The sequence below is a fragment of the Ostrinia nubilalis genome, chromosome 21, assembly GCF_963855985.1.
Source record: "Ostrinia nubilalis chromosome 21, ilOstNubi1.1, whole genome shotgun sequence".
Classification (NCBI taxonomy): domain Eukaryota; kingdom Metazoa; phylum Arthropoda; class Insecta; order Lepidoptera; family Crambidae; genus Ostrinia; species Ostrinia nubilalis.
The window spans coordinates 13,540,310-13,684,488 of NC_087108.1; the positions used below are offsets into that span (position 1 = coordinate 13,540,310).

The 144,179-nt window shown below is 37.5% G+C and overlaps 1 protein-coding gene, 1 non-coding gene and 1 pseudogene across 2 annotated transcripts; 1 reads left to right on the top strand and 2 right to left on the bottom strand.

Annotated features, from left to right (window-relative positions):
* Nucleotides 1-1,786: 1,786 nt before the first annotated feature.
* On the bottom strand, nt 1,787-97,811 carry LOC135082132 (TWiK family of potassium channels protein 18-like; annotated as a pseudogene).
* Nucleotides 97,812-99,598: 1,787 nt separating this feature from the next.
* Trnal-cag (transfer RNA leucine (anticodon CAG)) lies at nt 99,599-99,670 on the bottom strand. Its single transcript has one exon. It is a non-coding gene; the product is annotated as a tRNA-Leu (tRNA).
* Nucleotides 99,671-139,143: 39,473 nt separating this feature from the next.
* LOC135082376 (putative nuclease HARBI1) lies at nt 139,144-140,659 on the top strand. The gene is made up of 5 exons (XM_063977173.1): nt 139,144-139,424; nt 139,495-139,776; nt 139,931-140,318; nt 140,399-140,532; nt 140,622-140,659. Exons 1-4 carry the CDS (start codon nt 139,170-139,172, stop codon nt 140,527-140,529), a joined length of 1,056 nt encoding a protein of 351 aa, XP_063833243.1. The 5' UTR covers nt 139,144-139,169; the 3' UTR covers nt 140,530-140,532; nt 140,622-140,659.
* The last annotated feature ends 3,520 nt before the right edge of the window (nt 140,660-144,179 follow it).

Consider the following 144,179-nt stretch of genomic DNA (forward strand, 5'->3'; position numbering starts at 1 on the left):
CAGAAAGAAAAATTGCCAAATCACCAAAATTCCAATAGGCTGATAAATTCTAAGATAAACTTAAATAGTTAATCTTCATCGGTTTTCTGTTAATTTTTATTTATCAGAATGTCTGCACTTTACTGCACGATTAGATTTTTTTTTCACTGATAAATATCCATGATTGTCGATTAATACTTTCCTTCTAATTTTAGAAACGTACTTATCTATAAAGTATACTTACTCTATCCGTCTGTCAGTGTCAGTTGTAGAGACGAGCGGTGTTGTTACAGGAATCGTACTGAACATTATTACACTCGCTGAATTTTAGACCACTTTCTCCAATACACAGGCTGCTCTCTTTATACTGAAATCTTGAACTTTTGACTCGCTGAATTTCAGCCTTCGCAGGCTGCTCTTCCTGTGCTGTAGTCCTTAACTCCTGAATAATTCAGTGGCCAGTCTGGTCGCGAATTATATTGTTATTGATAGAGCAACGTCGCGGAATATCTTTGCAGTAATTGCACTATTAATTTCATGGGTCTAATCAGAATGGAGATGTATGCACTCGGTCTATTGTGTCCGGTGAATATATTGAGACCGTAATTAGATGTTGATGATGATGAATGACTTACGAGTTTAACTGTGTCATAATATTAAAAATCCTTTAAATATGATTCAATTTCCATCAACAATTAACATCAGTGTGCTTACCATGAGTTTACGTTAGTGTGCTCGCTAGCGACTGCGTAAAAAAATTGACATTAATTGTATGACATATTGTGCAGCGCCCCTAGTGGCTACTTTCAAGAAACAAAATCTTCATAGAGATTTTTGACGTACTCGCTAGCGAGCACACCTAACGTAAACTCATGGTAGGTGCACTGGTGACATTTAGAACAAAAATGAAAAAAAAAAAATGGCAAGTATACTAGTTTATTTTCAAATTGTTAGGTTATTCAAATGCCAAAAGCTACCTTTGCTCTTTGTATAAGATTAAATCATGTTTCCACAGATAAAACACATCAGAAAATTAGATGCAAGGGATGTTTACAAAGAGCTTGAGCATAAAAAGCTGTGGCGGGCATTGCTTTTATTCCGCAGAATTCAGTAGGACCTTTTATGGCTTTACATCGCTTACCTAAATACTTACTGCCTAAATACCTATATGCACGTTAACTCGAAAACCTAATAACAGTAAAAACTACTTTATTGGGACTCGAACCCATAGGGCCTAATAATTGCTGATCCAAACCCTACCAAGAAATTTTAGGTACCCTGTAAAAACTACATGAAATATTTGATAACCTCTTCTTCTACTTTGCCCCAGCGTTTTTCCGTTATTCTCATTGTTTTGATTTCAAGTTCCAATTGACGAAATAGCTCAATGATAATTTTCACATACTTTTTTTACTTGTATTACGTATAGGTCTATAATATGATAAAGATTTGGTTGCAGAGAATGAGGCTACTGATCAAAGGTTTGCTGTGACTTCAGGGCTTTTACGTTCAGTGTTTGTGTTACTCTAGCGCATTTTATTTACGAGTGCGGCCGCCGCGGTGCATTGATGTTTGTTGTTGTCGGCCTGAGTGCCGGCTAAAGGCTTTGAAGCCAATCGGTTTGCAGTGCAATGACCAAATAGACCATTCGTCTACACGAGGTGTTAATCCTTTGATGCAACAACAACATTTCTATTTCTCTACCAATTTCACACGACTAGTATGTATTCGAAAAACGAACTTGTTCTATTTTTAAGAGATATCTTCCTAGAATAATGCAAGTGAGGTTATTAATAAGTAAACAAAATATTGTGTAAAATGTCATATTTATTACGTAACAAATCGTGTCCATACCAACAAACCTATAACTACGTGTGCCGCGCGTCGTTGTCACATAAAAACGTCATCGGCAAGAGCTTTGCCCTGCCTGTCGTCCTCGAACGTCACCATCTTGTCCCTCCCCTTGCTCCCTTGAGCCTTCTCCCCTTTCTTCTCCCCAAAGGACGACAAATCATACAAGTCCCCCATACCACTTAGGTTAAACTCACTCAAACTACGCGGCACGAAATATTCTATACACTTTTCGGCGTGTCCCGCCGACCGACGCACAGGAGTGTTCCTCTGAAAACCTTCCTCACAGTTCGAAGACTTCCTCCTTGGGAGGCTGTTGAATTTAGTCGGATTTAAGCTGTCAATCTTGAACGTCACTTGCTGACGCTTCTCTTGACAGGTGGTGAAAGACGGCCCGGAGTCGGCCGCCTCTCGATGTCAGGACACCACAGACATTGATATCTTATCGTCGCATATCTTCTCCACGCTATGTACTGCGCGGGACTTAGTCCCACCAGAGCATAGCGCCGTGAAACTCCTCAGTGCTGAGCTCATGTCCTCTTGGATGAGATTGAAGCACATCGCAATAACGACTATACCCACTAAAATATATATGCAGCACACCCCCACAGCAATGTCCTCAGCTTTAGCCGACACTGTGCTGGCGTACAGTCCAGGCTTGAGATCCCCGAAACCTATCGTCGCGAGACTCGAGAAGGAAAAGTAGCAGCCGTCGATGAAGCCCCACTTCTCGGTGGCCCTAAACACAAACGTTCCCAGCCCTATGTACAAGACGATAACGAACAGACTTAGAATAATTGGCACTCGCGTATGGTCCCGACACGTCCAATGGTAGCCGCCGCTGAAGCTGTCCAGGTTGAGAGCAGCTTGGAATGGAGTTCTTTTGGGCCGATCACTGAATTTGTCCTTTTTATCACAGTCACTGAATTGCTTGCACTCGACGGGGAAGCGGTTGAGACAGTCCGCCTTGGCGTGGAAGTCTCCGCTCTTGAGGGTGGAGGGGCAGAGCTTGGAGTAGAGGACGCGGAAGTTCCTGGCCAGCGCCTCGCCGATGGTGGACAGGTATAGCATGATGATGGGGATGCCGACGCAGGCGTAGGTGACCGCCACCAGCTTGCCCACCGATGACTGCGGCGCCACATTGCCATGACCTGTTGACAATACATTGAATTAAAGTATACTGCAATTACTTTCGACTGTGCGGTGTGTGTGTAATAACTCATCTATCCAGATAAAAACTGCCAAGAATTTCTTATTTTATATAAAAAAGTATTAAATACTTAGAAACCATTTTAGATATTCTCTTTTTTTCGTTTCAGATTTCAACCAATTAAAGAAGAACTAAAACTTAACTTTTACTTTTACAAAAAGTTATCTGTGGAGAGAATTTCGTGCCCAATTAGTATTTTAGGAAATTGTTCATGAAAGTTTTACAATATCTTTCAAAGCAGAAAAAAGTTTCAAATGAAATTAAACCAAATCTAAATACTCATCGTTCGAGCACTTAAAACTTCGCCGTTCTATCTTCGGTTTAGAATCTTGGCCCAAAAATATTGAATCTCATTAAAACTTTGTATTGGCACGGATCCGAAAAACCTTTGGATTGCATACATAACATGTTAAACTGTTACCAAATCCTTTTTTATCGTAAATATAATTTCGAAAACAAAATACTTCGTATGTCAAATACACAACAGACTTCAAATCGTAGAGAGTATTTTTATGCCACTAGCAATTTTCCCACCCACACAACTTTGCAAACAGTTGGCCACTCATTTTGCCACAAGTTTAATATAGCGCTATTTCATCTAGACCAGGTATCATTGACAACGAGTTCCAATTCGTTTTGTACGCAAGTACGTGGCCAAATTGTGAATGACGTTTTGTGGTCGTGGCGCAGCTTGTTGTATAGTATCGAAACCACATGAGTGGTAAATACAGTCGTCAGTCCTATATCAGATTACAAATTTTTGTTGCAAAATACTACTTCAGAAGCAGTCATTGATGTGCCTGTAATTTTTTACCTGATTAGGCAGCCCTAGATGGTTATCAATTATCATTCTAGAACTTGAACCTTTTAGGTAGATGAAAATCCCAACCCATTTGAAACATGTTTGGATTGACTGGAAAGCGAATATTACAAAAGTAATAAAAAAATGACCTCACCGATCGTTGTGATCAATGTCAGCGCGTACAAGAAGCTGCTTGAGAACGTCCATCGGTAGTCGCCCTCGTGGTCGTACGATATTCGGTTCTCCAACGAAGCCCCACCCTTGATCGTCTTGATAAGAACCTTCTGAAAGTCCATCAACTCCTTAGCAGCCAGCTTCGTCCAGTTCTCCTTGTACAAGATGTTCAAATCTTCCGTGATAGACCAGAGCCTCTCTACTGTCTTCGACCGCAAATCACCACTAGTAGTTTGCGACTGACTGAGATTCGGCTTCGATGCTGCGACCGCTGTCTCTTCCGACCCAGTGTTCCCTTCTAGAGCCAGGAACAGGAAACCTCCCAGCAAGTTGTACGTGAGGACTAAGAAGCATATCGCGAGACACGTCAAAGGAGATGCCCTCCTTTTGTGAGCGCAACGACAACAGAACAGTCTCGAGTCGTCAACACCCCTTCTTGAAGTGAAACAGCATTTTGCATCTTCCGAAAATGCTATCTCATTCTTACAGTACGCTCGCTTCGACAAATCTCTGCTCCCTTCCTCGAGCATGATGCGTTACTCTATTCTCATCTCTTTCGCACTTCACCGGACCTTATACTTCTTGTGGTGTCTTATCTTCTTTATCTTTGGCATTCTAGTTGGTGTCGTTCACCTCTCGAACCTCGATCTGTAACAATGGAAAAGAAATTGAGTTTTCGTTTACGCGTCACTAGTTGATTGATCAGGCATTACTTGTATCAGGCTCCGCTCGAAATATTAAGCGTCAATAAATGTCAGCGCCAGTAAAATATCGTATTCGGACCACGCTACAGCTGTAAACGTTTTATGTGGATCAAACGGCTGCAAAATTTATTTATTGTATAAAATTGTTTATGGCGCGTAAAACCGGGGATGAATTAAAACACGCATTTTCAGCTATTCTGGAATATACGACGGACCCTCTAAAATCCCATGGCAAATGTAATAAACACCTTAATAAAACTGGAATCTGTTTTCGTAAATAGGAAATGATTTGGCCGTCGGGAGTTACCTTTTGCTTATTTTATGGGATTGTTTTGACTTTCATCGTTTGCTCGAAAGTTTTACAGGATTCGATTAGATTACTTATTTTATTTATTGGTTAAAAGATTGGTTTTTACATGGCTATTTATAAATTTAGGTATAGACGACGGCACGTCAAGATAACCACTGCGGGTTCTTGTGCAGTTGTAATAGGGGCGAGATTGCAACAAAAATGGGTAACCTGATGTGCTGTCGTGTGCACCTTCTATAAAGAAAACATACAATGTTTTTAAGATTTGATTTATTGTATTTACCTGGAATACGAACCTGTAAGAAACAAATCTTAGAAATACTTTTTCCTTCAATGTGTTCTTCGAAATGTCTCATTCCAAGTAATCCTCACCTACTATGAAATGTTACCACCGTAAATCCCTTTGTTAACACAAAGCATAGTATACTTTGTAAACGTCAATAATATAAAACTTTATTGTTTACTTAGAAATATGGAACTTTGAACTTACTACTAACTTGCATCGATAATGTACAAGAGGTGATATATTAATAAATAATTATTATACTAAATACCTATTTTTAAGTTGCCTCTAAGTTGTTCTGGTGTAAGGTATCTTACTTTCATAATTTATTTATTTATTTATTTATTTAATGAAAGAAACATACAGCTTTTATATCACATATAGGTACATGAAAAGTTTAGTTTATTCATAAGCCAAAAAAGTTTCCAATGTTAATTTGTCAATAGCGAAGACATATTATAAAAAGTTTCGTATTAATTTAACTAGGTAATTAAACGCTCATCAGAAACAAAATAATCCCACTTAAACGTGGTCAACCTTTTTAACATGTGAGGTAAAAACACGCAGAGAACAATTGAATATATCAATGTGACTGTATCGAACATTATGTGTGTTGCAAGCATGAACAAGAAATCTATTCTTTGAATAATTAGTTCTACAAATAGGAACAGAGAAAACTGCATTGGAGCGGGCACTGAGCCTGGGGCACCTGAATGACACTCGGCTGAGAAGGAAGGATGAATCTATGTAGTCATTTAAAATTTTAAACAAAAATACTTGATCCCTATGTTCACGTCTTAATTCTAATGACTGAAGCTGCGCTGAATGATCCCTAAACAAGTATTTAAGTCTTTTTAAGAATTTGTTTTGTATCCTTTCCATCTGATCAATATAAGTGGCATAAATTGGGTTCCATACTGTTGATGCATATTCGAGATGACTTCTTACTAAGGAGTTATACAACATTATATAGGTGTTTATATTTTTAAAATCTTTACATTGACGAAAGACAAAACCCAACATTTTATAAGATTTCGCAGTAACTCTATCAATATGAGACGCCAAGTTAAGTTCATTATCTAGATATACTCCCAGGTCTCTCACCTCGGCCACTCTTTTAATCAGAATGTTATTAAATGTATAATTATAATTAATCGGACGTTTTTTGCGTGAAAAGGTAATAGTATGACATTTATCAATATTTAATTTTAGATTGTTAGCTGAGCAATAATCATAAAAATTATTCAAATCGTTTTGAAATAGCAATGATTCTTCAACAGATTTAATGAATGTAAAAATTTTAGTATCGTCGGCGTATAATAATGCTTTGGAATGAAGAAAACAATTCATGACGTCATTAATAAATATATTAAAGAGAAGAGGGCCGAGATGAGAGCCCTGAGGCACGCCAGATGTGATAGGAACAAAGCTAGAAGTATAGCCCTTTATCGCAACTGCCTGGGATCTTTCGCGCAAGTATGAGGTCAACCATCTCAGGAGATCGCCGTGTATACCTACCCTTCCGATTTTCCGAATCAATAAATTATGGGAAATTTTGTCAAACGCTTTAGAAAAATCCGTATACACAGCATCCACCTGGAAGCCATCCTCCATAGTTTGCAATGTTAAATCCTAAAATTCACATAGATTAGATTCTGTGGAACGACGAGGTATAAAACCATGTTGATTTGGGATAATTAACGGTTTAATTGCGGGGAAAAGAGAATCGTAAATTATTTTTTCGAAGAGTTTTGGTATGACAATTTGGACAATTTGGAGATGCCACGGTAGTTAGCGATATTATGTTTGTCACCATTCTTGTGTATGGGCACAATAATAGATTGCTTCCAGATCGAGGGCATCACACCCTGTTTTAGAGACATATTAAATAGCAAAGATAAAGGAAGTGCCATAAGCTTATTACACTGCCTGAGAAATATTGGGTGTATACCATCAGGGCCAGCTCCCTTGGTGACGTCAAGATTCTTTAAATATTTTTCGACAGTGACGCTATCAATGTCCACAGAATTAATAATACAGGCATTGTATGTTACATCACAATCCGAGGTATTGCTACAGGGGGGCTCAAAAACAGACTGAAAGAATGTGTTAAAAAGGTCAGCAATCGTTCGACCCTCAGATGCATGCATATCCCCTAGATATAAACTGTCAGGTATACTACTGTTATCTCGCTTTGATTTTATGAAAGACCAGAAATACTTGGTATTGATCTGGATATTTCCCTCAGCGCGAGCAATATATTGATCATAACACAAAATTTCATACTTTTTAACATCACGACGTGCATTAGAGTAGTTCTCATAGTCACACTGTCTACCATAAACTTTCCATTTTTTATGAAGTTTAAGTTTTTTATTTAGAAGTTTAATTAGACGTTTATCAAACCAAACAGGGTACCTATTGTTGTCTTTAACAATCTTTTGAGGAACAAACTTATTTATTAGATCATTGACAACCTTATAAAAGCTATTCACAGCAGTTAAAATGTCGTTTGGGTCTAGATGATTCTCCCAATCAATATTTGACAGTTCATAATTAATTTTAATATAGTCCGCCGCGTGAAATTGTCGCACTACCCGAGGGGCAGGACACAGACTTGATGTATAATTAATAATTATGTCGATACACAAAGGAGGATGATGACCATCCTCAGGTAGTGACAACGGCGTGGCTCGTTGTACTGTACAGTTCAAGTCGGATATTACTAAATCTAATTTCCTACAGTTCATATTGTCAACGTGATTATATTGAGATAAGTCGTTAAAGTTTAAAAACGCATATATTTGAGAAGTTAGTACATTATCTTGTGGATTTTAAAGACACAGTTTACTATCAGAAGTATGTGGAGTTGAGTTCCACCTAGCAATTATGTATACAGGGTGTTTCTTGTAAGGTGTCAAGCCGAAGGCAGGTGATAGGTGAGGACTAGACCTATCGATTTCACCCCTATGTATGTTCTACGATTTTTCGTAGTTTAGAAGTTATCGTTAATTTTGTGATTTTTTAAAATTTTATGACCTAGTATACTTTAAATTTTTTTATCTTTTTTTGGGTTAACTTTTCTCAGATTTCTTTTTTTTTGACAGATTCCCTAGTAATTGCAGATGTTTGAAAAAAATAATCACCTTCCTACCTTTGATGCAAGATACAAAATGTTTGCTAGAAAAATAAAAAATAGGCTTTTAGCAGAACATTCAAAAATTTGAAAAGAGTGTGTGTGTGTGTGTGTGTGTGTGTGTGTGTGTGTGTGTGTGTGTGTGTGTGTGTGTGTGTGTGTGTGTGTGTGTGTGTGTGTGTGTGTGTGTGCGCGCGTGCGTGTGTGTGTGCGCGTGTGTCTGTGTGAGAGGTCCGCCGCTGACCTGAATGCACATTCGACAACGACGCAAAACAATTATTCGTAAATTTACAAAAGCTTCTTGCATTCTAATATGGTTTTGTGCTTCAGTCAGCTTTGTCCGCAGTTCATCAATATTTTCATATTCCCTTTTGTATATCAGATGAAGAGCAAGAGCTTCCACGTTGTGGATAAAAAAAATCTTTTCAGTTATTGTCTCTAAATGTGTTCTACATAACGTAAACTTAGGGGATTGCAAATATTACTTAGTCCTAAGAAAGTCAAAAACTTGTAACGGAATCTCCGACTTACCACTTTAGTGGAGCGATTACAGAAAATAATGGCCTATTAAGTACATGTTTTTTTGTGTTATTATGAAAGTTTAGAAAACTGCGCAGTTTTTAAAATTATTTTGGACCTATGGAAATTCTTTTTTTTTCTCATACATTTCAGTTGAAAATTTTAGAATGTTCCGCTAAAAGCCTATTTTTTATGTTTCTAGCAATAATTTTGTATCTTGCATCAAAGATAGGAAGGTGATTATTTTTTTCAAATATCTGCAACTAATAGGGAATCTGTCAAAAAAAAAAATCTGACAAAAGTCAACCCAAAAAAAGATAAAAAAAAATTAAGCCACTAGGTCATAAAATTTGAAAAAATCACAAAATTAACGATAACTTCTAAACTACGAAAAATCGTAGAACATACATGGGGATGAAATCGATAGGTCTAGTCCTCACTTATCACCTGCCTTCGGCTTGACACCTTACAAGAAACACCCTGTATATAATAATCCCAATAACAAGCTATCAATCTAACATTAATATCTATTAGTTTAGTTCTTCGTGTTTGTTTTATCCCAGCTAATGTCAAATAACCAATACTAGCGCGAGAGAAAGCCGTTCTCAACTATTTAAACAACGAAAGGGTAAACATACATAGGTATACATACGGGATAACTTACCGCACCTCACGCAAACCGTTTAACATGTTCAAACACGAAACGGAATGGCTAATGAGGGATCGAACACCCGGTATACTGGAAACAATTAAATAATCAGCACACAAATTCCCCCAATCAGTGTCCAAAACAAACAATTTAATGAAGAAACCATGCTTTATTTGTTTAAACGTAACTAAATGAAGTTTAAATATAGTGAGATTAATTTGATGGTGATTACTGATTACACCACGTAGAACCGAAAGTTTTTGTATCCTTAAATTACAAAGTATTAGGAGTCCCCAAATATGTAGTTTAACTTGGACAGACAAATCTACATAATTACTATCCACACAAAACATAGAAATAAATTGTTCCTGTCTGGGTTCTACCTACACGTGTACCTAAGTCACAAGACGGATGAAAACAAAATATTTCTAAACTTAGAAACTAGGTCTTCCCGGAATCCATTCAGGGAAAATTCAATTACTAGCAGGGTTTCACGAGATGTAAGTTTCAGTGATTTGACTAATTTGTTTTATTTATAGTAGGCTGAATATTTAGAATGTTATTCCGAACTAGAATTTGATAAAAATGAATAAACATTGTCTTCAAATCACAGAATTGTAGCGCTTATAATAAGTGACCTCGCTTTTTTAATTTTAGAAACATTTTCTTCGGTCTCAAGTTTATTTTTTTAACTATCACACCAATTACAGTCCTGAAATAATCAGAGCTTCAAGAAAAAGGAATTATAAACTTGTTTATTTTCCATCAAGCTCTCTGAACTTAATAATAATATAATTCAATTTCTAAGTCTGGAAATATTGCAAGGATAGAAATACAAGTCCTATCTTGTCTTCAATTTTCAATATTTCTGTCCGAGTGATTTCAATCAGGCTGCAGGCAAAGTTTTCCCAGTTTCCTCTCGCGGAGGCGCCGGCAAATCAGATTATGAACATTTTCTCCTTAGTGGGGACATGTCGGGATTGGCTCTCAGATGTTTAGTAATAAAAATAAAAGTAGCAAAACTACTCAGTAGAGATATGAAGAGACTATTCACCACTCAGTGCAATTTTATCGAAAGTGGGGCAAGTTGTTTTTCTGTTAGATGCGATCAAGTGAATTTTTTATCGTTAAAATAGTCCTTAGGAACGGAGTAACTGTCCTCTCACTAAATATCTTAGTAATTGTGTCTTTTTACCACTTTTACTTTTTGAACTTTTACAATTTGTCTTTTTACTGCGCCAGAAGGAGGGTTATGTTTTTTACGTTGAGAGGACATGAGAAAAAATGTTTTTTTTTTGCTTAACTGTCATTTAATTTTCATACATTTTTATCTTGATCACGGAAAAAACTTATTAGAATTGTCTCAATACAGAGTCAAATTTAAACGGCCTAGCTCTTCAATTTGAAGAGCTAATCGAGATTGGTAAACTTATGCTGAATCTATGTAGATACATCAAGGCTGAGTTGCACTACCTAACTTTAACGGTAACTATAACGATAACTGGTGCTTTTTGTATGTAGTTTGACAGATTTTTGACGTTTGTGATAGTTAAAGTAAGATGGTGCAACCCAGCCCAAGTGTTGTGTCTTGACAGAGTCTAACATACTCGCTGCTCGCTGCAACCCAGCCGTGCTGGTGGAACTACGAAATTGGGGTAACTTCGCACTTGCCTGTGTACATTTACCTTGTAGCTTAATAGCTCGCTATCCACTTGTTGGGAGTTCTGTAGTGCACTGCTTAATAGGTTAATGGTACTGTGAATTCTGGCGCGATTGAGTTTACAAGATAGTGTAGTGTGTGCATAATGCATCACGTACGGTCTACATGCTGCACATTTCCTAATATGGATGGGTCTTAATAGTTTTTTTGTATGCGTAACAAGGCAGTTATTTGACCACAATCGCACCTGATGTCAAGTGGGATGCACATATCTGCCCTGTAAGTGCCTACTCACTGTCGCCTTGAAAAGGCCCGGATTTAGTCTTTGGGAAAGACAGCAGCAGACAGCGAATTCCAGTCCCTAGCCGTTTGCATTATAATAGTTTTTTGTGAATGCAAGATTGATAACTGAACGGTATGTCAAGACACTATTTATGGCGTCTAGCACTGCATGTCATTTGTGCAGTTTGAGTTACAAGGATACTTCGTTTGTACTTGCTGATCACCACTATTGATAAATTTAAGACAAGCAGTCGCCTATGGTTCTGGCTATTTTTCTACTCTAGCCAGAGTATAGAATAAAATCAGGAAAAGTAAATTCGTTATTGGTGAAAAGTAGCAATTGCTATCACAAAATAAATAAAGGAAGAAACATATCCATCATATTTCTTACACAATGGTATCAGTCTTCGTTCAGCATTCAAACCTTTGAAGTGAAATTGATTGAACTGAACCAGTCCATTTCACCAGAGCACGTTATCATAAGTGTCCACTTTACCAAAGGACGCTAAAGAGAGTAAACGTAAATACGCCCTAAAAAGCCCTGCCTAATGACCGTCTGTCACATAAAACTTGCCTGAAAGGATAAATGTAACTATTATTAGTCCGCCTAGACACAATACAAATAAGAAAAGTAGAGACGCTTTTAATGTTTTGCTCAAAATCAAGATTTATTATCTTCGTCACAACACTTGTCGAGTCTAAGAGTAGACGCACACCGTTGATTTTTAGTTGGCCGATAGTTGTGCCCGATTTTAATTTGTATGAAGAATCGGTCAAATCGAATCGGCGTAGTGTGCGCACTCCCATACATGCCCATACTGATCAACTGCCCGACTAAACTATCGGCCGACGAAAAATCAACGGTGTGCGCCTACTCTAATCGGTTGTGTTGTGTTCCTACAGCTATGGTCAAAACTACTTTTGCTAAACGTCAATACGGTAGACTGTCATCCTCTATTTATAATGTCCTTAACAATGAATTAAATATTTATCCGTTGACTATCCATGAGTGTAAAAACAGAATCACAGAGTGGCTTAAGACCAAAAACTATGACGATATCGAAAACCTAGTCAAACCTTATACATAGTATTCACACACACACACACACACACACACACACACACGCACGCACGCACGCGCACACACACACACACACACACACACACACACACACACACACACACACACACACTGACACACACTGACACACACTGACACGCGGTACAATAGAGATTTGAATAAGTTCTACTTTAAATATTGTTAACACAAGAGCGGTGTTTCCTAACACAAGCAACTGTATGCTTAAAAGGAAACTCCAAACCCTGTATGTTATTTAATGAACTTTTGTAATGAAATAAAATATTTTGTATTTTTTTTTTTTTTGTGTGCGTCAGAAGGAACTAAAAATACATACGAAAGAGATGAATGAAAGGCACATGAAAAGGTGAATCGGAGTGAACTCATAAGAATGAACAAGAAAATAAGGACCCAGAGAAAAGATTAAAGGAATAAAAGGGATGAAACAGATCTGAAAATGGGTGTGATGAGTATGAATGTTAATGGATAATTAAAAATAAATGGATGAAATAAATTAAAGAGAGTATGATCCGTGTTAAGAAACGATAATAAAATATAAATAGCCTATCCTATGATCTAAATATTGAAGTCAAATTATGAGTTTTATTCAATGTTACTTTACAATATTTATGGGCATAAGACTGTAGAAGAAGAAGTTTAAAGAGTGAAAGACGATACCAAAGTATTAACAAGGAAGCCTTCTACTTGCCCTTGTTTTGTGTTCCAATCCTTTCTTTGTAGTCCCACATAACATTGTCATTTCCAAAAAGCGCAAATAACTAAAGATATTTCTATCGGTTTTCTCACCGAACTCTCTACACTCGGTTATGTGCCTTAATCCATTCTGTATAGGATCGAGTTTGACTTTTATCTAGGTAGTATATTGGCGCTAAGTCTGTCAGGTCAGGCATTGTCAAAAGGGGATTTTCCAAACGGGGATATTCTGGGGGAGGGGAAAGGGGTCACAAATGCCTGAGTCTCTAGCTGAATATTGCTTTTATAAGTGGCTGTTCGTCGGTGTAATTGACAGTAATGGTAATACCTAATATGATACATATATCCGAATATCTACATTATTTTCCCTACTTAGATACTCGTACGATGTTTCGGGAGATTGACGATGATACAGCAAAAAAGAAAACAAAACGACAACGTTTCACGCGCCTGTCTTTAAATAAAATTATCAGAAAAACAAAAGTAGGTATACCTACCTAATTTTAAAAATAGGTTAACTTAATAATGAAACTCTGAATCACTTTTTACTTTTTCACCGCAAGTATCTTTGTTCGAGGCCAGTAATTTGCTAAAACAACAGGGAATGGAGTTGAAGGAGCCGGGGATGAAACAATTCAATTTTTCAATTCATGAGTAATGACATTATCCAGCTCTCGCTGCACAAATGTGCCACGCCAAAAGGATCGCGCCAATAGAATAAAGCGTAATAAACAAATATTATGTTTGCTAAGTTCTAGCTTGAAAATTAAAAATAATTGGGTTCTACTCTTTCAAAATAGTTTTGATAGTATTTTCCATTCCTAATGAAGCACTTTATATCCGGACATATTTGACTCTTAATTAAATGGATAGTAATGATAACGAAAGTCCTAATTGTATTTAGGATAATGATTGGATTTCCTATAACTTTTGCAGCAGTAATGAAAAGCGGAAGCACCTAGAGAATAAAGTGAATATTAAGTTAAACGGATCATTGCGATGATTTATTGGTTACATACATACATGCGCAAAGCTGGGACTTTAAGCATTTTCATCAGATTACACTTTATTTTTATTTAAAAAAAATAACAGACAATAAAACAAAATGTTTGATTCGAATTCTCGAATAAGCTTCATAACATCCGATTCTCTGAAAAAAATAGCGAATAAAAATGCCTGTAACGCGGCTCACAGCAACACAGTAATCCTTTTTAATGAAATGGCGTTGTTCTATGCATTTGTTGCGTATTCCCCTAGTTTATGCATCGCAAAGCTTCTGAATGGCACGCTGTGCGTGGCTATGCATGAAAACTATACCACTCTTGCTGGGAATTAGGCCAGAGCAAATTGACAGAATTTTTTGTGCACCTGCACGAAAAGCAAATCGCTTTTTTTTCTGAATTATACCTAAACAGTATGGAGCCCTTAATATGTTATTCCAGATTATACCTGGCTGGATCATAAGCAGTATAGAATCGTTTACAAAGTACCCAACTTGATCAAAGCATTGTGTTAACAGATAATCCACGAACAACGAATTTTCACTAAACAATCTCGAGTCCTGAGAGACCTGGCGTTTATTTCAGCAACCTGGCTCAAACTGCAGCATCGACTCGCTACCACTCAGCATCCTCAACAATCCCTCGAAGCCACTAATCACTAACTAAGCACACAGTGGTGGTAGATAGAGAAGGCTTATTTATAAAAGTAAGATACTAAGTCCAAAGTACTAGATACTGCTACTTCGTGCTTCCTACTCGTATTAGATACGTACTACGCACGCAGCACTATTCAGGGATACGCAGGCAATTGAGAGTTTTCCAAACAATTACAGTCCAGAATATTCAGCCTTATTTTAGGGGACTACAGTAAGCTTCTTTGTTCGAGCCTAAGCTTTAGAAGGAAAAAAGTTTTGACATGGGAACAAATAGTTGTCCTGCTATAAACAGAAGTGCATTTTTGTTGTGAATACCAATTTGTAGCTCAGTAAGAATACTTTATAAAAAAGTTGTGAGGTAGATGCTCTACATTGTCACTTTTCATTAATCACTGAAATTCTCCCGTTGAATCGCCAGTAAATGTTCCATTTCACACCTTGATCAGGTGCTACTGCACCTAAGTGCACTACACCAGTAGATACACTAATCACCAGCTAGGAAGCTAATTCGCGGCGCTCTGTGGAGACTCTTCCAATGTTATTGAATTTACCCCTTTGTTCTTTATTGGCAGCGTCTCTAGATGCGGCATCTGTATTCAGACTGCGTTCGAACAAATTAACTGCCATTGTGTAAATACAATGTCTATTACGCTGTTTATTTTTTGGACTTTACCTACCAACCTTAAATTTTCGAATGGATCGAGCAAAAGTGAGGTTTTGCCAATGGAAAAGGTCTATATTAGGTCTATTCTTCAATATTATTTTACAATCATTCCACGCAGCCGTTGTTTATCGTCGTCTCTGACTAATCAACCCACATTCCTCCATCCACGCATTCCTATCGTTCATATAATACATCATCAGTCTGATTTATAATTTACTCCATGCGTTCCATTATACCTACAGATATTTCAACCTGTTTCTGAGATTAATGACTTCAATTTGGGTAATTACATAAAAATGATGGCGGTGGGCGGGACACATAGCTCGTAGAGACGATGGCCGTTGGGGCAGAAAAGTTCTCGAGTGGCGACCACGGGCTGGAAGACGTAGCATGGGCAGGCCTCCTACTAGGTAGACCGACGATCTGGTAAAGGTCGCGGGAAGAGCCTGGATGCAGGCAGCGCAGGACCGTTTATTATGGAAAACCTTGGGGGAGGCATTTTTCCAGCAGTGGACGTCATTTGGCTGAAACGAACGAACGAAAAATGATAGGGATAAATGATTGTGATTAGTGACGTACTCGTACATTCATTATTTACACAATGTTGCTGTGGTCTATATTATTACGTCGGCATCGTTAAGCCGCCGGCATATTTCACGCCACCAGATAGTTTGGCACTCATACGACATTACTTTTATCGCGCATCTAAACTGCCACAAACCACTTATCGGTCGCCATTAATCGTTGTGCATCACCATGGAAATAGAAAAACTTTTTCAACATGTGGTGTGTTACGTCTCTTCCTTTTTTACAATGAATTCATACATAATACATTGTCGACATTCTACCAGCTCGCACTAAGCGTTTATAATGCGAACAGCTAGGGACTGGAATTCGCTGCCTGCTGCTGTATTTCCCGAACATTATAATCCAGCCTTTTTCAAGATAAGAGTGAATTGGCATCCTAGACAGCATCTCACTTAACATCAGGTGCGATTGTCTTCAAATACATGCCTTGTACTGCATAAAAAAAATTAAAACATTGTCATCGTAATAAATAACAAGCTTTTTTTACTATCAAATTTTAACTTCACTGTGATGACAGATTGGTGCAGGTACTAAGAAGGTTATGGTTACAAAGGATACCAAGAAATTAATGTCCTAAATACATGCTTTCTGCTATGTACTGTACTGTAATTTTTATTTCACTGTGATAAGAAAAGATAAACTCGCGGCTTAGTTCAAATCGATTCGGGTACGAAGAAGGTTACGGTTACAAAGGGCACCGGGAAATTGTTTAGATTCCCAGAAAAATATATCTCACGCCAGCTTTATACAAACAAGGGATTTGATTACATGAACAATTACTCTTTGAAAGCCGCTTATCAGGGAACGTATCCTTTACATTCGCCGATTTTCCCGGTTCTTCCTCGTCACTAATAGTGATCGCCCATAACCGGGGTTCCCCCGGGAATAATAAATGCGTTCATCCCTTGTTTTCGACCGGAACGTTTTTATTACAATATTTATAGAGGCTGGTATTATTTATTATGATTAATTCGACGGTTTTTTGGACGACATTAACTGAATATATGGGTGGGTTTTCCTTTTTACGTTTTGCTGGTTGAACACAGTATTCTCATAGTTTTTGCGTAAGATTATTTTAAGACTTTTAAAGATCTTTGTAATGATGATGCAAGTGTGTAAGTGAGTATCCAAGTCTGAGTGGCAAGAATTCCTAGAGTCTTTATATGTGTCTAAAAGTGATGTTATTTTATCAAAGTTTGATCAGAAATTTCAATTATCTAGAGAAGGTTTGGTTAAGCTAATATTGCAAAGAAAGAGTTTCTTGAAAGATTTTTACGAGTCACAAGCAATTTATCATGTACTCCCTCCTCATGAATGAATGATTACTCTTTTTATGTTGTTACCCCATAGAAAAAGTGGATGTTTCTGCTTCAGAAAACTGTTTCCAGTAATTTTTTTCCTGTTACAATTATGACGAAATAAGTACCGACTTTTTATAGACATTTATTTCCATCGTTCGGTCCAAAAAATGGCCAGCAACACAAACGCTTTAACGCCAACGTTTTTGTGTGAACGCTCCGTCCAGCGCTATCTTCATTTCGGCACAAAGCCGGAGTCAGTTACAGCTTTCATCTGCAGTCTTTTGCGGCTCTTTTAATATCGCGAGTAATCTGCACAAATGCTGCTCTAGGGCTGTTACTTTATATTTTAAATTATTCAATAATTAAATCTCATCATTACTGAGCATTGACGTAACTCGCAGAATTGTTAAAATCAAGTGGCAGTGGGCGAAACACGTAGCTCGTAAGATGGCCGTTGGGGCAGAAAAGTTCTCGAGTGGCGACCGCAGGCCGGAGGATGTAGCGTGGGCAAGCCTCCCACTAGGTGGACCGACGATCTGGTGAAGGTCGCGGGAAGAGCCTGAAGCGGGCAGCGCAAGATCGGTCGTTATGGAAATCCTTTGAGGAGGCCTTTGTCCAGCAGTGGACGTCATTTGGCTGAAACGAACGAACTGAGCATTAGTGGACCCAGCACACGTGATAAGCCAAGTGCCAAAAAATGTTATTTTGTCATAGTTATTAGGGTACGTCAGCCCACTGCCTGCCGTTCTGCCAATGTGAGTCATTTAATTGTTAGCTCTCGGCTAGAGTCCTCCATTTTCTTTTGTGACACAGCCAAAACAATAAGGCTGATTTGCACCACCTAACTTTAACGGTAGCTATAACGAGAACCGATGTTTTTTGTATGGAGTTTGACAGATTTTTGACGCTTATCAAAGTTTAAGTAAGATGGTGCAAGCTAGCCTAAGAATTTTGCCATGATATTTTTAAATACATTGTGCATTGTGTTGAATGAGTTAACATATGTTTGTTACCTAACTAATGTTCGAGATCGCTTTGTATAAAACTGTTACTAAGAAACTTGTGAGTTGAGAGCCAGAAATAAACGATGTCTGTGTTCCACTAATAAACTCTTATTCAATGCATCAACCCTGCACGTGAATAATTTATATTTAAGCAAGAATTCAGGCCAAGTTTTGGGATTCTATTCTAAGTACGAGTAACTTCCTATTAATTCATTAAGTTCACGTTAAAGCGGCGTGATTTTATCATTATGACTTTACAGCCGCGCCACGGCACATAAATTGTTAATTTGCCTAAGTCAATTTCATAATTATACATTAGAAGTTGAATAATGACTTTAACCCTTTCACGCATATGGGACACATTTGTCCCCACATAGTTTTCACAATTTACAGTAATACTGGGTAAGTTAAACCATTTGTAGTTTAATATTCTTAAATTTTATTATTACCTTTTATGATTATGCGCTAGAAATAATAAAAAACTTGATTACATGTATAAAAAAATAGTGGCACAACATGTGAAAAAAAAATTTATTAGACGTCAAAATTGAAAATTATTTTTTTATTACTTATAGGCTTTCTGCCACTGTGTTTCTTCCAATTTTACATTCAATGGTAAGTATAATTATAGTTTCATTGCATATTTTCGTTTATCTTCGTACGAGTTAGGAATATTATGTAAAAATCTAATTGGGACACGGGTGTCCCTATATGCGTCAAGGGTAACTTGGTTCTTACTAAGGATATTGTTTGCGTCGTTATAATTTGTATGTTTATATCGATGTTTTATATAATATTCATACATTTATTTGTAAACCATTTGTCTTCAAATCGACATAAAAAAATTCGCTCAGGAAAGACGAAATTTTGGAAGTCATGAAGTCATGATAACTGATGATAGCGACAATGAGGATGGTTTCCTCCTGGATAAAAGGGCGTCTACTGCTACTCTGCTCCCCTGAGGACTTCCACAACGATCGTTTCTGTGCTGCTCGTATACATGAATGTATACGAGAAGCACAGGAACATGAGGCCTGCCACACTGCGTCTTCCTATCCGTGGGCGCCACTTGAGAAATTTTCTGCCCTCACTTCTGCGAGCTACCCTCCCTGTCTCTCTGCCCTACCCACTGCCGCGAAAGTTTGACAATTCTGCGGGCTATGTCTGTTACTTTGGCTCTCCTGCGGATCTCCTCATCAAAATTTGGGTGACTTTGAGCCTTCTCATGAGGCCCATAGTGAAGGAATACGTCTCCGTTCCGTACGCCATCACTGCCAACACACATTGGTCAAAGACTTTCTATCGATGGTCTTGAGACACTGCGGTACTTTTGATAAGAAGATGTCGCGAAGCTTCACGGATGTTGTCCCCCCGAGTAAGATTCAACGATTGTAGTCACGGCACGGCTGAGACCTTGGAAGACCTAGAATCAATGCTCTATGGCCTCAGTAGAGGCTCTCAATAAATGGGATTCAAAATAAATAAGGACAAGACGAAAAAATATGTCAAATATCCGTGTTACAGCCCCCCTAGACAAAACGCACTTTTTGATAGAATCGAAAATCGAATCCGTCAAAACTCCATACAAAAAAGGGGCTTTTCGACCACTTTGCGACTGGTTTGCGATTATAATTTGCACTTTGTCTAGACCCACAGCACTCCTTTGAAGGTTAGAGACTCTACACTCAAAGTTGTTCTTGGAACAAACAGTCAAATTAGGTAGGTCTACTAACTTCAAGAAAGACGTCTATGATGAGAGGAGGATCAAACATACAAATCCGTAAGATAAGACGCTATTTATTTTAAATTTCTTATTATAAATATTAATATTATGCTTATTGATTAAATTTCATTTGTATTTTTAGTTTGTTTTGTATTTATTTTGCAACAAAAGCGTCGAAGTATTTTATTTCCAATATATGAAGCAATGTTTACCTTAACGCATATAGGGACATATGTGTCCCCTACTGAAAAACACTGAAATACATAGCACTTGTATTTTCTGTACTACTTTTATGTTAAATTAGACTAAAATAAATAGATATAACTAAAGAAAAAATAATTTTATGGCTTGGATTAGTTATAAGCGTGTAAGGGTTAAAGAGACTCTAAAATTGTATTATAGTTTTTTATGAAGAGTTATATCTAATACTGAAGCAAGAATATTTTTCTTATTACATTAAAATTATGATAAAAGTTGTTTTCCTATCAATGTGTGCTTATTGTAACAATTTATGTAGATATATTTTTACGTTTCAAATTGTTTTCACAGAAAAAATCTATTATGTAGGTATATATCTACTTTTCCCGTTCCAGAACTCTATCCAACTTGCATATTCTGCTGCAAAATTAAAATGACTTTAAGCCCAGCCCTAACAACGTCGTAACTATTTATATTACGTCGCGCGAACTTATTTTTAGCCTTTTGAATTTGCGCCGCAAGGGCGGCTAAGATGTTTTGTCTCGTGCAAAAAGGTTCAATTACTTTCTGTGGCGTGTTCTACTTTATACTCCATCTAAGTTTCAATTATGAAAATCTTTTTATACGTTCCTTGTTGCCTGAAATCTTAATAACTTTGATCACGATGTGAATCTGGTTCTTGATAGAGTTTGCCTTGGCCTAGTGGCTTTAATTCAATTCCCAATTTTGTTCCAAATTATATGGAACAAACTAAAATACGACCAACAAAATAAACTACAGGACCCTAATAAATGAAGGCTACTAGAAACTAGTTAATCTGAACTAAGGCTGGGTTGCACCATTATACTTTAACTTTGACAGACGTCAAAAATCTGTCAAACTTTATACAAAGAGCACCGGTTATCGTAATAGTTAAAGTTAGGAGGTGCAACTCAGCCTAAGACAGAATGTCAACAGTCGACGTCCCAGGAACGATAAATATGTTAATGAAAATTTCATTTACTCTATTAAATTGAAAATATTTGGGGACTCTTGTTACTGGAATCTCGTTCGTTAAGCGAGCAAGGCAAGGTGAGCAGTTTGGTACTGCCAAATTGAAATTCTCATCAAAATTCAAAATGTAAGGAGACGGTATCTACGTAAAACGTATACAATATCTGGTGTGGCGTGTAAATAGCCACACCAGGAATAAAAAAATTGCGGGGAAGAAAGATGATGCGGGGGTCGGCTGGTGACTCCAAACAACTCAAAAATACAGCTGCATAAAACGGAAACCACCAACCTGCGGATCAGAAGACGGAGACCTGGCTTCGAGGGTCGACCCGTCGATATTTCTTGCGGTTTTGATTATTTCAATATCTTCAGCAAATATTCAGCGGATTTTTCACATTGACTTCATTGACAGACGTTCCAAGACAACATAGAGTTTTTTCTTAATTTTCCATAGAGGTCTTTCGCGAAGGTTGGCTCCTGGTTGAAGGTGCTGGCCCCGAATCCGATAAACAGATTAGTGGGAAACCATCTCATGCAGCTAGATAATTTGAGAGTTGGAGCCACCGAAGAAAAGGAAGAGAAGAAAGTTGGACATAGGCCCAACCATGCTCCCCGCCTTGAAGTTCATTAGGACTTCAATAAAGAAATTATAATAAGAAAAGAAAGAAAAGGGGGAACATGACGTATTATTGCAATTTGCTAAGTATAAACAAAAACTTCAAAATACATCCAGGAAACCGTAAAGAATCAATTCCCTAAAGAAAACAAAATGTATAAAGTCCTCACATCGAAGAGCTTTAAAGTATTTAAATTAATGCATAAAAATAATACGAATAATATTCAAGAAATAAAATAATAGTTAATGTAATAAATAAATGCGTTATAAGTTGTTATTGTGTAGGTAACGGATATAATTTAGTTACTGGGCGCTTATAGACACCAGTACTGGTTCTAACAGAAGCGACTCTGACCACACCATCGGAACCGGGAAAAACTTCGGTAATTACACCAAGTACCCAATGCAAAGGCGGTACATTATCATTGCCTATTATTACAACCGTACCTAGTTCGATTGAACGTTCAGGTGTGCACCATTTCTGACGAACTTGCAGCGTGTGCAAATATTCGAGGCGCCATTTATTCCAATATGATAAAACAAGCTGGTCTAAAAGTTTCTTGCGGTTGGTTAAAGTTAATTTTTCATCTTTCAGTTCTGTTGAAGGCAAGTAACGCAAAGGAGTGGACATTAAAAAATGTGCTGGTGTCAAGACGTCCGGATGTGGATCAGCTGATATCGCTACAAGCGGTCGAGAATTTAAAATGCATTCAATTTGCACAAGAACTGTTAGAAGTTCTTCATAAGTAAAAAGTTGTTTACCTACAACACGGTACATAATATGCGTTTTTATACTTTTTATATTCGATTCCCATATACCACCAAAGTGTGGGGCGCGGGGAGGGATCATTTTCCACTCTATGTGATGATCAATTAGCATTCGCTTAATCTCATCTTGAAATTCAGTATTATTTAATACGTTATATATTTCGTCGAGCTGGGCTTTAGCACCGACGAAATTGGTGCCATTATCTGAATACATAACAGATACTGGACCGCGGCGAGATATAAATCTTTTAAAGGCGGAAAGGAACGCATCTGTGCTAAGATTAGAAACTAATTCTATATGAATAGCTTTCGTAACTAGACAAATAAAAAGACATATGTATGCCTTTTGAGAATGTTGTCCCCTTCGTCTAGTGGGAATGAAGCTAATAGGACCTGCAAAATCAGTACCAGTATGTACGAAAGCTTTAGCATCTTGAATGCGAAATGCGGGTAAATCTGCCATTTTGGGAGATGGATGCTGCGGGTTCAAGCGGAAACAAACATTACACTGTCTACAGCGGGCGCGTATAATAGATCTGGCATTTAATATCCAATAGCGTTGACGGAGAATAGACATGAGCAATCCAGGTCCAGTATGACAATTAGCGGTATGATAATGATCGATAAGAAGTTCGACGACGCGGTCACGTTTGGGTAGAAGCGCAGGATGTTTGGCTTCATAGGGAAGGTCTGATTTAGACAGTCTTCCTCCAATGCGAATTACACCGTAAGGGTCTAAGAAAAGTGATAAGCCACGGAGATGCTTCGAAGGCAACTCACCAGCCTTTAACAATTCAATTTCTTTGTTAAAATGAACGCTCTGAATGCTTTTGAGTATAAAAATCTCCGACGCATTTCTATTGGCTACGAGCTCATTACTCGGCAACCTTTTTGTGAATTTCAGAATATAATAAAACGTGTTTAGAAGCTTATTCCAGGAATTAACGTGGTTCGATATTTGATCAATTAAGGGAGGCTCAGAAGGAGCAGCAATAATAAGCGTATTGCTTTTATCTTTAAACTCTGGCAGAGTTTCACTCTCTAATGGAGTAAATATATCGATAGGCCATTCATTGACAGGTCTTTGAAGCCAGACTGGACCATCCCACCATAATGAATGAGAAATCAGCTGAGAAGGTAACATCCCTCTAGATATACAATCACTGGGGTTCTCTTTGCCCGACACGTGATGAAAACAATGAGGCGGTAAATTTTCTTGGATTTTGGCTACTCTGTTACTAACGAAAATAGACCATCTATGAGGAGACGAATGTATCCAAGAAAGTGCTATCGTGGAGTCAGAAAAAGCATAGATTCCTACAATTGGAATGCGCTCGGATATTCTCTCTCGGACTACTCGCACAAGTTTCGAAAGAAGTAAAGCAGCGACGAGTTCCAAGCGTGCTAGCGTTTGGATTTTACTTGGTGAGACTTTAGATTTAGCACATAGAAGCCTGACAACAATATTACCTGCAGGGTCAGTTATGTGTAAATAAATACAGGAACCATAGCCATTGAGACTAGCATCGCAGAAAGCAACAATGTTTACTGCGCAATCCAAGTTAACACCTATATGACGCGGAATACTCATGGTCGAAAGAGCGGGCAAATCTAATAGAAAAGCAGCAAAACGATTTTGAATGGATTCCGGAGGTACTTCATCCCAATCTATCTTGCTTAACCAAAGTTCCTTAACCAAAATCTTGGCAAACAGGACGACGGGAGCAACTAAGCCGAGAACGTCAAATAAGCGAGCAACCAGAGAAAGAATACTGCGTTTTGTACATTTACTGTCGACTGCGGCAGTAGTGAAGGAAAAATTGTCATCAGCAGGTTCCCAGGACAATCCCAGTATTTTAAAATTATTATTACCTGTATCAGAGAAACTGACAGGTGAGCGGTGTGAGTCTGGAAGAGCCTCAAGCAGTGCGGGAGAATTACTTGTCCATTTGATAAGATCAAAGGACCCTAACTTGAACAAATCAATTAAATCGCGGGATAAATTAATTGCGGTCGGTACATCGGGTAACGAATAGACAAAGTCGTCCATGAAAAATTGAGTATTTACTACTTTAGCAGCATCAGGGAAGCGGTCGCTATGGTCGTGCGCTAACTTGCGTATCGTACGCATAGCTATATAAGGACTTGGTTTGAGTCCAAAGGGTAGACTACTAAATTGATAAGTGCGTATAGATTCTTGAGGATCGAAACGGAAGAGAATTTTCAAATATTTGCGATGGTGTTCATTCACACTTACGCGAAGAAACATTTGTTTTACATCAGCAGTGACTGCAACAGGAAATATTCTGAAGTCTATTAGCAGTAAGAATAGGTCAGACTGTAAGTTCGGCCCAACGTAAAGAATATCGTTAAGTGACAAACCAGATTGAGTTTTACAGCTGGCGTCCAACACGGCGCGAGCGCTGTCCTTTCCAGCTTTAAATACAGCGTGGTGCGGAATGTAGTAACCCTCATCTGAGTCTGCCTCGGGGGCTTCAGATAAATAACCTTGTTGAATATATTCATTTATGGTTTTATTATAGTTTTGACGTAAGCCATCCACTTTGTCAAACTTTCGTTCAAGCATTTGAAAACGTCTATAAGCTACGGAACGGGAATCTCCCAATACAGATGGGTCTTTGCAGAACGGTAAGTCGACACTAAAGTGTTTATCCTGGTAAATCACCGAGGAGGTAAAAATATTTTCGCATTCTGCCTCATCTGGGCTAAGAAAGCTTTTAGAAGGAACCTCTTCTAATTCAAAGAATTTATGTAAACTTGATTCTATTTCAGTGTGCGGAAGTGCGGTAAAAAATGCAGTCGAGTGCGTCGGCAATTGACTAGAGTGAGCCTGTACGTCACCCATAAGCACATAGCCAAAACTAGTAAGTATAGCAGTAGGCGCGCGTGAACCTGATTCCACCTTATTCCCCAAATAAATATAAGGGAATAATTGAACACCCAATACTACATCAATTTCACTAGGAATGTTCCAGGATAAATCAGCAAGCGGTAAGTTATTGAGGTAAGTCATATCCTCTGTTATATCAACATAATTCGCGGGAAGACGATCTGTGATGCAGTCGATCACAAGAGCGTAAATATGATATTTATTATTCGGATCAGTACGAGATTCGATATCAAAATAAGTAAAACCATGAACAGGTCTCGAAGACTTGCCAACGCCTTGCAGGTAAGAGTCATGCAATTTATTAACGGGCAAGTTCAATTTATTACAACAATCTAAAGTTATCAAATGATTTTGTGAACCATTGTCAATCAAACAGCGTACAATCTGTTTATTTTTATTAGCGCGGTGCGATGCAAATACTTGAGCGGTGGATAATAATATGGTAGAACTCGGTCTCACCTCCGAAGTGAGAGTAATAGAAGCATCATTCATATTTCGTTGAGTTGGAGTAGTACTACTGCACTTCTCTGTGCACTGTGGCGCGGTGTTTACGGCTGACATTGTTTGTGACGCGCAAGAGGTATCGGGCGAATATTTTCGCGGTGCGGGCACGTCAAAATGAAGTAGCGAATGATGTTGCTTGCCACAGTTATTGCAAGTGTGTTGTGAATTGCATTTACTTGCAGTATGAGAAACACTAAGACAGTTAACGCAACCGCCCTTAGATTTTATAAATTCGAAGCGTTTTTGCGGGTTAAAATTGTCTCGAAATTGAGAACAAGAATACAACCTATGGTCAGCTTTGCATAGAATACACTGACTGGTCGTTTGAGTTCGCGGGTGCGGATCGTTACTAGAAACGAAAGATTTATAAGTGTTATTATTTTGCGGCGCGTCCCGATTATTATTATAATAGTTATTTTTACGGGGCTCAGAGGCAGCGGTAGTGTTGGAACTACTATTATTGCGAGTTCTCTCTAATATTTTAACGCGGTCTTGAATAAAAGATATGAACTGATCACACGTAGGTATTTCTTTATCACCTACAGAAATCTCGAAACTCTGAAGCGTTTGAGAATCAATTTTCCTCAAACTACATTGCAAAATAATAAAATCTGCTAAGTTTTCAATATCTAATTGTTTGAGAGCTGCAATAGATGAAGATAACTTCTCAACAAATGGATTAAGACTCGCAGCGGTACCTGCACATGTTTTAATGTCCAGGATGTTATTGACGTAGTGAACACCCAGACTACGCTTATCTTGGTACTTTTTGACGAGACTATCCCACAAGATATTATAAGTATCGCCGGTAGGAACGATACCTGCGGTCATTTTTAGGGCGCTGTGTGTCAATTTACTCATCAAATATTGCACACGTTGTGAATCCGTCAGCTGTTTATTAGAATGTACGTTAGTGCGGAAGATTTCATAGAAAATAGGCCAATTTTCAGCCTTGCCGTCGAACGAAGGCAGTTCGATTGGTGGCAGTTTAATTTGAAAGCAACCATTTTGCGTATTACTAGAAGGCGATTTCAATAACAACTTATTGCGCGCGTATTTAACGCTTGAATATAAATCTTCAAACGCGCTGAGCGAACTATAAGTTACGGTAAAATTGGGGTTAATTTCAAGTTGAATTTCGTTTATTTCATCCAGTATGTGTTCAAACTTTTCATGTAATTCAGAAATGCTTTCTGATTCCTCTAAAAACTTCTGATTCAATCTTGAATCAAAATTGGAAATATTTTTCGATGAATTGAATAAAGTGTTTATTCTTTCGAATATTGATTCTTTTTTGGAAAGCAATAATTTTAATTTCGAATTTAATTTCGTATTTGCCATGATGACAAAACAGCAAAATACTATGAAAAGTTTTTGAAAATAAACAAATTGCAAAAAAATATGGCCGGCGGTGTATGAACGTCACGTTATTTGAAACGAAAATAAATTTAAATTATGCGGGTTAATTATTTGAAAAATAAATAAGCTGGAATATCCGGCTCGAAGGACCAACAAATGGTGTGGCGTGTAAATAGCCACACCAGGAATAAAAAAATTGCGGGGAAGAAAGATGATGCGGGGGTCGGCTGGTGACTCCAAACAACTCAAAAATACAGCTGCATAAAACGGAAACCACCAACCTGCGGATCAGAAGACGGAGACCTGGCTTCGAGGGTCGACCCGTCGATATTTCTTGCGGTTTTGATTATTTCAATATCTTCAGCAAATATTCAGCGGATTTTTCACATTGACTTCATTGACAGACGTTCCAAGACAACATAGAGTTTTTTCTTAATTTTCCATAGAGGTCTTTCGCGAAGGTTGGCTCCTGGTTGAAGGTGCTGGCCCCGAATCCGATAAACAGATTAGTGGGAAACCATCTCATGCAGCTAGATAATTTGAGAGTTGGAGCCACCGAAGAAAAGGAAGAGAAGAAAGTTGGACATAGGCCCAACCAATATCTAAGAAAATACAAAAGTATTTATTTAAAAACGTATAAATTCGTTGTTGCTACAATTCAGTATTTTGCTTTTAGCCTTTACGTTCTCAATATATGATCCATTATTTTATAATATCGTGCTAGTCTATATGTTAAAATATACATCTATATTCTCTTTGCTACATATTCTCTTACAGACCTATTTGCAAATAAATTGAACGCTTGAATTTAAAATACGTTTAAAGTCTACGTGCCCAATTTCAATATAAAACGGTCAAGAAATCTAGCACAAGCACAATGTTTACCGACGCTAACCTAAGGATATTAAAGAAACATGAGTGTATGAGTTTAAGTGGCCTGTTTTTCTTCAAAGAACCCGTACAAACAAAACACATATGCTTAAAATTGCGGAGTTTTAATCATAGTTTTTGGATTTTCCCTTGTCTCTATGACTGAAACTCTTGAGTAGATACTCTTAGGATCTTCACAAGCAACTAACATAAAGCAAATTTAAGCCCAACCGAGTCAATTACGAAAGTACATAGTCGTCTTATTTAACTGCAAATGATATTTGCCCGAGGCCCACCTCGTGTTTGCCGTCTGTCAGGCGACGGACCGATGTCAGTAATGAGCGTTTGAGCTATGATGCTGCCAGTTTCGTTTGCCTTTGGAGGTAGTTTCTAATTCAACTCAATATTTGCACGTAACGTAGATCAAACGTTTACAAATTTTAATGTGATATTAAAAAAAAAATGTTTGGGGACCCAAGTAAATAGGATTGTGAGCTTTAGTGAGTGTAAATATCATCTGGAATCACAATGGGAGGTTTGCCTCCTATCACATAAAAAAACAATAATAATGAGATTTTAGCATTTGTAATCCTTTGTAAGTACACCATTTAAGTCTACAATATTCTAGCCAATTACACTAACTGATTTTATACTGTGTTTCTGGAATCGATCCCAGAAGCTATAAGTTGTGGTATATTAACTCCCTTACCAATAGACTACGAAAGCATTCCAACCAATGGAGCAATGCACAGTTTTTCAACGCAATTTTCAGTAGCTTAACAAATTCGGACTCATCGAACTGTACCGGCTTTGTTCGCGCGTGGAACTAACGCATTATTGTTTAGGCCGGTTGATCAATGGCTGCCGAAGAGTTAACAATGGCGGCTTTATTTCGATAGTCGAAACTAATTTGTTTGGCTGAGCGATGGCGCACCAATTGATACTTTAAACGCCTTTTCAGAGGGTGATTTATTGAACGTTATAGGAAGTGTTTGAAGTATTGTCTACTGCCAAACTAAGCACTAACACCAGTATAACCATACTATGTTACTATGGTGTTTGAATAACATAACATCCAAAATGTATTTTTGGTATCATAGTATTCATTACAAGAAAGTACAGTGTCAACACGAAAGGTACTACCACAGGCATGAATCTTAATGGTGTTATACAGATTGAATCATCATCATCATCATCATCATCATCTCAGCCATAGGACGTCCACTGCTGAACATAGGCCTCCCCCAATGCTTTCCATGTTACCCGGTTGGTAGCGGCCTGCGTCCAGCGCCTTCCTGCTACCTTTATGATGTCGTCGGTCAGATTGAATACCTACTGTTTATTATTCTGTTAGGTGCTCTTTTGGAATTTCGTAGAACCTATTTAAACTTTATGACAAGTAGGAACTTCTATTTTCTTCTTCTTTCATTATTTTGCCTTGACTTAGTGGATAACTATGAACAAAATAAATGTTTGTTTAGCCACGATCACATTTTCTAGGTAGCAATTACCGGCAAGAGGAAAAATGTCGTCACCAATTTATATCTTATTTATTTATCATACAAGACAAACTTTTTCGAGCGTTGAAAGGTGACCTTATTTGGGACTGAACTTTGAACTTTCGTAATTTCTCAGGAAGTTTATAGAACTCATACCGAAGTCAACGGCAAGTTGATAATGTTGGCAAATAATTAGTTACTCGATTGAATACATAAATATTATGAAGGTAGATAATTCTAGCGTGGGGATTTTTGGTAACCATTTATTTGAACAGTTACTTTTTTATTTTCTCAAACTCCTGTCTAGCTTGGATCAGCAGCCATGAAATCCAATCTAATCATAACAATAATCATAAATGTTCATTGCGAACACAATAAAACCAAGTTACAAAGAGTTTGTCTTAGAACTAACCATGTTTGCTTCTACCTTAGATTTCAAATCGTAGATATTACCTACATTTAGGTTAGGTGCACCAAAACATTATTAAACTTTTTAAACTTAAATGGATAAACTTAAAATACTAAAAATAGTAAGAGCTAACTGACTTTGGGACCGTGTCGCAATTTAAAAATAAATGGAATGAGTAGGATCCGACTGCCGTCCAGTCTGCGAAACGGGATCAAGTGACAAGTTTCAGCTTGTCTGTCTTGAAAGAGAATAGCACTAAATACAATTAGATAAGGAGACTAAATTTGTAAACCTTGTAAAAGCTTCATTAAAATAAATTATGTTTTGTCTATAGTCATCGTCATTGAAGATCCATCTATACGTATAATAAATCTGTAGAGAGGTCAATTCTGCAAATGAAATATATTTTCAAAATAACTATCAGGGGGTGATTAGTGATCGATACTGATGCCATAAATGCAATCAGTAAAATTTTTGTCTGTCTGTCTGTCTGTATGTTCCTTATAGAAACAAAAACTACTCGACGGATTTTAACGAAACTTGGTACAATTATTTTTCAAACTCTGGGCAGGTTATAGTATACTTAGGAATTCCCACGGGAATGGGAATTAGCGGGAAAATCCTTTTGTATGAAAAATCTAAACCGCTTAAGTTAGACGCTTGAAATTTGGCATGCAGGTACCTTAGTAAACTTAAAGCTTAGTTACAACAGGATATTGCAAAATAGCCACGGGAACAGGAGTTCGCGGGAAAAAACATAAGTATGAAAAAAACTAAACCGCGTAAGATAGATGAAGGGGGTAAAACGGGATCCACGCGTACGAAGTCGCGGGCGGCCGCTAGTAGAACCTAAATCTTTATCATTTACGTTCAATAAAACAATATTACCTTTAAAGTACCTCTTTTGTGGTAGACAAACAAGGTAAAGCTGCCATTTGTGAGGCGCCGACATAAACCCAGATTATGAATGAAATGTTTCATTTATAGATTTCCCAGATATAAGACGTTGGGACACGTGTAAATTGAATCATTCTCTCACGAGTATAGTAATCACCTCAAAATAAGCAATCTGTGTCCAAAAATAACATAACATCAAATACTATTATCTATTAAGCCATTAATATCCAACGAAAATACCCTAAGGATTCCAAAGTCCCAACTAAACAACTCCAGATATACGTCAGCGATTCATTGACGTCATATATTCGATTTGGGAGTACGGAAGTGCCCCAAGTTTAATAAAAGAGCAAAAATGTAATAATTATCTACCTAAATGGCTCTACCTTAACTTGCGTCTCAAAATTTAGACAACGAATACCTACGAGTACTTACTTACTAATATTACAAATGCGAAAATTTTAAGTCAAGTACGTTTATTCATTTAGCACATACCTACACTTAGGTGTCACACAAACTCGCAGGCAAAAGCAGTTCAAATTAATTTTCTAAGGCTGGGTTGCACCATCTTACTTTAACTTACAAAGAACGCCGATTATCGTTATAGTTACGGTCAAAGTTAGATGGTGCAACTCAGCCTAACTTTTTGTCAAACTGGTACAACCCAATTTTTGCCTAACCGGTGGTTTAACTGATATTTCGAGCTCAGTAACCGTTAAAGTAAGATGGTGCAACCAACCCTAAGTGTAATTTTCTAAATGTAAATGGTTTTTCTATATGAATGATTCATATCCAATATGTAAATCAAAACCAGGTATTTACATGTATTTACCGACGTTCATATACAGAATTGACCAATTTACAAACAAAGCATCATTTTATTTAGAGTCAAGTAACAGATAAATTTCATAACGGCAGGTAAACCGTAATTTATCCAATCCGCAATCCCGCGGGACGCCGGGCTTCTGAATCCCGGGAATGGGATTATAAATATAAAACTGGGATTTGCCGGTCGTTCCCGCCGCTTGATGATATGCCGGAAAGTTTGCTTAATATAAAATTTTGCCACTGATTTGGCTGTGGGCGAGCGAAGGGTATTGGATGAAACTTGTTAAATATTTAACAGTGAACTTAAAGCACTATGAAGAATTTGGTATCATTTATCATTTTCCCATGAATGAAACCCAGAATTTGATACACAAGTTTTTTTTATTTACGAGTGTCTTAATTTTCTTATAATTCTTTATTTCTACTTATGTCATAAATTAAGTATTGTATTTTTGCAATGCATGTTTAATGTAAATAATTGAGTTATGCTATTTCAAACATGTCACAGATCATCATAATCTACAACTTTACAACTAATTTCTTTGTAGCATTTCATTGCAAAGTCCACAACCAGCTGTTCGTTGGATAGCGAATATGGTCTAGTCCTAAGTTAACACTCCATTTCCTTGACCGTATCTCCCCATCTCAGCAAAAGCTCGCTGCATAAATCATCCGCGAGCGACACCGCGTTAACGTCACCCGGCCGGAACAAAGTATGGCTGGTGGAACATGCTATTGTTGGTGTCTACAACATTTGGTGACAACTGATGCCTACCTACATAAATTAAAATTGAAAGCTTTTAATGATGTGACATTTTTTTTGGGCTGTGTTATATTTTTCTATTCAGTACTATTTACATTGTAAGACTCCACACAAAATATTTAATTTTTTAAATCGTTAAAGCCGATTTTCGTAGAAAGTTTTTCATAATTTGAATGTCATACACACACCAATTTGGGACCAATAATGTTACCGGAAAAATAGGTCAACCAACACTGATCTCGGGATGATTCCGATATTTTCATTTAATAAATCATTGAAACATGAAATTGTCCCGCAAAGTAATATCCAAACGGACCGAACAAAGGAACTAATAAAATCACGTGACAGCAAACAAGATTACCTAAAGTCAAGTGGAGTGTAAAACAGCAACAAGTAACTCTGACCCTCGTCCGATGGCCGGTATTTCACGTCGAATAGCATGTCACGTCATAACGCAGTCCTGTACCATGAAACCACAACGTGACATTTCATTGCGACAGTTTTCGCGAAACTCGACCTTATTTCTTCTCGGCTTATACAGCGATTATCACGCGACAAGCTCCATAGTATAGGGCCAAAGCTGTGTCACGCATCACCTGAGCGATGTCGTGAAAAATTGGTAATGCTCGGAATGTGATTTGGGGAAATATTAGGACCTTTTGATGTATGAGAGCGGTATCTTCTTTCGTGTCGAATAAGTAGAGCGATATTTTATTAGTGGGTCACCGTGTTCGGGCCACATCGATCGTCAATATTTTATAACTTGAACGCACACACTGAAGGTTCTGGTGTCTAAAGTGTGCTAGGGTAAGAGAAATATGTCTTTTTTGGAATATGGCGCCTAATACTACGATAAAAAGCCGCTGTAAACAGAATTACTTATTATTGGAGCGGTTTATCGAGGTCGTTGCCTGTATAAAAAATAAACGAGCTGAAAGGGATAGGCCAGACTTGGTTAGATAGTAAAATAGCCATGGCCCGGGGCAGTAGGCTTGAGATTATACTCTAAGACGTGAGTAATGCTGACTTTATAGATAGATACAATATCTGATGTAATTATTTGCTTTATTTGCTAACTTTTTTTTAATTCTAGATTGCTGTGTGAACGAAGTAGGGGCCAAAGTTAACTTATTAGATTAAATACAAGCCTACAAGGAAATAACACAATCCTAAGTTTCCAAACAGGAGATTACGCAGTCGACGTGTGTTGCGTGACGTCACGCCTGTCACGCGACGGAGTGACGCGACGTCACGTTTACACGATAACCTCGCTTATTCTTGCGTTGATTTTTCTCTGAACATTTATCTGGCTTGAGAACGAACGTCAATCACCCTACGGTACATCGGAGGGAATGTGTAGTTTTTTTTACATTGACTGATGACTTTTTTCTTTATGATGCGACTGTTTGCATCTCCCATCCTGGTAATTGAACCCAGAATCAAGATGGTCCAACTACCCTGCCAATAAACCACAAACACTAATGATCTAGAACCAGTATGAAGGCTGAAGAACAGTCGCCTAGCAACAAACAACATTGGGAATAGCGATAAAGATATCGACACGAATGCGGTTGCCTTTCTAGCTATAATTCGCCGTCTAATTCCATTTCAAACAATGAACACTGTTAACGTGGAATTGCGGATTCCGTTCCAGTATTTGCCTTCCATTCTGAACTCCCAGCCGGTGCTAAACACATGCGAGTATTGGGTGGATCCCTCTAGCGCTGGATGCCGGAATGCTAACCTCAATGATGCAATCAAGACGGGGTACGTCTTGAGTGTGAGAATGCAATAAAGGGTTTATATGGTTTTGACAATAACATACAATGGTGAAAACATACAGTGGTGTTATTTAATATTTTGAATTTAACTGTAAATCTACGTAGAGTTATAAAAGAGCTCCTCAAAACTTAACCCAGTCTTTTCCGAGTTGATTATCTATTGGCATGACTATTCAACGTCAGCACGTCACTATTGGGTAATAAATATTCCTCAAATTTCTCCTGCAATCTTTGTCTTGGGGCAAAACTGTAAATTAGTAAATTTTTGGCCCCCAATAATTGGTATAGAAAAATATGGCCTATGGAATTAAGTACCTTTTGATTTTGTCTTCCATCCGGCTATTGACGATACGGCCAATCATGAAACATACCAGTAGTGTCTCCAATAATTTATTCCCGTAACTAGCGCCCAATCCCGCAGGAATGGGCCGCCCGCCCTGGAATGTGGCCGCCCTCGCTTCAATCACGACAGGCGAGAATGTGGCTCCTGCTCCAAAGAGCCTGCGGGATTGGAGCCCTGAGTCAACAATCTGATTTGACAGAGGGGGAAGTGCATCTACCTTACGAAGGTTTAGCAATTTAAACAAGACAGTTTTGCTTATCTATACTTATAGATTTTGGGTCTAGAAATTAGTCTGCCCCAAAACGTCTCTGAAAGTAAAGCATATTGAATGGACACCTATCCGGTACTTGCTAATTTTCTAAATATAGTATCATGACGGCTGGCAGATGGGCACTGTAAATACAGTAAAATCACCACCGTTAGCTGTTACCGTCTCTATAAATAAAACAGACTGCTACAGACTTTTTAAATATAGGGAAAATCTTTTCGTACTACAAAAACATTCAGCAACAAAAAATACTTGCGGAATTGCTTCGCACAAAGCTTTTGTTCCCCAAGGGTCCGCGTGCAAGATTGGGACCTGCAAAGTGGCCATAGAGGAAATAAACGAGTTCGAGTCTATATTTGTTTATCTCGGGGACATGTCTCTGGTAAACCATAACTTCTTAGTGTCTCTAAACACACGGATTCGCTTCAAGTGATATTTTAGACCGAATCCCGCAGTCAGTAGAACGGTTTGAGAAGCTGAAACGGCGCAAAAACAACATTTTCTTTGGGGTTACCATACAATTAGCTAGACTCGGATAATTGTTGTTTGAATTTTCTTTCTGTTAAATCTTTAACTTCTTATAAATACTTATGCCGTTTTCTTCATTTTAAGCAGTGAGTAACAAACGTTATGATGAGTCTTACTTTCTGGCTTTAAGATTTTTTGTAATTATGCTATGCTTATATTTGTTTCAGCTTATTGGAAGGCCTAATATAAATAACCACATTAAATGTTATAATTGCCTCATTTATCTAACTAATTTCTAAGCTCACGTGTAATATAAGAGTAAATGTCTTCTCTACCATAAGACTGAAAAGGAAAAAGTCCCAATTTCTACTGAATTTTATAAAAAAACGGCCACCCTCCCCTCACGGAACTCTAATACTGTCGTAGAATTGCAAAGTGCCATCCATGAGTTACTCGCGTTTGTAAAACCTGCCATACTCTTTTTACTTACAAGTGATTATGCAGATGGGCGCGGATCCCTCAGCGCTTGCCAATTGTGGAAATGTGCTTTAGGTTTGTGATAGGAGATTATTTTCTTGATATGGTTTGCTTTGAGCGGTGGTTTATTTTGAATGAGTGGCTTTCTGATAGACACTGAGACTAGTATCAGGCCTGTTCATCTCCGCGAGTTTACATCGAAAACAAAACACGCACGATGGCCCACCTACAGGATACTATTCGACAAGGCTTCACATACGAGCGAACATTGTTGACTCACGCACGCGTATTCTTGTGTATGATGGAAGAAAATAAAGAAAATGGTGTTAAATACTGTGCAGCATTTAACTGCCTAAATAATAATAAAAACACAGAATGTACTTTTTTTAAGTTGCCTCAAGACACTGAGAGGTAAATAAGTAGTTAATATTATTCATGATAATTCATGCTAAATCATGTATTTCCTCCGCCATTTTCCGCAGTTTGGCACCTCACGTCACATCATTTTACCGAAGTCAGCCCTATAGCTTCGGCGCAGTGCCGATCACCTGACGTTTGTCAACAAAATGGTGCTTGACTCTTGAGACAGGCTAAATTACACCATATTGTTAATGACATTGAGCATACATTTTTTTAAATACCTTCGCGAAGTAAAACTTCTGTACGTAGTACTTATTATTATTCTGTGCTAGTATTTAGGCCAAAATATTTCTAAATTTGACTTTATGGGACTAAGGCCCGATTCGACCAAACTTTTATCCCAGAACCTGGTATAACTGGCATATTGACAGTTTCAATATGGGAAATAATAATATGACAAAAGTCGAATAACTAACGATTTATTCTCGGATTTATATTTACTCTTGTTTGGTTGAATCCACCCTAAAACTTTTATATCATGTTATACGAGTACTTAAAACTTTGAGATGGTAACGTAATAAACTTCTTTAAACCCAAGACATTCTTTGTGATCTGTAACAATCCTGTGCTCAAACTTTTCGATTCTATATCACGTTTATTAAACTTCAAAACACACAAAGTTTGCTCCAGACTTCAATACACCTACAAAATAAGAAAACAATTTACGTTCACGTTTAACTCCACCAACTCCAACCGAGTCGGAGTCCCAACTCACACGGCGAGATTTCACTCCATCAAACTCCCAACTTCGAATCCGATCTGATAATCACGTGACCTTAATCGAGCTGGGATAGCCGAGTACACCTTTTCACCCCAAAGGAGGTTAATGTCATTTTTATGGGGGTGAATGGGGGTGACGGACACGCCGAAGATTAACGCCCCAGGTGAATTCGCGTTCTAATTTAATATTTTCAGCACTATATCTTTCTCGGTCCGGTGACTCGGAGGTTCTTGCAAATTGATGCGCCCAACAATGGCGCTCGATGGCGTTATTTGGGTAATGCGTTAATTTTAGAGGGATCTCCATCGAAAGCGGATTTAACGACATTTTTTTTGCCTCCTTGAGGTCGCTCGAAACGGTTTTGTTGAGAGTTGAATGAAGTTTTTAACGGTCATAATTTGGGAGATCTTCTATTCATATTAACAGAATAAGCTTTTCATAAAAATGGCATATTAATATTTAAAGATACAGTCACTTTGTTGTTATGATATCGTAGCAATACAATTATAATTAAAAGTAATAAAAACACGTTTTGTACATATCACCACAAAACTTTTGGCGTAATGATGAAGAAAAATAGCAACGTTAATGATTACACGCTTGCTTCATTAATTTGGTTCCCGACGAAGACGGAATGAGTCGCAATAATCTAAACGTCTCTGGGCTCTTCATTTCGGTAATTTGTTTGATCCGATTATAGACACGCCTCGGGCGACATTGTCTTAATTAAACGCTTATAACTTCGCGTTAAATTATTTACTGCTAACCGCGGTTCAACTTGCTTAATGCCTCCAGATTTGATGGAATAACTTCCTTTTAATACTGCAATGGGTATCTCGGTGTTTCGAATAATTCCGAGAAATTGTGCCACGATCGGATTGTACCAATTAAACTAATCTCGTAAAGTCTCTCATTCAATTTAATGAAAACCTTTACTTAACCATGGAACGCCATTCCATCTTGCTGGTTTTATGAACACCGCATCCAAAATACCAAAAAAATTATAATTCCTGTGTTAAGTAAGTTGTAACCATGGAGGCTGTGAGTACTTAAAGGATATTATGTGCGAATTTTGTAAGCTATTTGTAAGATGTGGAAGGATCTGATGTAAGAATCAAATCCTTACATATTGAACAACTGCACGTACTTTTAACTCAAGCATTAAGCTTAGCTGAAGGAGTGACGTGCCTAAGCTAGCTAATTATGAAACGTATAAAACGGCAAAGATTCCTTTTGCAATCGTCATGTAAAACTGTCATGCATAAACAAAGCTGCTAAGCTGTCTCACCAGCCTGCACGCTAAAATGTTCTTTCAGAGCTTGCTTCTGCCCTTAATATTTAATGTCTCATATTCAGCCGTCTAGTCCGAGACGTATGTCTGGCGACGTTTAAAATTTATGGCCGCTGAAAGTAGTTTCTTAGCGAGAAACGTTACGTTCATTTATCTGTATGCACTTTGCAATTTAAGTGGCGAGGTGTAACTGAAAACTACTGCTGTGGTTGAGGGACGAGTGGCGGCTTATATCATTTATATTACTGGAATATGGCGGCATAATCAAATCAATAAGTCTGACGCCAGGGTTGTGTGTTATAATTCTCACAAGAAATAAGGAGAAGAAAATAGCAGTTGAGATGAAAATATCAGATCTTTAAAAACGTTAAACAAGAGTTTGTTTCAGACAATGCCTCTATGTTATATTTTCATTTTCGTTTGTGTTATCCTGAACCTCGGTAATGTAAACCTTTTTTATTTTGTGTTGTGTGTTTGTTATTAAGTGGGTAATATTTTCATAATGTAAGTTTAGAACATCTATGGATGTGACGAAAGAGTGATTTCCTCTCAATACAGGTTACTTAAACTTAAAGAGAGGAATTCCCCAACTACTTGTAACGTTCGTACTAATGTCAATAAAATATTTTTCATTTTAATTTTTACATTTTTCAGTTAAAACCTGCAATGAAAAATAGGAAATGTTACATTAATGTATTTTCATTTTTCAATATTACACAACGTAAATCGAACCGAGACTTCTTTTCTTCTATCTTCTATCCATACCTAAAACGTTCAAGTCTAGCTCAGACCAAAATCAACATGAGAACCCGGAAAACGATTTTAGTTATTATGATATAATCTGAGAACTCAAGATAACTCCTACGAACCAGATTCCAATGAATCGCCTGATCCAACTGTAGAACTATATTGCTAGCTAGTAGGTGCTTACTTATAATAATTTACGAATTTAACATGTGTTTCAACAGTCTTTTTCAAAGCTCATTTTCGACAAGCCTTGAGACGTGTTTCTGGGAACCTTTAATTAGTGCATTCCAGAAGACGTCACACGTATAATTGTTTACCCACGAGCGAGTAACAAAGTTTTAACGGTACACTTATTCGATATTTACGACGTCCCAAATTATGGAATAGACAAACAAAATCACATATTCTTAACATGCTTGCTGAGTGAAAATTGTTTTCCATGCTTTGTACTGTCAAAACACAGACCTCTCATTGAGATTTTTATATAGTTATAGTATAAATAAAATAAAAAATAAAATAAAGTTTATTCAGTACTGACATAGGCATATCATCAAATATAGCTTGCCTTACGGGACAACATAATATGGGCTGGTGGCTGGTAGTTAAAGTAAACATTGACTCTGATTTAAAATATACGAAGGAATACAATCGGGACTCTACCGAAAATAGAATAAATATTGAATCCCAGAGCGATGTTAAATATTTATTTCATATCCCAACGGTCATCGCTCCAACACAAAATATAACAGAAGACAAACTCCATACTAAACGCGCTCGAGCCACGCACACATAGACACCGCTCCTAGCAAGACTGTCTTGGACGAATGCGAGCGCGACGTGGCGCGACAGACGTTCGCCACACGTTCGCTGTGGTTCGCTTGAGTCACGCGCCGGTCAACCGCCTGTGATATTATTTTGTTTTGCGAAATTGACGAAAATGAGTGAACAGAAAAAGTCGTATTACAATTGTTCGGTATTTGGTTGCTTAAACTCATCATTATATACCGAATTTTCATTTTTTAAATTACCAGTTGATTCGGGGAGGTAAGTAAGTTATTTATTTGAATTTCAATTGAAATTGAAAGCCAACTCAATTATTAGGAATATCGAATTGTTTTAGAGAGGTTTTAGGAATTATTGGATAACTAGCTTTTGCCCGCGGCTTCACCCGCGTGAAATTTAGTTTGTCACAGATCGTCATAAATTATAGCTTATATGTTATTCAGGGTTATAAACAATAATACTGTAAAGTTACATCAAAATCCGTTCAGTAGTTTTTGCGTGAAAGGGCAACAAACATCCAGACATCCAAACTTTCGCATTTATAATATTATATTAGTTGGATAATAGTGTCAACCACTCAACTAAATACTACTTCCTTCTCGTGTATTTGTTTGCAAACTATTACTATAATAACGTACTAAATATAAATAAGTATACGTGGATATCTGTTATTGTCTTTCTTGCATAGTATTAAGAGTAACATTTTTCTATCATAACGAAATAAACACAACACATGACAAGACAACCCTGGCGCGACGGCCGAGCGTGCGAGCGAGAGAGGTATGCAAAGCGAGGTACATACATGAGTTTATCTTCTGTTATATTTTGTGGCTCCAACACCTCCAAAGAAAACCGAAACAAAAGTAAAAATCACGATCGTGTAATTTCGCGCAATCGAATCGAAATCGGCGCGTCAGCGTGGAGGGCGTTTTTTAAATTTAGGTGTGAGTGGGGGGAGAGGGGGGGTAATATGTACGAGGACCGCATCGTTAGCGTAATGAGGTGCCGCGTCAGCTGGACACAGCCTAGCGGATCGAATTAATTAAACTATTATTTGGGGCACTCTTGACCTCGCCGACTGATGGCATCGTAAACGAATTTCGACGAAGACGAACGACGATTCTTTTCCTTGTATTGGACAGCTCAGATAGCTGCTTTAAAACAAAATTAAAAAAAAAACAAACCGATTTTAATAATAAGTAGGTAATTTTGATTTTGCAACATATCATAACAAGACAAAATATATGGACGCCAAATTTTAATGACATCTTGGTTTACGAATTAAAATAACTTTACAAGAAATAAGAATAACGAAGCGTATTGTTAGTTCAAAGGTTAAGGTATGCCCAAACCCATCTCAAAATAAATTCCTCTAAAAATTTAGCGAGCACTCTGATCTGTCAATGAGATTGAAATTCCCTCTTGGAATCCTTCATCGCGCTGTCAAGTAGTACCCGTAATTATTTAACACCGTGTCCATTACGCGAAGCTCTACAGACAATGGAAAATATATTTATGTAATCTGTATGCTTCCTGGAAGCTTTCTTTGCTGTATTATCAAAGCTTGCTGAAGCTATGTTAATTATTAAATCCCGGAATCGGTGATAATGAGTTTTGAAATGACATTTATTAAATTTTCATATTTTCTATTGTCATATTTATTAAAAGGTATTAAATTACAATTTTGGTGCCTAAAGAAAATTTATTATAAACGAAAGAAAATTTATAATAAACTAAGAAAATGATAATTATGTAAGATTAGAGACGGTGTCTTTGCTATGTGCTTTGAAATATACATTATTCTGTCGGGTGCTTGGGTATTATGAAAGTGGTTTTAGTCTCAATTTCCCTAATATCACAAATTATTATTATTATACATCAGGCACAATCAAGTCACGAGCGATATTAATGACATTTCCCTTTTAAAAGGAAAGAAGGAAGATAGTAGCTTCCAAATGAATCATTAAATACTCCAGTAGTCTACTTCCCTGCTCTATGCGCACACATTTTGCGTGGCTGAATGACACAATCAGTGTGTCAGCGCGGACGTCCGATGGCGCCGATAATGAAGCGGCCGACCACTTGCGAGTAAGTGACGATGTTTTTGCCATAGACTAAGGTTTTAGTTGAGTCAGTTGCGCCACTTTTTCTCAGAGTGTTTCAGACGTTTTTCTCAAGATCAACGATGAATGGTTGTTTGATTCGGAAAGCATTAGCAAAAGCAACATTAAAAGCCGTTTAAAAGACAATGCCGGAAATTGGCGTCTTTTTTTTTCGCGCGGCCATCGACCAAACTTTGTTTTTTGATTACAAAATAGTGTAATAAACCAAACTTACTATGACTTGTATACCTCTAAACTCAGTCTGAACTGAGTTACGAGCATTAGAAGTTTGATGATTTTCATACTAGATTTGCTTTTTGCGCGCAAAGTTTTGTAAGAAATTGCAACAAAATAGTGAGATTGTATGTGTAAACAAACAATATCATCCATTAAAGGCTCCAGACATCAGTATGGAGCAGAATCAGCGCAATAAAAAAATAGCGCAATATTTTGTTGCAATTTCTTATAAAACTTGCGCACAAAAAGCAAATCTAGTATGAAAATCATCAAACTTCTAATGCTTGTAACTCAGTTCAGACTGAGTTTAGAGGTATTCATGCCATAGTAAGATTAGTTTATTACACTATTTTGTAATCAAAAAACAAAGTTTGGTCGTTGGCCGCGCGAAAAAAAAAAGACGCCACTTTCCATACAAAATCTGGCATTGCCATTTGTAACATCAATTTCACCACGCCCCGTAGTTTTACAGCTTCGTAGCAGCTCGTAACGAGCTACGGCGTAGTTTCGTAGCGCCGTAGCTCGTAGCGCCGTAGCTCGTAGCGACTCACATATCATGGTCAATATCAATAGATTCAATGGTTTATGTAAATAGAGATAAGTTCAGGTGAGAGATGACCCAGTTTACAGATGACTCTAAGTTAGAGTGAAATTAGATCCTATTGGTCAATTTAAATCTTATCAGTTCCATCACCATATAAAATGAACACTGGCTCCCCTACTCTATGTGCCCATACTTCGTGAATATACGTGAATGCCTCAATCAGATGGCGTAGGTATGGCGGACACGACTGACCGACCGATGGACACTGTAATGAGGGGGTTTTTGCCATGGACATTAACATTCAGGCTAAAAAACTTAACTGGTGTCATTATTTTGTTACTGAACAATTTACTGAATTTGACTTCTTGTGGTAGCTATTTAACTATTACGAGTATAATTAAGTAAGTACCTACTTGAAATTCTGTTGCACTATTTTGACCTTTCCTTGCATTGCTGTAAGTTATTTAAGTTAATAATGTATTAACTTTCTCCGCGTTATACCTACCTACCAACAGTAACTAACGAAGAATTAAATCTTTAATTTTTTTGTTAATATGGACTCTTTATGTGTCTAAAATATTTAATGTGTATAGAAATAGGTATATCTTTTTTGGTAATATTACCTTTAGTTACCTTCACAGAACAGAATTCTGTAGTTACTTCAGTGCGTATTTAAAAACGGCTCAGTAAACTAAACGGCCAGTGCCTCTGCGATTTAGTGTTGACACTGTACACCGACAACCCCGTGGCGCTTCACAGGATCCGCTCCTGTTTGCAGACGGCTGCTTTGTGCAGCTCATAATCCGCCGCCGAGTTTGCACAATGCTTCGTGATTTGATCGAAATGTAAGTGCATCGATTGTGTTGGCGGATACAAAGCTGTGTTTTGGGAAATGCTGTTACATTTGCAACCGAATTTTGGGGGTTTGGACATGTATTATGTCATTGTGTGGTGCGAACACAGCGGTTACACCTGCTGAATACATTAATGGTCTATGTTATTCCGAATATCTGTTGCAGGAACCGATTGTAAATTCATTGGCCTGTGTCTATCACGATTTCTAAAATAGCTCAGGCATTTATATGGATACCTATTACCGTTTCAGCAATGTAACTTCAATAATTACTCAAATAACTCGTACATGCCCCGAAAAAAGGCTCGTTGCTAATATCCGATAGCTTTACCCCAGGAGCTCTAATGCACAATAAAACGATTCGTTTCGAAATTCCAAAATCGCATGTATGAATAATTTGTTGTCGGTCAAAATAGTGAACACTGCGCGGTAGACCCGCTCACTCCTCTTGCTGGGAAGAATGCCTGGTAGGCATGACTCTATTATGTCTGGCTTGGTGTTAGGTAGGTACGCATAGAGTTAGAGTTCAATAAGCAAAAATATTTATTCAATTTAGACCACAAGTGGCACTTATGAACGTCAAAATTTAGTAAATAATAAAAAAAGAAAAGGTAGCCCCTATGTAGCTTTCCTGATGAGGACTTGAAGGTAGATCACCTTCTTCTTGAAGTTAAGTGGCGTTATTTACATGCAAGTCACAAAAATGCCTTAGGCGGTTATGGGTATTCGGGAACGGTATTCGTGTTACTTATCTTCGATTATAATGTTACCAAATTATTACTGAAATGTACACACAAAAAAAAATATAATGTGAGAACTGAACAATTTTTCTTCTTCTTACTTCATGGAATGACGTCATGCCTCTAGTGTCTAGACACCATCCACCCTAGTTAAAGTCTACTGGCACTAACTCAATTTTGCCCTCATCCTTTACCCACAATTTGGTCCAAATAATACAAAACGCGGTTTCCACACAAAATATTAACCGGTGTAATTTTACCCGGTGGCCCCACGGGGCTAGACGGGCCTGCCTCCAGACTTCTTACTTTAATAGAATCAGCATTAATGTGTTACAGATCGTAATAGTCGTATAAAGTTTTTATGGGGCAATTTCTACTTCTCAATTACTATTGACGTAAGACATTGATGACGAAAGACAGATAATAATTTTTAACCTTTCAGTGACATCAGGCCCTATCTATACGATAAAGTTTGTTTTTTTTTTTTGCTTGAACGCGGTAATCTCAGGAACTAAAGGTCCGATTTGAAAAACTCTTCTTATTGTGTTGGATAGCCCATTTATCGAGCAAGGCATAGACTATACATAAATAACATCACCCTACAGCTATTAGGGGCGGAGCAATAAAGAAAAATATTGCAAAAACGGGAAATGTTATTCAAACCATTTTCACGTGTACGAAGTCGCGGGAACAGTCCATTATATTTACGTGCACTGAAGTCCACTGTTAAAAAAGTTAGTTCATCTAATTTATAGGCACCAATCATTTCAATCATATTGCTCATGTTTTACAGTAGATGTCCTGAGGCTAAAATGGTGATGGTGAATCATTTCAATGCCATCTATCATGTGACAACGAGTACCAAGCGTGGTCTATGCCCAAAATTGTCTGTCGGTCAGTCCCAGTGGGCCATGTTGTCGTAATATTTATGGCACTTCCATATTGCCGGTGGCCGTGCGAGAATTATGAAAGCTCATTCATACGTTTGCTAATTAATGAATAGTTGCAGATAATTAAGGACCTTTAATTAATGAACTATTACGAAATCCAAAATAGGGAGTATGGGTTTAAATGAGTAAATGGTAGTGTGCTTAATTTGTATTTGCACTGCTTGGAAACCTATACTTAATACTCAATTCTTTATTGCATTTCACAGTGTAGATATAAGGTCTTAATGAGTTATACTATATACTCACGTTAAGACTCGTGTCTTTCTCTTTTAGATTTTATACTTTCTAAATGGAACGCGAAAGTTTAAAATCAAGTAAACTTTGTATAGGAAGCGATGTGAACGTGAAGTAGTCCAGTCAATGAATGCCTTAACGACGGTGTAGAGAGAAATCCGTGGAACACAATTTCTGACCTCGGGACTTTATTTAGACTAGTTAGGAGGAGAACATAGTAAAAGTCCCCGCCCTTAGCCCTTGAGCCGGCGGGGAGAGGGGGGTTTAAAGGTACCACTTTTCGGTTTTTCGCTTAATCCTCGGAAACTATGCATCCTAGTGACATGACTACTATGAACCAAAAAAAGCTTATTCAATTTGCTACAGGTGAGATATTCAAGTTTTTCTATATCTTGTATAGTTTTCGCGGCATCTGCTCTAGAAGGTCTGTAATATTGGAAATTTTATTTTTGTCCTACATGTTCCCATCAGGTGAAAATCGACTTAATCAACATTGAGCAAACATTCTATATATGCGGGAGCATGTTAAGCCTAGTTCCAGGGAGGGGACTGTACCGTGCGTATATTTAGACGAACCATTTGCAGCCACTTTTGACTCCTCATCGCTCAAAAACTACTGTGCGTTAAAACTTCAAATTTGGCTCATGTGTTGAGACTTACGAGATAAACATCAACTTCAAATTTCATAAATATACCTCAAACGGTTATTTAGGTATTGACGTTCAAAAATCGACATTTAGAGCACTAAAATCTATCTATTACCTGTGAAATGTTAAAATTTACTGGTTTTTTGTTTCTTCCTTTGTATTTACACATCTACCTATCTGCATGCCAAATTTGAACCTTCAAAGTCATCTGGAAGTGGTTAGAATTTGGTCTATAGGTCAGACATGTAGATTTTTGGACGTCAATACCTAAAGAACCGTTTGAGGTATATTAATGAAATTTGAAGCTGATGTTTATCTCGTAAGTCTCAATACATGAGCCAAATTTGAAGTGTTAACGCACAGTAGTTTTTGAGTGATGAGGAGTCAAAAGTGGCTGCAAGTGGTTCGTCTAAATATACGCACGGTGCAGTCCCCTCCCTGGAACTAGGCTTAACATGCTCCCGCATGTCTAGAATGTTTGCTCAATGTTGATTAAGTCGATTTTCTCCTGATGGGAACATGTAGGACAAAAATAAAATTTCCAATATTACAGACCTTCTAGAGCAGATGCCGCGAAAACTATACAAGATATAGAAAAACTTGAATATCTCACCTGTAGCAAATTGAATAAGCTTTTTTTGGTTCATAGTAGTCATGTCACTAGGATGCATAGTTTCCGAGGATTAAGCGAAAAACCGAAAAGTGGTACCTTTAAACCCCCCTCTCCCTGCCGGCTCAAGGGCTAAGGGCGGGGACTTTTGCTATGTTCACCTCCTAACTAGTCTAAATAAAGTCCCGAAGTCAGAAATTGTGTTCCATGGATTTCCATCTATAATGCTTTATTGACTGGACTAAAGACTGAAACACATGGACATTTATCACGTCTGCGTCATCGCTAAATAATTAGTTTCTCGAAGTAATTCTGAACTACAATTTACGCAAACGTTCGCCTTTAAGTAGGTCATTGCGTTTGATACCGCGACTAATTGAGACCTCCCCCTCCCCCTCCAGTCGCAAAATACTTGGATCCGTCAGCTCACCGCAGACTCCAGTGGGGCTTTAAGAGATTGTCCCTTAGGCTGGAATAAGCATGTGCCAAGCAGTTATCGATATAGAGAAATGCTATTCATATTGGAACACAATTGCGTAGCCGGCATGACATAATAATATGAATGGCGTGTTCGTAACGTTTTATACAACTCGATAAGCGCGGTATCACACCACTTACCACACAAACGCATGCTGCGGCAAAATTGCATAGGAAAGTAATAGCTTACTATCCTCTCGCTTTACTCTTGACAACTATTTATATTGTCATAAAGTTTCTGACGTTCGTTTTTCCATAGAGGCAATTTCGAACGTCCAAAGCCAACTTGCGATACAAATTCGGTAAAGACGAATGTCATAATAATTGTCATAATTAAAAATTTATAGATAACAGTTCAATCCTTGCCCCAAGCACGGCACTAGTGCGTCGCAACCGCAATAGGGTTACACAGGTTACGCTTGTTTTGATGAATTAACATCAAGTGGCACCCACGAGCTCCAAGATGTTCTGGCAAGTGTACACCCAGCCTACAAGGAATTTCAATTTAGGCCTTCCTGCTTTGGCATAAGAACATGGACATAATTACTGACTGTACTTACAAACATTTTCACTTAGGAGTTTGCAATGCTAAGGTGAGAATTGTTTTCGTAATGATGTCTCAACATCCCGAGAGCAAAGGCAGGGGTTTATGGAAAAGTTCTGAATTAAAAATAAAGCTTCAGAGCCCTAGGTTTAAGGTTGTTTTCGACAAAGACCTGTGGTTGCTCGAAAAGTTCGACTTGTGTTGTCACAGTTCACACCACAGAAGTTGAAACTGGTCGTAGTTGTTGTTATATTTTTGGGTAGATTATGTTTCTTCGTTTCGTTCGTTTTGATTTTTCTCGCCATAACAATCTTGCCTAAGACGTGTAAAGTGATGTATCATAAAGCAAACTTGCTCAGAAGCCTAGGTTGCGTGTCTCGAACCAAAAACTTTTTATATTTTGTCCCGTCGCGTCGGCTGGCCAGTGTTTTGTACTGAACCATCAGTCTTTCTTCCCAAAACTCCCGGCAGGATTACCCCAACTTTGAGTAATTTCGTATGAATGACGTAAGCCATCGCGGGAGTGTCATAAATATCACTAAACAGGGCCCCGCGGGGCTCTCTCGCCGATATTTTGCGGCGACGATACATCGTACGGGTTTATGTTTGTTCTTAAATCGTGGTGACTTTGTTTGGAACTGATAGTATAAAATTGTAGTCTGTCTAGTACTAGAATTTTCGTCCCAAATAAGTTCGTGCCTTCGTTCATTTCAGCTGAATGACGTCCACTGCTGGACAAAGGCCTCCCGCAAGGAATTCCACAAAGATCGCTCCTACGCCGCCCGCATTCATGCACCTCCTGCGATCTTTACCAGATGACCCAAATAAGTAATTAATTTTAATTGAAAGTTTGCTCTCGATGTCGAGAGACTGGTTAAGGGTTTATTGGTGAGTAGCTGGTATGTGCGTAGGTTGTTTTTTGTTTGTTGTTGTTGTGCCCGACAGGGTTCATGGTGATCCAATTATCTATAATTATCTATACTAATCTATACTATCTATACTAATATTATAAATGCGAAAGTAACTCTGTCTGTCGGTCTGTCTGTCTGTCTATTTGTCTCGCTTACACGCCTAAACCACTGAACCGATTTTGATGAAATTTGGCATAGAGATAGTTTGAGTCCCGGGAAAGGACATAGGATAGTTTTTATCCCAGTTTTTGAAACAGGGACGCGCGCGATAAAGTTTTTCTGTGACAGACAAAATTCCACGCGGGCGAAGCCGCGGGCGGAAAGCTAGTATTTAACAAATGTCGCTTTAAGACCCGTGTCTTTCGTAAGATCTGATTATTTCGTAAAAATAGACAAAAATAGTCGGCGTTTAGTCGCGTTTGGCTTGTCTGGGTAAAAAAATATAATATCTACTAGCGTCGTGTTTCAGTGATTTTCGCAAAACAAGCAAAGCGAAATTTCCCGTCTTATGGCTCACAATTCACGGTCTTTTCACAAACTGCTAATCCTATTACACACGCATAATATTCCCGCGACAATAACAGCGCCTGTTCTGTTCAGTGTTTTGTAAGCCGTGCGATTTGTCAGCTTCTTACTTTAAGCTCTTTTACAAGATACGATTTCAGAAACGGAACACAATTACAATGAAGTTTCATTGTGTGTTTATTTTTAAATATATCTGTTATCTGTGAGGCTGGTGTCTTCTTAGTATTTTAAGTCTATCAATTTCTTTGGCCTTTTTACTCACGCACTTTACTTTTGTCACAAGAATTTCCTAATGTAAAATCGAATTTACATAAACCTACACAGAACTGTTTCGCAAGTTTGATTTTCTTTAATTGAATTCCCCAAAAGTTTAAGTTTGACCAAAAGAGTGGCACTTGTCGCTTTTGAACAAATCATTTACAAACTGGCTGAAAAGAAAAAGGAAAAAAACAAAAGAATCGCGCCGTTGAATCGCAAAATATAAAGTACCCGAGCATTCGCGAGTGAAAATTAATTCACAGCGCGTTCCAAAGTCGGTTTGTTCGCCAGACTGACAACACTCGGCTGGGCGGGTCGGCGACCTTTGGTGACGTCACCTAACCTTCAGTTAGGGGTAGGAAGCATATTTGGAAACAGGACACGACTATTGAATCTTGGTTTTTGATAAAAACGTGCCATAAATTCTTGATTCCCGTTCCGTTTGTATGAATTAGAAGTTCAAATATAACATTTCCTAGCAGTGAAAGAAAAATAACGTCATTTCATATAGTAAGTACTGACACATACATATAAAATAACAATCGAGCTCAACATTCACATAAAAATTTGATCAAATATACATCACAACCATAAAAATATTTTTTTTTTTTTTTTATGTGATAGGAGGCAAACGAGCAAACGGATCACCTGATGGTAAGTGATTACCGTCGCCCATAGACACCCGCAGACCCAGGGGCGTTACAGGTGCGTTGCCGGCCTTTAAGGTAAAGATACGCTCTCCTCTTGAAAGCTTGCAGGTCGTATCCGTCCGGAAACACCGCAGACGACAGTCCATTCCACAGTTTGGTTGTACGGGGCAGAAAGTTTCTAGAGAAACGTACTGTTGTGGACTGCCAACCATCTAAGTGATGGGGGTGGAAGTGCTGTCGGGTAGATATAAAGTTAAATAAGATTGAATTGCAGCACTTGCCATATGTTTGTCTCGAAGCGCTGGTAGGGCCCAAAAGATAAGGAGACATGTAAAGTGCCCCATAAGGGCTACCTTTTCTTTTTTTATTATTTTCTATTGACGTTCATAAGTGCCACTTGTGGTCTAAACTGAATAAATATTTTTTGATTTTGATTTTGATTTTGATTGAATTTGGCTTATCGTTGTAGTACTCAGAGCTTTAATTTATTTTTACGTAGTGTTTCAATACGAGCAAATGATTATTTAGGGCATTTCGTTTTCCTTTAAAAGCAATCTGAACAATTAATGTACAAAAATGAACATGAATTTTTCGTATCCGAGCCAGAACGTCAGTGGAGTAATTAACGCCAACAATTGGATCGTCGCTTCTGACCCGAAATGGCTGGTACCTTTTATTCACCTTTGTCCACAGTACACACCCTTTGTACGGGTGTCCGCTGGACATTCCTTGTTCTAATTTAATAGCTGGTATTGTCTCTTAATGGAGAGGACACGACATACCAAAGATAGCGGCCAGCTAATTTTAGGATAGCTTCACTCTAAAATGTGTAGCACAACGCACTTGTCAAAATAAAAGAATCAAAAAGTTATACATATTAACATTAACATTAGTATTTAAGGGGTACACAAAAGGATTTAGCTATCACTTCAACCCTAGGAAAGAGTAGACTACTCTATGTAATTAATTGTAATAGGTACTTTGTCTGTGCACTATTTTAAAAAACCTGTAAAACTGTGTAATTAAGTCAGTTTTTATCTAAGTTTTGAGTCAGTTGCATGAATTGTGGAAAGCGCTGTGTTTAAATGCAAGAAGAACTAAGTTTGAAGTGTTTTATTAACTTAACTTCAACAAGTTAAGTTCTTTAAGTCCGTTCATAATGTACTTATGTATACTTATTGTTGTTATATTACTATCTTTCCTGAACACTATATTCGGCCCTTTGTAAGGCGAGAGTGTACAGGGCAGATATGTACCATCGTAGACTGCATCTCACTTAACACCAGGTGCGATTGCGGTCAAATACCTGCCTTCATCATCATCATCATCTCAGCCATAGGACGTCCACTGCTGAACATAGGCCTCCCCCAATGCTTTCCATGTTACCCGGTTGGTAGCGGCCTGCGCCCAGCGTTTTCCTGCTACCTTTATGATGTCGTCGGTCCACCTTGTGGGTGGACGTCACACGCTGCGTTTTCCGGTACGCGGCCTACATTCCAGAACCTTGCTGCCCCATCGGCCGTCAGTTTTGCGTACTATGTGCCCTGCCCATTGCCACTTCAGCTTGCTAATCCGTCGGGCTATGTCAGCGACTTTAGTTCGTTTCATTTCTGATTCGATCTCGTAAAGAAACACCGAGCATAGACCTCTCCATAGCACGCTGTGAAACTTTGAGCTTCTGTATAAGGCCGATAGTGAGAGGCCAAATGCCTTGTTATGCATAAAAAATACAAATTTTGTTTTAAATTGTACCTGCTTCTTGTAAATTAGCTGTGTAGTTTGAGTACAATACATGACTAACAGTAATTAAAGTCACTCTGTAACAGAGTAACGGTTACTACGTCTTCGGGTTCGGTGACGCTGAACACGACAGCGTAATTAGCAATGAATGGAAATTATGTTTGCTCCGGTTAATACATTTTGTCTCAAATGATGTGCGTACAAATGAAGTTGGTAGGTAATTAGTTGAAATACAATCAAAACACAGTAACACGCAAATTATTTTATGACGAGGCTTGGTATGCGACTTTGCCCGCGTGGTTTTAAGTCTGTCACAGAAGGTATTTAGGATTGACCGCGTGTTCTCCTTTAAAAAATACCTGGGTCTCAATCTATCTCTGTATGAATTTTTATCAAAATTGGTTCAGTTTAAGCGTGAAAAGGTAAAAGACAGAAAATTATTACTAGAAATGCGGATTTATTTATACAATTTTTTACAGCATTTTCTGTTGAATCGTATAATTCAATTTCACAAGATGGCAGTCCTGAGCTTGATGTTCTGCAGTTCGTAACACTACGAGCAAGAGTGGTTGCACATCCTGATCCTGTCCCAAATTGAACAGGAAAAGTTTTGTTATTTGGCTGAACTTGCTCTCTAAGCAAGCGTTATCTTTCTAGCTACTGGATCCAACCGAAATACGAGTAAAAAGATATGTTACTGTCCACTCACATTCTTACATGTTTTAATTAGAAGATTGTTTCCTTTTTTTAAAAACGTATTTGCAATTCACTGAGAACTGGAGGCAGAAATATTCGTAACCTAGTTTGGCAGCCGTTGGACCATGAAACTCCATCCTTTCCCATGAGGAATTATTACAAAATATTTATTTCCATGCCGTAGAGCGAAAGCCATCGCGCCCTATTGAGAATGCGTGAAGGGCGCGCCGATCAATTCATAACAAATGGTGTGAGAGAAAATTATTATTCGTTTCTTAGCTCGTTTCGTCGTATCTAGATTTAGTAACAACAAACATATACGATAGTTCTTCTCAGCTTAAGTCTACATAAATAATTCTCAAGCTATCATAGGGCTTAATAATGTAAAGACGTAATTAAAGAGCTTTCATAAACAATTTTAAAGCCTAATGTAAAAAATTAACTTCAACAATTGTCACGCATAGACATTCAATTCATATGCAACTATGATGAAAAGCTGTTCACCAACAGCTCACGTAATTTTCATCATAGTATTAGATCACTACAGAATTCACTTACATCGTGTAACTCGAATAAACCGTGTTGTGAATAAGAACACACTAAAAGTAGACAAAATATTGTCCCAGTAACATATTGACTACACGTTGCTGGAAATTCACTATTCCACACTCAGTGAATTACGTAACACTGAAAACACAATTTTGCGGGCGTCCCGAACGTGATAATTTATAAGATAATTTTAACGCCCCAGGCTTTTGTTCGTTAGTTGAGAGGCAATGGTTTTTTGATGCAGTGGGCTCTCTACCCAATGCAAAAGGGACTCATGTTCTCGTGTTTTCAAATTCTTAACATTTTTGTATTTTGTGTGAATGTTCCTACACCTTCTTGGCTGGATTCCGTCCTGAAACTGCGATTATTTTAACAGAACTTTGCCCTAATTATCTTTCTGCAGAGACTTTGTTCTTATTGGAAATAATATTAGTCATTTTATCAAAATAGATCGTTTCATTGATTGATCTCCTTATCAAAAGTGAGGCTACTGCTTCATCGTCCATTAGTATGTTTGGCTGTTCACGTGAATAAACTTAAACTTGATATATTGGAGTAATATTGCGTGTGTTACGGCCTTATTAGCCGTTACGGGAACAAGGATTTGATGAGATTTCATACACACGCAATTAAGGCCTGTATAGGCGTTTAATTTGGGTAAACTTTACGTAACCATGTACTACGTACACCGCTTTGAACGGGACCATCCATAATATCATCATCATCGTCATCATTTCAGCCAAAGGACGTCCACGGCTGAACATAGGCCTCCCCCAATGCTTTCCATGTTGATCGATTGGTAGCGGCCTGCGTCCAGCGCTTCCCCGCTACCTTTACGATGTCGTCGGTCCACCTTGTAGGTGGACGTCCCACGCTGCATAATATATCCATTCCATATAAAACTTCTATCGACTAAGCACAAAAAACTCAAACCTTCATCAATATCCTAACTTTATCAGATTGAATACAATGACACCCAAACGCTCAAAATAGTTACCTTTATACACACCTTCGACAGTATTTCAAAATCATTTGGATACACCTAAAACAAGTAAGATAACTCACACTATCTGATAAATGTTTGTCAACTACCCATCGCGAACAAAGCGGCCGGCTATAGACTATTTGACAAGAAAAGAAAACCTTCGGTAGTGGAATTGCCTCAGAATATCGAAGCTCTTAATTTTATCCGTCCTCCAACAGAACTAGACCTTCAATTCCTTTCCTCCAACTTATAATCTAGCCTCAGCTAGTGCTGGTACTCTACGACGATCTCACGATCTATTTATCGATATAATTTAGAGAAATAGGACAAAAATACATTTAGTATAATACTACGTAAGTTAGGTAAAACCTTTGGGATCGTTATATTAATGTAGTGAAGTATCTAAAAGCTAGCAACTCCATTTTCTAGACAGGAAAGAGCTATACGTAGTAAAAATAACACTGATATGATCTAGAAAGGATATTCAATTATTATGAATTTTTACTACGAGTATTACTCGTATTATCCCACTACTTTCAGTATTCATTGTCTGTGCTGAAAATTGACAAGTTTCAGCACAGACTTACAGTAAAATGCCCCAAAACGCGCTACTTACTATGACTTTCTGCATCCTTATTACCTACATTTATGGATAGTATGTAAAAATAAAATATGCAATGTTTAATCATGAGTGTGACTCAAAAGTCACACGACTTGATTCATTGGTTGATTTACCGATCTGAGATGTTCCATCGGGAATCGATACTCGATTTTTCCACACCATCGGCCCACCCTGACTCACCCTTCGATCTCCGTAATGTGATTGTCTCAGGAATAATTCGACACGACCCCAGTTACTCGGGTGGGGGGTCGCTCGCAAATCGTATCACCTGGTGCTCATACAATTTCTTGATTACGTGTGAATAAGCGTTTTCATGGACTCGGAGCTCGAATTGGAAGAGTTTTTAGGTCAATTTTCAAGCTTGAAAGTGTATAAGTCGTATTTAGAGATAGGTACTATAGTCAGTTACTACCAGACTATCAAAATACCTCATAAACAACGAATTCTCTCGACCTGAAATTTAACACTGTGTTCAAATAGTGTTGAAAATGCTTTGTGAGGTGGCCATTTCTACTATTGGAATGAAAATGATTGTCCAATAAATTGCAAAGGTTATTCAAACTTGGATAGCGCTTTCAGCTTTCGATTTAATGTAGCCATGTTGGACACCCCTTTGAGTCCATAGAGAACCTTGATAAAGTTTGTACCCTGTTTTAAGCGTTTTGATCAGGCAAACGTCCACAGTTTTTTGAAAACTCAGGATAATTCAAACTTGTAATTTGGCACCAAAAGTATTTTTATGAAAATATGAATCGAACCAATAAAACATAAAGAGTACTCAGAATGCATGAGCATTTCCATGTAATATAAATGTTGAAATTGCTTTTGCACTTCGTTTGTGTTCGCGTTTCACCCGGGCATGTTGCTCGATATAACGTTAAACAAGTCGCCCGACAAATCTCACAGTGTAGCTTAAATCGAGTCTCAATACTTTCAGAGAGGGATAAAGCAGATCAGTTACAAATGCATGCGAACTCTCTAATGATCATTAAAACTAAAATAATAGACATCTTTACAAAATTGTTTCTCTATTTTGGAAAACGGACAACTAACAAGACAGAATTATTTCGGCTTAATGCTTGAAGCTTTAGTATTTGAAATAAAAAATACAAAAAAGAACTTTTAAAGACTGAATAATGCATTCAATAACTCCGGGAGCTGAGAAGCAGAATCGATTATTGTTTGAACTAGTTTTTATTCGATTTAATCGTTCTGTCAGCCGCACTCGATTATTATTCTGTTCTGATAACTCGGGAAATAACAAGTTTGGATCGGAAAATGGTCGCCGAGATATTGGTAAATCTGGACCCGGGTTAAGTTTTTGTATTAAAAGTAGAAAAAAGCAATTCCACTGAAATGAATATAAAATGATTATTTTTAAAGTTATTCGGAGAGAATTAACATCTCAAAAGGCGAACCAATTTCTAAAGTAGGTATCTACAGGTGTACTTGTATTCATCAAAAGTTATCAAAACGGAATAATTTACCTATCAAATAAAATGAGAAGTATGTGAACCCACTTGCCTGACGTTCGCTTTTTTTTTCAATACTAAAATAATTTATTCTTATTTGGAATAATATTATGCAAAGGCATTATATTATTCCAAATAAGAATAAATTCATCATAATATTATGTCATACAGCCAGAAAGACATTGAATGCACGTTCGTTCTAAATTCAAACTTGTGGACTCTCAAACTTCTAAATTCAAACTCAATTCAAGTCTTCGTATTCTGCTGACATTAAAATGAAGACAGAAGTGTTCTAGTTCTAATTTCAAAATTTACCGACATTCGATTTGACAAAATAGGTCGCATTTTTTAATGAAGCAAAAACAAATTAGTTGACACGCGTCTTTGCTTGCATGCACCCGTCATGTTAATTGTCACTTTCTGTGTATAAAATTGTCTTTTATGTCATTGGATTGTGTACATTTTAGTGTATTTTAAAACTGTGAGGTTAGATCCATATTAAACAGTTGTTCGTGGGCGTGTGTGCGATTGTTTCTGTACCAATTGAAGTAAAGGAAAGTGTGACGTACATACAAACATTTGGCATAATCTACTCAAGATTTATCTCACGTTCCCGAAGATTAATTTACGGAGACACCGAGACGCCTGACCCGATAACGTTTTACGACGCTGTTTCTCTGACGAACTCCGAGTGTCGGACCGAGCCCCATTGATGACGAACTTCCTACACATGTATTGAATTACAATGAAGGCGTGTTTGGTAAATAACTCTTAATTAAGGACACTGATTGATATTTAGTGGCGATGATCGGACCGATAGCGATTTAATTCAATAGGCTTTGGGCAAGATGTCGATGTTTGCGACTTTAGCCAACAAGGGGTGAATTAAGTAAGACAACAGTTAAGATTAACAAGATCTTATTTCACGGAGTTTTAGTCACAAATATTACTCATCATAGGCAGATTGTTAAAATTAATTTAATAATTAGAAATCGTAGGGATGTTTTCCTTAGAAAGCCTTCGTCTTTTAATTTTAGCTACTGCCGTAAAGATTCACAATTTCTACAGTTCTACTAAACAGTCCAAACATTAAAAGCATAAGCTTTATGACATTTTTTATCTTTTCAGATGGAGCCTGCTGCTGCCTGATACGGAACTGCAATCTTCTCTACGTCATCGGTGGTTGGAGGGTGATGGCAGCGACCAGTAAATCAGGTAGGGCTTGAACAATATTAATTTCATACTAACCCTCGAAATCTATGTAAATATGATGCGTCTTTATATTGAAGTTCAAAAAAGTGCAACCGAAGGAGAGCATTTACTCGTAAGGCAATAAAATTAATTATGCGTTTTTTTGGCTTTAGAAGCTGTAATTTTCACAACACTAAGTGGCAATTTCACTTTCCTCTTAATGAAACGAGTGAATCGTAATAAAGTTCCAATCGAGATGGATGGGGCAGTCGTAAGCGAGCGTTAGTGCCGTGATACGACTTATATGTCCTTTACGACCGTAACCGTGAAAGCCTTTGCGGCGCGTGATCACTGTTATGGAGCTTGATGAGCTTTCACAGAACACCTACGCCATTTACGATTAAAAAGTCTTCGATTGTAATAATAAGTTATTGTACAAACAGGAACGTGTTTCACGGGCCACGGCAATACATTCGCGTACATAGAAACAAAACGCTCTATAGTGACAAAAAATTCATGATATTATTATTAAACACAGTTTCCCATCACCCACGCGTCCCTACCTGGAATTGTTTTCGAGAAATCAAGCGTTGCTTCTTCAAAAGTTTTTGGCCCACCTTATATTATTTTGTGATTACAGAGTGATTTTGCACTTGTAATTATTTTCTTGCGCCTTTAAAATAATGTGAGAGCTCAGTAAAAATTGCTTATCTTGTTATATTACTATTAATGTTATTCAAACAAGATGATGCTTCCTACTTAGGTGGTGACCATAGGTAAGATACGTTATACTTTTTAGTAGTATTTTTTTCTATTATTTATGAGTACCTATTGCTGACTTTGTAAAGTTACTTACTTACATTCACATAATTATTAGTATTTTTGGCTGAACTCAGAAAGAAAATTTAAATCACTTTTAAGTGTAGCACAACCTCATTAAGATGAATCATGCTGTATCTTATTAAACATTAGAGCCCGTTTTACGGCCGTAGGCGAGGGCACGTCCACAGAGCGTGATAACGCTTAGGAGCGTTTAAATTAACTCCAAGTAAATACTGTTTGCAATTTCATAAATTTAAAAATTTATTTTAAAATAAAGGCGGGAATGTGTGTTGTTCCGAGCGCAGGGTTCGCGACTTAGATAGTACTAATATTAATAAGAAAACGATTCAGTAGGTTTGTTGTTATGTTTTTGACAAGAATAAATCTGTATTAACATCATATGTAGCGTAAAACTGTTAAAGTGTGAAGGGGCGAAATAGGGCATACCTAATAGTTTGTAAGGGGTCACATAATTTGTTATTGCAGGAATATGAAGATCCAAATGTTTTGAACCAGTTTTTTTTACGAATGCGTTTTTGATCGTATGACGCTTATGGTATAGGCGTTCTTTGACAGTCTGAAATTACATCCGAGCGAAGACGCGGGCAGTAGTTAGTTTAAATGTGAATCGAGGTCAAGAAACTCTCGACAATACAGCATACCTACATCAAAAAGATTGTCGGTCTTCGTCTTTATTTCGATTGTTGAGGTGATTTTTTTGCTGTTTGCTTAGAAATATCCACTTATAAAACATGTTGATTTTCTTTTTTTCTGCGTCGATTTCATCTGGCTATTTTATTTATTTTTGGATGTCATTTTTTTATCCACAACGAGGAAGCTCTTGGCCTGTATCTCACCTGATGGTAAGTGATGATCAGGCTGAAGGTGGAAGCCAGCTTCACCCGGAATTCTCAACCACGGAGGAACTGGCTATCTTACCTCGTAACTGCCGGAACTTATGCAATATTTTGTAAAAGTCTCTAAAATCTTTATTAGGTACAAGCAAATATTAAAGTGTTTTAGTAGCATTTCTCGCTTATCTGTGTCTAAAAGAAATGTGTAGGTATACATAAGCTTTGATGTTTCAGAAACTTTTCATATTTAACTTGATAAAAAACTTGCGAAGTCCACATTTGCTTTTAGGGTACCTAGTGACCTAAAAGTAGCCTAGCAATGTCTGACTGCCCCGGGCGACCTTGGACACTTAGTTTGATCTATTAGCTGTAACTAGGCCCCCTCTAGTGAGGAGGGGAGGGAGCAAGTTTTTTGTGACTCCTTAGGTAATAAACGACCTCTGTACAGACTTAGGTAGTTAAACACATTTTTCTGGCTTCGTTAATTGCTCGTATCTGTAATAACTAGGTATTTATTTTTTATATTTATTTTTATTTATTGGTTTACCAACAATTGTACAATAATACATACAATATATTTATAATACATTGATAAAGGGAAGATAAATAAATTACGAAATACGTCGTATGAATCAGAAAACGTACTCACTTTTTTGTATCAATAGCATGCGTGACAGTTGTAGAACATCTGAAACAAGAGAATATTTATTTATTGCTTTTTGCTGTAATAGCTCGCAGAATTGCTAAAATCAAGTGGCAGTGGGCAGGGCACATAGCTCGTAGAGACGATGGCCGTTGGGGCAGGAAAGTTCTCGAGCGGCGACCACGGGCTGGAAGACGTAGCGAGGGCAGGCCTCCTACTAGGTGGACCGACGATCTGGTAAAGGTTGCGGGAAGAGCCTGGATGCGGGCAGCGCAGGACCGTTCATTGTGGAAAACCTTGGTCCGTCCAAGAGCTTCCCCTTTTCCCAGGTGGGCGATCACCCGGCTTGACCGGCAGATGGCCAAAGAGGCCGCTTTTGTGCAGGCGTGGTTTGAGCCATCTGTGACGACTGCAAACGTAGACCTGGCAGCCACCCAACTACGGGAATCACTGACCGAGGTGTGCGATGCTAGTATGCCTCGATCGTGCCGCCCTCCCCCTCGCCGCGCCGTCTACTGGTGGTCAATGGAGCTGGCAGAGTTGCGGGCCACCTGCAATGCGGCTAGGAGGGCCTACACTAGGAGCCGACGCCGCGCAGTCCGAGATCCATCAAATGAGGCCCGCCTCTATAGCACTTACGTGGAGGCGAAACGGGTCTTCAAGACGGAAATCGGCGCCGCCAAGGATCGGGCTAGAGCCGAGATGCTGACGAGCTTGGATGAAGATCCGTGGGGGAGGCCGTATAAGGCGGCCAGAAATAAGCTACGCCCTATCGGCCCCCCGCTAACCGAGACCATGGAGCCGACTTTGTTGGATAGGGTTGTGCAGGCGCTCTTTCCGAGTCAGCCTGCCTCTTTCACCCCACCGCAAATGGCCGATCGCCGCAGGGCAGCTAGTCCAACCGCTCAGGACGCTCCTCCTTGTATCACAAACGGGGAATTTGGCGCGGCTATTTTAAGAATCCGCACCAAAAAGACGGCTCCTGGTCCCGATGGTATCCCGGCCAAGATGGTGGCTCTGGCTTCGTCAGAACTGGAAAGTCGGTTCCGGGAGCTTTTCGACCAGTGCTTTGCTATCGGAAAGTTCCCGAAACCCTGGAAGGAGGGGCAGCTGTGCCTGTTGCGCAAGGAGGGTCGCCCAACTGACTCCCCCTCTGCATACAGGCCTATAGTCCTGCTCGACGAGGTAGGGAAACTATTCGAACGCATCATAGCGTACCGCCTCGTCGAGCACTTGACGGAAAATGGGCCCAATCTTTCTGAGGCCCAATTTGGCTTTCGGGCAGGCCGGTCGACCATTGACGCTGTGTCCCGCTTAAAAGGCCTCGTCCAGCAGGCAGTGAATACAGGGGATGGTGTGATGGCTATATCTTTTGATATAGCAAACGCGTTCAATACCATCCCCCACACCACCATATTGGAGGCGCTTCGATACCACGAGGTGCCTTCTTATCTAGAGGGTCTGTTGGCCGACTACCTGTCGAACCGAGAGATACTGTTCGTGGACAGAGCCGGCCAACTTCGACGGCATGGTGTCAAGTCCGGTGTTCCACAGGGGTCCGTCCTTGGTCCGATCTTGTGGAACATCGGATATGACTGGGTTCTGCGCGGCGCCCTTCCCCCGGGCATGGACATCATCTGCTATGCAGACGATACCCTTGTAACTGCCCGGGGGAGGAATTATGACGAGGCGGCCTGCCTGGCCGCTACAGGTGGCACAACGGTCGCCAACAGAATAGGGCGTTTGGGGCTCGGAGTGGCTCTCCATAAAACGGAGGCCATCTACTTCCACGGGCCCCGTAAGAAGATCCCTCCTGATGCCCATATCATGGTGGCAGGTGTTAGGGTCGATGTCAAGGCCCAGTTCAAATATCTGGGCCTAATCATTGATAGCTGGTGGCAGTTTGGCGCACATTTCGCCAACATGTCGCCGCGCCTAAGAAAGGCAGCCGACGCCTTCTCGTGGCTGCTCCCAAATTTGGGGGGTCCTAGGGCGAAATGCCGACAACTCTATGCCGGCATTCTTAAGAGTATGGCCCTATATGGGGCCCCCATATGGGCTGACACCCTTGACAGGAGGGGGAACGCGGCCCACCTCCGGAGACCCCAACGGGCCATCGCCCAGAGGGTAGCCAGGGCGTATCGCACCGTCGGCTTCGACGCAGCATGCGCCTTGGCGGGGACCCCTCCCTGGGAGCTAGAAGCGCATGTCCAGGCCGCCGTTTACAGATGGATGGCGGCCCAGAAAGAGCGGGGCGAACACCCCGCCTTCGAGGAGAGGGAGGCGGTTCGGCGCGAGGCTCGTGAAACTGTGGTCCAGCAGTGGGCAGACCACCTCGCCGTTGCCGAGTCGGGCCGCCGAACCTTGGATGCGCTCGCGCCGACCATAGAAAGGTGGCTCGAGCGCCCACACGGGTACCTTTCCTTCCATTTGGTGCAGGTGTTGACCGGGCACGGATGCTTTGGCTCATATCTGCACCGCATTGGGAGGGAAGAGACGTCGTCCTGCCACGCGTGTCGTGGAGGTGCGGAGGACACGGCGCACCATACCCTCGCGGTATGTGCGGCGTGGGCTCCGCAGCGCAATACGCTTATCGCGGCGGTAGGCCGGGACCTTGTACTGCCCAGTATAGTCAAAGCTATGCTGGACAGCAACGAGGCCTGGGTGGCAATGGCATCCTTCTGTGAAGACGTGATTTCTCAGAAGGAAGCCGCGGAGCGAGAGCGCGAGGATGATCCAAACGCGCCCTCGCTCCGGCGACGGCGGAGGGGTCAGAGGAGGCGACAATATGATCGCCTCCAGTTTCCTCTCCTCGGTGATGGCCAGCGGGCCGGGGGCGTGGGGGCGCCCCCGCCTGCATTGCACAGGCCACCACCACCGTCGGACGGGAACAACTGTGTGCTTCCAGTTGCTCCTGTCGCCCCCCGTCCTGGGGGGCTTGTAGGGCCCGCCGTGTAGGCGGGCAATCGCCGGGAGGGGCTGTGGTAGAGAAGGCTTTGTCCGGAAACCCACAGTTTCCTCCCACTTATGGCGAGTGACGGAGCACCGGGGTCTTTTTAGTGGGTATGCCTCGTCCTTCTGACTTGGTGAGCCCCACATAACCTACCCTGTCCCCGCAGGGTAGGTATGCGATTCAACGCATTTTTTCCCCGCAAAAAAAAAAAAAAAAAGGCCTTTGTCCGGCAGTGGACGTCATTTGGCTGAAACGAACGAACTTTTTGCTGTATGACTTAGTTTATACGTTTGTTTAAAATTGACTAGAATTTAAATTGTATTCCTGCCTAAGTATTATGAAAAAAGTACTGATATGCCCTTTTAATCTACCTACTGTAGTCAATAATATAAAATACATTAAACCATGGATGAACCGTACCATGGATGAACCGTACAAGCGGTGGTAATTAAGTTTTGCTCATTAAAATACAGAGCCTTATTATACAGCCTTATTACTTCAATGTATATCCGATAATTGCATCGGGTGCAACGTACTCGCTCTCAAATGGGCCCCGGAATTCGAATGGTGCTGAATGCTGACGATATGGAGTGCTAAATCCCGCTTCAAAGGAAGCATTCTGGAGGTACGAGTAACTCATAAATTACTATAGAATGCTTCCTTTGAAAGTTAGCTACTTCCAATCAAAAGTCATTTTCACATTTGCATCAACGACACTATTTTCAATTCAGTAAAATATCATGTGCCTACATCCCGAAGCCTTAAAAATAATGTTTAGGTAGATCCTATCAATGGTGGATCGACGACAACATAATTAGGCAGCAAGGCGCAGGACGCAGGCCGCTACCAACCAGGCAACATGGAAAGCATTGGGGGAGGCCTATGTTCAGCAGTGGACGTCTAATGGCTTAATGATGATATCCTATCAATGAATTTATTAGCTTAGAAATTGGAGTTTATGGACCATGATACAAATTGTCGAAGTGATAAATGACTACTATAAACTAATCGTGCAAGCCGTATAACATCCACCTTGTTGAGCATGTCTTACCGTAAGATATTACCTACATACTCGTACATGACATAATATACTAGGTATACCTACATAAGAATATGTTGCACATAATTAATGTTACAAAATGGTTTTATTGAAAACCATTTTGAAGTTGTTACAAGTTTTAAAAGTAAAAACATATTTCTAATTTTGCGAGATTTTAACATTTTTTGAGCCACATTGTTATTGCCCCAACTTTTTACGTACTCGTCACGTAGTATCCTCATTCGGAGTTTAGGTGTAGGTCCCCGAGGCAAATAAGTGGCGATTACAGGATCGCCGGCGACGGCCGCGGCCCCCGGGAGCGACCCTAACAAAATACAAACACTATTTGAACCGCGTGCATCCGACGCGCAGCGGTAGCCAACTTAACAAACACATTAAATTAGTTATTAAATTGTTTCTGGCGTTAAGATTCGCCTCTCGATATAATTATTATTTTTAAATTGGTCGAGGGTTCGATTCCAACCTTAGGCAGTTCGATTTTTTTATGTCATTTTAAAAACATTAATTATTAGTTTATTGCCAATTCAAGCAAGAAAAAATAATTGATACGCTAATATAATTCGCAATGAACTTAACTAGGATGCATATTTAGTACCTATCCACTCAATTTTTCACTTCACATACATTTTCACAAAGTCCACTTAACAAATGACACACGTCGGTAAGTTTTCTGGTCGACGTCCCATTTACCCGTTGTATATGAATCTGTTCCTATATGAATGTACCTCTACGAGTATATTCGATATGTGACTCGATCTAAACCCAAAGGTCTGGGTTGATTGCCTATATGCCTAACCAGTTAAGTATTCGATATATGCCCAAAAAGGGAGAAAACAACCCAAAATAATAAGACATGGCGAATTGGCGATCGAACCGTAACTGAAAAGGTCGAGTCAATACACTTAGAGCCAGCGGATAAAACTAACTCTGCTCTAGTTCGTGGGTAGGCCATAACGATAATGGAAATTAAGTTTCCCATATTTGCTTACGAAACTGCGGGAATGCCAATTTGAATAAAAAGTAAAACAAGCTCCTCTTGCAATATTCTTAATGTTAGTTCTTTCTTAGGTCAAAGTTCACTACAAACTACACAACATTAGCCTACAGTGGTTACATAGAAAGGTAACTTGTAGATAGGAACTAATTAAATATTATCTTCTAAATCTTTTCAGTTTCAGTTACTATTTCTTTAATATTCAATTTTTTTTTATATAGCTTTCCGCCCGGGGCTTCGCCCGCGTGATATTTTTTCTGTCACAGAAAAACTTTATCACGCTGTTTCAAAAACCGGGAAAAAAACTATCCTATGTCCTTTCCCGGGACTTAAACTATCTCTATGCCAAATTTCATCAAAATCGGTTCAGTGGTTTAGGCATGAAAGCAATAAAAATTACGCGTAAAAAAAAAGTAACTGTCTGAAGAAGAAAGTAACCTTCGCATTCATAATATTAGTATAGATTAATGTTCTTAGTTCATGGTACAGCTAGTTTTCTCATAATAGGGCTCCAATGTTTTCCTTACTCTTATCAAGTTATTTCGTAAATTGTTTCAATTATGGCAAGGCGTCTCAGGTGGCATGGGGTCCGAATAGATGATGACGTCAGCATCCCGCGGGATCAGCCCTTGACCTCCGCCGCAATATCCGCGCCATAACCGAGTTATCCCAACACTCCACGATAGTGGTGTTTTTCAATCCATTTTATGTTTTCTTTAGCTCATAGTATGAGGACTGAATTGGTGAAGTAGATGGCTTTGACAAGATCGCGATAGTGTTTGATGTTTAATATCAGTTCGGCTGCCATTGATAATTCAAACTAGTTATGACATCAATGAGATATTGCTCTACGCGAATAGAATAATTCAGGTGCTGACTGCCAAAACTTCCAACATACCATTTGGCTACCATAAATGAATAGGTGTCTCGTATCGTATCACCGAAGTTTTGATACAATATCTTGACTTCACGAGTCAACATTTCAACAAACAAGTACGCAAGTAATATATACAACGTGTCCCAAAATTCAAGGATAAGCCGGCGCCGCAGGATGGACATAGTCATGATTACTTTAGGAAAAATAAGGAAAAAAATCTATCTCAATTATTTTTTAAGTTATACAATAAATTATGAAAATCTTCGAAAATTGACACCCCTTATGATATTTTACATTACCACGACCACCATTTTTCAAATATTTCCGTTTTTTTGTTTGTATCGGCAACTTAAGTAGTGCTGCTGTCCACCCCAACTCTTAAAACCCCCAGAATCCTTGCAGTTTTTACACAAAAGTTAATCAAAATATGTTATTTCCTGAAAATTTGGAACGATTTTTACTTTCACTCCACTTTCAGTCATCGTTATGTAAAAAAAAAGTATGAACACTACTGCGGCAAGTTTTTTATAAAGTTGACGCAACTATCCAAGATTCCAAAATGGTATAATACTCTAAGAAACCTAGTCGCAAAAAAGATATGCGTACCATTTTTACAAGCACTTCGCTTGTTAGTTAGTATGGGATAAATCTTGCAACTGAATTTAAAACCAGTTCTCAACCGATTGAGCTGAAATTTGGTATACTTATGTAAATACGATGAAAATGCAATATTATGGTACCATTGAGCTGAATGGAGACTGGAGGTGGCCATAGGAACTTCTAAACGAAACGGCGGAATTGCATCTAGTTTGGGTTCGTTGGATTTGCCTTTTCGAGCACTTTAGTGCTAGATGGTGTCCAGGGTCCTGATGATGAACTCAATTATAATTTTCAAACGAAGTTAAGCTTGTTTTTAAAAAGTTTTTTTTTTTATTACAACTTTATTTTAAACTTTTTCGTTGTTTCTCAATCTTATGGCCCAAGTGCTCGGGAAGACAAATCCAACAAACCCAAACTCGATAAGCTTCCGCCGTTTCGTTTAGGAGTTCCTATGGTCAGCTCCTGCCACCTCTTGACTTCATCATCTGGACCCTGGACATCATCTAGCACTAAAGTGCTCGAAAAGACAAGTCCAACGAACCCAAACTAGATCCAATTCCGCCGTTTCGTTAAGAGTTCCTATGGCCACCTCCAGACTCCATCCAGCTCAATGGTACCATAATATTGCATTGTCATCGTACTTACACAAGTATACCAAATTTCAGCTCAAATGGTTAAGGAGAACTGGTTTCAAATTCAGTTGCAAGATTTATCCCATACTAATTAACAAGCGAAGTGCTTGTAAAAATGGTACGCATATCTTTTTTGCGACTAGGTTTCTTAGAGTGTTATACCATTTTGGAATCTTGGATAGTTGCGTCAACTTTATAAAAAACTTGCCGCAGTAGTGTTCATACTTTTTTTTTACAAAACGATGAGTCAAAGTGGAGTGAAAGTAAAAATCGTTGAAAATTTTAAGGAAATAACATATTTTGATTAACTTTTGTGTAAAAACTGCAAGGATTCTGGGGGTTTTAAGAGTTGGGGTGAACAGCAGCACTACTTAAGTTGCCGATATAAACAGAAAAACAGGAATATTTGAAAAATTGTGGTTGTGGTAATGTAAAATATCATAAGGGGTGTCAATTTTCGTCGAATTTCATAATTTATTGTGTAAGTTAAAAAATAATTGAGACAGATTTTTTTCCTTATTTTTCCTAAAGTAGTCATGACTATGTCCATCCTGTGGCGTCGGCTTATCCTTGAATTTTGGGACACGTTGTATAAAGGTACCTACTAAAGATTGCAAACGGCCCGGTTGCATTCGTCGCTAAACCGGGCCCGGTTAGTGTCTAAATGGCGGGACCGGGCATGGTTTGCAATCTCTAGTACCTAAAGCTACACATGCACACTTTTAGCATGAACACTACGAGCAATTGCTATTTAGTAGCATAATCGTTCGTTCGTTCGTTCGTTTCAGCCAAATGACGTCCACTGATGGACAAAGGCCTTCCCCAAGGTTTTCCATAATGAACGATCCTGCGCTGCCCGCATCCAGGTTCTTCCCGCGACCTTCACCAGATCGTCGGTCCACCTAGTAGAAGGCCTGCACACGCTACGTCTTCCAGCCCGTGGTCGCCACTCGAGAACTTTCTGCCCCAACGGCCATCGTCTCTACGAGCTATGTGCCCCGCCCACTGCCACTTGATTTTAGCAATTATTATTAGCATAATATGTGTGTCGAAACATTGCTGATTATAAGCACGACAAAAAGAAGAAGCACGCTCACATCAAGTTGTTCGAGCATTCTTGATTTCAGAATGCTGATAAGCATGACATTTTAGTAGCATGAGTGTGTAACCGTACCGCAGAATGTAAGCGTGCTTGCAAACAAGTGAACATCAAACAAGCGTGCATCCATGCAATTTACGTGACACCGAACATGTAGCCAGTTCCCGCTCTGAGGGCAAACACGGCATTATTGTCTCTCACATCCCGCGTAGTTATTGAGCAACATAGTGTGTCAGTAGCTTTAATAATTAAATCCATAGCCTATTATAAATGCACATAGGTGAATATTTGTATTTGTGAATACTTAATACGGTAGAGCTGTTGTGAAAAATATTGCTATAAAACAAGGCTTCTAAAATGTAAAGTCGCTCAGATCTAAGTGCAACAAAAACGGAGGCTCAAATTGAGCAAACGAAGACTCAATTGAGCAAACGTCCGTCCTAGTGAAGTCCGATAGCACTGATGACATTCGTCTTTGTCTCGTTTCCGCGCCATTGCCCGTGCTGGGCGAGTGATTTGTGCCCGTTTGTCGCCGATTAGCCGATAAGGTCCGATGGTGTCATAGGCGCTTTTTCAGCTCGTTGGAGTAGGGTGGTCATAAAATACGCCAGATGAATGGGAACTTTTTTATATCGTGCAAGGTTGCAAAGTTTATGGTTAAGAAAAAAAGAAGCAGAGCTAGACAAATGGGCTTATGGGTTGCCTCATTCTTCATTTTTAACTCGTTTTACAGCCGTATAGTGAATATTAGTCTGATTGAAACTTTGAAACTTGCAACCTGACTAAAAGATAATTATTTAAGACAGGTTATGCATCACGTCAATCTGTATGATTCTAGATGCTCCCGACCTTCAAGAGTTTGGCCGAATTTTCATGTTCATTTACTTATTATAAACCTAATACTAGCTATTTGTTCTGAAAAGCAAATTCTTCATCAGAATAAGCAGAACGATAAAGCGACAAAAAGCAGCAAGCGCTCGGGTTTATCTATCCGGGAGCATGGATTGCGGCAATCCAGATAGCGGTACAATTGGAACGAAACAATGCGCATTTTTCAACCCCGAGTGTCGGCCGCTCGGTGGCGAATAGAGCGAACAAATGCTAGTGGTGTGGCGAACTGTTTGCAGTGGGACAGGTGTGGTTCCTATAAATTATAGATAGGCAAAAGCTATTTTTAAAATCATTAAAATACCTATTCATATTAATAGGTAAGGATTATGTTTCATTTCCCTACCCATTGGTTATTTTAAATCAATCCTAATGCAACAAACTCTTAAACAAATAATTCATTTTGTCCACATCGTATGCCGCTAATGAATTTAAGTTGGTTTCCCCAATGTTCGTCTAGTCAGGCTTCAGCTAACTAATACATTGCCACATTAAAATTAATTCTAAATAATAAAATCAACGCTGCATTGCATGCACAAAAGTTCTTTGCAATGTTTTTTTCACAATATTACTTGCATACAAGTGTTCTCCCTGCGGCGCTACCTGAGGTGAAAGTTCACAGCCTGCTGAAAATAAAGCCGTCCCACACAGTGCCCTAAAAACATTCAAAGCTTCGCGTTTTGGTCCCGCTACAAGTTTGGTGCGCATTCCAGATTTCTTGCTTTTGTCCCACTACAAGTTCTCTGCCCGTCCCTACACACGCGGGTTCACAAGCCACTGTTTTGTTCTTGGCTGAAATAAAACCGTCGCCGCGCTGCGTCGTCAGCGCGCCTCGCAACAGTTCGCCCTAGGGCTGTCACTCGCAGCAAGCAACGAACTCGGCTGAATGAGAAAAATGAGTGCTTGGAAGACAATTCATTTGCATTAACATTTCAGAATACTGTACAATATAATAAATAATATAATTAACTTTTAAAAAAAATAAAACCGACTTCAAATGCGTGAACACAAAAAAATACTAAAAATTAAAAATATTGCGTATAAAAAAGTTCATCCCCAATTTTCCACCCTTGGGGGTGAAATATTTTCTTCAAATTCGCATGAAACCACCCTTTTGATAATACCTATTCAACAAAAAAATATTCGTTCAAATTGATTTATAATCGGCGGAGATATTGCGTATAAAAAAGTTCATCCCCAATTTTCCACCCTTGGGGGTTGTTTTTTCTATTATTAAATTTAAATGGGACCACCCTTGAGGTTTTACCTATACGCCGAAAAAAGATTTGTTCAAATCGGTTCATAATTGGCGGAGTTATCGCGTAACAAACATAGAAAAAAAAAAAAAAAAAAAAACATACGGGTCGAATTGAGAACCTCCTCCTTTTTTGAAGTCGGTTGAAAAGTAAATAAAATCATGTAGTTATACTCATTTGATAGTCTGGCAATCAAAAAGTCAATATGATTTTTCATTAAATCATTTCCTTATTCAGTGTTTTCCATTAATTAGGTGCGAATAAAAAAACTAGATAAGTAATAAAATCAAATAAAAACACATTTCCTGTAAAAGAGTGCCGGGAAGTTGTTTTCAGGAGCATGTAGTTTCGTAAAAATTAAATGCCCACGATAAAAGTTCCTGCTTCTGAAGAACTGCGTTTACTATTTCCCTAAAGAAACCCTAAAGGGAATTGCTAACACGCCTCCAGTTTTTGAGCGGCACACGTGTCTACTACCCACACAAATTTTAAATAAACGTTGCAGCCCACATACTCTCTGCAAATACTTCTGTATTTACACTTATACTTTAGTAACGAAGGGTTTTGTATAAATACTTAATTGTGAATTCATATTTTTAATTGAATATGGGTTGACCTTCACTACAAGGCGCTATTATAGCCACAAACAATAAAAGAAAAGATATTTAACATTCGTGATTCGATTATAAATCAGATTCAATGAGCTAGAATCACACCATGTTACCATGACTTTGTTAATCGATCAGCTGCTTCTCCAAGAGCATAATAATGAAATAGAAAATAGACACTTCTAAGATTAAAATTTGCCATCTCTTTCATTCTTCTTTGCACTATCAACATCCTAATATCAGGGTAAAAAAATACATGCTTCCTACGTATTCACATCTACGTTTCCCATGTACAAATTGCCCATGAAAACGAAGGTGGCAGCCCTAGTGTAAGGGCTGTAGGCAAATTGAAACGCTGCATGCCCGTCACGTCGCGGATCGATTCCGGTTACAAATGCCCGTCATAACGGAGGCTTCGGTTCGCCTGAGATATTATTAGAAGATCGGGATTAAGCCTTATCAACGTCAGTTTCGAGATGAGGCTTTATGAGGACAAATTGATTAATATCTGGGGAAAAACTTTATGTAACATTATTCACTTCGTGCGAAGAACATTATAATACTTTCCTAGATAACACGATAGAGTTATCAAACTGTGTGATCAAGTGTGTTTCCAGTCAAATACCTGCTTATGTCTGCAAATAAAAAAGTGAACTATTGTTATTGTTTGTTCCCTGTAGCTGTGCCTTAAATAAAATAAATAAACTGAAGCAGTATTAAAATCATAGATCAATCCATAAACGATGTAATAAGTATGTAGTCATTCTGTAATGATTCGATATCACATAAGAAAACCACTTGCAGATTGAAAATTGAATTGTAGAATACGATATGTTTTAAGTATGTACTTTTTTGGATTGTGAAGGGTTCGCTTTAGCACTTCAAAGCTTTATTTCCATATTCATAAAAAGAGTATCGAGTAATACATTTTCACCGTTGTTTTAAGCAAGCGTGGTGATGACCTAAGTTAGACTGATCTAGTTTTTATGATTAATCTAGACTAGCTCCAAAAGTCTAGATGCAGCAGGTGGCGCAGGCAAAGTCTGACAAATGATGCGCCCGCTAAGCAGCTCTCCTGGCTTTGGAACTAATCCTGCACGCTAGGAATTGCTATAATTTTATATATTGATGCCTCAAATAAGCAAACGAAAATACCTGTAAGACCATGTAAAGATAATTGATTTTTATTCTGTATCTTTTCCTTCAACAACAAGTGCAGAGAACAATATGATATTGATAAATAAAGAAAAATATGATAACTATTTTGATATTTATTAAGTCGCATTTGATGGAATCGTCAGTATTTATTTGTAATTTTCATTTATTTAGCCTGTCACTTTATAAAAACGTGTAATTTATATGCGAATACAAAAATTCTTACACGATCGAGTAAAGTCGCCTGCAATGAAGGCAAACCTTAATATTCTGAAATACGCAAAGTAATACGACCCGCTTTTAGTAGCAATGTAAGAATATTTCTTGCAATAAAAAGAAATTCCGGCGTAAGTTAATATTTTACGGATGTACGCCACGTCTATCACGCTTAAGCCTAAAAAGCAAAGATATAGGTATTATTTCAGACGTTTTATTTACACAGGTAAATATAAATAACCTTTTCTTTCCTTCTCTCGCGCCACTCACGTAATTGTCTTTGACTTTGTTTTCTTCAAAAGACCGATGTTATTCAGGAATCGGATACCTTGTGGTTTTAGATCCCACAATAAGTTTTATCAAGAGATGAAGTATCACATGACTGTCAAATAATATTTTTAGTTCATTTTAGTACAGTCAGCATCAAATAGTTCATGACACCCAAAGTAGCCAAAAAGTTCGCAACACGTCTTTGTTACAAATTACAATAAGGTTGTGTTGCCAATTTATTAGCCACTTTGGGTGTCACGGACTATTTGGCGTTGACTCTACAAAATACATTAAAGAGTTTGAATCTGGATTCTCGAATTATGCGCATGGAACACATTCAGCGGTTCATTTTAAGTGGCCAGAATCCTGGCTGGCTTGATTTAAAGATAATTCAGTCTACTTGATATTTATTGGTAACTTAAATGTACACTTCACTTGTATAATGGTTTATTGGCGCAATGCCAGTACGAAACTTTTCTACATTAGCAAGATTTTTAAAGAACACGTACTCGTGTGTGCAGCAAATATTTTTTAAAAAGTTCTTAGATTTTCTCACGGTTATTTTTTATGACGCGATGTTTAAATACCTACTAATATTATAAATTTAAAGTGATAGGCTACCTGAATGAATTGTTATCATACTTGTACAACATAAGCAAATTTAATTACATTGAAATGCATTTATACTGTCTGGCAAACGTCTTATACGGTTATTACAACAAAAAAAAAATTACATACGAAAGAAATGTGTCCCAAAGGAATATGAAATTCAATATCATTTATTTGACTCGTTTGTGCAAATATGGCACAAAGAATGTAGTAAAGTGTTCCCGCATTCTCGATAGACGTACGGCCTTTGTACGCAATCTGCGTCTGTTTCACCACAGCTCTTAGAGAAACAATAATAATATTTCTACTGAATAGGGCCACCAACTTTGAGTTTAGGTATGTTACTTACATTATTTGAATAATCTAAGTTATTTTAAACTATTATGTTGCATTTTACACCCTCCCGACGTTTCAAATCGGTTGCACGAAGCATATGCCCGCGACCATGACTCGTGCAATCGAGTTGAAACGTCAGGAAGGTAAACATCTGTTTACCTTTATAAAAGTGTTTTGTTGCAAAATCCCGTACTACCAGTGATAATTTATGATATCTAAGTTAGTTTTGACAACAATCAACCGAATCATCTTTAAGGCTTGAAAGGGTATAAGTTAAGCCTCCGGTCAAATCGAACAATTATTGATATCGAGTTTGGAACAGTGATTTGAGTGAGACCTTTTGTTTTTGCCACCCTGTCCCTTGTTCCTTGTTTTATTAGTTCTAAGTAGCTTATGTTAGGGCCTTCGTTTATTGATCTTTAGTAATTTTCATCAAACCTTTTAAAGACACTCGTTAAACTCTCATGAATTTAGAAATTTATTTATCCTCATTAATAATTATTAAAATTTCATAGGGTCAAACGTCGTCTCTCAATCTAAATTTTACATAAACTGAAAAAAATAGAATTGCCTAAGGGATGGGATTCGAACCTACGAACTTTCGCTTGCTTTAGTAATAAAATAATTTATCTTTTTGCGATAAATTGAAGTTAGTTCGCTGTGTTTGTTCAACCGTAGACAGCCCTGACCGAAGCGTTCAAACGAGCGTTTTGTTTCGGAAGCGATTGGAAGCGATAATATCTCGCCGGTCGCGCGCGCTCATGATGAATTGAAAAGCAAGACGGGTCTGTTGTGCTTACATTTATATACTTGCGTGTCATTTATCTCTTGATTTAGGTTTTTATTTATTTTTTAACTTTTTTAGTAAAGTCAAAAGTTGACATCACAACAATATTCCAACGGTAACAAAGACTTGTTGCGGACTTTATGGCTACTTACTAACTATTTGACACTGCACTGACTGTGCTCTGAAACAACTGAAAAAATATGACGCATTCGTCTGCATGAACATTGTGCTTATGCATAATTTGTTTTTGGTGAAATATACCTAGATTCTTTGTAATAATAGAAAATGAATGGCATTCATATAGTGATTTATTCACATTAAAATTATCATTTAATATTCCCTTTGCCGGACCAAATCTGAAGAGATCTCTAATTAAAGATCTGTCTGATCGTGTAACCTTGCTCTTCTCGAAGAAGGATTCGCCGACTAATGAAGAAGTTTAGCCTTTACCTAAACTAATACCCAAGATAGTATCCGCGCAGTACATTAGTAATTACAACAGACAATTACGAAATGTTATATCTCATCATCACAATGATCCGTCTAAAAGCGATTTCAATAAAATATGTAATAAATCTACATTATTCATAAAATAGATAAAGTCTTCTATTTATCATTTAATAGAAAAAGATTGTTAGAAATATAATATTTGCAAGCTTTCCAAAGCGAAAATCCTCACAATAATAATTGGAAAACATTGTCACTAACCAATGAACACGAGAAAATAAAAAGAATAATGCCATTTCAGCTCGTATTTTACTACGAACGACGTGGAAAGTAGTAAATAATATTAGCATTACCAAATTTCTCCAAAAACAGCGAATGTAGGAAGACATTAATAAATTATCGGAGCGATGCAGATAGTTCTCGAAAGCTGTGTTGTTGCCAAACTTCGCCTACGCCCACATACCACAGTCAAAACACATTCAGTAGGTACCTATTAGGCTGGTTTTAGTGTCACGCGGACCGTCCGGTGCGGACCCGCTTCGCACGGCCAATCTTTATGAACTTCTAGGGAGCGTTTTAGAGTAATGCGGTCCGGCGGAACCGCTCCGCTCCCTAGCAGTTCATACAGATCGGCTGTGCGAAACTGAGTAGGGTAGACTGGGTACGGTTGTAACACGGCGCGGTGGTAACAACTCGAACGTTATTGAAACTAGCACGGTGGGTTAGGAGTACCCATGCTACATTCGAGTGATTACAATTACAACCGTACCCAGTCTACCATACGTTTAAAAAAAAACTTTGATCTGAGTGTGTGCATAGGTGATGCTGGAAAATTATCCATGAGAATTATCGTGCCTTTTTATTAACGGTTGATTTTACAGGTCCTACTTTATTCTCGATTGAATTCCGTAGAGTAAACTTGCCTTCTTCTAACTGCTTCTCACTATGACTGCTTCGCTAAAAGGATTGCAAATGCTGCATTTGGGTCCTTTAATTAGGTTAAAAGTGTCGCATAGCAGTAATGGACTAATAATTTAACTGACGTTATAAGTGTATTTTAATGCTTTACTCATAGATTTCATACGCTCTATGATATTCGACTTCTTATATTGTTTGTATTATAACATGCATGATGATTTTAGCTACACAAGTATAGGACTTAGATATACAAGTACATATATGATCTTAAACATTGCACTTCATGTATGTACGTACTATCGGCAACAGTGTTAACTGCCTATTGCCGGTCATGTCGTCTCGTTCTATCGCAAAGAATTACCATTTGATGAGAGCGAGAGCAAAAACGGAAATGGATAGTTAACAGTGTGGCCGTGTGTACATGTAAGAGTATACTCGCTTTGAAGTCACTGAATATAAATGTACTGTACACAGCCTCCCATTGCTCCCGCTGTCGATCCGCTGCGATAGGCGGAGTGCCTGGTGCTTTCAGAAGGCTTCAAGTTGTTTCGTAAGTTCAAGTTAGTGCTTTTACAATTCGGCGGTGGCTGGAGTTCGATTGTGCTTCGTTTTGTTAGTTTTTATTCACAGACAGAGAATCGCTTTGCATTATTGTAGTAGGTACTTTACGTTCATTACTTTAAGAGTAAAATATTTAGGAGAAGTTAAACTATGGTCAGTACTTATACTAACTTCAATGAGCTTTTCAAACTTTCACTGTCTTATTGTGTTTCTAAAAGAAGTGTTTTACCTACTTAAAGAAAATCTTACCTAAGTAAGCTTATTTATAGAAGGAAAACTTTCACAAAGGTGTCGTTAATAAAATAAACAAGATTTCATTTTGTATCATCTATCAACAAACAAAATACTAAGTATAGTATTTAGAAATATAATTTTCATACTTTTGTACGTGCCTACTACTCGTATAAGCCGGCATTATCCTACACGTGGCGGTGTTAATGTAATAAGTCATATCGCTCACAGAATTATACAAAGATACAAAGGCAAATAAAATATCTATGTCAATAGTGCGACGGCGGACGATTGGCAACGGGCCTGTTCCGATTATGCTAACGAGCGAGGCCGCCATATTTCGGTCGAGCTATGGGTGTACTAATGTCAGAACGGCTGTAAGTCACGGTCAAGATCGCTGTTTAGAGGTTACTTATACAGACTATGAAAGTATGATCCAATAAGATAAACTACTTCGATAGGTTGCTGAATCACCTTAATTTACATAATTTTATAAGAAAATTGACGTCTTGGCTTCAGTAAATAGATTGATGGGATTCATAATATTGTGTACCTATTGCGAATTCTGGAATAGGTAGGTACTGAGCTCGTTTTGTATACTAATATAGGTATTATGTTAGACGAATCGTCGTGATTATGTGACTATGATTTTCAATTATCATGGAATTGGAAACATCACGCCACGATCAATTCACGCTGCAGCCTTTAGGTATACATACGAAAAACTTATTTTAAGTTTTGACATATTCAAGTTGCTTTACTCTACTTCGCTCATCAGCGTCAAATAGCAGTGTACCTACGCATATAAAGTTATTTATAAAATCATCATTAAAACTGTCTGGAAAATTCTGCTGATACCGCATTTCAGGTCTGTATTTGTGCCAATATTCGTTACTTTCGCTCACCTCTTTAGTTGCTTCAACGATCAAAATGTATCGTGTCTTATTGTTATTACTACAGCTCTCCAGGTAAAAGGCAATTTGGCAAATACCACAATCGGTTAACATTATAGTATCCGCAAGTGTGTTGAGCTCAGCACGAGTACATACAAAATTGGCCCAATGCCGTAATGCTAATAGCAAGTTCATATTTTTCCTCGGTCAATGTTATTAGTTACTAGGGTATAGTGTTGCTGATGTATCGATATAATGTCTTATTTATCGACATGTGCAACTAATATTTTGATGACTTCGTAGCTACGCTGCTACGGGGCATCAGTTTTGTCATAAAATGGGTCAAATTAGAATAGGTAAAGCTTATACGATAAAAACTTTGGAATTTGTTATTTATTGTTGTTCGAATAAAAAGTTTTTCCCTTTATTTTCTTTAAATTACTTACATCAGATATCGATTTCGATGATGAACATCACTAGAGGGCCTTCGTCGCATGATAATTGAGTTAGAGGTCACGTCTGCAGAGCGGCTTAGTGGGCCCATAATTTGATATTGAATAAGTGATGGATATTGGGGGCAGATAAGTTCCAAGAGAAATATTGAGATCTCATTATTTATCGCACAAATAATATACCTACGCTATATTTCTTCCGAAAATGTCGCTATGAACCGCGACTTACTACGAATTTTATTACAACAAATAAACATTATTCTTAGGTTAGTTCTACAAGACAGACAGTATTGTCTGGCTGCCTTTTTATTATTTCAACGAATTCGATTCCAGGCATATTGACCTAAATTGTATTTTTCAAATATTATTTTTTCCAGATGTAATGTTGAATTAAAATGGCTGACTAGATACATATTTTGCGTACCTATTAAAAATCATCTTTTACATGGTGGCATTAGTCCTACGCACATCGCTGTCCATTTTTCGTATGATTACTATTTCCCAAACCAGATTTAAAGCTTTAGCAAGTCGTAAGTGTCTTTACGATTAAAATTTTTTGATGTAGGTGTTTAACTGTGATCAACTTCAATAAATACCAAAATAGATAAAGACCAAAACCTAACCAAGTATTTTTAAACTTGAATCTGAAGCCTTAACACACTATCTTACCTCAAAGAAACGACAAAATAACTCGGTCAATAGAACGTTCTAGAACGATTTTCATGACAAACTGCGCCATTATGCTGAGGCATTATCTTCTCGTTCCCATAAAGATGGCGGTGTAAAGGATGGATGCGTGGCGCGCGGCAAAATAACCGATGTTGGAACGGTTTGCGATTTAGTTTTAGTATAGCTCAGAGGTATCAGCCAGTTTATTTGGGAGGTGTTATATTTATGTCGCAGGCAAATTGTATGATTCCGCATTTTACAAACGGCGTCATCAGTTTACAAACGCCTCGCTGTTCTATGAAATGCCGTGACACCAAAGCGGTCTATATGTCATAGACCGCTTTTGGCGTCATGGTGATCGCAAACGATTAATGATCGTCTAGTCACAAGTTTGCGCCTAAGCTACTTACGCATGGACTTGATAAAAGCTTGTAATTTGATTTAATTTCAACATTCAAACTTATCAAAGGCCTGCATGTAATCTTAAGTGATAATGCAAAAAAAAGAAATAATTTTGTCGGATCAGTGTCGGATCATTCAAACATATTTCAGGGATTTTAAATAAAGTTCTTCATTAACTTAATGCCAGGGTCTACATAACAAAAATATAATTTCATAGTGAATACAATATGAATCATGTCCATTCTCCAAAACAATCATGAAAAATACTTTTCCTGCCAGGCCTGGCCGTTCTATTTCAGCTGTACCTATAAAAATAGTAAATAAAATGCAGTTTTATTTGCTCGCCAGCGAGTGCACCTAAAATACTTATTTTAATAAAACCAAACGGCACACGAAGGCCGAATTTAAAATGTAGATAATAATATTTAAAAGCATTTTCGTGTGCGCTAATTTGTACGCGGGGTTATCGCCGTGTTAAGTGATGGATGATGTTCGTGTTATTCCGTGAGAGTAGACAGACATCATCGATCAATTAAATGGTTATAATTATTCAGTTCATTTTTATTTGAAGCTCGTTCAATTGCTGTGTTTGAGAGAGCTGGTTTAAATGATTTGTAGCGTTCCGATCTATCAGATAGAAAAGTGATCCGTTTTCATTTGTATTAATTTTTTTAATTTATATTACTATTTAATATTTAATTTTTAGCTCTACGAAATTTTTTGGATAACGTGGGACTGTGTCTAGAAAATTCTGTTCAAATTCAGCTGAATTTGTGTTTAATATACGGGTTATTCCCAAAGGATTACAGTTTTTTACCATTATGTGGCTTAGATGACTAGTAAAAGTTTTGATCAAAAAGTACCTACCTACTATTAAAGTTTATTGTAACACTCTACTAACTCTTGGTTCCTTTTTCTTTTGATATGATACATATCCCACGAAAAGGTCACTAAAATATTTCTTGAAATAAATATTTTTATGTTCTAAAAATGTAATACCATTTTACACATCCATCATGTTTTTACTCGTTTACGACTAATCTCATCAAAATCATTTTTTACTATTTTGAAACAATGGAAATGGAGACGTACAACAAATCCATCACTGTTTCAATAACAATGGGACAGAATTGTTAATGTAATTAAATCGTCAATAATATAAACAAGATATTACTGTTATATTATATAATATGTAATCGGCTTACATAATATTATTTACATCATTCCCTTTCTCTGAAATAGCGACCTATAATTAAGGTGACACTAAGAAGTTACTCCAATATAACCCTTTTTCCTGTAGAACGTACTTGTGTTTGTTTTATCTCACAATAATAAACCAATAATGGTTAGTTTAACCGTATTTAATTAAGCCGTTTTAATAAAATTGCTTGTTCTAAGAATCCCTCCCGTACATTATTACTTCGGTCCGTTCTTTCCTCAATGGTACTTGACCGCGTGTTGTTTTTAATCTTTTGATATTGTTACAAAATATAGAACGATAATTAAATTTTAGATGTACAAAGCTCTTTGAATTTCCCGTCAATCGCTTAAATTCTTTCATTTCATTCATCAGGCTGAAGTGAAATATGCCTCAAAGAATAATAATTTCGTTTTTTGTTCAAGGAAAAGTTACGTGAATCTTCCTTCAATATTATTTCACAAGTGGTGTTGGACGAAGGCTAACATTTATTATTTGCCTCAAAGCGGTTCAAGTTATACAAGTGTTAGATCAAAGGGTATTTCGTATGAGGCAGACATTAATATCGCTGGTATTGGGGAGGATTTAACATTATCTGCTATTAATACTCAATCAATATTGATCCTTAGTTAAAAGAACATGAAAGCCGTGAAAGAGCATTAGTTCGAGTATTTATTGGCTTAAGATGTAACGTTTTTCCATTTATTTAATTATGAATGTAGGAGGTAAGTAAGTACCTCCTCAAACAATATTTTAGTTCTAGATGATATTTTAGTTGTGTTTATGATAATCATGGTGAAGCTCTTTGAAATCAGTTCCATAATTTTTTTTTTCGTTTTTCATAAACAATTGCGAGAATGTTATTAGTATAGATCTTGTTTAACATTAACACGAATTCAACACAGTCGTCACACATCAAAACACACGAATAAATGTAATTAAACAGTGACAAAGAAGTATAACAGATCGGATACTTTCCGGACTAAAATAATTTATGTGCGAGATATCTCAGGATGACGAGGGTCCCTCATTTGCCATTGTCGTGGCAGAAAAACGCGGCCGCAATAAAAGGCCTGGCGAACTGAGGCGCAATTGATTTAGAGCGTGTGCTTCAACCGCTAGACAATACATTTGAATCATACTTAACAATGAATGTCATTTTTTTTTATCCTCTTGGCCTGTATCTCACCTGATGGTAAGTGACGATCAGGCCGAAGGTGGAAGCGAGATTCACCCGGAATCCTCAACCACGGAGGAACTGGCTATCTTACCTCTAACTGCTGGAACACAACAATGCTGTTAGCATTGTTGTTATGGCGACAGACTTAGGTAAGATGATTAGTTTTATTGATACTAAAAAAACTGAAAATGACGAATGAAAGTCTCATTTAATGAACATTTTTTTAAAATAAATTTAAATGTCTAGTCACCACTGCAGGAGGACGTGCAGGAGTCTCGAGACAAATATAATGAGGATTTGACCTGCACTCTCTACGCTAGCCAGACAGGGAGAGATTTTCACCTATTTAAATCATGTGGTATTCACTTGAGTAAGGATTTTCACTTTCACTCACCATTTGACCACTAATATTTTGAAACAAATCGATATTGTTGCTAATGTAGGTTCTTAATTAAACTTACTTTCATTAATATCCCATGAAAGGGACTAGCGGTACTGTAATTATGATGATTGTCAGTATTTGGTTCTAGCCGGCCATTACAGTGTTTGGGACTAAATAGGTGATCCCTAAGCGATCCGCTGGGCAGTAATAATTCGTTTCAAACGGCTGGACCGCAAGTTGCGAACGCCGCGACCGCTGGGACGCAGCTGCAATTACAAACGACAACCGTCATAACTTTATAGTGCTGGGACGATGTCTAATGGAACTAGGAGAATACGTTCACGCGGTTTATAGGAATGAATACTCGAAAATTCAAACGTGCTCGCAGGAAGATTTACCTAATGCTCTTGTAGCAGTTTTGTGCTGACACTGTGTAGCTTTTTTGTCGACACGATAATAAGAAGAATAAATTCAAGACACTGTGTAAGAATTTCTTAGCTATTTCTTACAACATTGAAGTATATTAATGAAACAAGAGCTTCCAAATCTAAACTTCTAGCTAGTTCACTAGATGGTTCACCATTACATAGTTAACCTTATATTTTTGCGAATGAGGGGAATAAAGGTAAAGGGAAGCACAAAAGATCTCAATGGGTCAACGTGCACTTCGCTTATGCGCGGCTCTAAATAGGATAAGATATTAACCTTTTAACATTTATAACATTTAGGAATTAATAGAGTATTTCGAAACTGAGAAAATTCCTTTAGATATATCGAAGGGAATTTTGAAATCAAACGGTCGACATAATTACAAGAAGTATTTAATAATAACTCCATAATCTCCCATTGATGTGTTTTTAATCAAACATGACGGGACCCTTGAAAGGCAGCTGTACTCCGATCTGAAGCCGGCAATAATAAGGTTTTTATTAAACTCGGATCAGACGCCGACGGGACCAGATCTGTCAAATATTCATTTATTATTACAAATGTGGCGGAATAAGATATTCCAATGTTTTGTTTTAGCGATGTCGCGAATCTTCAACATGACGCAAATTGATCGGGTCGTCGCCGAGCGGATTGTGGGAAGAGTTTAGTTGGATGACCGACTTTTTATTTTATTCCTAACCTTGTTTTTCCTGAGGGAAATGAATGTAGTAAATGAGACGGGAGTAAAACATTCTCCGAAGAAACATTTGCGTTAAAAATAATATTTTTTCGCCAGAGGGCGCTCACTACATAAACACTGCGTTTGTGCTATCTGAAGATAAAAAATATTTTTAAGTGTAAAAAAAGTGTATTTGCAAACAAAACATTCCTCCGGAAGAAGAACTTTCATCTGCCTATTTAATAACTATATAAGTGCAAGACAGAATTACGTACTAATGCAGAATTTACTTACAATAGTGACAGTGACTGTTTTTGCTTTCTGGTAGTGAATTTGCCAGCATTAATACTTGGATTGAACTTGGTTCCTGTGACTCACATTGCGCGAATGTATGCATCGGTTCTCCCAGTGAAAACACACTCATATCATATAGTGAATGTTTACCATAACCTCAAAAGTGCAGTACCTAACAGTTGCTTGTCATAACTCAGGCAAGTTAAATCGATCCAATCTCTTTATCACAAACATCAACGCCATCTACAAACGCTGCACCGCACTAAACATAATGTCTGCCTGCTTTTTTTTCGCACGGTGCTAGCCAGTAAACTAAACCTTGCGCGCTCTGATTTCTAATCTTCATAAGAGATGGCAGCACCTACTTCAGAGATGGAATGCAGCGCTAAATGCAGTAGAAAAATAAGCTCCAATGATGACTACATGCGCTGTTGTAGATGTACAGGAAAATACCACCGCCAATGCTTGAATGTTAATAGAGAAAAATTTAACTTGCTAAGCAAAGATACCCTGGCATCCTGGGTGTGCCCGGCTTGCAATAATGTCAACGCCCGCCGCCGTGGAACAAATTTGAACACACCAGTACGACAACATCAGCTGCAATCTAACACCTCAGATAGTCCATGTCCAATGGATGCCCAATGCTCAACTTCAAATGAGAAGACCGAAATAGTGACTATGGACAAAATAAGTAGCTTGTTAGACCACAAAATACAAACTTCTGTCTCCAGAATGCTTGATGAAAAGCTACAAAGTTCGTTGGACACCTTTATGGCGAGCTTTCGTTCAGCCTTACAGGATGATATAAAAAAAATGGTTCACTCGGAGGTCAAGTCTGCGGTCCAGGACCTAGAAAACAACTTCACAACTTCTATCGACTTCGTTTGCGCAGAACAAGCCACGTTGAAATCTCAAATTTCTGACAAAAACAATACTATAAAAAAGCTTGAATCTGATAACTATAAACTCCAGTCTGATATAAACACATTAAACAATAGGCTACTGAACATCGAAACAATGTCACGTAGCTTCAACATCGAGTTGCAAGCCATCCCTGAAAGTCGATCGGAGAACGTTCTAGCCTTATTCAAGAGACTATGCGAGACAATTGGAATGTCCATAGAAGATAATCAAATATCAGCTTGCCGGAGGGTTGCCAAAATGGATCCTAAATCAGACAGACCCAGAAATATACTAGTTACTCTATCTTCTCCACGTCTACGAGATTCTATATTGTCTCTGTCCCGAAGATTTAATAAATCTAAGAAACCCAATGAAATGCTGAACAGTTCCCATCTGGGCATCACTGAAAAAATAACCAGGATCTACGTAACGGAGCATATCTCACCTCAATGCAAGTTTCTCTACGCTGAAACAAGAAAAGTTGCTAAAGAAAAAAAATATTTATTTGTTTGGGTAAAATTTGGTCGTATATTTGTACGTAAAAATGAGGACTCTAGTTCTATACTTATTAAAAACTTAGAATGTTTAAAAAAACTGTAATATTATATTATCTATCTTTTTTTTATTTTTTTTATTTCTCATACTGTAGTACCTCATAAATATTATTTGGATTTTTTTTTTCCTTAAATAATGAATAGTAAAATAATAATTTATTATCAAAACGTTAATCGTATTAGGAGTAAACTAAAAGATGTTTATCTAAATATTCTCAACTGCAACTATGATATTATTTGTCTCACAGAGACTAATTTTAATTCAAGTGTTTTTAATGCAGAAATTCTGGACTCAAGATACTTAATATTTCGAAGGGACCGTTGTAGCACTAGTATTCACAAAACAGAGGGGGGTGGAGTAGCCGTAGCAATCAAAAAAATATTTCCTATTGAAAGATTATATGAGTGGGAGAGTGAAGTTGAGGATATTTGGTTGCGAATTAATTTTCCATCTAACAAACACTTAATACTTTGTTTATGTTATTTGCCACCAGACTTATGCCTATCTAAATTAACTACTTTTTACACTAATTTCCAAAGAAGACTGCTTCAACTTAAAGATAACTCTAGTTTCTTGTGTTTTGGAGATTTTAATGCATGTAACATTCAGTGGCTTAAGTCTTCAGATTCCATCGACATGATTCCCACCCCCACACCTGATGCAAAATCTCAACTTTTTTTGGAATCTTATTCACTGTGTAATCTGAGACAGTTCAACAGTATACCTAACAAGAACAATCGAATTCTTGATCTCGTTCTAAGCACTGAGAGTTCACTCTCTGTATATGGCGCTGATGCACTTAGTCGAATGGATAGCCATCACCCACCACTCTTAATAGACTTTTCTACTTCAGAGTTACCACCGAAGGTTATTTCTGGTACGCATCGAAAAAGACCTAACTTCTATAAGTGTAACCTTAATGGTATTCGGGGTGATCTAAGCTCAATCGATTGGGATGACTGTCTGGCGGGTGATGATATTGATGTAACTGTGAATACATTTTATGAAAAACTAAACCAAATTATTCATAAACATACACCTCTAACAAACAAAAAAATCCATCAGTTTCCCTGCTGGTTTAGTCCGGCTCTAATACGCTGCATGAAAGAAAAAAACAAATACCATAAAAAATACAGGAAATACGGTAACCCACTGGACTATGATACTTTTTGCCTTCTTCGCACTCGCTGTAAGTCTCTCCTACAAAAATGCTACAAAAGTTATCTTGATTCAGTTGAAACTTCTATAAAACATAATGTCAAGTACTTCTTTAAATATGTCAATGGTAAAAATAGTAAGCGTACATGGGCATCTTTCATCGCCGACAGCGATCACCTCCGGTGTTCCGCAAGGCTCGCATCTGGGACCGTTGCTATTCTCGATTTTCATCAATGACCTGGCTGAACAACTAACGGTTCCCTGCTTGCTCTACGCTGATGATCTCAAAATTTTCTTAGAAATTAATGATCTTGGAAACTGTTCTGAACTGCAGAGGAACTTGTCATTGGTGGCCAAGTGGTGTTCTGATAACCATATGTTCTTAAATACCAACAAATGCCTTGTTATATCTTTTGGTACTTCTAAAAATAAAACATATTATGATTATTCTCTACACGGATTTGTATTAAGACGCGAATCCGTTGTCAGAGACCTGGGGGTGTACTTTGACGAGGGTCTTTCATTTCGTTGTCATTACGACCATATTGTCTCCAAATGTACTCAACTCCTTGGCTTTGTCACACGTTCTACAAGGGACTTCAAGAACCAATCTACCCTTATATGCCTATACTACTCACTGATCAGAAGCATCTTGGAGTATGGTTGTGTAATCTGGTCGCCATTCTATAATGTTCACTCGGACCGAATTGAGGGTGTCCAGAGAAAGTTTCTGAATATTCTTTGCTTCAGATTGGGTTTGGGTCGCGAATATAGGTCATACAGGGCAAGGCTACAGCGCTTCAAAATGACGTCTCTGGCCTCCAGACGTGAATGTCTTGAACTGGTCTGTCTGCACAAGATTTTGCACTCTGAACTTGATTCACCAAATCTTCTTTCCCTTCTTAATTTTAACATTCATTACAAATCCCGAAACCCTATCAAAAAATTATTTTCGCTCCAAGTCTACAAAAACAATACCTCTTTTTACAACCCTATAACCAGAATGTGCAGACTTTATAATGACACTGTCACTGAACACTCTTCTTTGGACATATTCTGTTCTAAGCTATCCAAATTCAGGAGAGATATCCTGAATATAAAGTCAAGTTGTCCTTTGTAAACTTTAATAACACTTATTAACATTAAATACTAAGCATAAAATAAGTTAAACTAACACTACTTACCCTCTTTATTTCATTATTCTCAATTCATTCTGTGCACACATGTTTAGAGTTGCGGTTTAGATTTATCTATGGAATATTATCTGTGCCTGAATATGACTGTAACTTGTTTTGTGAGCCTTAAATAAATAAATAAATAAATAAATTTTATGTTTTACGCTGTTTCTTATTTTATGACTTAATGTTTTGGTTAGTTATTGGAGTCGACATGATGATAACCACCCATGATATTGCTTGAAAGTCAAGATTTAGTTATGGAACTATCCATCATAAAATTAAAAACAATGAGTCTAGTCTAGCTAGGTAATGGAATGACACGGAAATTATTTTAAACATACTCGTAAGTTAATTTTGAAAAGCTTTTAAGTTGTTTTCCAACTTGAAACATTTTTGAGCACTACATTTTTTTATGTTTTAATGGAATCATCATCATCATTTCAGCCACAGAACGTCCACTGCTGAACATAGGACTCCCCAATGACTTCCACATCGCACGGTTGGTAGCGTCGGTCCACCTTGTGGGTGGACGTCCCACGCTGCGTTTTCCGACAGGGTTTAATGGCATATTATACATTAATTTTTATTAGCTAAATCAAATCACAAAGAAAAAAAAACGATACGACATCGGTATTTTATTAAAATTCAAACAAAAAACAAATCCATGATTTCGGATTCCATTTTTTCTTGTTCTATACCCAAAAATGTACACGCAAACCCAACACATTAACATCGGGCAGCGGTCTTGTTTAGCATAACGCGAACAAGTTTGAGCGCCATCTTGCGGGGACATCAGCCGGGCTACTCGATCGGCTTCCCCAATATCGGGGTAACGGGTAATGTTTCCGCTGTCCCGGAATCGGGGAGCTAAGATCCAAGTTAAGTTTTTGGGATTCAACGGTACGATCGTAGTTTGAAACTTGGGTGAAGCACAGAGTGTATAAATAAACAGCTCAGAGCACAAATTCCATTGTATTTACTATAGATTCAGTACTTGAAAATGACGATTATAAAATTAAAAACGAAAATTTGAAAGAGCGCTCGCTTAATTAGTCGAGTTATGATGAAGATTTATCTTGAAAACTAGGTTCGTTCGTTTCAGCCAAATGACGTCCACTCCTAGGTACCTAGGTAGGAACATACTCAAAAATCATCAAAAAAATGAGTCTAATTATGTATGAAAACTTGCAACACCTGAAAAATGATCTAAGTACTTATTTGTGTGACATTATTCACAAAATTTGAAACGAATTATTAGATTTACATTTTCAATTTTAAGCAGCTGATTTAGCAGAACCCCATTGGTCTATTCAGAGTTTAATTTCAAGTGTCTATTGCTGAGCTTGAGGCTGACTGTAAACTCGTTTCGGCAAATATTTACGTTATTAGGAAGATAAACGATTTTCCGGCAAGTTAAACACAGTTGCGATTAGGCGCGTTGCGAGGCGGGTCACGTGGCTGATAGCGTCTCGCTGATGGACATTGACGTTGATGGACAGTGGCTATGTAAAATGCTGACGGCTGACGGGAACGCATGACGCGGCATAGCCTTAAAATGTTTTGAACTCGCTGAAATTGTGCATGCGTATTCTGGTTTTTCAGAAAAATGGGGCACACTTCAGCAGTAGAGAATTTTCTAGAATAAAAATGGAAATTCTGCTACCTACTAAAACCCACATGCACTAAGTCCGATCTTGGCTCAATGTGTATAAAACCATGTAATCAACCGGCAAGTGAAAGGTTCGATTCCCATCTTAGTCTGTTCTTAGCTTCGTGATATTACGGGTGTAGCTTTCCCACTGATAAAATAAAGTAATAACCTATTTGTAACACAAAGCAAACAAAGCAAAACACTTTGATAATTATAATCGCGCAACAATTGTTACTGAAATGTGATTAATTTACCGAAATATTCGAAGTCAAATTAAATGTGCCTATTATAATTAGGTAATGCAAATTGAAATTGCAGCTGACGATGAAAATTCGCGATAGTATTGCCGCCGAATGGCCGTTTAGAATTTGTAATGGGATGGCCAATATTAATTACAGGAGTGAGAGCTGTACCTACTTGTACTCAGCTATACAAACAAAACTTTTTGATGAGGTTTTTACTTTTTTTTGTTGTATAGTTTTACAAAGTATAGTCAGTGGATTTGAAAACTTTAAGGCTCAGTTGCACCACCTAACTTTGACCGTTACTTTTACGATAACTGGTGTTTTTTGTATGGAGTTTGACAGATTTTTGACGTTTGTCAAAGTTAAAGTAAGATGGTGCAACCCAGCCTAAGTGGTCTATATTTTGTTACACTAGCTCACTGTACCTACTGCTATATTTTTATACTGTGACGTCCTACTATCATCAGAAAATTTTCTGAGGATATTGCCGGCGACCTTAAGATTCCATTTTTAAAATGTTGTGTTAAACCTGAAAATGAAGCTTGAAAGAACAATATAATAATATTTTTATATTACAAAAGCAGCACGGCACAAGGGGGATTTCTCATTGTCAAATAAAAGTTAACAATGCATGCGAGCTAAGTTCACTCAAGTAATTACTTAGCACTTTAGTAGATTTCGCAGCTTCAAGTTGGTTGTTAAAACTATTGTTAAAGTCACCAATAAGGCTTTATTTAATTTTATTTCGATGAGACTTTAATGTGTTATTTATTACTAAAGGTGACCCCGAAGGTGACTTGTGTGAACTCTCTTGTGTAACAGTGTGAGTGACAAGATCAATAAACGAGACATTTTTAGTTTTATAATTCAATAAAACTTTGTTAATTTTAGAATTCATAGCACATAAAACGAAATTTATTAAGAACTGTATACTTTCGTATTGTTTTTTTATGCTTTTGGTATGCGTACATTAATACTAGTTTCTGACCTAGTTAACTAAATTCATGGTTTAATATTTTTTTAATTATTCATTTACTGATAATAATTACGATTGTGACTGGACTGTTATAATTTTTTTTTGAGAATAAGGCATCTATTTTTTATACGCTGTAATGAAAACGCTGTACTTTTATGGGAAACATGCACAGTTTGATTATCTCACTATAGGTGGATGTATTGGAAATATTACCTAGCCTCAAGTTTATTAGACCCTGTACAAAGCCAACTACCTTGCATACGGACTTAGATCTAAGACTAAGTTAAATATTCACGTTTCAATACCGAGGTATAGGTCAGTTTCATATGACATATAAATAAGATATCGCACTATCTAAGCTTAAGTTTGGATCGAGTTTTGCCTCGTTACATAATACGTGCCTTTATCAGTTCATTTTGCAAGTGATCATCATTTTAAACCGCTTAGTTGATGAGAGTTTTTTCAACTAACGCGATACGCTGTGAATTTTTAATTACTCGAGAAAAGGGTGACGTTATTGAGAACACTATCATTTTCTCCTCATCGAAGCTATGAAAAGCTTTTAATTCTTGTCTCCAAGCTCAAAGACCTAAAGAATTCCGTCTAGCTGTAGCGTAAATAGCTAGTCTAACACTTTAACCTCCCGTTTCTTAATTATTTACTTCAGCGCCGGTGTTAACGATATCTTATTCAACGAAAGTCGTTCGGGAGACATCGCCCTCCCTTAATTTACTGCCATTTTAAATTTATATCGCAAAAACAAATTACTCTTTTAACGTAATAAATGTTCGTGCTTTAGGAGACACCTCTTCTGAAGCACTTTTGAATTATACATTTATAACTTCTTGAGGTGTATACTTAGCTTAAAGGCATGTGGTGCATACTAATTAATTATTGCTTCTGTCTACCTCAAAGTAAATCTCTTCCACAACCACTTCTTTACTCTTTGGATAGTGATAAGTTATCGTATTAGAAATACCAAACAAAGCTGTAGGACGAATATCTGTCATGACAAAATTATTAAACTTATCTGGATACAGATAACAATTAAATAATAGTAATTATGGGGCCCACTGAAAACCAGCATCGTGGCCTTCCCCACCGTGGGCCACGACATATGCTGAGTGGAGTCCCATTGCGATGGGCATCGCTGTTGCAACAGGATAGCACTGCTCAGTTCACTTTTTATTTCCTTGTAATATTTATGTGCTATTTCTGTCTTTTTTTCTTAACTAAGAGATGTTCATCGTAACAAATTTTTCTTTCTTTATTTATTTCTAATTATGTCATGCTCGGTTCATTTTTACAACTAAATAAAAAATTGTTACAATTGTTATTTTTATATTTCTGCCAACGGTAAACTTAGTAGGAGATAACGCTACCGCGCTCCATTTACTAAGTAATTCTGTAATAATTACACTATAAGAGTAGCGCAAACACACAGTGGCTGTTTACAAACCCTCAGAACACAAACAAGCAATTTAGTTTACAGGAACAACAACTATTAGGAACTGTAAATGCTTATAACGTTTTGAAGGAAGTATTTAGAACTTATATTACTAACCCAATTTTGTTAAATTATTCAAATTTTTGCTACAGCGCCTGAAAAAGAAATAGATCTAAATTTCAGTTACGTTAAAATGCTTCCAGCCCTGAAATTTTGAAATTGTACTCATGTTTGCAACACGGTTCACCAAATGAAATAATCTAGTACGATGTGTAAACATTTTCACAAAAATTTCACTGACGAAAATTATCCTCAGTGAGAGAGCAAAATATTTAATACCCTTGCATTATGTTTCCATCTACCCACTGTTCGGGCATTGAGCCGGCGAGTATCAACAAAGAGTATAACGCTAATTTGTATGTAAATAATTGCTTAGGGGCTTGCAGCGGCCGATTCTAAATTCACACGGAATATTTTGGGACGGCAGAAGAGTTTTGAATGAGGAAAAATTTACAATAATGGAATTTTTAAGACACCTAATAACGGTGGTTTAATTAAAATGCTAAATGGAAGGATACGAAATCAGACTTCATTTTCTTTGCCCAGATGATGAAAGATACAATGTGCCATCGCTGCTTCGTTGTCGTTTTGGAATCATCTGTTTTTTTATGTATTCTGGCAAATAAAGAACTTGAATTTGAAATACGAAATCAAATCCGGAACTAATACGTGTAACAAGCTGATAGAGCTGGTCTTTTTCTCCAATCAATGTCTCTGTACAATGTAACATTTTTGTTGTCAATTTCGGCTCGCTATACTCGTTAAGTCGCTTACCTAAACTGTACTACTACTTATGTAGGTACTTGTAGATATGGGGATAGCAATTGTATAAGATTATCTACTATTAGATTTATTACTAATGATTAGAGATGTCTCACTTGGTACAACCTTCCTAGTAATAATCTTATTAATAGCTTTCACCATCAATTCATTAATTCAAAGTATTTGTTTGTACCTTGCGCAGGTGCGCACGTTCCGGGAGCCTCGATCGGATCAGTACATCTTCCAAAAGCCATCCCTTTACTTTGTTTACGCGGTTCCTATTCACGCCGAATATATTACGGGCGCTGGATCATAATTGGTGATTAATTACTTGAACGCAACTGTTTTGGATCAGGTCTGAACTGTTTTGGAACAAATTTTACTCCGGATTTTCTTTCAACAAAATTACCAACATCAAAGCTTTTCATAAAGTGACTGTCCGATTGGTTCACAGTTTGGGTCGTTAAAAAGAATGTTTATGCATTTAATTTAATTCCAATGTGTCCCTAAGTGAACACAATCGTGAAATAACACTGTTTCCCAACGTTATCTATGTTTGCGGTTTAGACAATATCTGTTGACCAAATCATTTGTGCATCCGAATCAAATTTCCATGGCAAATGTATTCAATTTGACGCCTAACCCTCGTCATTTCCCGTAATGGGCGCCGTACCTCTGCTTTATTAAGCATAGCTGTCCAAACACTGCATACAATAGCTGTCGCTTGTAATTGGCCCGCATCGTATTAATCTGCGCACCCATCCGTTTGGGCAAACATCTTATAGTATGTAAATACGGACGTGATTGTGTAAATACGGATTATATTACAGCCTCCAGCCACGACTTTAAGACGTGAGCCACCCCGGGCTTCGTAGAAGTTGAAGTTTGACGCGTGACGAGGACGACGTAAGATTGGCGCCGTGAGCTAAGCTACGTCACTTACGTCAGCTTAGTTAACGTGTTTTCAAGAGTTCGTAGGTACTGGAACTGAAGTGCTGAACTTTCACAGAGCGCTTGAAACAGGTGCTTTAAGGTACAAAATGCTAGTAGTGCCTGGTGGCTCATGTACCACAACAACAGTTCTAGGTTTGAATCCTGTCGTGGAAAAATATTATTAGTTTTCTAGAGGAAAAGCCCTTAGTTACCTCAGTTCTCGTGACTCACTCGCATTTGGCCAGGTTTTAAAAATAAATCGCAGTAGGTAATACTCTGACTTGTATTTATGTAAGTCAAATCATTTCGGCGAAACCGGCAATGTATGTGCGGAAAACACAATTTGTCAAATTGAATTGCTATTTTGCTTATGTTCCCATTGTTCTTTACGTGATTTGCTAGACCGTGAGTGCTTCATATTTTATTTTCTTTTTGTACCGACAGGCTGTGTGAAACTCGTAAAATTATGACGCTCATTGTTCACCTTTTAAAAACCGCTGACAGCCTAATAACACCAGCTTAATTCACGTCCCATTTTCCTGCGAACCATCAAAAATAAAGCACCGAACAAAAACGTCGAGAAACCGCGAAGTCAAAACTCACAAATGCAAGTTTTTCATTCACAATAACTCATTGTGTTCCCACAAAGGAGCCGTACAGTCGCCGGCGGAGCACGGCTTATTGTACCAGCGGAACGCCCGCGACCAAACTTATTGGCGGGCTGTTCGAGAAATGAAAAAGTTAAGACAACAATAAGGAAGAGAGCGATGGATATTTTATGAGTCTTAAAGCAAATAGGTTGATGTCTTAATATAAAAGATTGCGATAACGTAATAGTATTGTACCTAAGTTAATATTTGGTAACATTATTGTGTCGCTTAGAGCTGTTTCTATGTATTTCTCACGATGACCTTTTGTGTGTCTTGAGTCACAACATAAAGAATTAGGTGTAAATAAATGACATAATTTCCTAACTAAGCTCGATCGCTGGAACTATTCATGCTTCAACCACACCAACGCGTGCAGATCGCCATCGCCGGCGCGATCACAGCGCGATCATAGGGAAATGACAGGTCGCGTGAACTGTCATGGGTCGCGCGAACTGTCATGGGTCGCGCGAACTGTCATGGGTCGCGCGACCTGTCATTGGCCTTTGATCGCGCCGGCGATTGCGCGCGCGTTGGTGTGGTTGAAGCTTAAGCAATTGAGCCTCATGCATGGACTTTGCTAGCTAGATGACTTGCTCTACTGACCCCTACACCACCTACGGATCTACTTCACTAATATCGTAAATCAATAGTGCTTTATGAAAAAGCAATTGAGCATCAAAAACAATAAATATCATTCTTTCTTTTCTTTCTTTCTTTTCAGCCAAATGACGTCCACTGCAATGCAAATATCATGTTTTGTTTTAATATTGAACGAACAAACAGTTTACTGAAAATGAACAAGCTTAAACGGCAATTTGGAACAAAACTAATTTATGGATATTGTTTTTGATGGTTGACAGTAACTGCATAATACACAAATTAAAATTAATGAATGCTATTTCTGTATTCGCTGTTCGCCACCATTTTTGACACTTTAGCATCAAATAGTTAAAACGTCGACTTTAATTGAGTAATTGATACAATTTTATTGAATTTTTCAACCAATAGCAAATACCTACATTCTAATTTCAGGTTACACAACGGTACAAAACCTGAAATAGGTCGGAGTGGACTAATCGCATTAGGGGTGCCGCAGACGACCCAGTTGTCTCGCGTGCATTTTAGAGCGCTCGGATTTTGATCTAATGTGTCTATTTTACAAGCTTTTATTTAAATTGTAATGTCACTGTGGTATAACGGAAATTGATCTTCAATCACGCTAGGTTCCAGGAATCTATCCCAAATCCCCAAAGTGGGAAAAGTAACTTTGTAACTACACAACTAGCCTCTGAATTAAGTTTGATAGCTCTTAGCGAGCTTGATCCCGGAAAAAAGAAGTTATGTGTATTATGAATAGATTATTCGTAGCTCAGCCCACGCGATAGTTTGAATTGTTTTATCATTTGTATCATTTATGAGGAATATTCTAGAATTAGGTATTAGAATAGTTAATTAGAGGTTAGATGTTTAATATGTTTATGTAATAGTTAGATGTGTTCTTTTATTTACCGTGTTCAAAATTGTAACCAAACTTAAAACTAGGATTCGACTAATCACATTAGAAACAGCGAGGACGACCCAATTCGACTCGCGAGCAGTGTCGGGTGACGCTTGGACTTTGAATCTAATTACCATCAGGCGTTAAGTGCAATGTCCATTGACAAAGTGCTAAGTCAATGTTTTACCTGAAGTTACAAAAGTGAGAAACAAATTAACTTGCTTGTAGGAAGTATATGGAGCTCTTAAAATCCACGTGAGAACGATTGGATGATTGTCCCATTTGTCTGAGGTAAGTTAGTACTTCTAACTACTTTGTACCATACAAAGGTAAGGTAACTAGTCCATACTAAGCTTCTGCTCGTAGTTTCTCTCGTATAAATTATTATTCTCTACATTTATGAAAACAAAGAAATAAAAAAATTACAAAACCGGCATTTTCATAGGAAAGTAAAGACTCATATAGTAAGATTACATAATTTTAAGGTTTTGATCAAGTTTACGTTAGCTGCACCAACGCCCGCTCTTAGCTGGCAGCAACTTTGCATATCGCCGCTCTATCTCACTGGAGTTGCCAAGACGCGCTCTCCGCTCATTAAATTGGCTACTTCATCGACCAGGAGATCCACTATCTTTATTTATGGAATGACACATCCATGGTCTAGCAGTTAGGAAGAGGGATTAGTCCTAGATTGTATTACATGGTGGGCCACAATTTAAAAATCTTTTAAAGACAATCAAATCTCCCATTCCGATTGCGGAAAGTTGCGAGCTTTGTGATTTACCACTCATACGATTGAATATGAAGATCTAATATAATTTGCTATTGAAACTGAGGCTGTGGAAACTCCAATATAGGTGGAAGGGTAATCATATTAGATGCTGCAGAGGCGACCCACTTCGCGCACTCAGTTCAAACTGTAGCCATGACTTGCCCCTGGCGCATATCATTGGTTCGAAATTAAATTATGACGGATATGTCTCAGTAATATTGAGACCCGATATTGAATTCCAAATGCGGAGGTATTTGGCAGAGTCTGAGTATAGTACAGGTATGTAGAGTACCTTATGTGCGCTCTAGTTCATCTGCCGTCTCAGTCGCAACTACATAATATTATTTGTGAGCTACGAATCTGTCAGAGAATATTAATTAAATTAATGTAGAGGTAAGATACTTGATTTACGGATTCTATTATATCATTTCAAATTACGTACGAATATCTCTATTTCATGCTATGTTTTTGTGCGCAACTTCACACGCTTAAAAATTTTGATGCCAGGCTAGCATATTCCCGTGCCGAAAATTGTAATGATTCCTGTGTAAAGGTTGGTACTATGGAAAAGTCTCCTAAGATACGAGTGTATGGTACATTGTGTACAACGTATAACATAAAAGTGTACGAACTTTGAAAGGCGTACTTCATAGTTAACAGCACCATTTGAAAAAAGAAAACTTAGTGCTTTTAGAGAGAAAAATCCATGAATTTCATGAATGTGTAATTGTGTACCTACGGATATCGAAAATTAGAGTTCCGCTAATTCATGGGTGGAGAAACCGTGGGCGCGGGTTCAAAGCCGGCCCGCTGGCTTTGTTGGTGGAATAGAACACGGGTAGGTTTGAAATTCAATATCCATTAGCTTGCATAAATTTATTTGATGTGGTTAAAATAATATTTTTTGTTTTTGAAATTTGTAAACGTCGTATTAAAAGGGCCTGGAAAATTTTTGCCCTACTCGTTTATAATTAGTTTTTCATTATTACAGGACGTAGAAGATGCTGATTTGTTATTATTTTTAACCGTAACGACACATCATTTTGTTTTTCATTTTAATGGCGACGGGACGAAATTGCCGTATTAAAGAGGGGCTTCGCTTGCCACCAGCTGTGGGATCAAGTAGAAAGTAAATCAAAATCTTGAGGAAATCTCAAAAAGATATCATTTAAACGCACTTGTTTATGCTGATTTAGTATGAAAAGTTTATTATTATGCATATTAAAAGGAAATGTATGTACAACAATGCAATGTAAGCAATGTAAAATGTTAAAGTTGTTAAATAAACTTTTATTATTATTTTATTATTATTATTTAAAAAAAGTTCTCTTCTCTCTGGCAGGAAAATCAAGTTCATTTTTTCGTCCTGACAGTTTCAATCACGTTGCAAGTAAATCCTGGCCTACGTCAAAAATGACTAACGGTTTTTAAGAAAATAACATTATATTCCCAAAATGTATGTAAAAAATTCATTAGTACGAGCAAAGTAATCCATCAAAGTTCCCGGATCGAGAGTGACGGCTAAATTCCGATGTGAAAAATTCGCGCCCATCACTACTTTAGACCGCCATCAAAGATTCATGGCGCGGGCAACAAACGGCCGGATCTGTTGAATACAAAATCATTCAATTTCCCACTTACGTAGAGTCGAGAATCGCTCGGCATCTGGCCTCGCGCCAGCTGAAATCCCGTTCACAAGTTTTTCAAAGTCATTAGTTAAAACGTCACTGCACAACACAACACATCACGTCACTTCATATTGGGACACTGTCCATTGATAAAATTTTACATTAAAATTTGTTTGATAAATTAAAATTAAAAATTGTGACGAGTTCGAAGTTTGAAATTTCGTCAGGCGTAAATATGGTTCGGACCGAAGCGCGGTGCGGCTCAGGCGTGCGGTGCGGCTCAGGCGTGCGGTGCGGAGGCACTGGCGACCGAGCACGGACCACGAGGTTTCGCGGGTGCGCGCGCACTCGCCTCGCGCTTGACGGATGTCTTGCTTGACAGACTTCTGTAATAAGAGCGATAGTTCAGTGTGGGAACTAGTATTTATTAGTGGCCTAAGTACATACGAGTTTAAGTACGACTCATTGAAATCCGATTCTAGAAAACTCTATCATGGTAATTTGAGATGGACATAGGTACTTTGAAGAACGTGACATGTATTTTTTTTAACGATAAGCTTTAGAATGTTGTAAAATATAATAGATTTAAGTAAGTATTTGAGCGATAGTTCAGTGCGGGAACTCGGGAACTAGTCTTTATTAGAGGCAAGTACATACGAGTTTAAGTACGACTCATTGAAATCCGATTCTAGAAAACTCTATCATGGTAATTTGAGATGGACATAGGTACTTTGAAGAACGTGACATGTATTTTTTTTAACGATAAGCTTTAGAATGTTGTAGAATATAATAGATTTAAGTATTTGCTTTAAAAGTGGTTACAAAAGATGAAACATTACAATATTATTACAATCGCACTTTTAGTGCTTTCAGACAAGCAAAATAGAATCCAGAAACAATGTCATAGATATTTTAAATTTTTCAGTATTTCAGTTGTTTTCAGTGTTGCAATGTTTAATCTTTTAAAAATGGTTTAATTAAAATTTCGAAATTGGAACATAGCGAACTTAGTTTTCGGTGATTTAGGAGATATAAAAAAAAAAAAACGTGTAAAATGCTACATTGTTATGTGCATTGTTCAATTGCCAAGGGAAGTCGGGTATTTTTTATCCAGCGGCTCGATACAATTGCTCGATAGTTTGTCTTTCAATCCGTTCACACAATGGAACCGGTAATGGGTTCCATCGAAAAAATACAAGTGTAAATAAATAAAGAAATACTTACTACAATAGTGTCTACCCTCAACTTTAAGAGCAGACTTTATTCCCTTGTCGTCTGGTTGTGGTTTCGGCGATAATACTAAGAACTCTCTACGACAAAGCCTTAGTAAATAGTTGCTTTTGCGATGAAAGCGAATCACATCCAGGTCCTTAGGCTGATAGGTCGTACGTCAGGACCCGTTAGGCCCAGAACAGACGGTGAAACGCAACTGCAACGAAACTGCAACTTTCTGATGATTCTTATGAATGAAACTGAAACTGAAAGTTTCAAACTGGTCGCGTCATATGTGGTCTCTCAACGGACACTATGGCAGAAACTTAGATGCAACTCAAAAGTAACTAGCAGTTGCAGTTGCGTTTCACCGTCTGTTCTGGGCCTTACAGTTAGTCGCTGAAACTGGTTGGTATTAATTTTGGCTAAACTGTGAAATATAAATGAGTTTTAGTTATTATTAAGGTAAATAATAAGGTCATCACCTTTGTTTACTTTAATAATTATCTGTGTCATCCTTAAAACTTTTTACCGTTTTTAGAAAGACAAATAACACAGATTAGGTTCTTTCCTTTAATCTTTATTTTTTATCCACAACGAGGAAGCTCTTGGCCTGTATCTCACCTGATGGTAAGTGACGATCAGGCCGAAGGTGGAAGCGAACTTCACCCGGAATCCTATCAACCACGGAGGAACTGGCTATCTTACCTCTAACTGCCGGAACACAACAATGCTGTTAACATTGTTGTTATGGCGACAGACTTAGGTAAGATGGTGGTAGCTAACCAGGCGGACTTAGAACAAGCCCTACCACCAACCAAACCGAACAGAAAAATATGCCCCCACTGGGAATCGAACCCAGGACCTCTGCGTCTGAAGCAGGTGGTCTTACCACTAGACCACAGAGGCGGCTAATCTTCTCTGAAATCATTTTTCATAATGATTAAAAAATGTTTCAGAGAACATTAAAACTTTTCTTTTTCAAGACTCTACCTTAGAGCAATTTTATAATGTTTTTACAAAAACAAATGTCTTGATAATATCAATTTCGGCAGAATGAAATGATAAATAAAATAAACATCCATACGCTCAACGACCATAAACTCTACGAGGTCGGTCCGCTATCGGTCAGATTCGTTCAAGCACGTTCACTCGGGCCCTAACCGTAGCTCGGGCACCACGGGCAGGCCGTCCGTCAGGCTGACTGATGGCGCGTTTAGCTTTCGGACGCCGGGATTTTTGCAGGCCTTTGTTGTACTGTTACGGCCTAAGTTATTGCCTAGAATACTTTAAATGATGAGGACCAACGAAAAGGTAAGTAAGTAAGTAAACGCTGGTAAAAATATAGGCTTAAGTGCCTATTTATTGTTCCGTTTACTACTGGAAGTTTACTTCGTGAAATTTACCTGGAGTAGGTTCATATTTTTTACATTAAGTTCAGTTATACTTAAAATATTTATGTATGTAAAAATTTAAACAATCATGGTTAGTTTTTCTGGCCGATTAACTGCTGTTGACTTGGTGCAAAAGGGTTTAAATTAACATGATTGTATTATTGTAATGGTATCTACTCTACAATAATGACTGCACTACATCTATGGCTCTACTAAGTTACTTACGAGTATTATAATAAGTAACTTAGTAGAGCCACAGATGTACTTAGTTTTTTTGGAAAATGTGAGCGAGCGATTTTCCAAAAAAATAAACCTTAGCCATTCTGTATTACCATTTATGATAAATGGCAGGAAATTTTGGTTATTTTGTCGAAAACTTCGCATGAAAACAGCAATCAGTCGCGAAGTTGTGCCCGCGTCTGTCTGTCATCATCTCGGTTATTTGCTTACTCTGTTCTGTCTGAGCTAAGATATAAGCAATTTATCGATTTCAGACGATACATTTGTAACCTAAAATATTTTTTATCGCATAGATTCTAATTCCAAATCTAGTTAGATTGTAGACGCGTTGGAGCGGGTGCGTCTGGAATGATATAAGCGCTTTGGGATAAACGATGTTTGCCAATTCTCTTTTGTCTTGTTGAGTGTCCAATACTAGTGGCAGACTTCTAGCATATTTGACATTACTTTGCTCTCACAAGCTTTCGCAATACAGGCGATGAATGCTCAATGATATTTCTTACTGTACACTTACTTGCACAGTCATGTTGATTAAAGAATCGACAAACGAGTCCAAGACGCTTGTTTTCCGAACTTCGCAGAAAACTGTGAAAATAATATACAAACTACGCTACTATGCTACTTTTCTTCCACAATTTGAGGGTTTCTGACTGAATCATAATTAGTTTCAAAGCAATTAAAAGTTAATTGAAATTAAAGAGCTTATTAAACAATCTCAGCTCATTTCATCAAACTAGTGAAGAGAACAAGTTATTCGAGAAATATTATTTTTTTATTTGATTAGCACCTACATACGTACTTCGTGCTTTATCGCGCAGTACACACACGTGACTCTTCACCATAGTAATGAACTACCTAGCTAGACAAACGAATTTTCCATTGACTGCTCGTTGCTTAAAACAACACAGTCATTTTTGTATAATGAACAATTAATTTTATGGATCCTAAGCTACTAATACTGCCTGAGGCTTAGCCCGCCTCTCAGAGAAAGTGCTCAAATCGTGATAAAGAATATTATAAGTTCTGAACTTTGTAGATCAGTATTGTGATGCTAAATCTAAACCAAAATTAGTTAAGTGACTTAAGAAGTGAACATGCTTCCAAGAAACTGTCAGAAAACGTTTTCGCAAGTTATATATAAAAGTCAGCGGCGGTCACCATTTTATCAGTAAGAAAAGAGGCCTTGGGGTGGGTTACACCATCTTACTTTAACTTTGACGATCTGGTGAAGGTCGCGGGAAGTACCTGGATGCAAGCGGCGCAGGACCGGTCTTTGTGGAAATCCTTGGGGGAGGCCTTTGTCCAGCAGTGGACGTCTTTCGGCTGAAACGAACGAACGAACGAACGAACGAACTTTAACTTTAACAAACGTCAAGGGTCTGTCAAACTCCATATAGAAGGGACCGGTTGTTGTGGTCGCGATTGGGGTGGGGTGGTGCAATTCAACCTAAGTGTTTTACTTGGCGTGCCGTCGTCTGTACCTATACGTATAATGTTATTTAGAGGCTATGTAATAACAGTATTGTGAGAACTGCTGCCGACAAACTGTGTCACAGTTTGGCAGAAAATATTAATGTTTACTGTGTGTATTTATATGAAAAAAAATAAAAAAATATTAATACATACAGACCACAGCAGACGAATAAAAAACATATGACGAACCTTTGAAAGATGAAAGTTTAAAACTTGAACATCAACAATAACATTACAAAAACTCAAGTTCAATACAACCTTATTATAGTTGAAGGAGCGAAGTTTGAACGATTCATCCGCCTTAAAGACCCTCTACTTTGAATTGGCAGGATCTGTTCCCGGCTGTTCCCGGCTGTTCCCAACTATTCTCAGGTGAGAGTTCGTTTGCAACTCAACTGTATGACCTTTTGTTCGGTTTTCTTTCTTGCGCTTAGAGGTTTTAATTGGTTCGTGTATTTTTCAACTCGGTATTTTTAAGCGGAATGTACGGGAATAATACCTATTCAGGGCGGGGAAAGAAATAAGTATTTAAAGAGAGTATTTTTAACGCCGGTTAGGGCAGAGGGTTGGTGGGGTGCCTTCACAATGAGTTGTACCATAAGGAGAATTACTGTAGGTACAGTAATTTTTTTAAGTTAATTTAATTGAGGAACTTTTTTAGATTCAACAAACAAGAGTCATATTGATTAATATATCTCGTACTAACCCCATTGACCACAATGGCTTACGCGATTAATCTTTTAAAGCACTAGCGGCCGCCCGCGACTTCGTACGAGTGGATCCCGTTTTACCCCCTTAGGTGTTGAATTTTGCAAAATACCGTCTTAGTGAGCACCTAAGTTCTCCCATGCAAAATTTGAGACTCCTAGCACTTGTAGTTTCTGAGATTTCGTGATGAGTGAATGAGTCAGTTCCGTCAGATTCCTTAATTAGATTTGGGCCAGTCTGTTTCTATATTGCCTGTAGTAATGATGTGGACCTAGTGCCATGGACTAAGGGTAGAATTACGCTCTCACTAGTGAGAGATTGGTCTTTATCACGATGGAAAATATTTTCACGTCATGGTATAGATGGTATAGAGTTGATCGCGTCGACTTTAATATTCCGCCCTCCCAGATCCCATCGATTCACTTAACAAATTCATAAGAAAGTGCTTATAAGCCCCATTCAACGCCAAAGTAAAGGGGCACGGTAAACATCATCACCAAGTTTTTACGCGTACCTACACAATGCTATTTTGAATTGTTTTAAATTAAGTCAGACGAGCTTTTGTTCATGTGAATTATGTTTATCTGGAATAAAAACTTTATGATTAAATGAAAATGATGTATTGTGCTAGTTATTATAATGAGTAGTAGGAAATATAAGGGACTCACCAACAGCAAATTTATTTGATGTGGAAATTGTTACTTGGTTGATATAAATTCCCCGAAATCATTTCAAAAAGAGCGACTTCAGACAGATCAAAGATTATTCAAGAAATATCAAAATCAAATAATTTTGATTTTGGAAGGACTTTTTAATTCTTTAAACGGAACACGGGAACTTGGCAAAGTTTTTACATTTATCTCTCTACGGTAATATTTATCGGGGCTTTCTAAAACAAAAGTTACGAGCACTCTTAAAGGTTATTCGTTAAGCCTTCGATTGAAATTTGTTTGGTTCCACGATGACGACAACGGGAGCGATGGGAGAAGGCGCGAATAGATATTATGACATCAACATGAATACGTGGCATCTTAAGGAATAGTAATAGATGCTAGATATTTAATTTTTAGATTGCAAAAAGCAACGTGTCATTTAAATAATAAAAAAAATCTTAATCTATTTCGATGGCTCCTACGTATAAGGGCGAAACTGCCGCTTACGCCTTTTTCCAATTATTTAAGCAATGGTTTCACTTTGCTCTAATCTATAACATCAGTAAGAAAAAAAATTTTTTTTTCCATTAGATACAAAATAAAATTTTAGGCAAATAGGCGTATGTGCAAAACTACGCCACGTATAAAGCCCAATCATACGATTCGTCAATTTATACGAGTAGTTGCTTACATAAACATATATTTTTTATAATCCAAATCTTAAATAAAGCCATGAAAATATTTAGCAAATTGTTTTATTTATAAATTATGACACATTATATAGTTATTTAATTTTTAGCGTTAAGAGTCGCAACTCAAACTAATTTGAAAATTATAAATAACTTGAAAAAATCGAACTGCCTAAGGCATTTTTGGTTCAATTCCCGCCTTAGGCAATTCGATTTTTTCAAGTTATATATATTTTTAAAAAATATGACACATTATGTTAAAAGACCTAACTAAATCTCGAGCACAGTATATGGGCGTATTTGCGTTAAAACGTAAAACGGTACATTAAACGACTTTTTCTAACTGATATTTATTATTGATATAGCACATGATAACAATTAAAATAATTACATGCATAAATAAAGAGAGTAATCGCTTAAAATATTATATTTACGTTGTCATTTAAGTCTCTTTACGTTGAACAATATACATGAAATTATAGAAATATGCCGACGTAAAAGGGCAATGCGTAAAATCTCAAAATATATAAGAAAAATATAAAAATTGATAACAGCAGTAGCAAAAGCATTACATGTTAAGGCTAAATGTGAAATTTCATTAAATTCGTTTTAGTAGGTCAGAAGATATGACCCAAAAATATGGTTCTGGCCACTAAAATGGCTCTCCTGTAAAATTTACTTTTTTCACTTACGCCAGTATACGTAGGAGCCATCGATTTGTGCAAAAATCTTTTAAATTAACATAGCGCTTTGGGATGAGTAGGGAATTGAAGTGAAAAATCGATGTCCCGTATTTATTTTTTTAACCCAAAACAAAGAGACGTAGTGAAAATTCAAACGTGTCAAATGTAGTCCTTGAACTGTTGTATAACATAATATTTTTTTCAACTATTTCTGATCAGCACTAAAAGAGGAATAGGCTTTACAAAATGCCCATTTGACGCGGATTGAGGACTCTAATCGCCTTAAGAGTCGCATCGTTAAGCGGAAGGTCGTGGGTTTAATTTCAAATCAGTAATAGACGCTATTTCATGTCAAAAATGTAGAGTCTTGTCTGTTGTCGACTGTACGTCTGTGTTCCACGGAAACCTTTTTCTTTTCTAGGAAATAAGCTCCCAATAGTAAAAGAAAAGGATTACTAATGTTTGGCCAAAAAACGTTTCCCAAATTATCACATCGCAAACAACGTTTCGCAAATTTTGATTTGGCAAATTCTCATTTGGCAAAACAACTTATTGCAAACTTTTAATTCGCAAATGTCGTTTTTGGCATAATATTGTTTAGCAAATTATTGTTTGGCAAAGTATGTTTTGCCAAATGTTTCATTTGGCAAAAATATTTCACGATAAACTATTTACAAAATAATTTGATTGTCGCATAGAATGGACTACAAATTAGCTTGTGGTTATTATTTTGTTTAGTGGGTAGATAATATAAAATTTGTTCTAAAATAATTTTCATATTTCATTCTTTTTATCGAAATTTCCAAATGATTCATTAAACAATAGAGGTGATTCTAGCGCTCGGCGGCCGCTGCCGCGGCACGCTTCGCTCGCCTTCGCGCGTTAAGGGTCACTGTTCTAACCTAACCTAACCTACTACTTTATGCAATACCTACTTTCTGCAACCATACTATTTTCTGCAATCTCTTTGTTTTACATAAAATTCTTGTGAAAATGCCTTATGGTTTGATTTGTGGGTAACGGTGGGTAAGTATGTGAAGTGTCAATTTGACCAAACAAATTATTTGGGATATAATATTTGGCAAAAGAAAACATTTGCTATATAAACATTTGCCAAGTAAAATTTGGCCAAATGAAAATTTGACAAATGAATTAGTTGCGAAAAGTACAGTTGCTAAAAGTTCATTTGGGAAATGAAACTTTGGCGATAAGTTGTTTGCGAAGTGAAATTTGGCGAAAAGTAATTTGGCCAAACGGAAGGATACCAAAAGAAAAACATCATCTGCAAACATGCACATTAGTTAAGGAAGAAATAGGAAACGTGGTGTATTCTACCCTATGATGAGCACAAATAAACGGAATTCTTGAAATAATGGGCCTTCTATAATACCTTTCTGTTGTTCTCATGTACTTATTATCTTCAACGAAGAGAATTCTCAAATCTTTATCTAAAATGATTTCGCGAATATTGATGTGCCCACTCGTTGATTTATTACTTTGGCAAATTATTAATATTTAACCGGATACCTGGCGTTGAAGTGCTAGGGAACGATTGATTGGAAGAGTTTCTTTATTATTTTGGTTTATAAAGGTTATTCTGAAATCAGAAAACAAAATCTTTGTTTGCGTAAAGTAACATCTTCATATACCTACTATGTATTATAAAGATGTTACTTTCAGTAGTGTACCTGTGTTGCCATTACAAATAGCTTAATAAAACTTATAATGGATTGTAACCCGAAATAACTGTAAAGAGGTAAAAAACGTAGTTGATTCTTTAAAAAATAATGTTAGTGCCAAACTACAGTAAGCGGCATTAATCTTTGGATTCGAAATTGTAAAAGCCAATCTTTTACTGAAGTCCCGAGGGGTTCTGTGAAATAAAATATTCGTTTGGGTTAATGTATTAGATTTCAAATTCATTTTGCGCTATTTAACAGCTTTCGAGGATTATTATTAATAATTCTTATAAGATAATCATTACTTATTATTATCCCCTTTGGGACTCAATGTTAGTCGTTTATTTATTTACTTTTGACAAAAAATCTACGTTTTATCATACACTGTTAAGACAACAATCCAGTGTTGTTGTATAGCAAGATATTCAATTACACCGGTCAACAAAAAAAAATTCTTTTGCGCATGGATCTTACTTATTATATTCTGAAAATATTTGCATTTAAAGAAGTTATAGCTATTTGATTTTTCCATTTTCATAGTAGAATTTCTATAAAGATGCACGTCAGAGCAATTTCAGAACAATTTTTGTTGTTATTCTTATTTCTAGGTATCAAAGCAATAGAAATTTTATTTATTTATTTATTTATTTATTTATTTATTTATTTATTTATTTATTTACATACACACACATTGACTATTGTTACAGGCTAACCCAATATAATAGTAGTGCCAATCTTTTACCATAATTCAAATAATAATAATTAGATTACCTACATCATACATTTTCAGAATAAAATAAAAATAAAAATATAATAAAACAAATTTCAAAATACATGTCCAAACACATTAAAATAATCCATTACAATATAATAATAATAATAATAGCATAATCAAATCCATTAAATAAATTAATTAGTAATCACTAGCGTAACATAATGTCCATAACGTTATCTTTGTAAACTCGCCCAGAGAACACGCAAACAAGTCCAGACCATTAAAAGAAATTGCATTTAACGTGCGTATCGCTCGTGTGAGTGGGGCCCTGCTGAGCAGTGCCGTGCGCGCCCGCGGCTCCACCAGCAGCGGCGGCCGGCGCCGCCGTTCCACATACCTCTCCGGAACGCAAAGACTCACCCTCCCCAGTATCTCTGCATTCCAGACCTTGCCTCGCAGTAGCTTGAAGATGTAGAATACGAATGCAAAATCCCTCCTAACCCTCAATTCGTTGTACCCTACCATACCCATGACAAATAGACTTGGATACATTAATGGATAAAACGGATATATCCCATATAATTTCAAATATAAATATCTTAAAAATTTATTTTGTATGCGTTCCAACATGAGACTATATTTACTCTCACTTGGAGCCCAGATCATTGCATTACACTCGAGATGGCTTCTGACTAGTGCATTATAAAGTGCCATTATTGCCTTTATATTTGTAAAATTGTTAACCCTTCGCAGTATAAATCCCAAATTTTTGTACGCTTTTTTACAGATATTTACTATGTGGTTTTTAAACTTTAGCTCAGCTGTAAAACCTACTCCCAAATCCCTTACTTCTGTTACCCTCCTTAATGTTAATCCGTTTATATTATAATTGTATAACATAGGGTTATGTTTCCTTGTATATGATATTGTAACACATTTGTCAGCATTAAATTGTAATTTGTTTTGTTCACTCCATAACACTACATTGTCTATATCTTTTTGCAATAACGCACAGTCCTCCTTGCTATTGATTGGGAGAAACAGTTTCAGGTCATCCGCAAACAACAGGCATTGCGCGTTCTCTACCACCTCCGGTAGGTCATTAATCGTTATTAAAAACTGAAGAGGCCCAAGGTTGCTGCCCTGACTCACCCCTGATAGGACGAAATATGGATCAGACCTGTAGCCGGCGTACTCTACATACTGTTGCCTATCTCTCAAGTAGCTACTAAAAAAATGCAATAAATGGGGCGTGAAGCCAAAGCCCGCTAGCTTTCTTAACAGGACATCATTATCCACCACGTCAAATGCTTTGCGGAAATCAAAATACGCGGCGTCCACCTGTCCTCCGCTATCTATTATTGGTACCAGTTGAGCGGTATAATTCATGAGATTGCTCGCGGTGCTCCGGCCCGGCAGAAAACCATGTTGCGATTCAGACCACTGTGTACTCACTTGCTGAACTATGCTGTTCTGAACTGCTGACTCTAACACCTTGGCTGGAGTAGATAGTACCGCCACCGGCCTATATCCTTCCACCCTATCACTACCCGAGCTCGCCTTCGGAACTGGTATCACTCTGGTAACTTTCCACATATCAGGAAAGACTGCTGACTCCAAGCACTGATTATATATGTGCGAAAGCGGCTCTGCCAAGATGAACCTACAGTCCCTGAACAAGAAAGCTGGGATTCCATCAGGGCCCGCCGATCGCTTCGGCTTGAGCTTAGTGAGCGCTTGCAGTAACCTCGCTCGGTTGCAATGTCCCCACATGCACTCGTGCTGACCCATTCGAAACTCCCGCTTCCACTATAGCTGCGCTTACATTCAGTTGAGCTTTCTCCGTATTGTACACTGAATGAAAATACTTAGCAAACTCATCAACAATTTGTCTCTCTGTCAATACCTCCCCATCTTTTAATATTATTACGTGAGCAATTATTACGTCTCTTCGATTTAATATAGTTCCAAAAAGATCTGGGGTCCCTGGCTAAATGCTGTTGTACCCAATCCCTATGTTGGTCATGAGCCATTCTTACCATCTTTTTAACTTTTGATCTGCAATACGCGAACGCCTCATAATCAGTTTGTAGCTTACTAACTTTGTACCGCTTGTGAAGTATAGCTTTATGTTTTATACAATTAATTAATTCAGGATTATACCACTCTGGATACACATACTTTGTTTTTTTATTACATTGCTTCTTTAATGGTACACACCTATTAAAAACATCCCTAAGATTGTCATAAAAAAACTTTAAACTTGTTTCTACGTTACTTAAATCGTATAGATGTGTCCAGTCAATACTCGCAATAGACGAATATAATAATGGATAATTACCTTTCTTAAAGTTCCATTTTTCCTGCTCCATGGGACCGACGTCCGAATTGGAATAATGGGTGTCAGCACTGTGCGCTCCATGACTCGTCAACACTACAGATATTTCAAGTGGTGGATGATACACGTCCACCACTGGCACCAGCGACTCAGTTGCGGCACAAACACTAACATTTAGACCCCCACTCACCGAACTCAAGACCAAATCCAGCTGACGATCATTACAATTGGCCACCATGTTACTCTGTTCGAATCCACAATAACTTAAAAAATACTCAAAATAATTCCTTATATTTATAGAACACGAATATAAATTAAAATCACCTATAACTAATACTTTGTTATACTTCGTACACAATGAGGATCATTTCGATTTTTAGCTGTGAATGCAGATTTATAGGGCTAAGAAATCCTTAATACACAGTCCAAAAATTTTTGTTCTACGACAAAAATTGACGAAGTTATGGCCAAATTACTAAAAAAGTTCACTGACCGCCCGGCGCGGCGACGATGACGTCACTATATCCGATACGAACGCTGCCGGCGTACTGCGTGGATAGAAAATATTTTTTTCTAGCCAAACTATCACTTTTAGAGAAAAACTTGTAATGACATTTATTCATCAGAATAAAGTAAGCTATCGATAGGTAATTTTTAAAAATAGAAATTGTGAAAAATATCGCAAAAAACCATACGCTCATTCGATTCAATCGAACGCAGAGACGCGATCGGGGTCTCCGCGGTGGTATATTTGGCGATTTATTCAAATAAAGTGTTCATAAGTGTTGTTAGAGTCATATCTTCTTCCAAGTAAAATATAAAAATGTATAAGTATTAATTTATTTACTTCTAACAATAAGGTATAGCTGAGGCAGATACACTCTGCCTAGGCTACAAGACATTGCTATGAAGATCATTTCGATGTACACGCAATACCTACCTGTTATTTAGTTTTTCTGAGTTAAACCTACGTACCTACCTATCTATTCGCCGTTCCCATGGGCGGGCCAGCTGCTGCAGGAAAGGACAGCTGCTCCCTCCTGGAAATCTATTTAATCTTAGCCTAGAAGCTGGGTATGACTCCCCCCCATGCCAGAAATGCCAGAAACTGGGTATGACTTGCTGGTTCCCCCAGTCCATAAGCATAAGCTAGGTATGACTCCCCCTCGGCCAGAAGCTGGGTATGACTTACCTCCCCCCCCCAGGCCAGAAACTGGGTATGACTTGCCTCTCCCCCCTCCCACCAAGGCCAGAAGCTGGGTAAGGCTTGCCCCTCTCCCCCAGGCTATAAGCTGGGTACGACTTATCCCCCCCCCCCCTCCCCTAGGCCAGAAACTGGGTATTAGCATCATATAATGTATTATTATGTTCAATACAAACAATCATTAAGTTACACTCACCCCAACCGCGTCTCCACATTCCATCGAATCCTATGAAAATGTGGTTTTTGGACATAGCTATACTTATTTTTCACAATTTTTAATTTTAAAAATTACTGGTCGATGGGTTACTTTATTTTGATGAATAAATGTTATTAAAAGTTTTTTTCTAAAACTGATAGTTTAGCTGGAAAAAAATATTTTCCATCCCAATAGTACGCCGGCTGCGCTCGATTCGGATATAGTGACGTCACGCGGTCCTGCGTACGTTGACTTTTAGCGGCAGAAACGGCCTATGTTTATTACTTAATATCTTCGTAAGTAATGGTCCGATTTGGATAATTCAAAAAGATATATCTTTCTTATGTCCTAAAGATTAACGTAGATACCAGTATTATTGAATTTTCTACAACAGTACTGATCCTCATTGTTCTATTATTCTATAAAGTAACATACATTCATCATCACTACATCGCGGCGGAATGTAAACAACACACGACAAAAACAAAAAACGCTCGCGCAAGTACACCGCCGCGCAAGCGAGTTCAAACATACGATCTATTAAACTGACGTCCTTGGGTATCGATACTCTTCGTAGCTCGAACCGCGGTGTGGCCACGAAAAGCGCGCCGCCCTGTTTCCGCCCATCTGTACGATCACAGCGTATTATCTGATATCCACTAGGGATTAATTCTGCATCCATTATTGACTCGTTGCAGCCAGTTTCCGTGATTGCAAAGAAGTCTGCACTTGACGATGCTACATTTGCATAAAACTCTTCCAGCTTCGTCCGAAGTCCCCTTACGTTTTGATAAATGATTTCAAGTGGTTTTTTCCTTCTCTCTCGGTTTGTTGTCAGATCTCCGAAACCAAACCCACTCACAATATTCGACATTTAATGGCCACACATCCGGTTTGCATAATTTTTCATAGACACTCTCTGGTACGCCCACCATAAATGACGAATAATCTCTCTCAGTTTTTGGTTTTAATTTCTCAATTTTTACCGAAATTTCATTCCCACATACTTTCCTTACATGGTTCTCTAATTGTTCCGTTGTTGTATCTTTTTTCAAACGCCACACATGTAAAAACTTTTTCCTTTCCATGCCTTGTATTTCAATCATACTCGTACATCCTCTTTTTACTTCATTCCTTGAATATCTATTTTTCCTTGACTTTACTTCAGTCCACTCGTTTTGATTACCTTCCTTATTTTTATTTTCTATTAAAGTTGCCGTCTTAGAAGATTCATCCTTACTCTGCAACTGTACTTCTTTCGTACGCAATATCGCTGGTTTTATGGCTCCACCTTGTTGTGCCGGAACGACTACCTCCAATTGATTTTGTGACAGAACCTTAGAATATGATAATTGCGTATTATTATTACCTTTATTTGTTTTCAATTCGTCTAAACATCTTTGTAGCTGTTCATTTTTTATTGTTACTGCTTCTAATTGATCTTTTAATTTGCTTACATCTTCCATCTGATTAGGCATGCATTTTCTTAATTCAAATAATTCCATTTCCGTCTTCTGAAAACGTTCCTGTAGTAGATCATATGCTTTCATTTGTTTTTCCAAACGAGAAGTTATTTCCGCACGAAATTGCCGTATTTCTTGCAATAATAATAAACTCATGTCGGCATCCTCTGCAGCCGTAGGCTCGTTTATTCTGAGCCTACTACCTCTCTCTGTGTTAACGTTACTATTTGGGGTAAACGTTTTATTCATTATTATGCTGCTCCTTACTGGCGTATTAATGTTGTTCTTTTTAGGGTTTGTACATACACACTCCGGACATACCCATTGGTTCTTAGTTTCCTCCGTAAAGGTTTCAAATACATCAGGTGATATTGTTAGGCAATTCAGATGATACAATTTCTTGCATTTTTCTTCACTGCACTCCATATATAACAAATCATATATCACAGCATCACAGGCGCCACACTTAGTCCCCATCTGTATGATACTAGACTTATTCGTCCCTTTATAACTATTTAAAAACACTTAAATTCTCCAAGACAATCGCAAAACACGTCTGTATAAATATATAAATAAGCTATGCATAACCCGTGCGCAAAAATACTGTAGACAGTTGTTATTGGTAATTATATTTTTTAATTTATAATATTGTTTTTATTTCAGGTAAGCAATAAAACGTCTCGTCAGTGACTAATGAAGCTTGCTTTAGAATCTCTACTAATGTAAGTAACTACTTAATTTAAATTCTTATCAAAATCCATTGCCGCTTTGCTGAAGTAGCTATTATTGTCCACTCTCGGTACAAAACTTGGTGTGATAAGCCCAAACAACCCGACGATCCCTGCTGGCTGGTCTAAAGGCTGCGTGCACGATGGCGATCAGACGTAAACGCATTGACCACCATCGCTATCAAAATCGCGCACGCAGGCTGTACGCTTTGGTTTGCCTGAATCTTAAGGCGAGATGCACTGTGTGTGTACACATTAGTCGTGGGTCGTAGCGTGGTAGCGTGTTACGAAGTCTCACGTAGCGTACGGACGCCACAAGTTACTTTCGTAATTTACGTTTCCATGTTGAAAAATGTACATCCTGGTAAACACGTAAATAGCAAGCCAAGTTTCATAAGCTGCTTTGCAAATAATAACTCGTTGGAATAGGCAACCTGGATACAACGTACAATGATTTTCCGTTGCATCGGCACTCGCTAACAAAGTATTTCTTCATTTATTCCAGTATAAGCATTCTCTATGCATCGCACAAGTGTACGTACAACAAAATAAACGATCCTTGCTTTACATTTTTGAGTAGCGCACTTGAAGCAACAGCTTTCCGCGTAGGTATATCATTAGTGCTGAAGAATAAAAATATTCTACACTCTTCTGTGTATTGTGAAACATTTAGAGTACACTTTTGGAATCTGTTAAGGGACTTAGGAAAAATTGAGTTCTTGCGCTGCTTCTTCTCAGCACTGGCCCATTTATTGTCCTGAAACAGTGGTAGAGTTGGAACGGAACGCTTTTCTAAAGCCTATAAAAATATTTTTGTTTTTGTTTTGCTACCTACCTAAAATGACTACTTTTATAGTCTTTATAAACATTATTATCCTTCAATTTAGTACAACTACAATACGTGCATTTTATCCTTGCTTTACATTATTTGCTGAGTAGCGCTCCTGCTTAAAGCAAGAGCTTTCCGCGTACTATAAATTAATTAGTGCCGGGGGAAATAATTTCCCTCAGTGTATTTGTAAAGTATTTTTAATGCCGATGGCTTCAGAATACGTAATAATATCCTTTAAAGTAGCTTATGTATTATAAATCTTGCTCGTTCATTAACTAAATTACAATGTTGTTCTCTTTCCAACTAATATTATTTGTTATTTGACACTGAATAAAAACCTGTTTAAAAAGTGGAGTAGGTACCTATTTATCCTGAGCTGTGGTAGAAATATGGGTTAAAATTTCTCACAACTTCGGTGGTCACAGCTGCGTAGTATCTATACAACATACTTTTTGTTACGAAGTTCAGAACAATTTTTTTGTACAATTTTTAACTTTACATCATCGTGTACAAATCAGTACTTTATACATATAAGTCTAATGTTTATTGGCGTTTAAAAACAACTTTTTCAAGTTATTATTTGTTAATAGTAATAAAAACGGCCCTGGTTATGTTTACGCGGAGTTTTCCCTCCGAGTTTGGTTTGCATTATGAGTGCCGCCCGCGGCTATTTATTATTTGTTTAACGAAACCAATGGGACAAGTTATTCGAATTCGTTTTCTAACTTCGGTAAATCAAACTGAAAGTGAATATTTTGATTTACTTTGCTGAGTTTGCGCAAACTGCCGGACGCCAGTGCTTTGAGGCGCGGTCGTTTTGAAAACAGATTTTTTTGGTTTGAATGTTTGGGCTGTGGGTCTTTATAACTTTGTTGGAATTTTGAAAAGATGGTTTACGAGTGCATAGAACACAGTGAATTTAACGGTTCAGTTTCCGAAACCTTATTTAAAGCTCTTATAAAAAAGTTTTGTCGTTTGACCTTGTTACGAATAATACTGTTCTATTCTTCGAGACCCCAAATACCCCAATACTACTTACCGTTTTATTACATTACAGCTATTTAAATAAATAAAATAGAACGCCGATTATCCGAATTAATTGGGACCGGGGTCGATTCGGATAATCGAAAATTCGGATAATCGGACATAGACTGGTAATAGAGAAAAACGAACTATCACACATAGAAAAAACTTTAATTAGTTTAACAAACAGATATATTTCTACTTGGCGTTATTGTAAAACTGCTACAATAACGCTCAGTTGAAATATATCCGAATTCCAACAAAAAAAATCAAAAATTACTTGGTTTTAATTTTTTATATTACTCTTAGGACCGATTCGGATAATTGGCGATTCGGTTAATCGGCGTTCGGATAATCGGCTATCGTTCTACTGTACATACGCTCTAAAAATACAAATTTATAAAAGTTCACGATGCGGTGCGATTGCTTGCAATATCGCATATGAGTGCACCGCACTGTAGGCATTAGGCTGTGGTGTGCTGTAAGATATCTTTTCCATTCCATTTTCTGCAACTGCCTATCGTTTATCTGCGCCCACTCCAGTGCACTGCATCATAATTATGTATAAGTTTATTCAATAATATTGCGATATCGTGGTTGTTTTTGTATCGCATAAAGATTATGCATTATGCTCTATTTTAAGCATAGTTGGTAAGTAGTTCACATAGGTACGAGTAATTACGTCAACGCCATCAAGTTATGATTACCACAACTAGGTATGCAGCATAACCGATCATTTGAGAACTAAATACAAAATGGGGTCTTGAACTGGCATACCTGCTATTTCTTTGGTAGTAATTTGCAACCAAATACCACATACTTTAAGCTCAGGAGCATTCACTGCGCTTCCAGCTGTTCAGTAAAATTACAACTTTTTTCAGAGTGCCTAGTTAGAAAGACATTGCTTTGTTAAAACCCGTACACTTGCATAAGTTGCATACTTACCTCTATCGCCATGCGCCGCACGTCTCCCATAGTTTATTTATCTGCGCGCCGCTGCACTCACTGTGCGCTCATTTCGTCCCTTATCGGAGTGCAGACTGAATTTTAAATCTCCATAATACATATTAATGCGCAATTTAAATCGCAGGATGATTAATAAAGGGAAATTAAGCGATTCAAAAGATTTCAGGTCGTTTGTTATAGCAGTCTTATCATTTGGATAGTAGGTAATTGCATTGTATGACGATGGTAATTAATTTGTTTACATTTTATAGTGGTTTGGTGGTGGTTTTTACATGGTAATGTAAATCCGCTCATTTAAACTTTAATAATCTTGGCCGTTGGTTCAGAAAAGTTCTCGAGTGGCGACCACGGGACGGAACACGTAGCGTGGGCAGGCCTCCCACTAGATAGACCGACGATCTGGTGAAGGTCGCTGAAAGAATCTGGTCCGCCGGTCCTATGGAAATCTTTGGGAGAGGCTTTTGTCTTTGAATGAAAAATAATCTTGAAAATTACTTGCATTATTTATTACCGTTTCAACCAAATGACGTCCACTGGACAAAGTTCTCAAATAAAGTACTTATTCTGTAATCAATTGTCACAAGTCAAAAGCTTAGCATTTTGTCGTGTTGTTTTCATCTCCACAGTCAGGGTCGCAGGTGCGCGAGGTTAGACGTCCTCCGAGACGGGTCCCTCCCAGGTGTGAAAGCAACGCGATTGGATCCGGGACGATGGAGGCTGCAGTTTGTTTGGGATGGGGACTTTATGGGAACTCATCAATCTGATGCCGTGGGTAATAAACCATGCGAAAGACATTGACGCCGAGTCTTGAAATTTAGACGATATATTGTCATAATTTATTTTTAGATTTAAAGACGACTAAGGGCCCGTTCCCACGGCAATTTAGCTTTACTGGATTCAGTTCTGCGGGATCCTGCAAAAAACGATGTCGCCGTGGAAACATGTCCTTAGGCATGCTTGTGATAAGTATCGCTTAGACTAAAATGACTAATTAAATGGCACCATACAGCCCACTATAGCAGTGCTGTGCCGACGTGACGTCACGCCGCAATATGACGTCACGTGATTAATCAGCGCGTGCGGCGGCGCGTTTGATTTATCGCCGCGCTCGAAAGGCAGCGCTGACACCCATTGTGGCAGCTGCTGTAATTACTAAATTACTTTACATAAACATTTGAAAGCACCAAAGTAAACTATAAGTCTGGCGCTTAACTAATGCTGGATTTCTATATTCAATCCTAATCCAAATCAGACGGATTTGGGTTGTCAACTGTCAAATTTCAATATGTTTTTCGACAAAATATCTGCGGTTTTCGATGTTCTTACATTTAAATATTGTTTATAAGACTTAAATATTATTAAACAATACTAAAGTGTAAATGCATCGAACATTTTGGATATTTCATCTAAAACTGAATTAAATTTGACAGTTGTAATCCTGATTTGGTCAAGGATAGAATATTGGAATACGGGCGTAAGTCAGTTCCTGAGGTATGGGAGCGGCACGGGATTGTGGGTGTTATTGTGACGTCAAACGTCAGCGAGACTTCAGATGTGCTTCAGACTTATATGATCTGCCACCTACTGAGCCGCTTCTATACCTCAGGCTGTAACTCAGTTAAGCACTACACCTGTATAGCCTAGCTAGCGGATTATTGAAGTAACAATAAAGTGAGCATAATGCTGCATGTTGCAATGCGATCATAAAAGCGCAAAATAAGCACAAACTGTATTCAAGACGCAGATTACCTGTATGCATATGTAATGAAATATTATTAAAATTTCCACTCTTTCCTTTACTCAGGAATAAAGCAACTATGTAAAAAGAAAATAATATAATACTAAAGACCTTTATGACGTTTTCTTTACAGCTTCACTTTCATTGATTTACTTATGTACATTTTAAACAGCGCAGCGCGAGCAATTAGCGCAGACTACAAGTCTACTGTGACACGTGACGTCACGCCGCAATATGACGGCTTGATTTATCGCAGCACACCGCACGGCGGCGTTGACAGTTATTGTGTCAGCTGGTGTAATTACAACAATCTCGGTTGTAAAATATACTTGAGGAAGTATTTTTTGTGAACGCCATTAAAAACAAAAAGACATCATCGTCGTCACTAATTTCAGCCGTAAGACATTCGCTCTTGAGATGCTTGCCCGCATCAGAAAAGTCTTGACACACCAGCTTTTATTTCAATATTACAGTCATCAAAATATTAAGCTGCGTGACCATCAGTGATGTGCGAGGTTGCGTAGCGAGGGATGTGTTTGTTAAGAACCAATGGAATCGCTTCATTTACCGAGGCGAACGAAACCCAGCCTTAAGCTACGAAAATCCTATAAGTCTGTAACTATGCGGGTGTAGATAGAAGAGGAACTAACCTTAAAAAGTATAGACATAATCGCAAATCTTATTACTCGTATATGTACCGACTTCTCGACGAAAACTCTAACATCAGTATTTTCCCGACTCTAGCACACGATTTGTTACAACGATCGATAAAACTTCATCGGTTTCTCTAAAGTTACTCGCGTGGCGGTCCAAAAGAAGTAAAATAAAATTGTATGTTGGTCCATATCGCTTTCAAAAGAAAGATTATCCGTCTAACCTGAATGTGGGCATTCATGAGTTCCCAGATTAAAAGATTATGTTTTGAGAGAATGGTGGAGGTAAACGTGATAATTATGAAGCTATCGCAAAAATATTGCCCCGTAATTTCATCATTTAACAGGACTTATTTTGCGATATTGCTCTACTTACATTCATGGTTTAATTGGTATCGAGATTAAACCACTTTGCGATGCTGCCCCATTTAAAATGTCGTCAGAACCACCACAAAGTTTTATTTTGTTGCTAAGCAATGCATAGAGCGCGCCCGCGCGTCTCGGGAGACAATCTCTGTTGAATGCTGCGGCCTCAGACGGCAGCGTTCCCTTTGAGCGCCGTTTGCTCACTGGGTCACGTGACTTGGCGATGTCTTAAGTCGCCTTTATGCAGAAAGCGTTACACATGCACGCGACACCAGATGGAGGCAGATATCTTTGATGCCCCATATAGGTAGATATAAAGTATTTATTTGTCTCAAAACAGGTCAATCCTTAATTGTTATTGCTCGTATTCGTGCGATATGTTATGTAACCCTACTTACGTAGCAATCACATTCATCATCATCATCATCATTTCAGTCACAGGACGTCCACTGCTGAACATAGGCCTCCCCCAATGATTTCCATAATGGCCGGTTGGTGGCGGTCTGCATCCAGCGCCTTCCTACTACCTTTATGAGGTCATCGGGCAATGACATTAAGGCTAAATAAATTATTCACTTGACTAACAATTGGCTATACTCGTAAATGCTCGTCTCGTCCGTCACACGTCACTCTAACTTCTCTTAAAGTGAAAATAGCTTAGCTCTAGCTCATCTGTATTTCAAGCGCTCAAGCTATCCTTAGACTAGCTAATAAATAGCTGTCCAGCTTAAACTAGGGCGGGAACTATGAGTGGCTGGCTACAGGAGTAACTCGGATTGAAGCGCTTTAGGATCCGGGCTTCGTTGTGTTTTTGAAGTTGTTTTAAACAAATTGAGGATCTGAGATACTTAGAACCCAATAATTTTATAGATACTTGGAAATACTCCTCGCTTTATGAGTTTTGAAAAATTCGCAGTATCCGTATCAACAGTTCTTGAGAAGATTTATTTCCTAGAAATTGATCTACAAACAGTTTTTAACCGCTGTAACAAGGTATCAACAATACGAAAGTCATTCTAAGTAATGTTAGGGCTTTTTATTATGTAGTACCTATTGTGTTTCTATTTTATGGTTGTTTTATAAATTCCAATAATTGAGTATTAAAAGTAACAAAGGCTACGCCGAACAAAATTAAGACTTTTCGCATACAATGTAATATTTAATTTTTGCGAAATGGTAAAATAAAACAATTGGCAATGTTGGTAAAATAATTTCGCCAAAGGGTACTTGTGGACCGTAATATTTGACTACACATGAAGAATGGACAGAGTAGGTTCAGGTCCTAAAAGAACAAATGGCTATCAAATGATAGTGCAACGAAATAAAAAAAAACAACCTAATGTTTTACAACTGCATTTGCTGCATCGCATTTTGAACTGTAGAGTTCGATCGTCCCATTGCTCGATAATAGTATTGAAACGAAACGTTGCTGGTGGTTTATTGTAACATAGTGACCTATGTCCGACGAACCTTAACTCAATCACAAATTGGCAATATGTATTAGCAAATACCCATGAGACACGTACGAGTATGTCTCTTTATTTAACTGTTACATTTAGCTCAGTGGGAAAGAAACTACTGTAATTATTTTTGCTGTGTGTTTAATATTTTTACTGGCCAAGTTCTGATGAAATTGCCTTAAGATCCGGCGGTATTAGTCGGTAATCCCCTAAATGGCTCGGAATGAAATCAAATTATCTTTAAAGGCCTTTGACGATAATCTCCGTAGCGCCTGCTCCGACGACGTTGGTACGGGCAGATTGTCTCCTGAAGGGTCGGAAGACCAAGAAAATCTGGCTTACTCGTTCAGAGCAACCTCCAAATAAAAATATCTTAAATCCATACTAATATGATAAAGGAGTTTGTTTGTTTCTTGTTTGAACGCGCTAATCACAGGAACTACTGGTCCGATTTGAGAAAAAATGGATTTGCGTTGGATAGCCCATTTATCGAGCTTTTCGTTTAAAACATCACCCTACAGCCAAAAGGCGCGGAGCAATAAAAATATTGCAAATACGGGAAATATTATTCAAACTATTTTCACGTGTAACAAAGTCGCTCGCTAGTATACAATAAATAAGGTTACATTTTATATTTTTCTACAACAATAACAATTTAATCCTCTTGATAATAATCATCTTTGCTACCTTATTTACGTGAGATGTTTATTTGTAACATCGCTGTTGAAAGATAAGTATTTGTGACAAAATCTTAGATTTCTAGGTAACAAGGAAAATACTTTTATTTGTGTGTTGTAAGTGTGGTGTAGGCGTTACTAGGAATGAGTTATGAAAAGAGGTCTTATATCTGTCATTCATTCTTACATAAATACCTAAAGCAGATTTCACGAATATTTATCAAAAATTTGTAATTAGAGGCATAGGGCTGATGAACAAAAAAGGACATTCCTAATTACCTACCTGGTATTGCAGGTCAATAGATGACTATGATGACTTATCTACTATACCAGTTTACTCTCGTTGACGTTGACGATTAGAAGTAGAATTAATATTTTAGTAAATTCAATTACATAGGTATGTATGGTGTTTTATTTATCGTTGTTTCATAATCGCACAAACCTGCAACAGTTTATCCATTCCGCTTCAAAATGGAAGAATATCGTTTGTCCACACTCCAGCCAGCTCCATTGTAATTGAGTGGCGAGCAGGTCACGCGACACAACAATGCGCTCGCCGACAGCTCATCTGTCGGCGGACGTGTCATGTCGGCGCTCGTGTCGGCGTGCGATACTGCGACACCGACAACTCGCGTCGTCGTCACGTTTTTTATTGTTTTTCCTAATACAGCCCGCCATTTGTTTCGAGCTGTGGCCGCGCACGTACAGGTTTGAGAAATTGTTGCTTTGTTGCACTGAAACTGAACCAAAACAAATTGCATTTTCTGTATTGTGATTGCATTCGATTTTTTATATTCTTTTACCTTTTATTACCATAAATTATTGTTTATTACGTGTGTAGGTAAAAGAGATAAACAATTTTAACTTGATTACTCTGAGAAAGAAACGGTAAAAAGTGGTGTATTACCTATAATATTTTAAAAACTAAGCAATGATGAAAACCGCACTAACGCCATTCTTAAAAGTTTATTATACATCATTATAATAAACTAACTTTTACAGGGCTTTGTTTGATCTCAAAAACACCATTATTAGTTAAAAGTCTATGAAAGATTTTGATCGATCTTTCTCAAATCTACAATGTAGGTAAAATAAATATTTTGAACTCCAATTCTTAAGTTTTAACATTTTCTTATGTTCATGCATAATTCAAGTTTCCTTATGCAACGAAACAAACATACCCACATCTAGCTATCGCGTCGTATTGGAAATCAAGTCGATGTATCTCAATATTCGCAGGACAATCTCGCCGGCGATCTCCATGCAAATACTATTGCGAGTGTGGGCGAACAATGCGCGCTAACTTGCGCCGATTCCATCGTGTGCCGTTGGTATCGAAAACTAGGCTGTTTACTTTCTCATAAGTGATCAGAATATTTGACGTTGGCATGGAAATGTAAACTTTATGCCTCTACTACTAAAGCATTTACAGTTTTGTAAATAAAGTAAGACAATGATACTCGTAGAATCACCATCTCGTTACCTGTCCACAGGAAGTTATGATTTACCGATATTTATTTGTTTACTAGTGTAGCGTAATTAGTACGTTAGTGTCTCACTATTTTAGTTGAATATTATATTTTGGCTCGCGAAAGTTTAAAATCTTATAGTGTAGTGGTAGCGTATTTACACAGTGGTAGGTATGGCAATCATTTTGATTCTAACTTCACATGGTATGTTTCTACATAATCATAAAATAATTAACGAAGAAAATCCTCCCTAATTCATGGTTACGAATTTATCCCCTGGTATGTTTATTTAACTTGGCAAAACCGGAACCGGTACTTAACAATGGTGTCAGGAAATTAAGCGGGAATGTATTCAGTTGAAGAACGGAGCGAGATTCATTAAAAATTAAAGTTGGCGTCGAAGAGTTTTACGCTTTACGGGCGACGCGACGCGTGTGCGTACTTCGCTACGCCACGCGCCACAGCGTAAAATACCCACGAATCACAGATAGCCGAGTAAAATACTCAATAATTTACAAAAGAGTCGCTGCCACTAGATAAGTGCAGCATTGGACGTCCTCCAAAAAGAAGACATGACATACACACAAAATTCTTACTTCTTTCTACGCGAGGTGCATTGCTTGCTAAAGTTTATTGGAAAACCTTGCATTTCTTGCTTTTCTCTGCAATTAAAATTTTTTCGTCAGATGAAACTTTTGTTCATACGTTTGAATGTGATGATGAAATTTTCCAAAATCAGCAAGTATTTGACCAACAGGTTGATTGTTATAGTGATATTGAAAAAATTAGTTAGAGCAACATAATTTCCTATATTAATTACGCCCGTGATTCTCCCCGAAGATAATTTTCGTTAAAAATAATCTACTGTTTCCGTTTAGACTGTGGTCTGACGGATTTCTGCGGCTATAAACGTTGTAAAATATGTCTGCGTTATTGTTCTAAGCGCGCTCACCTGGAGACAAAAGTTTCGTCGCTTTTTACTGCGGATTAACGTCATCTACGGACGGGTTGGAGCGCTCAAGATGGCTGTATCGAGGGAATTGTTAAATTCTGGGCTTTCGTCAAGTATTAATGTGATAAAGTAAAAGAAAGAACAATTTGCGACCTTTAGAGTTGATTCGGGTCGTAATTATACGAGTAGGTATCTGTTCTGAGTATTTTACCTTTTAATTTTAATTGTAATAAAAGCGATCCATATTGGGATGATTCTTGTTCTTTCATTAATACTAATTACCTACATATTATTAGGTTTTAATACCTTACGTGACTTAAGACTTGGAAGTTAAATTTTCGTAGAAATTAATTAATTACCGTTACTTGATCCACGAAATCTTTGTACTAAATCTAAGTCTAAATTCCAATAGCTTGACGTTCAGTGCGAGTTGAAGAAGGCTTATTGATAGCACTGCAGCGCCGCCCGCGGAGTTGTGCAAGTTATATTAAACAACTTTAATGCGATCCTCTAATACAGATGTTTCATGTTATTTATCTCATCGCGATTGCTGCGAGTTAAGGAAATTGGCTTTTATTACTTTGTTTGGGTTTATGTTGCGGCGGAGTATAATTAATGTAAGGATATTGAGAATATTACAAGGAAGAACAACCAAGATTCCATAAAAACATCTTTAATGTTTACTGCTGCTGCGACCGCAAAAAAACGAATAGCTACGCGCAAACCGTGATACCAAAAGCATACAAATTCCATATCATTTATGCTCAAAACCAAGCTCATTGAAAACTGAAAACCCCCGCGTCTCCATTCAAAGCAGCTGCCGTGTGAAAGTTGGAGGATTTATCGCTATCGCGTCGAATGCACGCTGCACCGCGACGTTCGCGTTGTGTCGTGACGCGTGACGTACGAGCGCGTGTCGCAAACACGAGATACCCGCAGGGGCACAGCTCTACAGTTTAAAGATTGATCGTTGTATAATGTAATCGAACACCGACACAAACACTGAACTTCTTCATTTTATTAAACTTTCCAAACGCCAAGTTTTTCCATGGCGGGGCTGCAAACAACCTCCATTGAGCGAATCTTCAACAAGAGCCTAGACTGGTCTACAAAATTAACTTCTTGTATAGGTCTTCTAACAACTAGCTGGTCCATTGTATGTAAAGGGTTATTCAATTTTCAGTATTGCCACTAGTTTATACCTTGTCTAACATAATTCCGTCCTGCTTTTTCCGTTGCCTCCGTAGCACAAGTCGTTAGTCTGATTAATATTGGCCTAAGTAAAAATGGCACGGTTTCAAATAAAGCATACGATGTATTTAGAGCCAGCAATTTATAAGTTGCTGCGCTATGAATTAAACAAGCTCACTCGGCTGAGCGTAATAAAATAGTGTACACAAAAATGCATACACCTGTAACTGACAATAAGAAACCTGCATACTTATTAGTTCCAAGCTATACTAATCCTTTAGTATTAAGTAATAGGTATAATCATATTTATTATCAACTTTATTAAGTATGTAAATGTATTAATAACGCTTTCATAACCACAAACATTAGTCATTAACCTTTGCTTGTTGTTGTTGTGTTTGCAAACTCTCAACCATATAAAAAAAACTAAATCCGGGTTCATAATAATTGAATGTGGCGGATGCAAGAGTGGAGCTTTAAACTATTAAAACCGTTGCATCCAAAAAATTGCGGCGGTGGCAAACCAAAAAATAAATCACGCCATATTTTAGTAGCATTAGGCTTAGTCGAAAATGCTGCAAAAGCGGAATGAATAAAACGAGTCTGAACTAAAACAGCTGTTAGTGAGTGAGTGAGTATCAGAGTGAGGCAAAAACTTTAATAGCCCTCCACTCCAGCCAACTGCGGTATTCACTCGCCTTCGCACTTGGATGTTGTTTCAAATTAACTGGAGCGCCGCAAAAAATTACACAAGTTGAAATCATAAGCAAATGTTGTCTTTTGCCGGATTCTATCGGGCATTTTGCTGAACGCCGACGTAGAGCATTGCTTCCTTTGTTAAATTAAAAATTAACAAAAAACAAGTTGCTCATAATACTGAGTATGAACATCTAAGCAATTGAAAAGAGTAAACGATAAATATTGATCTTCTTTGCTATCTTTTAATTAGTTTACTTTAGTCTATGCAAATGGGTTATTTATTAAGTAATATCTCAAAATGATCTTTGCAGTTTACCCACTTTTTTATGCAACAAAAGACAGTATAGACGGTGTAGATGCAATCTAGAGGCTCTCTCTCGCCTTGAAGATACCAGATCATAATGTTCTGGAAAGATATCAACAGGCAGCGAATTCCAGTCCCGAGCTGTTAAGCTATTTTCAACCGACTTCAAAAAAGGAGGAGGTTCTCAATTCGACCCGTATGTTTTTTTTTTCTATGTTTGTTACGCGATAACTCCGCCAATTATGAACCGATTTGAACAAATCTTTTTTCTGCGTATAGGTAATACCTCAAGGGTGGTCCCATTTAAATTTAATAATAGAAAAAACAACCCCCAAGGGTGGAAAATTGGGGATGAACTTTTTTATACGCAATATCTCCGCCGATTATAAATCAATTTGAACGATTATTTTTTTGTTGAATAGGTATTATCAAAAGGGTGGTTTCATGCGAATTTGAAGAAAATATTTCACCCCTAAGGGTGGAAAATTGGGGATGAACTTTTTTATACGCAATATTTTTAATTTTTAGTTTTTTTTGTGTTCACGCATTTGAAATCGGTTTTATTTTTTTAAAAAGGTAATTAAAGTTTCAGTTGATTTTTAAAAAACCTAACCAATATTTATATCTGTTTTGCAGTTGCATGCCATGCTGGAGTATAATTAGTATTTTTAAACGTGTTAACTTGCGTTTGAGACTGAAAATAAGTAACAACGAGCCGTTTAATGAACAATTCAGTACCCTCAGCAAAATAAGCTTCACCCATTCTCATTTTGCGGTGTTCTAAGTTTTTCAATTTTCAGCGCAAAATTCTGTGGCAACAAATGGTTTAACACTCCGAGGGTTCGCTGGATGATAACCAAATAGTTGGCGGTCCGCTAGACCAAATTTTTTATAATTAATTAGGCACCAATATTTTTAGGCTCATTAATCATTACATTATGTAGAGTCAAATATTTTGCTTTTGATCCAACCTGAATTCGCTTAAAGTGCAAAAAGGAGTGGAAACTTCTAGACGTGATAAAAATTTATTATATTTTTCGCATTAAATACATACTTACCAATATTATTGGAGCTGAAAGTGCTTAGCTACGTCTAAGTCTAATGTTGTAATAATTAATTTTACACGATGGGCCTGACAGACTCCGCAGACGAAAAGGGTTAAACTCGCCAGCCCCCTTTTGTTCTGTCTTCCCTATTATGTAGTCCAGCTCCGGTCCTGACCTGGATTCCTTTCTGTGTTGACGCTTGATATTCCTATTTTCGTTTAGGTTATGAAAGAATTTAAAAGAGACCATCATTACATCCCACTGCAAGGAGTTCTGCAAGGCGCTTACTGCTGAATCACGCAATGTACAAATCTGTATTCGTTTAATTTTTTTTCACAACTTAGCCAGGAATGGGGAAAACTATTTTAGGTATCTAGACTCAGGATATGGCTAAATTCGTGTTACGATTTTGATTATTAATTTTATCAATGAAGCAAAGATTAATTAAACACAATCCCAATTTGCTTTCAAATCCTTTTTATGTGATAAGCAATCAACGCTGATTGTGTTACGAACACTAAAATAACTCCCGAGTTTATTGCGCGTCTCTCTCGAGTCTCTAACGATCCCGACGTACCTTCGTCGTAGAACACGCCTGATAAAACGCTCCTACACAATGAAAAACGGCTCGCTCGAATTCTCGGCAATTCTAAGTCCAGTAACAAAACGAAACTCCCGCCTTAGTCCCGCGACGGACGTACACTCATCCCGCTTATCTAGACTTTAGCTAGTCCTGAAACAACGATCGAACTTATCGATGAGTCATAAATCAAGACAGTACTTTTTGGGTCTGTTGGTAGGTACGTGTATCTAAGGAAAATCCTTGGATCATAAAGAAATACTTATATAACCTACCTAGCAAACAGTATTCAATAAAGTGGATTTTTAAGTTCGACAGTTTCATCTGCTTTTATAGAAGAAAAACACCATAGCACTAGAGGGAATAATAATTTCCGATGATGCATTGCCTGCTTTTAAAATACCTACATAACTGGCGTGCGTTTAACTTGATTTTCATGTTTCACAAAAAACCAAATGGGAATTTTTAATAAACTCTAGTGATGACATATGTTCAGAAAGCTTTGTAATAAGCTCAAGTATAGTCTATTACATTAAATATCATTATGATATTTTTTTGGCCGAATGTGTAAGACTTTGTTTTGTATTTTCAACAACAATCGATGTCGACTAGTGCAGCACTAGCTCAGAGCACAGGTATCGACGGTACTTTCTTGTAACTCTTAAATCCTTGCTTACCTATTTTCTGTCGCAAATGCATTTAGCGATTTCTTTGGAGATCTAAACTTAATAACGCCTTTGATTTTGCGGTGGAAGTTGCGGTTGGTATTAAATTAAAGTCTTCTTTTTATTGGATATACAGGGTGGAATTTTGTAATGCCACCTGAAGGGAAAGTACCCTTAATACTGTAAATAGAAAATTTTATTCAAAGAAAACATTCCTTCATTTTTGAAAAGAAAAAGAACTGCATTCAAAGATTTCCGAAAAAATTTCGTAAATTCACCACCATAGCATAACATTTTCTGTAAATAATTAAAATAATTTAAGATTTCATGGTTTTCCTTTCATTTAATTTATTAAGTTTGTTAGAGAGATTTCATCCTTATACTTAACCCTAACGATCGATACAATAAAAATACAAAGTGTATTTTTAACAGATTTTAGTTGGTTCGATTCCCGGGTGTGGCAAGCAAATTTTTGGAAATCTTTGAATGCAGTTCTATTTCTTTTCAAACATAAAGGAATGTTTTCTTTGAGTAAAATTTTCTATCTACAATATTATGAGTACTTTCCCTCCAGGTGGCATTTCAAAATTCCACCCTGTATAGTTAGTTATCTTTTATGTTCTCAACTGTAACGGGACTATTCCCACCTCTCGTTCCCACCACTGCAACTCCTGTGTAGCCAGGATCTACAGCTTGACCGCCACAAAAACCTCAACTGTAAGCTTGAAAGTTCTAACTGAAAGGTATTTGTTTTGTTGTCACTTTATAAATGCGTGCTGTAACATATCATTCCTGCAGCCTCTACCTCCGAATAAAAACACTCTTTGAACCCATTCCTAAAATCATGCAAATGGAAAAACTTCGAACATTAAAGGATCCAGTGACGTCCTCTTGGCAAAGCCTCCAGGATCGCGATGGACAAACTTATCAAAGGATAAAACTAAACGGTCACGCATACACGTGACATTTCGACAGATTAGAGTTGGGTGGGCAAATATTAAAAGCTCCACAAAGCTCTGTCGGCTTCAATTTAATCTAATGGAACCCTTCGTCAGTCAAAGTTTTGGGTTCGATTTTCGATAAGTATCCAACTGATCTATTTCATTCCACGATTCTAGCTTTGGAGATGTCGTCAAATTAAACACTAAATTCTACTTCGCGTATATTTTGATCCTAAACCGCCTTGACACACTTACGCAACATTGTAGATTTGCATGAAAAACCACCATCCTATAACTGTCATAATAATTATAGGTAGGTATTGACTTATGTGAAGTTATGTGTATGTTGATAGAAATCGTTTTTCTTTTTCATGCTGCCCTAGGTGTTGTTAGTTAGAACAAGTTAGTATGTTCGCTGTAGAGCTGTGTATAGTGTCCCGCATTCAGCTGTCACTGCGTGCGGGCGGGCAAACACGGCGCATTCACCGCGCCCGCCTTTCAGCTAACTGGGGCGCGGGCCGCGCTGCCACTGGGGACTCGGCTCACAGCGTTCTTACAGCTTTTATCGTGTGTTTTGGGAGTAGATGGATAGTTCATTTGCAAATAATTTTACATACAATTAGCTAGTAAAGATTATGATTTAGAACTAAATGATTGCGCGTCGCTGAGGCGTTTCATAAATCGAGGCGACTCTATAGACGTTGATATCATAACTTTTTTATTGAAATATTATTCGCAAAATGTATTTCAAGAGTTGAAAATATTATAAACAATCTATGTTCGATTACTGTCTAGCACATACTAAGTTAAAGCAACTTCTACCAACATGTGAATTAAATTTTCAATAACAGTATTTTCTAGGGCAACCGTGTTCGTGAAATTTTACTCCACACGGCCTAATGAAAAAAGTTCCAACGGGTTATATCACTAGAGGTCCGAAATTTCTTCTTCACGGGCGGTGGGCCAAGGGCTATTTTTATTTGTTCAAACCGGAGCGGGTCGTGTCAACAAAAAGTGTTTATGCGAAGACAAACAGAACTCGACTTTGGAACGTAATTAGGGGTTAAATATTGTCATTTAGCGCGTTTTTAATTTTTGTTTAAATTGTTTTTAATTGTTTGACAAGATCAATGTTTGCGACTCACAGATTTGAACAAATTAGACAATGTGAAACAGTAGGTAAATTAGTTTATAAATAATATAAAATAAAAATTTTCTGAATTAAATATTTGTAGGAATGAAAATGTAGATAGAATTTTTTAATTTAAAATAGATATTCTAAAAATTCAGGCATTTACATTTTCCAACAGCTTATTAATATTCTGAGAGAGTAATCCATTAAACTAAGTGTGGTTTTTTCCCGAGAAAATTGTAGCCGTCATCCTCGTTTCATTGCCTTACTGTTATGATACTATGTTTCAGACTTAATCCTTCATTTAAGACATTAAAATAATGTGGTTAACATTTCGAGCAATTAAGGTCGTGTTCCACTTTCGTGAAGTTATTTGTTATAATGACAGCTCACATTTTAACCGGAGGATTGAAAAGAAATTAGCTCAATGAAATAGAGCAAGCATCCCGATTGCGTCCGCCCACTCCCGTATGTACAACTTTCCTTAATGTAATTTACTCCAGAATCGTTGCTATGTTGTTTATTTTCAATCCCCTCTAATGTCTGTTTTGTTTGAATTTAAACAGCGGATTTTGGATTGATTTTAATTGGTTTTATAAAAATTAGGAATGTGTTGAATTTCATTGGGATATTATTTTTTAATAACCACCAGTCAATTAAGAATATTGTATCTTTAATTTGTAAGTAAAAATATCTTTACTTTGTATTACATTATCAATAATTGTTGTTTCTTTATGGAAGTGAAGAACAATAATTTGCCAATAGAAAATATTAGTTGTAAAATAAATATGAATAGAGCTTATACGTATTCTTTGCAGTATCAACTTTTCTTAATTGTGTTAGTTTCTGATTGCGGAGGGCCGTGACCTAGGATGAATGATGGTGTTTACTCATAGATATACAGAACAGATTCGTTTAGGTCTTATCTGTTTTAGTGCTAGTGCCAAAGTTCTAGTTTATTAATAGTTTTGATCTTCCCATGATTTTGTGGCCGGACTGAGTAATTAAGAGATTTGTGACTCTAAACAAGTGTTTTGTGCAAATGAGAGTTTATCAATATTTTGAGTCTAGTAACGTTCACTACGTCTAATGTTCTCATGGCCACTTCTTTTCAGCACAAATTACTGTCCCGAAGTGGTGGTAGGGCAAGGTATATTGGCATACATATTGCATTATAATATGAAAAAGTCCTTTTAAGCTAATTCAATTTCCAGTCGACTAAGAGTAAAAGCTTTCGAAAAAACTCAAAGAAAGCAAGAGGCCGGGAATGCGAAATTGTTCGCTAAAGAATCACAAATATTTTCAATAACAGCCCGAGTACGCGCCGACATCACAAAACATATCGAGTTACATACCTACGACTTACGAATAATATACGATTCGGAATAGAATCGTAATTACTCGCAAATTTTCTTCAGATCAAACGGGGCGTATGAAAATAATATCGAAATGATTTGGATTATTCGGGCCGCACCCTGTGACGACTGAAAAAAACAAATTACGAAAGTCTCTCTCAAGTTTTTAATGACGTGGAAAGAATTAGGACGATCCCGAATCGCTCGATATTGTTAGGATAATTATTCGTATGCTGATTTCTAATCCGATACTGCGACGGATAACATTTTTAATTGCCGAATGTTTTAAATAGGTGTGGTATTGATATTTGTATGCTTTTACGTTTTGATTTAATATATTTCTTTCATTTTAGTTATGAATTATTTCAGGTGTCTAGGCGCAGACCACCGACTTTTTGTCGGCCGATAGTTGGGTCGGGTTTGAACATGATGGACATAATTATATGAAAGTGCGCACGGTTGCGGATCGGGCTCAACTATCAGCTGATTAAAAGTTTAGTCAAGAATTAGGTACTTTGATAATTTCAGGCCCATACTGTCATTCGAGTGTAAATCTACAATCGTGAATATATTTAATCCTACGATTGTTTAAAATTCGAAGTGTTGTGAGTTTCTTAATCTGACAGTTCTTTGTTAACGTTTAGTGAAGCGAGTACGCAAAAATTATGCTAAAATCATTCAAAGAGTCTACACATCTTTTGTTTTTCTAGCCCAATGAACTTGAAACGATCTGATACTTCGTTGACCACTGCTACTGACTGTGACTTTCAGATGTGTGAGCAAGCATTTTTAGTTATAATATTATTTCCAACTAATATTATTAATGCGAAAGTTTGGATGTCTGGATGTCTGGATGTTTGTTATTCTTTCACGCAAAAACTATTGAACGGATTTTGATGAAACTTTACAGTATTATTGTTTATAACCCAGATTAACATATACTAGGCTAAAATTTATGACGATCTGTGACAAAAGAAATTTCACGCGGGTGAAGCCGCGGGCAAAAGCTAGTTAATTATATCAATACTAGCTTTCCGCCCGCGGCTTCGCCCGCGTGGAATTTTGTCTGTCACAGAAAACCTTTATCGCGCGCTTCCCTGTTTCAAAAACCGGAATAAAAACTATCCTATGTCCTTTCCCGGGACTCAAACTATCTCTATGCCAAATTTCATCAAAATCGGTTCAGTGGTTTAGGCGTGAAAGAGAGACAGACAGACAGAGTTACTTTCGCATTTATAATATTAGTATAGATTACTCTCCTTGTATAAAAATGTAGAGGTAAAAACAAAAAATTACATTTAGTTCAAATGTTCTACATTGCAGTTTGTTTGGTTCATCTGTCACTTTTATCTGTCAATCTCACATATTTTGTCCTCGACACCGTTTATTGTCTGTCATGGCATACCCACGAGAAGCAAACACAACGCGTGTTCTAAAACCCCTGATACCTCCGTCAGCACGTGCCATAAGCCCCGCTCGGTGTTCCAAAAGATGAAAAAGGAAAAAACGACTTTGGGTTTCTTTATATTAATTATAAAACACTCCAAAACAAACAGGAAAAATATTTATTTCTGGCGACCATTGTCTACAACATCTCTGGTTTCCATGGAGGCGGCCGAAAGTTGGCTTATTAAATTACGAAGTTAACAGAAGTTTTTCAGGAATCGGCCATTTATAAAAAAAATATTGCTTCCGATCTGATTGTTTTGTAATAATTTTGATGGGCGATAATGCTTGAAAAACGCGGAATATTTTCAAGCACTCACTCAACACAAAATATTCGAAAGAAAACACATACAAAAAGCTATAAAAATACCAATCAGACTTTATTGTCTCCTTTATATTTTATACGTGCCAATTTATTTCAGAATGAATTTGGTATCTATTAATCTAATTCAAAAAAGCAAAGTCGAAGTGACCAGTGCATTGGAATCGTGATTCACGCAAAGCTTCATTCGTTGGTATTTAGATGTAACGTCAACATGGCCGCCATTCCATCTTCCAGCTGCCGACCCGGCGCGTAATAACAGCACTCAAATGATGACGACTCGTTTGATTATGCTTGGAATTATAACTTTTTACAAATATTGAATAGACAACAATTCGTTGATTGTCATTATAATTTACAGTTTGTTGATAGTTACAACATTACGAGGTTAGTACTCGTATATAAAAATGCGTGCACTGAATACATTAAATTAAATTTAGAAAGCAGGTACTTCTGTTGCTGCAGTAGGTACTGAGCTGATCTCTTTGTAGATTTTTCTTCGATATGATCTTTATCTGTGTATTAAAATTATTACGAATTACAGTGTAATCCTTATTCTAGCTAGTTAGACTAACCATAATAATTACGTGCACAGCGCGTCGACGAAGTTGGACTAGAATGTAGCAATTTAGAGCACGGTTTGGTGTAACATCGGCTTTATTAATTTGTTTGCAGCTCATTACCATGCGCTAAGCGGCGGCGGCCTGCGAAAGCATCGGCTTGTTGAGGTTAGGGCCCTTTCTCACGGCAAAACGTTTTGTGGGATTCTGCATTACTGGATCCCGTAAAGCTGGATTTGTGTGTCTGGTTGCCGGGGGAAAACCTGAGCGCAAAACGTTTTAAATTTGATCCACGTATTTTATGAATGAATGCTGTATCTTACTAATATTATAAATGCGAAAGTTTGTATGGATGTCTGGATGTCTGGATGTCAACATATTTGTTACTCTTTGACGCAAATACTACTGAACGAATTTTGATAAAACTTTACAGTGTTATTGTTTATAACCCAGAATAACATGTAGGCTATAATTTATGACAATTTGTGATAAACTAAATTTCACGGGGGGAAGCCGCGGGCAAAAGCTAGTGTAAATATAAATAAAATGTAGTACAATTACAATTTCCCTATGAAGACATGATACCTAATGGATTGTATTTTATTTAAAAAATTAAACTACATAGTAGGTACGTTAATATTTTTGTAAATAAGGTTCATCTTTAAAATAAGGTTACTCTTCTTCATTATCAAAACACTCGCCATTTGCAGAATTTTTGAAAACGGAAATTAAAAACGCAAAAGAAATACACGCGTACCTACTACGCGTCGCGTACCTACTCCACCTTACAAAACATATTATTTTACGCAGTGTCTTTTTTTTATGATCCTGTGGGATTTTAAATTATTTTGTAACTTATAATGAAGTTGCACCTTTATGTTGGAATACGCACTCGCTTTGAATCGCGATCGGTGCCGGGGGTTTATTTAGCCGCTATTTGCGGCATGCGGTGCCGAAGTTAAATAGATAAAGAGTTGCATAATTAATTATCGCGAATGTGATCGATGAAGTGTTACGGACATAGAGATAAAAAATGGAATGTAAAAGTTATCAAGAACTGAGAATCGATGTGTCAGAGACACATTGCAAAAAAATTAGATTTTTTGAAGATTGATTTTGTCGGGAATCCTAAAATGTAGCCATAGCCACGTATTGTATACCGCTCTGAAATAAAAACATAATTTAATATCACTGAAAATAGTTCTTCTATTCAATTCCATTCAGAATCTCTCCTACTAGCTGAAAACAACTTTACCTTTGACAAATTCTTATCGCCTTCAGTTCATCTGTGGCTACGATTTGTATTTATCCTTTTCATTTCCTAATAACTGATTTAATTAATGCTTGCCAAGTTTGTACCATGATATATGCTTTGAATAAATGCTCAAAGGAAACATGAAACTGTTTAAAATTAGAGAAATAAAGAAGTACCTACCTTAGTTAATTGAATTTTTTAAATAACATCTGAAAAAATAACTTATTTCACCCGGTGTATTATTAGGTATATTATCTTATTTCAAAAAGCCTTGCGTATTAATTTTTAAGCTTTTATACTCCGCGCTGTATAGCAGGCCACGCCCCTTATATCTTTTGTATTTGTATAACGAGAACCTTACGCTTAGAGCTTTTACGTTAAGAAATATTGTTATTTTTTTCTTTCCATTCGCATATTACTAAACATCGTGTAAGTTTACCTACTGTAAAATATTTGATGTAAGTACAATAATATACAATATGTCTAACAAATGATGTCGAACGGTCCCAAAAATATTTTATTCCTTTTTTACATATTATTCACTTATTATGCGAAAAATATTTGTTGGCATGTAAATCGATGGGAATGATGAGTACAAAATAAAATGCTTTCTTTAGTTATTTAATTTTTAGCGTTAAGAGTCGCATCTCAAACTAATTTGAAAATTATAAATAACTTGAAAAAATCGAACTGCCTAAGGCGGGAATTGAACCCACGACCTTCCGCTTGCCGGGCGACTGCTCTTCCAACTGAGCTACTTAGACACTGGATGAACCCGTCGAAATTTTCAAGTGTAATACGCTGTTACGGCCAGCGTTTGTTTCATCAATGTTAAGTATACCTACCCTACATCGTGGGTTCAATTCCCGCCTTAGGCAATTCGATTTTTTCAAGTTATTTATAATTTTCAAATTAGTTTGAGATGCGACTCTTAACGCTAAAAATTAAATAACTATGTAAAAGAGCTGTTTTATCTTAACTGACAGTTAAATATTTGCAACAATATTTCTGTTAGATGTAGGGTAGGTATACTCAACATTGATGAAACAAACGCTGGCCGTAACAGCGTATTACACTTGAAAATTTCGACGGGTTCATCCAGTGTCTAAGTAGCTCAGTTGGAAGAGCAGTCGCCCGGCAAGCGGAAGGTCCTGGGTTCAATTCCCGCCTTAGGCAGTTCGATTTTTTCAAGTAATTTATAATTTTCAAAAAAAAAAATGCTTTCTGCTAAAGACGGACTGAAAGGTGAACATTGTGATGCGACAGTTCGATTAAAGTTGCTAGAAAGTAATGTATGGAAAATTATTACAGATTGAGCTCTGTGGCATGAATCAGATGAGGGATGAGGGCTATTTATTGGATCTAAACATTTATGTACATGTTAAATGGTAGGCAGGGCCTAAAAGATAAGGTGACATGTAAAGTGCCCCATATGGGTTACCTTTTCTTTTTTATTATTTACTATACAGGGTGTTAGGTAAATGGGTATATGAGCCGACACTAGCCCATGTTAACATGAGCATATAAATGGTATGGTGAGGTCAGAAATTTGATATCATCATTTTATTTTTTTTAATTTTCATACAAAATAAATTTTATAAAATCCGATTTGTACGAAAAATAAAATAATTAAAATGAAGATATCAATTTTCTGACTTCACTATACCATTTATATGACCATGTTAACATAGGCTAGTGTCGGCTCATATACCCATTTACCTAACACCCTGTATTTTGTCGTTCATAAGCCACTTGTGATGTAAACTGAATAAATTTTGATTTTGATTTTGAAATAACCTTGTGGTAGTGGTGGACGTCATTTGGCTGAAAAAAGAAAAGAAAGAAGTGGTTACAAGTGGGTGTGTAGGTATTTATCTGTAAATAATTAAAAACAACAAATCGGGAGGTACGAATGTTGGCTGTAAACACAACCTAATGTATTAGAACGCCTTAAGCCATGACCCCACCGGGACGCGAACCCGCTCGCTACTCCGCCGCAACAGACGCCATAATGGAAGCACCGTAATAGCGGAACATGACATGACGGGGACGTATCTATTTATACTCCCTTACATTATCTCTACCTCCTCAGATATTGAAGATTTTACTAAATAAACTGTTCTTAGAAATAACACCCGCTACGTCAGCGTGACGTCATATCGTTCGATTCTGTGTTAGAGTGGGAAGGCGCGAGAAACCGGCCGCCGGCGCACCGCGACACTTTGCTCGAGCGCTAGGCTGTGACGGACGTTCTCTCGGTTCAGGGACTGTGATATTTGTGACCTAGATCATTATTTCTGGCATAGGCATATTTCTTTGTTACGTTAATTTGATTTGTGGAATTATTGTTTTCGGTTATTTAATAAATCGATATTTGCTGGTGCCGCTCATTAATTTTAAAAAAGCACTCTCACCTCTGATCCTTAAGACTGTTATAACAACGCTTAGTACAAAGACTGCCGCTTGACCGCGCGAAACACTAGGCCACTGAGGCAAAGTAACCGCAAACACGAGCGTCTCCAGTCGCAGTTTGTTTTTCGTCGCGTGAGCTCACACAATGCCCGAGTTTGCTTCGTTTTGCTCGCGCAAGGCGAACTCTCTTCGCAACGTACACGATGTCGGGAGACGTAACTGGTCAATATGTGGGATTGGAAGCATTGTCTGGATTTAAAAAGATAGATTACGGTAGTAAAAACATGTTTGGATACAAATGTAAAGCAATTGAGTTTGTTTCTGGCAAGCCCGTACTTGTATCTGCACAATGTAACCTCACTAAAGCGTCATTGGCTCCAGTCCTGAAACCTTGCTTCGCTGAAGCTTCTTTGTATACTGAAGTTGACTCGGGAAGGACAGGTCACACTTTTGCATTAGGTATGCCAATGAACCATGAAGCCTCATTTGCGTATAATTAATACGTATTGCGTAATTTATATTTGTTTTTTTTTAATCACATTATTCGTATTTTTCAACTCCCTACTACAACAGCTACTTGTATTGTACTTATTTAAACTCACCTACGTACTACAACAAGGATAAAACATTCAACACCTACCGTATGTGAGTATGCTGTGGCGGAGCATTTGTCTTCCGTCGCGTAAACTCGCACAATGGTCAAAGTCTGCGTCTTTTTTGTGAGCTGAGCGAAAGCGCTTTGTGTCGACACTCGGGAGAAACGGTGGGTCTGTCGGTTTGGACATATCGTACAGCCGTTATATCACAACGAAAATGTAAGACGTCATGAATGATGAACGATTTAATGTAAAATTGAAAGGTGTTTTTTAATAATTCAGCATAAAAATGCCGAGGACATATTATTAGTTGTGTTTTAGTTCATAGATACAATTTGATTTAAAACACAATTACTAATTATGAAGTAAATTAACTAAAGAGGAAATATCAAGATTTTAATTGCTACACATGTAACAGCCGCGGCAAATATCACTATTATGCTTGGTTTTCGAATACTTATTTGAAATAACAGTCATATAGAATTCTTACAGAATTATCCACTGTAAAGACACACGTAAACATGACAAGCTGTTGAAGTTTAAGTTTCTAACGAAGATTATTATTACACTTTGACGATAAAATCCTTCGTCTAAGAAACACTTCCAAGTTATTAAAATTGTTCTGATCAAAGTAGTGCAAAATAATAAAGTAAAATAATGCCTTGAATATTATGTAAGCTTTCTTTAACACACTAAAATTATTTGTCTTGTAGAACGTGTACTAGAGGCACTTAAGATACGTTTTGTGTCTTATTCAAAGGACCCAATAAAAAGCTTCGTCATTTCTACTGGAGTACTAACAAGCAAATTATTATTATACTTATACCTACGAAGCCTTATTACATTCGAGGGCGAACTAGAAGGCGGTGGGAACACATGTGAATGAACAAAAGAAGGTCTACTCCACAATGTCATTTAAATGATACGTCTCCATCTATCTCCCTTACTCATCATAGATATTCAGAAAGAGAGAGAGAAGGACTGAGTCAATTATAAGGAAGTCGTTTTACAGAGCAGACCCCAGAGGGCGCCTTCCACGTGTCACTCAATAAATCACAGCCGAGTTCGTCTGGCACTCGTACGAGGTGAACCTGACGGCATCGAGTGCTCATAAGCTCCCCATATTAGATTAAAACCGTATTCGTTTACCGATTTCGTTTTCCAGTCTCATTAGTTTAAAAATATATTAAGTACGCAAGAAAGGAAGATTCGGTATTTATCTCTGTGATTATTCACTAAAATGATTTGATTGTGCTTAGTTAAATACTTACTGCCTGGCCGTAAAGGCCAAGATTAGTCTAGTGTCGATTCAAGTAACAAACTACAAGTAAGAATAACTAACGGTCTTATTCATAATCATTTTTCACATTTTATCAAATGCTTATTAGAGGTTTATAAAACGTTTGATAAAAATTGTTATTCATAATCGTCATTTAGCGCTAAAATCCTCTTATAACTGTGTGATAAGTTATCGAGAGCTCGGGCCTTGTTTAAAGCTCTAATAAACCTATTTTAACCTAACTTTTATAAATGTCATTTCATATGAATGTCACTTCGTTGGTTTATTTATTCAAAATATCCTTGCTGTGATCCTTGCTTGTGAAAATGAATGCTATAAATGCAATTGTGCATTTAGCCAATAATGCCGACCCAGCGCGACGTAGAAAGCTCTACCGCCAACGAAGCAACCCATTCGATTTGCGGGACCTAAATTTTAAAATAAAATATAGGTTCAATAAGGACACAGTGCGCACCATCATAGATTTGGTGGAAGATGATCTGGTTCAGAGCGCTAGAGGTGGTGGCACGTGTCCTGAACTGCAAGTTTTAGTGGCCATAAGATGTTGGGGACGTCGTGAGGTAAGCACAAAAAAGTGTTTTATTTTATCCCTTTGTCGTGGCTGCTATAATTATTTTCATACATTTTCAGGTACAAGATGATGCTGGTGACCTCCATGGCCTAAGTCAGCCGACAGTGAGCCGGATATGCGCCAGAGTCGCGCATGCAATCGCGAATAAGGCAAATTCCTTCATCAAAATGCCTATCACTATAGGAGAGCAGGAAAGAATTAGTGCCAAATTTAGAGCAATTAAAAATTTTCCTGGGGTGATAGGAGCCATAGATTGCACCCACATTAAAATTAAAAAAACCGGAGGTGACATGGCCCAGTACTATATTAATAGAAAAGGCTATTATTCCCTGAATGTTCAGGTAAAATATATTTTGATTTTATACAGTTTACAACAGAGAAAGATTTGTTTTAATAATGTCTATAATTTTTACTTTGTATGATCTAAATTTTAGCAACATTCAACACTATATTATTGGATGGATTACCTACAGGATACTGTTTTTTTTATTTTAGGTTGTCTGTGATGCTGACCTCAAAATAATGGATATAGTGGCTAGATGGCGAGGCAGTACACATGACAGTCGAATTTTTATGGAGAGCAATATAAAACAACGATTTGAGGATAGGCAGTTTAGAGGACGCCTTATTGGCGATTCGGGCTACCCTCTTCTGCCATATCTATTTACACCTATTTTAAGGCCTAGTCGTCCAGAAGAAGAAGCATACAATAATGCTCACATCTCAACTAGGAACACTGTTGAAAGGTGTTTTGGGGTGTGGAAGCAGCGGTTCCAATGCCTACTCCATGGCTTACCAGTAAGCCTCCAAAATGGAAAAGCTGTGATCATAGCATTGGCTGTATTACATAATATAGCCATTGATATGAATGACACATTGTTAGGTAAATGTTATCAATTTGACTGTACATAAGGAATACAAATCTTTATGACAAAATGTTGACAAATTCATAATATTTTTCAGAACAACATATGGAGCAGGTCCCTGTAACTCCGCAACTTTCGACGGAGAACAGTGTTCACGACAACCGACCTTCATTGTTGAGGCGTAGGTCGCAGTTGATACTACAAAATTTTATAAATCAACATTTTTGAATGGTACTAAAATACATTTTGATAAATTCCAACGATTTACTTTTATGTAATGTCATTTGAGTTCATGAAAATGTTGTATTTTAATTTTTCAGATACTGTTCCTGGCATCTTAATGAAAATAAAAAGAATATTTGATTGAAAAATACCTGTATTTAAATTTTCAGTCCAATTTGTTACTATCACAAAAACAAAACCTGTAGTTCTCTTTAAAAAAGCAATTATTCTGCAAAAATTCAAAACAAATTACTTTATATCACTAATTTAAGTACAATTAGTTTCAACAAACTTACTTATTAAAAATCACAGTTCAATTCTTTAAAACAAAGAAATTGCTTAAGTATAAACGTTTCTATTCGGAGGTTATCAACCTTCTACATTTAAAACAAAATAACCATAATTTACACTATTATTATAAAGGCGAATGTTTGTGACTAGGCATATGTGTATTTACTTTATATCACTAATTTAAGTACAATTATTAAACTTACTTACTAAAAATCACAGTTCAATTCTTATAAACAAATAAATTGCTAAAACAGATAGATTATATAGTCTCGAATAACATATAGGCTTCTTTTTATCCTGGAAAAATGCACAGATCCTGTAGGTTACAGAAATAGTAGTCTACGCAGGCGGAGTCGTGGGCAACAGCTAGTTAATAGTAATCTCAAACTCTTATTAAGTTATGACTAGTAAACATATTCATAGCCGTCTAAATATATTGCAGAAACACAATCAAAATGCGGATTGGAACTGCATAAAATACAAATTAAAAACAAACAGAAGTAAGGGAGGAACTAACTTATTATTTAGAATCTGTTAGTACTTGAAAAACTTTAACATCAAAAGACTTATTATTCTTTATTAATGTGAGTGTAATATTTAAGTTTTTCCTGTAATAATTGATGCTCAAGATCCAAGTTTCTCCCTTTCTTCCGTTCGTTTTCCATTTGAACTTCATGCAGTTCAATCCGGCATTTTGATTCTGTTTCTGCAATTTCGGAAATCCTAACTTTGCTTAAATCAATTAAGCCTTCTTTGTTTAACAGTTTCCTTTTTTTTTTGATTGCTGGTGCTTTAAAATTAGGTTTTGCTTTATTTTCTTTTGCCTCTACTTTTTTATTTTCTTTATCTTCCAATATGCCTCTAGTAGTACAAGCATGTGTATCTTCTATTTCTTCATCAAGTACCACCAATTCATATTGGATTTCTTCATTATTTATCAATTCCTGATCTTGCGTATTTTGAGTTGATTCCTCCTCTTGAATGTTAATTAATTCACTTTTATTTGAGTCCGAGTCAAATCTGTTAACATCGACTACAAATTCATTGGGCAACCAAGATGCTATATCATCAGCCCTATCGTCAGGCACTGATAATGGTGGACCACCGCCAGTTTTAATTTGAGCCTGCCTAGCAATGGTCTTGTCTTTCTTCGCACTGATTTTTATGAGGCTCCATTGCGATTTTAACTGGGTAATGGAGCGGTTCATACCAGCGCACATTGAATTAAACCTGAAAAAGAAATGACAGGATTTTGAATTACAGGTAAAGGCAAAATTTTATATTGAAGGCAGAAATCAAAAGATGTACCAACGTTGTTTGTAAATCAGCCCAAGCCGCAACCTTCCGTTTATTCGTGTTAGTGTCTGTATTTTTATTTTCGATTGCATTTACTCTTTCTTTCACCAACTCTTTCAGCAAATACTGAAAAGCAAACACTAGGCGTCAAACATAAATAAAACCATGCTACAAAAATTAGTAGGCACTTTATCAGGCTAAAAATAAGTACTACCTTATCTTCCTCCAACCAGTTTTCTGATCGTTGCCTTTTAGGCGGTCTGTTCTCCTTCGTCATGGACATAATTAGTATCCGATGTAACTAGCCGGGTCGTCGTAAGAGCTTATTGCAGAGTACAGGGTAAGAGGTACAGAATCCAGAACATACAATCCCAAGTTTTATAAAAGTTTGATAAAACTTGGGAGTTGATCGAAAAAACCGAAAACTTTATTAAATTTTCGTGCCAAATGTCAATGTCAGTAAGTAAAACGTCACAGCTGCCAATTTTTTGTTTTTTTTTTCTGCGATTTGTCTATGATTTTACATGGTCCATCAAGTTAAATCACCAAAAAAGCTGTTTTCGTTCATTCTTTTTGTATAGTCTGTGGAAAGAAAATATTAAACTCTGTTTTAGCTATCAAAGGTTTATAAACGATTATGAATAACGTTTTTTATCAGAGGTTTATAAGAGTGTTTTAAGCCTATCAAACGTTTTAGCTAATGTAGGTTTTAAACCTATATTAGCATTTTATTATGAATAAGACCGTAAGTGTTTAAGAGTGTTTATGTATTAAGTTCAAAACGCCACCAACAGATGGCGCTGTACGTTATTAACTCGCGCAAGTGAAGTATTTTTTGGCCCATACATATATGGGTGACTACAGAGTCCATTTTAGAACAACTTAATACACGTCTTGTCTTAGTACAATACTATTGTGGTTTTATTTGAGTTAACCCTTTAGTACAGTTCAGAACATCGCAAGTTCAGTGTGTTAACACTAAGTATACTATAACTTAGGTACTCTTTAAATAAAGAAAATCTGAAATTGCTGTGAAGCCAGACATGATTTATTTTAGTATCAACACAGATTGGATTATTCATGCCAATATTTTTATATCTAACAAAGATAGCAAAAAATTCATTGAACTTCAACTTAATTAACAAACGCAAATATTGTTCTTATTTTCCGATAATAACAATAATGCTAACGAAATATCACTATGTTTATTAAAGTAATTTCTTACTTTATACTCGTAGCTCTTAATAACGAAACTAATATTGACAGAATAATATTGCTGTTGTTCCTAATTAAAGAAATAAAGTTGTTTATTACGATGTAATTTATTATTCTTCTGCTCTCTTTTAGTACACGTTATATAGATTACTGTATTAATTCATAACTTTATTAAAATAAATGGAATCGTACCTACTACTTGCTTAAAAATGCTTTTCCTGCCTTAAACTAAATGTGATAGATTTCCGTGCAAAATAAATGAAATCAAAGCCAGCACTCTCAGGAACCTCCGCAAAAACCTCTGCAACTGTTCCAATATTATTCCTGGCACTCTGATATTTGGCGTTTCTCTGCCAAGAGGAGAGAGTAGTGATGTGCCTCGATACGTTAGAGATACGTCACTTCTATTTTATTTTCTAAATCTATGAGGCATGAGCAAGCGAAAATGTAATATGATGCTACGAAGTGTACCTAAGATGTTTGTTCTTCACAATTTAACTCACTAAAATCATTATTAAAACTTCATCTGACGTCAATATTCAATCGTTTATTGCATTTCTTCTTAGTTTAGACAGTTATTGGGCAAGTAAGCATCCACAGGTAGCAGGAAGGCCCTGGACCGGTCAACATGGAAATTATTGGGGGAGGCCTATGTTCAGCAGTGGACGTCCTATGTCTGAAATGATGATTAATGAATACAATTAGTTCCTTGCCTTGATATTTCCGGACTCTAACTACTTGACTTTAAGGCACAAACAATAAATGGATAATCTTATGAGTCAACCTTGCTCTTACTTGTCTGCACATTTCATACCTTACCAATATGAAAACATTTTTTTTTTGTTTTGAGTATC

What these genes read in the sequence shown, in the direction of transcription:
- LOC135082376 (XM_063977173.1), top strand. Translation starts at nt 139,170, where the DNA reads ATGAATGCTATAAATGCAATTGTGCATTTAGCCAATAATGCCGACCCA. An exon ending in GATGTTGGGGACGTCGTGAG is followed by an intron (nt 139,425 to 139,494) that starts GTAAGCACAAAA and finishes ATACATTTTCAG; the next exon opens with GTACAAGATGATGCTGGTGA. An exon ending in ATTATTCCCTGAATGTTCAG is followed by an intron (nt 139,777 to 139,930) that starts GTAAAATATATT and finishes TTTTTATTTTAG; the next exon opens with GTTGTCTGTGATGCTGACCT.